The sequence below is a fragment of the Hyperoodon ampullatus genome (assembly GCF_949752795.1).
Source record: "Hyperoodon ampullatus genome assembly, chromosome: 13".
Classification (NCBI taxonomy): Eukaryota; Metazoa; Chordata; class Mammalia; order Artiodactyla; family Ziphiidae; genus Hyperoodon; species Hyperoodon ampullatus.
The window spans coordinates 74,105,851-74,250,029 of record NC_136926.1 but is presented as its reverse complement, the minus strand read 5'-3'; the positions used below and the strand labels follow the sequence as shown (position 1 = coordinate 74,250,029).

The window sequence follows — 144,179 nt, the reverse complement described above, 5'->3', positions numbered from 1 at the left end:
GTCTTCCTAGGTCTTCACTATCTCATTCAAGGTAAAGATATTTCTAGTTCTGATTTAAAGCTATCTTTATTTATCTCTGTCTGAAGATTATTCTACCAGGTTATCCTTTTTCTATAAAGTATGTCTGACCAAGTCCCAACAGCTCTAGATTCTCAGGCGTAGATACATGGGCAAAGTTAGGAAATCAGCATGAATTAAGCAAGGTGGAGCATGTGAAAGATCCCTTTAAGACTGAGGAGTCCGTGGAAGTTAATCCTTTAAATGAAGCCCCCAAGGAGCTTGTTTCCGGTCACTAGGACTTGGCACAGTGGCAGGGAAGAGAATTCACACAAAGAAAGGGCATATCCGTACATAAGCCCACAGGGTGGGTCCCATCACAGCCCTTTTTGGGTAGTACCCAGAATAGGGCCCAGTATAGTCTACTTGTGCATTTGATGGTAAGGAAATGTCTATGTCATTTATATCCTTTGATGGAAAAAGACACAAGAGAAGAGGACTCTTTATAGTTAAGGATTTTGGAAATTCTAGAATGGAAATAGAAATAACAAAATTAAAGGGAAGAAAAAGAAGGATAAGAGCCGGTAACACAACCTCTAGGCCCAGAGGTTGTTAAATGTGTAAGTATTCTATATTGTATGCTACTCTGTTATAGGGAAATCTTTCTGTTGTCTCTAGCTTTACATGAGAACCATTTTACATTTCAAGCCTCTTAGGCTATAGGGAACACCCACTGTTGCTTATGCTTTAAATAAGAAACATTTTTCTTTTCAAATGAGAAGCAAATTGCTCCTAAATACAAAAAATGTACAGGATGAAAATGAATTGAAAATAGTTTCCAAAGCAATACTTTCAGTAATTTCATTTGTCTTCTTAAAGACATGAAAATAAGAATAGCTTGTTAAAGAAAGCCTTCTGTTTCTGGAAAGGGAAACACAAAGAACACTACCACAGTAGAAAAAGGACGCTTGGTGACAAAAACCATTATCAATTTTTCATGGTTGATTTAGTAGTGGTTTCAGGGAGATAAATAATATTACTTTCTAATCCAAAGAGGTCTCACACCTGAGATTTGCAACATCATTTCTAAATTCAACATAGCTTTCTCTTCCTAGAATTTGTCATAAAGACTGGGAGTCCCCAGTTTGATTTAATGAGATTTACACAAAGGGAGTTGTCAGTAACCACAGAAACAGGGCAGGGTTTTCCTAGTGATTGTGCTTGAATTGTATTCCAGAATGAAAAGAGCCTTTTTAATTATAGGGTTTTGGGGGTGAGGAGAGCAGGGTGTGGGAGAATGGGAGGGGCTCGGGGGAGAAATGGATGTAGTTTTTCACGGTGGCAGACTGAAAAGTCTTTTATCTATTTAAAAGGATAGCAGGTGGCCTCCACTAACAAGTCTTAACCCCAGGACCTGACTTAACCCTGGAGAAAATATTTTTCATTTTCAACCCCATGTGTTTGTTTCACTTCTTTACACTATTTTTTTTTATTATTGAAGTATAGTTGATTTACAATACTGTGTTCGTTTCAGGTGTACAGCAAAGTTCCATATATATTTTTCTCTTTTTTTTCATTATTTTCCATTATAGGTTATTACAAGATATTGAATATAGTTCCCTGTGCTATACAGTAAATCCTTGTTGATTATCTATTTTGTATGTGGCAGTGTGTATCTGTTAATCCCATACTCCTAATTTATTCCTCCCAGCCTCTTCACTTCTTTAAATTGCAAGCTCTTCAGATAGAGCTTAGCAGGCCTTGTGGAATGGAGGAAAGTTCATCTTAAGACAGTTCAGAAGGTTTCAGATACTTCTGCATAGCAGACTTCCCGGAGGTCTCAACTTAATTCTGGGGGCAGCCAGGTCCAGAATCAGCAGCTCCCGGGCAATGTGACCTGAGGGGCTCTGAAGCCTGAGACTGGGCCTTCCAGTTTAACAGAGGGGAGCTTGGAATTTTGACAGTGTTAGGTCATTCCAGCCCATCTGCATTTGTCTAGTTCAATTTCTCATCTCAAGCCTGAATTCATTCTAGCAAGTGGAACTATTCTAGCAAGGATCACCATTTAGTTAATAAATGTGCGGCACAGGATTAAATCCCAACACAAAAGGTTAGGGCCCAGAAGCCCTCTCCACATGTGAGTCATGCTTGGAGGTCCAGGTCAGCTCAGCATCCCCTTGGGTTCCTGTCTTCTCAGGATCCACCCCTCCTCTGCCATTCTTTTTATTTTTTTAATTAGGTTTATGGAGGTATAATTTATATACAGTTTAACTCTGGAAACATATGGAGTAGAATTTCAGTGGATTAGCAAAATAGAAGTTTATTTCTCACTCTCATTGCAGCCTGTGCTGGTCAGATGGCTCTCCCAGCACTGACTGTGGGATTCTGGCTGTTCCCAGCTTGTGGTTCTGCCATCTTGACAAAAAAAGATACCCAAATGGTGAATAAGCACATGAAAAAGTCATCACCACCATGAGTCATCAGGGAAATGCAAATTAAAATCACAATAAGAGGGCTTCCCTGGTGGCGCAGTGGTTGAGAGTCCGCCTGCCAGTGCAGGGGACACGGGTTTGTGCCCCGGTCCAGGAGGATCCCACATGCCACGGAGCAGCAGGGCCCGTGAGCCATGGCCGCTGAGCCTGCGCGTCCGGAGCCTGTGCTCCACAACGGGAGAGGCCACAGCAGTGAGAGGCTCGCGTGCTGCAAAAAAAAAAAAAAAAAAAGAAGGAAATGTGGATGATGGGGGCCTAACCAAAGGAGAAGAGAGATGGAGGTTTGGTCTAGGATGGGAGCAGCGAAAAGAAATGGGCTGATTCCAGTAACAACTTCAAACAGGTCTTGGGAAGGGAAAAAATTTAGCTGTCCCACGTTTCCATCCATCTTCCTAGAGGAGGTGCTGTTGATGTCTCACCCATAACCCTCAGCACCTCAGAGGTCACCTGCAGGTTTGAGAGAGAGTTCCCTCTACACACAGAGGGCTTCTTACCTCAAGCACCTGTGTCTTCCTTCCTGAGGGCCTTCCTGGGCAGTAGACGTGTGCTCGGCCAGCATGCACACAGTTGGAAATGCTGGGGAATTAGAGCCCCCAGGAGCAACCTTGAGTCAACACCTGCTGGAGCTGGTGGATAAATACCCCAGCTTCCTTTCCTTTCAGTGGGACAATTCTGAGTGTCCGCTACCGTCTCTCAGAGGGTACCCAACAGAATCAAACTCCAGTTGCCTAGAGGGATAACCCATTCATTCACATGCGCTGTGTGCTTCATTGCTTTCCCTGTCTCGCTTCCCTGTTGGCTCACAGGACTTCTTGGAATCACCTTCCAAAGAGGCCACTAGCACCTGGGAGAACCCGTAACTAAGACACTTTCCAATAAGTCACCCAAATAAATATAAACCTAAACAACTTTAATACTTGCCACGCAAAGAGAGCTCAAAATGAGCTTTCCCTTACCCTCTCATCCTATACAGAGATTCTGGAGTTGCCAGTGTTAGGATCTGGTAAAAGCTTGCACAGTGAGGGGATGGGAGGTTGAGAGAGAAGGAGGAGGCAAAGATGATATCTAGGTTTTGGATTTGCAAGTTGGAAGGAAAGCGTTATCTTCCACTGAGCATGGAAGGTTCAGTTCAGGGTCAAGATCATGAGTGGGCTATAGTGCTTGCAGAGCCTAACACTGTGCCCTTCCTCCATCACTGAATGTTTGCTGCTTGGTTAAGCTATAGCCAGGACTGGCTATATAATTTGTGGGACCCAGAGCAAGATGAAAATGCAGGACCTTGTTCAGAAGGGATTAAGAATTTCAAGATGGCAACTGTAGAGCATTAAACCAAGCATGGGACCCTCTGAGTGCTGGGACCCTATGCAATTAACTGCCCAGGTCACACACTAGTGGAGCTAGGGCTCTGGGCAGACAACAAGGGAGAGGATAAAGTCTGGTTCTCACAAAGCTTATAAGCTGTGGTGGTCAGAGAGATGTAAACGGGTGGTTATAAAAATTATCCTTATCTTTAAGAGCTCCATGCTCAAATATTTGCAGAGGGAATGATGTGATATCTGGGCTTTGCTTTAAAATAATCCTGGGGGAAGGGGGAAGTGGGTGGAGGGTATTTTCAAAGCACAATTGCTATGAGTTAATAATTGTTGAGGCTGATGATGGCTACTTGGGGTTCAATATAATATTCTTTGTAGTTTGGTACATATCTAATATTTTCTATAATTCAAAAAATTTTTTAAGAAAAAACAAGTAGTAACAATACCATATGAAACATGCTGTTATAGAAGCTGGAATTTGGAGATTATTTACATACCATATCCAGTTCAGCCTTGTTCCAGATCAAAAGTATTTTTGGAATTTATATATTCCAATTTGGAATTTGTATGTTTATATGTACAGTGTCAAAAAAAAGCAGAACGAGCTTTTTCTCCAGCTCTTTTGGGGTATAATTAACATATACTATTGCGTAAGCTGAAGGTTGTACAATGTGATGATTGGATACCTGTATACTTCGCAGTGATTACCACAAAAAGTTTAGATAATACCTCCATCACCTCACATAGTTACTACCGTTTTGCTGTGGTGGAGTGGTGGTGAGAACATTTAAGATTTAACTTTCTGGGACTTCCCTGGTGGTCCACTGGGTAAGACTCCACGCTCCCAATGCAGGGTGCCCGTGTTCGATCCCTGGTCGGGGAACTAGATCCCACATGCCGCAGAGCAACTAAGAGCCCGCATGCCACAACTAAAAGATCCTGCTTGCCACAACTGAGACCCGGTGCAGCCAAAATAAATAAATAAAATATTTTTTTAAAAAGATGGAACTTTCTGAGCAGCTTTCGAGTATACAGCACGATATTGTTAACCATAGTCACAATGCTGTACATTAGGTCCTCAGAACTCACTCATCTAATCATTGGAGGTTGGTCCCCTTTGACCAACCTCTCCCCACCTACTGCCCTCATACCATCCCCCCTAAAACCACAGTCCACTCTTGTTTTTATGACTTCAACTTTTTTAGTTTCCACAGATGAGTGAGATCTAGAATGAATTTCTAAAAGAGACATTTCATTTCTGTTCTCTCTGGTATGAAACAACCCCCAAACTCAGTGGCTTAAAATAACAATTTATTACACCTTCTGATTCTGTGGGTCACCTGGACAGTTCTGCTGGTTGTGCCTGGCTCCCTCACACAGCTGTTGGATCAGCAGGGGCTGGACCATCTATGATGGCCCCTGGGCTGGCCTGGCTGGAATGGCTGAGGGGGGACCAGGCCCCTCTCTCCATGTGATCTTTCATCTCAGGTTTCTTCACAGCACTGGGGGCGGTGGAGGGGAGACTCAGGGTTCTAAGAGGGCAAGAGCCAGAGCTGCCAGGCTCAGAAGTCACACAATGTTACTTCCAGTGCATTCTATTGGTTAAAGCAAGTTATAAGGCTCCATCTCTTTTTTTTTTTTTTTTTTTTTTTTTTTTTTGCGGTATGCAGGCCTCTCACCGTTGTGGCCTCTCCCGTTGTGGAGCACAGGCTCCGGACGCGCAGGCTCAGCGGCCATGGCTCACAGGCCCAGCCACTCCGCGGCATGTGGGATCTTCCCGGACCGGGGCACGAACCCGTGTCCCCTGCATCGGCAGGCAGACTCTCAACCACTGCGCCACCAGGGAAGCCCCGCTCCATCTCTTGATAGGGTGGCCTGCAGAGGTCTTGTAGCTGTGTTTAGTCTACATGTTTGGATAATGATATTGACATTACAAAACACTAGTCACCTGCCCAGGCCTAAAATTACTGGTGAGACTGTGGGGAAGTCACCCCAGCTCAGATGGGGCTGTCCTGAGGTTGCTGACCTGCCATTGCAGCCCAGAAGGTCATTCCAGAAAGACCCATGATGGATGCATGGTAGCAAATTTTCACAATGTCTGGTTTGCTTTTTTCCTCAATGATTACTACAGACTGAATGTTTGTGTCCCTCCAAAATTCATATGTTGAAGCCTAACTCCCAGTGTGATAGTGTTTGGGGGTGGGGCCTTTGGGAGGTGATTAGGTCACGCGAGTGGAACCCTCCCGAATGAGATTAGTGCCCTTAGAAGAAGAGACCCCAGAGAGATTATCACCCTCTCTCTGCCACATGAGGACACAAGGAGAAGGCAGCTGTCTTCAAGCCAGGTAGAGGGCTCTCACCAGGCACCGAGTCTGCTGGCACCTTGATCTTGGGCTTCTAGGCTCCAGATCTGTGGCTGTTTAAGCCACCTGTTCTACGGTGTTTGTTACAGCAACCCAGGTTAAGACAATGATCATTTTAATTGACTTTGAAGAACAAGTCTATTGTTTGGATGCTTCTGTGTTTAGACTCTTGGAAAAAACAAGGCTTACTATGGTTAGTGAGGCTGAGGTGTAGGGTCTCTATAAGGATCAGGGGGGTGGGAAATAAGCCTGGAGGAAGATTGTAGTGCCTCATTTTGTTGGGGACTCTCTCCCCTTCCCCTTGTGGTTCTAATGGGGACTGCTTCTCAAGGTACCTTGGATGCCTGGTCTGCCTGGACTTCTCCAATAACTGCTAAGGGGAGAGAGTCCCTTTCAGTCTGTGGTGGAGTGGGGGGTGGTTAGTCGGGGTGGGGCGGTGATTAGCTGGGAAATGGGACCCAGAGCTCTGGTGCCCACAGCTGAGGCCTCTGCTTCTCCCAATATGTAGACATTCAGCTCTGAACCAGTTTACATGAATAGCCCATAGACACCCCACCCCCATTTAAGTGCTCAGAACAAGGGTCCTCTAAACTGAAGAAACTGGAGTCCAGCCTGCAGGCTTCATTAGCACACAGTTTAAGTGCAAAGTTAATATCTTTATTTAATGTACTGTCCCTGAACTCCTTTCTCTCTCCGTCTCTTGCTAGCAGGAATTGCTATTGGGGACGTCTTTTTCCTGGGGAGCCATCCACCACTATTGACTGGTTCATGCCAGGAAGGGCTCTCTTTACAGGGTCCTCACCCATGCTGGGCCAGAGAGAGGGGCGCTACAGAGACATCAAAGCCAGCCCCTGAGCGCAGTGCCAGTGGAGATTTATTGAGGGTTTTTTAAAGGGCCAGGTGCTCTGCTAAGCACTGGTCCTTCAAAACTAATTGAAAATCCTGGAGGGATTCAAATCCACCAGAGGGAATGAACAGTGGCTACAATCCTCTCTACTCTCAAGGCGTTCAGAATTCTCTCACCTTAATAAAGATGAACATCACATGGTTTGGTGATGGTTTACCTGGGATGTTCCCTGATTTAGCACTGAAAATTCCACATCCTGGGTAACCCCTCAGTCCCAGGCAAATGGGGACAGTTGGGCACCCTACCCTAGAGAGCTGCCTACGCCAATGACAGCTTGATTCAGAGATCCAGGAATAAAATGGAACTAGGAGGCTTCCTGCCGAGCTCAATTGATGCTTCCCATGGAAAAATGTTTCTTCAGTACTTGAGTTTATTTTTAGAGCCTTATGGCCACAAGGGTAAGTAAGTCTTTGCTCAGAATTGAGTTCCCCTCCTCCCTGAGGCTCCAAAGAGATCTGAGGGGGCAGTGGGTGAAACTGACTTGTCTCCTCCAGCTGTTTCCAGGGCTCACATCCATGAGGTCCTTCCCTGGGGCAGAGCCAGGTCTTGTGGGGCCTGGAGCTTAAACCATTTGCAGACCTTCTCTAAGAAAAGAACAGATAGAGCTATGGGAACACGTCACTAGGGTCCCTCTCAGGTTCCGGAAGGGTCCAGACAATCAAAGGCACTGAAGCTTAAGCTTCAACACCTTCATAGTAAATCCTCTCTTCTTCCCCAGGCTTTTTTTTTTTTTTTTTTTTTTTTGGATTTAAAAAAATTGAGGTCAAATGTACATGACATAAAATTAATCTTTTTTTTTTTTTTTTTTGGCAGTACGCGGGCCTCTCACTGTTGTGGCCTCTCCCGTTGCGGAGCACAGGCTCCGGACGCGCAGGTTCAGTGCCCATGGCTCACGGGCCCAGCCGCTCCACGGCATGTGGGATCCTCGCGGACCGGGGCACGAACCCGTGTCCCCTACATCGGCAGGCGGACTCTCAACCACTGCGCCACCAGGGAAGCCCAAAGTTAACTGTTTTAAAGCATACAATTCAGTGGCATTTAGTGCATTTGCGATGTTGTGCAACCACCGGGTTTATCAAGTTCCAAGATATTTTTATCACGCCAGAGGAAAACCCTGTACCCATTAAGCAGTTGCTCTCTGTCTCCCACTCCCTCTGGTCCCTGGCAACCACCATTCTGCTTTCTGTCTCTGTGGACTAACATATTCTGGACACTAAACATAAATGGAATCACGTAATACATACCCTTTCACGCCTGGCTTCTTTCACTTAGTATACCTTTTCAAGTTTCATCCATACTGTAACATGTATCAGTACTTCATTCCTTTTTATGGGCAAATTGTATTCCGTTGTATGGATATACCACGATTTGTTTATCCAGTCAACAGTGGATGAACATTTGGGGCATTTGGACCTTCCTTTTGGCTACTGTGAATAATGCCTCTGTGAACATTCATGCGCCAGTATTTGTTTGAGTCCCTTTTTTCAATTCTTTTGGGTATTTATGAGGAGTGGAATTGCTGAGTCATATGATAATTCTATGTTTAACTTTTTAAGGAGCTGCCACAGTGTTTTCCACAATGGCTACACTATTTTATATTCCCACCAGAAAAGTGTGACGGCTACAATTTCTTCATATCCTCACCAACACTTATTTATTTTCCATTAAAAAAATATATAGTTATCCTAGTGGGTATAAAGTGATGTCTCACTGTGGTTTCCCTCTGCTTTTTTTTGCTTTCCATTCAGTTTGACATTTTTTTGACTTTCAATAACATCCTGAATACAACCATTTATGTAAAAACCTTTTTTTCCCTGATGAATAATAGTCAATAACAAAGAATTTGGGCTTCCCTGGTGGTGCAGTGGTTAAGAATCCTCCTGCCAATGCAGGGGACACGGGTTTGAGCCCTGGTCCGGGAAGATCCCACATGCCACGGAGCAACTAAGCCCACGCACCACAACTACAGAGCCTGTGCTCTAGAGCCTGTGCTCTGTAACAAGAGAAGCCACTGCAATGAGAAGCCCGCGCACCGCAACGAAGAGTAGCCCCTGCTCTCCACAACTAGAGAAAGCCTGCACGCAGCAACAAAGACCCAATGCAGCCAAAATTAAATTTTAAAAATTTTTAATTAAAAAAATAATAACAAAGCATTAACTTGGGTCCATGTCTACTCAGAGCCGTGCTATCAGCCCCAAAACATCTAAATGGTAGGATATGAACTTGGGCTGATGGAAGGTCTGTCTTCTCAGGGGTAAACTAGGAGCTGGGAATTGTGGACACTTTGAGGATGTGGACTGGACTGCTGGAAAGATCCTGAACTGGAAGTTGACATGCTTGGGCCTCCATCTTCTCTCTGACACTGAGAGAATTATTTAGTCCCTGTTTGCTAAGGTTGCCAAAATACCACTGACTGGGTGGCTTAAACAACAGAAATGAATTTTCTCTCAGTTCTGGAGGCTGGAAGTCTAAGATCAAGGTGTTGGCAGGTTTGGTTTCTCCTGAGGCCTGTCTCCTTAGCTTGCAGGTGGTCACCTTCTCTCTGTGCCTTCACATGGCCTGTCATCTGTGTGCATGCATTCCTGGTATCTCCTACTCTTCTTGTAAGGACACCGGTCATAATGGTTGTGTCCCACCCATATGACCTTATTTAGCCTTAATTACCTCTTTGAAGTTCCTGTCTCTAAATACAGTCACATTGAGAGTTAGGGCTTCAACATATGAATTTATGGGGGACACAATTCAGACCCTCTGAACTTTGATCTTATCATTATTGCAAAGAGAATTGAAATCAACTTGAGAAATCTATAGGAAACTAAAAAGTAACGTCTCAGCCCTCTACCATGCCATTAATTGGATCGGGTGAGTAAGACCAAATAGTGAGATATGATAAAAAAGCTGTGACCTCAGGGCCAGGAGAGGATGGCTTTCTGCTTAGAGTTCACCACCAAAGTCCTTTTATTTCACTGGCCCAGGAGTTTATTATGAGGATCAAAAAAGAAAATACAGCGGACTTCCCTGGTGGTCCAGTGGGTAAGACTCAGCGCTCCCAATGCCGGGGGGCAAGGTTTGATTCCTGGTTGGGGAACTAGATCCCATATGCATGCCGCAAATAAGAGTCCACATGCTGAAACTAAAAAATGAAAAAAAATTTATTTTGGCACAGCCAAAATAAATAAATAAATAAACAAATAAGAAAATACATTTGAAAATGGTTTCAATTATAAAGCACTAAAAGAAGCAAGCCATTATTTTTACTCTATTTCTTGTTCATAGGATGCAAACTCAGCTAAGCTATGTAGTTATCAATTTTGTCACTAAATGCCACCTCCTTGAGCGCTTCACTTAGAGCCCTTGCCACTGAATTAGTAATGATTTGGCCTAGCAGTGAGTGACAGAAAACCCCAATTAACAGTTGCTTAACAAGATACACCAATTGAAGAAGTAAGCAATCTGCTCCAAGAAGTCTTCAGGGACCAACCATTATGTCCAACACGGTGGCACTAGCATTCCAAACACCAGGATGCAAGAAGGGATGATAAAGAAGAAAGAAGAAAAGGATTGTGAGTCACACAACCTCTGCATCCATCCATCCCATTGGCCAGAACTTCGTCACATGGCCACACTGGGCAGCAAGGGAGGTCAGCAAATGTAATCTTTTATTTATTTATTTATTTATTTAAAATTTTTTTTTTGCGGTACGCAGGCCTCTCACTGTTGTGGCCTCTCCCGTTGAGGAGCACAGGCTCCAGACGCGCAGGCTCAGCAGCCATGGCTCACGGGCCCAGCCACTCCGTGGCACGTGGGATCTTCCCGGACCGGGGCACAAACCCACGTTCCCTGCATTGGCAGGCGGACTCTCAACCACTGCGCCACCAGGGAAGCCCAGCAAATGTAATCTTTACTTTTTTTTTTTTTTGTGGGTGGTCATGTCCTTTGATAAAATTTTTATTACTAGGAAAGATGAGAAAAGCAGATATTGCAGAAAACTAGGAGTCTCTGTCTTATAATGTGCTCCTCCAATTCTCTGGACTTCAGCAGTTACATAAATCAATCAAAAAGAAGCTGTTAAATAAGCCAAGACATGTAGTAGGTAACACTTTGGTGGGTGTGGTTTTGTATTAAAACACTGATTTTAATACCTTGCTTCAGAGTCCACAGGCTCTGAGGTGAGCTGAAACAGATAAACTATGAAAACAGTACTATAACACCATAAAAAAAAAAGAGTTTTGGAAGGCATTGATTCAGTTCTGCAGGAAGCCTCCTAAATCAATTCCTCCCTGAATCAAGTCAGGGTGCTAGTGTTTTAAAATTTGTGCCTGTTTCTCCAAAAAAGATTGCCAACAAACACATGAAAAGATGCTCAACATCACTAATCACTAGAGAAATGCAAATCAAAACCACAACGAGGTATCACCTCACACCAGTCAGAATGGGCATCATCAGAAAATCTACAAACAACCAATGCTGGAGAGGGTGTGGAGAAAAGGGTACCCTCTTGCACTGTTGGTGGGAATGTAAATTGATACAGCCACTATGGAGAACAGTATGGAGGTTCCTTAAAAAACTAAAAATAGAACTACCATATGACCCAGCAATCCCACTACTGGGCATATACCCTGAGAAAACCATAATTCAAAAAGACACATCACCCCAATGTTCACTGCAGCACTGTTTACAATAGCCAGGTCATGGAAGCAACCTAAGTGTCCATCCACAGATGAATGGATAAAGAAGATGTGGCACATATATACAATGGAATATTACTCGCCATAAAAAAGAAACGAAACTGAGTTATTTGTAATGAGGTGGATGGACCTAGAGTCTGTCACACAGAGTGAAGTAAGTCAGAAAGAGAAAGACAAATACCATATGCTAACACATATATATGGAATCTAAAAAAAAAAAAAAAAAGGTTCTGAAGAACCTAGGGGCAGGACAGGAATAAAGACACAGATGTAGAGAATGGACTTGAGGACACAGGGAGGGGGAAGGGTAAGTTGAGACGAAGTGAGAGAGTGGCATGGACATATATACACTACCAAACGTAAAATAGATAGCTAGTGGGAAGCAGCCGCATAGCACAGGGAGATCACCTCAGTGGTTTGTGACTACCTAGAGGGGTGGGATAGGGAGGGTGGGAGGGAGATGCAAGAGGGAGGGGATATGGGGATATATGTATACATATAGCTGATTCACTTTGTTATAAAGCAGAAACTAACACACCATTGTAAAGCAATTATACTCCAATAAAGATGTTAAATTTTTTTAAATAAATAAAATACAAACTAAAATTGGTGCCTGCAGAATTTTAATTTATGGAGGTAACTGAGTGATCACAGGGAGAGGCCAATACCATTGAAAGAAGATTTTTATTACTTACATTTCCTAAGGGAAGAGGGCATGCCATGCCATGTAAGGCCACAGGGGAAGCACCAGATTTTGGTCAGAAGAAGCAGAAAGCTGAGGCCAGTGTCTTCATGGTGTTTTCTGTGGAAAAGGCATGGCAGGGCAGAGTATACAGCTTAGGAATGGCTACTCTGAATAATTCCAGCAGGCTTTGGGCTATAAAGGAGGTTTTTAGTTGCCTGGTACCTGGCCCTGGGATGACTTAGGGGATATATTGACTTGATGTGTAAGAGTTAGATAAAGAGGTCACTGGGGTTATGGACTTGAGATTGTTTGGTTTGCACATGAAAAGTGCTCTCCTAAGTAGGTTGTTACTATCTTTAGGACTTAGCTTGCCCTGGTAAGGGCAGTCTCTCCCTGAATCTCTAAGGCCCCTCCAAGATGTCAAAACATCATAAGATACAAAAAAAAAATTAAAAACATGATTAACACAGAGATAGAACAGATAGAATTTCCATCACCAGGAACAGTGCTTCGCCATCAAGCAACAAAGATTAGGGGCTGCTCTGTCTGCAACAGTGATTTGCAAGATTTCTTCCAGTCAGGAGACAGCATCATATGACTTTAAGGGAGCAGCTGCTGGAATCAGGCCCACGTTTAGTTCTGCTTGTAGCCATGTGACTTGGAGAATTTGAAATACGGTCTCTAAAGCTCAATCACTTTATGTATAGAATAAGTAGACTAATATCTACACAGAGCTGTAGTCAGAATTAAGTGAGATCATGTGTATGAAGTCTTAGCTCAGTATCTGGTTGATAATAAGTGGCCAATGTTCCTTAGCTGTGTTAAAAGAGAAACTGAGGCATATTAAAAATTTTAAGAGTTTATTTGAGCAAAAATTGCTTCAAATAGGGCAATGCCAAGTTGGAAGTTGTTAGGAGGACTCTACTGACAGGAGCTTGGGGAGACTTTTATAGAGAAAAGGTGGAAGCAAAGCAAGGAAATGATTGATTGGCTACAGCTTAAAGCCAAGTTGGCTGTTTGTAACTTGTCGTCCTTAGATTTCAGTTTCGTAACCTTGAGGCATTTACAGGCTTAGCTTTTGGTTTGCTGACATAGGCTGCTGTGGCCTTAGAGCCACCTCCGTCTAATGGGCTTTTTGTTAAAGTACACAGTTGTTATTGTTGACATTATTATTAGCAACAGTTTGTTTACACTATAATCTAGAAGTACATGAAAAAATAAGTTGTTTCAGTACGGACTCTGTGGTAGCCACTATTTTAGGCCCCCGAAATATCTAAGTGACCAAGCAGGTTCCTGCTGGCCTGGAGTTCACATTCTAGTGGGGGACAGACAATAAACACGTGGATGAGTAAAATGCAAGCAGGACATAGGAGAAGGGTCATGGGAAAAGCTCTTATTTTCTCGCTGTGTGACAGGCACTGTGCTAAAGTCTTTCCATTCGTTATCCTGTTTAACCCCCAGAACAACCCTATGAGGCATGTTATTATATCCCCATTTTATAGATGAGGAAACCGAGAAATTATGGTGCCAGTAAAGGCAGAAACAAGACTCTAACTTCTTCGTGGGTATGTTGTGCTGCCTGCCTTTTTAAAAAAAAGATATTTATTTATTTTATTTATTTATTTGGTTGAGCTGGGTCTTAGTAGTGGCATGCGGGCTCCTTAGTTGTGGCATGCGAACTCTACTCTTAGCTGAGGCATGCATGTGGGATCTAGTTCCCTGACCAGGGGCTGAATCCAGGCCCCCTGCATTGGGCGTGCAGAGACTTTAACCACTGTGCCACCAGGGAAGTCCCTGCCTGCCTTTTTTCTGTTGTGTTTTTTGTGTTTTGTTTGTTTGTTTGTTTTTGTGGGGGTTTTTGGTTTTTTTTGCTGTCATTTTAAAATACAGCCTCCGGCTGATAGGAGTAAAATCATATAAATCAAGGAATCTTTAAAACACAGCTCTTTGTAGTAATTTAGTGTGCTCACTCTCTTAAACAAAGAATATTCCTGAAAGTACACCGTATCTAAATTAAGCCTATTCTGGGAAAACTACTTCATCAGCTTCTGTGTCCATGAAGTGAAAAGCGCTGAGTCAGCCTACGCTAATGACTGGTTTAATCAGAGGTCTGTTTAGTTTATATTTCTCCTGAGCTGAGGTTCTTTGGCAGAGGACTTGGGAAATCTCATACCTCACGGGATGGGAACTTCTAAGCTAGGAGCTGGCAAATATAAAGAATCGTAACTAACCACTGAGAATTTACGAGAATACATCCAGAGACTTGCATAAAGCTACAAATGTGCATACCTCCACTCCAGCAAAACATTTCCCCATAAAATGTAATTATGCATTGGATGGTGTGCCATTTAACAACATGGTGGACGAGGCCATGCCACGTGTAATCTGATCCTTCATTGAATTTTACTTTATTGCTTAACCCAAATTCCCCCCTACCTTTTATTTTTCACTAAGAATCATTACTTTCTTAAACATCCCCAGTTTCTCTTCACTTCCAGGACAAGCACTTGGCTTTTTTTTTTTTTTTTTTTCTTTTTCAGGGCTATGAGCGTTTAATCTCTGTACATGAGACATGGCACATCCAATTACAAGTGGGAGCTACCAATACTGACTGAGCCCTAGAGGCTGGGAGGCTCCTTTACCAGCCACAGACGCACACACCCACCCTCACTCAGCAAGGTTCAATCAAATCTGTGACTCAGCAAAGTCAGGGAGAACTACATGACGTTTACATTTGAGCCACCAATGAAAAGTTGACACTATTAATGCCACAGTGCTGAGGACACATAAGTTAATCATTTTTTGCTGCGTAAGAAATGACTCAAAATGTAGTAGCTTAAAACAAAACCAAAGTCATTTATTATCTCTCTTGGTTTCTGTGGGTTAGGAACTCACACAGGGCACAGCAGGGATAATCTCTGTTCCACAGTGTCTGGGTCTCAGCTGGAAGACTTGAAAGTCTGCGGGCTTAAATCATCCTTTGGCTTGTTTGCTCCCATGTCTGGGAGTTCACCATGATGCTTGGCTGGGGGGCGAGGGTTGTTGGTCAGAACATCCACACATGGTCTCTCCATGTAGCCTGGGCTTCCTCACAAAATGGTGGTTGGGTTCTAAGGGCAAGCATTGTGTGTGTGGGTGTATGTGTGTGTGTGTGTGTGTGTGAGAGAGAGAGAGAGAGAGAGAGAGAGAGAGAGAGAGAGCGCCATGGTGGATGCTGTAACTTTCTACTACCTGGGCTCCAAAGTCACATAGCAACACTTCTGCTGTGCTCCATTGATAGGGCAGTTACCACCAGATACAACAGGTGGGGGAACCTGTTTCCTCTCAGTGGAAGGGTTGTCTGTCCATTGTAGAAAGAGCATGTGACATAGGATAAATATGTAGGTCTTTGGAAAATATAATCTGCCACAGATGGAACTCGACAAATGCTAATTGGGAATTCCTTGGCAGTCCAGTGGTTAGGACTCGGCACTTTCACTGCCATGGCCTGGGTTCAATTCCTGGTGGGGGAACTAAGATCCTGCAAGCCTCATGGCACAGCCAAAACAAACAAAACAAACAAAAATACTTATTGAGTAAATACCTTCTCTCAAAGAAGTTGCAATCTGATGAAATAAAACAGAATCATAGAACACTTTTGCTAAATTGCACCTAAGATCAGGGGTTATATGATTCTTAGTTGTTCTTTGTATATCACCAGTGGTATCCAGAGGTAGTCTAGATAGGTCATGGGACTTTTTTGACACATAATAAGCATTTGTATCCCCTGGATACTGTGCTTGGGCAAGTAGGCTTAGTTTCAAGCCCCAGCTCGATTTCTCACTACTTGTGTGATCTTGGACAAGTTAGCTAATCTCGCCAGACTCATGTTTCTTCAAAAAATGGGGTGATTGACCCAGTCAAGAAAAATTATCCAAAAACTTTGAAATAAGGTAAAAGGATGACTACCTGTCCTTTCAAAATCATATGGGAGCATTGACTAGCCCAAGGCCCACCCAAAGTTTGTTTAATTCCCTAGGAGATGTACTTTTGTTTTTCTTTCTATTTACTCATGACTAAGACCCAGATTCCCTGAATTTACATGTTACCTTGTAGATTTCCAAGACTAGTGAAGATAACTCCAAAGGTTATAGTTTTATGGACTAATAGGACAGTAACCAGTTTTGTCTGCAATTTATAAAACTTATTAAACTTATTTTAGGATACCTTTCCTATCACTACACAGACCTCCGTTCATTTAATTCTTTTGAATCAGCTTTACCATCCTCCTGGCACCCTCATTTGTTACATAAATAATTGACAAGTGTTCATTCTATATTTGTCTGAGAGTCAGGTTTTTAACTCTTTGAAAATTATTCTTTGATAGCCCGAAGTTCTAGGCACCATAGAAAAAAAAGTAACAGTGTCATCGCAGTTCACTAGAGAAAGAGATCTGAAGAGGTTCAGGAAGACTTTCTAGAAAATGCTTTTTATAGGAAGACTTTCAAGAAAAGACCTTGATAGATGTGGATAGTTATAGAACAGAGGGAGGGCCTCTGCACAGAAGAAGGGCCAAATAAGTGGGGAGTCAACTGAACAAACCAGAAAGCCACAGTCTGGAGAGGGTAAGAAAATAAAATTTTGAAGCTAACCACATGAAAGGCTATTGATAACTCAGTACTTCACCCACTGTAAATTATGAAGATGGAAACCAGCCGTTGTTACAGGTTTAAATTGTATTCATTTTTGTTTGGCTTTTCTTTTTGTTTTGCTTTTTCAGTGTGAAGGAGGCAGAAATATGGTTGCTTCAGTGTACAGTTGTCTTGTTCTGTCTGCACAAGCCTGCCTGGGTGGCCTTTCATGGGGTTAGCTTAGAAAGGAAATGATATAGTGCTCTTGGTCATAAAGTTTTAATTTTTTTCCCTGGGCTCTGCAGAGCAACCCAGTAACTAAAGCCCTTGACAATGCAGGGGGTTCGGCTTACCAGCTAGATTTGCAACATATGTAAAAAAGAAGTTATTTGCTGGCTTTGAAATTTGTCTTTAGAACTCATGAATTTCTTTATTCTGTAAATTAAAGAATGATTAAGTGCAACAGTTGGAACCAGCCAAACTAATCCATCGCAGAAAGCCATGGAAAAGGGAGCATGTTTAGAAATAGTCTATAATATCACCTCCTTTTTTACCCTTGTTACTTGTGCTGTTGGCATCTCTACTCTCAGACACTGCTTTTTTCTTTCTTCAAATTGTAGTAAGCTATACATAACATAACATTGACTATTTTAACCATTTTGAAGCTGTACACAGTCAGTGACAGTAAGTACATTCACACCATTGTATAACTATCACCTCCCTCTATCTCCAAAACTCTTCGCACCTTGCAAAACTGAAACTCTGTACCCATTAAACAACTCCCCATTCCCCCTCCTCCTAGAGCCTGGCAACCATCATTCTACTTTCTGTCTCTATGAATGACTACTTTAGGTACTTCATGTAAGTGGAATTGTACAATATTTGTCCTTTTGTGACTGACTTATTTCATTTAGTATAATTTCCTCAAGGTTCATCCAGGTTCTGGCATGTGTCAGAATTTCCTTCCTTTTAAAGGCTTTTTTATTGTATGCATATAGCACACTGTGTTTATCCATTCATCCATCCATGGATGCTTTGAGTTGCTTCCAGCTTTTTAGCAATTGTGAATACTGTTGCTGTGAATATTGGCGCACCGATAGGGCACACAGCTTTTTAAACGCCCACTTTTTAAAAAATGATAGGCATTGTCCAGGAGACTGAAACATGTCCAACACCCCCTCAGTCTCATGAGGGGCTTTTTTGAAAACCTTTTGTCCAGTCCTAAGTCTAATCAGCCTTCTACCTATTTTCATGAAGAGCGAAGTCATAAACTGTGATAGCATCTCAATGTAGCCTTTCTGTTTACCCCAGATCAAATATTCATGGGCATCAATTACTGGGTTTTTGGTGGGAGATACTGAAGTCCTTCTGGCATACTTCCTAACTACCCACACTCTTTTCTGGGATCAGACCCAGCTGTGCCTGACCACAGGAGGGGGACAGGTGATGAAGCCAAACCAATCAGGTTATTTTGCCTGGGAATTTGAAAAAACTATCTGACGATAAGATCTTCAACAGAAGCTCATTATGAGCCTCTGCCACTATGCTTCCAGATCTGTCCTGGTTCCTGCTTTCACTGCTGTGAGCTGCCCAGCATCATTCAAATAACCCCCTCCTTTTTGCCTTATGAGTTCCTGGGCCAATTTCTATTGCTTTCCATCAGAGAACCTCAACTGATAAACTATTCAAAGGCTGATGCTTGAATTTCTTCGAGAAATACAGGAATACCATAAAACTCATTTGACAGGGAAATGACCTCTTTTATTGTGGTCCATTTCTCTCAGCAGGTCCTGAGAGCTACTTTTAAAACATGTCGTAACAGAAAGAAAATCTGTCTCCAGGACTTCCCTGGTGGCACAGTGGTTAAGAATCTGCCTGCCAATGCAGGGGACATGGGTTCGAGCCCTGGTCCGGGAAGATCCCACATGCCGCGGAACAACAAAGCCTATGCACCACAACTACTGAGCCTGTGCACTAGAGCCCGTGAGCCACAACTACTGGCCCATGTGCCACAACTACTGAAACCCGTGCGCCTAGAGCCCCTGCTCTGCAAAAAGAGAAGCCACCGCAATGAGAAGCCCGCGCACCACAAGGAAGAGTAGCCCCTGCCCGCGCAACTAGAGAAAGCCCACACGCAGCAACGAAGACCCAGTACAGCCAAAAATAAATAAATTAGATAAATAAATTTATTTAAAAAAAAAGAAAATCTGTCTCTGTTTCCCTCTGTATCTCCATGTCTCTGTCTTTGTCTCTGACTCTGTGTTTGTCTGTCTTTCTCTCTCAGAGGGGGAGGAGGAGAAAGGAGGAGTAAAGAAGGAAGCAGAAGAGATGAACATTACAGAGCAGGAACTTCAATCGTATAAAAATGTGGAAACTTCCAGAATGGTGTCTGTTTCTTGCTCTTGGAATGCACACCTTTGTACGAGAAGAGACTGTTTCTAATTCAGTGCTTGATTTACTGCCTCCAGCTTCTGGCATAGCCTCAAAGTAAAGATTCCCTTCGGTTGGAAAGTTATTCCCATCAGGGTGAGAACAATTGTGTCTGCATTTTCCATTATTCGCTTTTGTGTTTTCTTATATGACAGAATTCCTCCTGAGTCAGAAATTCTCCAAGTGCTCGAAAGACTCCTCTCATTTGAGCTGTAGCTCTGTCTGCGGGCTCTTTCTTCTAAAGAACCGCTTCTGGATGCTCTTCTACAAAGCGTTTTAAAATGTGGCGTTGGTCTCTTTTTTTCTGAACCACATCAAAGAACACATATTGTTTCCTTTCTGAGAACAGAACTCTTTAATGCCAAGAAAGAACGAGAGACGGAGCGGCCAACCATCCCTATCAGAAAAGATCCTGGTTACCCTAACTGTGACAAAGGAGCTCTTCTCCAGTCCCTAGTCACTTTTGGAAATGTAAGCCCAAGCATAGTAATTATGTCCTGGCATATATGTCTTTAAAATGCAATCACACTTTTCCACTTTAAACACTCTTTGTGAACCGGAATTAAAAATTAATCCTCACAGGGCAGTGTAGTAACACCTATCAAGTATTCAGCATGAAATATTTAGCAAAATCACAAAGATTCTTGTTCTTTGATTCAGAAATGTCACTTGTAGGACTTTATATTTGTCTATATATAATATATAGTTTATGTGTATGCATATGTGCAAAATGACAGATATAAAAGGTCATTTGTTGCAGCACTATGTTTTTTTTTTTTTTGTATTTAACATGGCAGCATTTCTTGGGTAGCACTGTTTTAAGAACAAAATATTGGAACCTACCTGAGGCTCAAATATGGCCTTCATGTTCCATCTATCTGGTGGAAAATTATGCAGCTGTTTTTTTTGTTTTGTTTTGGTTTTTTTGCAGTACGCGGGCCTCTCACTGCTGTGGCCTCTCCCACCGCGGAGCACAGGCTCCGGACACGCAGGCTCAGTGGCCATGGCTCATGGGCCCAGCCGCTCCGCGGCATGTGGGATCTTCCCCGACCGGGGCACGAACCCGTGTCCCCTGCATGGGCAGGCGGACTCCCAACCACTGCGCCACCAGGGAAGTTCCTATGCAGCTGTTTTTTAAAAAGGACATTCTCATACATTGGTATGGAAGGACCTTTGAAGACATATTGTTAGGTAAAAAAAAAAGCAGGCTTCAGAGCAAAGCATATGAAGTGCTTCTTGACTCTGGATGCACAGTGGAATCACCTGAGGAATGTTTTAAATGCTGATGGCTGGGTCTCCCCCGCCCACCCCAGAGTCTGATTTACATGTTCTGGAAGGTTCACCCGAATAATTCCACTGTATAGCCAAGGTGAAGAGAAGCTGATCTATAATATGCTTCCATTTGCTTGAAGAAAAAGAAAAAAAAATATGGATTTGCTTTTATAAGCTAAAACTATCTCTAGAAGGATACCCAAGAAAGTAGTGTTCATGGCTACACCAAGGGGGGGAACTGGGTATAACTTTTCATCTGTATACTTTTCAACCATTTGGATTTCTTTTTTTTTAATAACTATTTATTTATGGCTGCTTTGGGTCCTCGTTGCTGCGCACGGGCTTTCTCTTGTTGCAGCAAGCAGGGGCTGCTCTTTGTTGCGGTGTGCGGGCTTCTCATTGCGGTGGCTTCTCTTGTTGCAGAGCAGGGGCTCTAGGCACGCGGGCTTCAGTAGTTGTGGCACGTGGGCTCAGTAGCTGTGGCTCACGGGCTTAGTTGCTCCGCGGCATGTGGGATCTTCCCGGACCAGGGCTTGAACCCGTGTCCCCTGCATTGGCAGGCGGATTCTTAACCACTGCACCACCAGGGAAGCCCACAATGCTCCTCCTCTTAAGGAGCTGAGTCAGGTTGGGGAGAAAGAAATTTTAACCAATCATAACCATAATTCAAAGTGATGAGGGCTCCAACAGAGATATGCACAGCATATTTTGCTTTGTTAAATATTTGCAATTCTCCCGCACCTGATGAAGACATAAAAGTAGGAAAATTCATGGATAGGGATTTTTCAAGTTTACTGACACCACGTGTTTTCCTACTCGGGACAAGTACCAAGGGGGTTGGTATGTATGGGAGGGGGCATGCCCATCACAGGCAAGGAGCATGGGTGTTATTTCTGCCTCAGAAGATCTCCCCAATTCATCAATTGGCCTCTCAGTGCTGACAGGATCTCCATGTTCATAAGTATGAATTAGATTCAGTTTATCACTGACTCCAACACAATTTCCTCTTCTCTCCTTTTTTCTGGTAAGTCCAAATTCAGATGATTACTCTGTAATGCATTCTCAACAATTCATTTCTATTTAGCTACCAGTTACTGAGTGTCTTTTTCTTTGAGGCCCTGTGCTGGACACTGGGGAAGGAAACTAAATAGGACGTTGTCTTGTAGCAGGAGAGATGGGCAGTGAAGCACAATTCAACGCGCTGAATACGACACTCTAATTGTTCATTCTGACCACGCCCTCCTTCTGAGCAAACAGGCAGCTCTTAATGCAGGGGTCATCCAAGGTACCAAAAAACATGTCAGATGTCCTGAGGAGGGAGTGATTACTTTAGGGTAGAGAAGGAGTTTGGGGTAGAGGTTAGCGTGGGATCAACCACGGTGGTATTTGAATTTGGACTGAGGAGTGTGCAATTTCATAAAGACATGCTACAAAGAGTGAAACATTATTTGTGAGAACTCGAAAGTATGCCTGTACAGGGAGTCTTGGAGTCATGGTAAATGACTACTGAATATCATGTAAGGGTTTGGGGGACAGAGAGTTGGAGATGAGGTAAGCTGGAAAAATAGGTTGGGGCCAGATTGTGGGGTACATTTGGACGGATTCTATTGCAGTGAGGAGTCATCAATGCTTCGTAGGCTTCAGACGGCATTATGGATACACTCTTCCCTCGGTATGGGGGTGGGGGGGTACCAGGACCGGCGGTAGGTACTCAGATCCGCGGAGGCTCAAGTCCTGCCGTCGGCCTTCCTTCCGTATCCTCAGTTCGTATTCACGGTTCCAATCCGCAGATTCAACCAACCGCGGATCTACTAGGTTTACAGTCCCAGGTTGGTTGAATCTGCGGACACCGAACCCGTGGCTACCGAGTGCCGACTGTATGTTATTGGTTTTTTTTTTTTTTTTTTTTGCGGTACGCTGGCCTCTCCCATTGCGGAGCACAGGCTCCGGACGCGCAGGCTCAGCGGCCATGGCTCACGGGCCCAGCCGCTCCATGGCATGTGGGATTTTCCCGGACCGGGGCACGAACCCGTGTCCCCTGCATCGGTAGGCGGACTCTCAACCACTGCGCCACCAGGGAAGCCCGCGACTGTATGTTTTTGAAAGAAAAGTCTAGTCCCAGTAAGAAGGAAGGAATGTAGTTTGTAGCTATGAGGTACAGGAGGCAAGATTAAAGGCTGGACAACCCGATGAGCTATTGTAGCAGTTTTGAGGGCCTGGCCTGGAGTTTCGTAAATGGGAAGAGATCAAGATAATCAACTGGACCTCGGACAACTGTGAGGGACCAGTGTTCACTTTTGTGGCGTTGTGATGACCGACCACAAAGACGACGGAGCTGGGGGAGCACTGCAGAAGTAAGCTTGAAGGGGGAAAGTCATTATTTTGGTTTTGATCGTGTTGAGTCTGAAATGTTTGTGAAACACCCAGGAGAGGGCTGTTAAGTATATCAGCGTACAGAGCGGCATGGAAGACCCCCTCTGTATAAGGAGCCTGGTAACTCTTACATTGCACCTAATTGGAACGCACTTTCTTCTCTGCTTTCTCCGCTCACAGTAGATTTCAAAAATAAAACAACAAATTTGAAAGGAAATGCTGATCTGATGGAAGCAGGAAACTAGGGAGGAGACAGAGGAAAACTGGAAAAACAGACAAAAGCAATAGACAGCCAAGTAGGTGACTACATTTAGTAACTTATTGAACCAATTTGGGGCTGGTAACTTTAGGGGTCTGGCTGCACTTCATTCTAGCAGATGATGTCGACCTGAGCTCAGGAGATGTTTAGGTTATGACTGGTATGCTCTGTTTAAGAAAACAGGGCTGTGTGTCAATATGTTGGAGAAAGTTTCCATTAAAAACAAATATGGGGCTTCCCTGGTGGTGCAGTGGTTGAGAATCTGCCTGCTAATGCAGGGGACACGGGTTCGAGCCCTGGTCTGGGAGGATCCCACATGCCACAGAGCAACTAGGCCCGTGAGCCACAACTACTGAGCCTGCGCGTCTGGAGCCTGTGCTCCGCAACAAGAGAGGCCGCGATAGTGAGAGGCCCACCCACCACGATGAAGAGTGGCCCCCGCTTGCCACAACTAGAGAAAGCCCTCGCACAGAAACGAAGACCCAACACAGCAAAAATAAATTAATTAATTAATAAACTCCTACCCCCAACATCTTCAAAAAAACAAAACAAAACAAAACAAATATGTTCAAGGTTTGGCACTTAAAGGGATAGAGCAAAAATTTTTTAAATTAATTATTTTATTGCAGTAAGTAAAATATAACATTTACCATTTTTACCGTTTTAAGTGTACAATTCAGTGGCATTAGGTATATTCACAGTGCTGAATTACCATCACCACTGTTTCCAGAACTTTTTCATCATCCCAAAGAAAAACTTTGTACCTATTAAACAATTACTTTCCATTTCCTCTCTCCAATCCCCATTTTGTTTTCTGTCTCTATGAACTAGACTCCTCTAGATAGCTCATATAAATGGAATCATACAATATTTGTCTTTTTTGTGATTGGCTTATTCACTTAGCATAATGTCATCAAGCTTCATCCATGTCATAGAATGTGTCAGAATTTCCTTCCTGAATAATAACTCTCTCTCTCTATATATATATATAGGATATATAATATACATAATAATCCTATATAAATATATATATCACATTCATCCATCGATGGACACTTGAGTTGCTTCCACTTTTTTGGCTATTGTGAATAATGCTGCTATGAACATTGGTGTACAAATATCTGAGTCTCTGCTTTCAGTTCTTTTGGCTATGTAACCAGAAGTGAGATCGCTGGATATATGATAATTCTATTTTTAATTTTTTGCAGAATTGCCATACTGGCTAAAATAATTCCTTTGATCTTTTTCTGTACTGATCCCCATCCTTCAAGGTCCTCACTGAGTTCTGTCTATTCCAGGAGGTCCTCAATGGTCTCCTCCACTCCTTCTACTTGTATATTTTGTGCCACACAGTTTGGCATCTGACTAAATACTCCCCTGTGTTATCTGGTCTTGCTCCCCCCGTGTTAGTTGTATATCCCAGTTTAGATAGTAAAGTCCCCATTTTCTATCATGTCGTGTTCAGGACTGTCTTCCTTCCCCATTGCATGTAGCCCAGAGAAGAAGATATGGTAAATACTCAGGAAAAACCACTGACTGATTGTTTGAAGTACCTTTAGAAGGAAGCACAATACCATAAACCTTCATCTCTCCTATTTTAGGGGATTTGCTGGACAGCAAAGCTGTTTTGGAAGAGAACCCAGGAGAAGCTCCCACACGAACTGGGAGGTGTAAATGGCAGGGGCTGAGACAAACAGATTGAGGTTGGGTTGACATTGGCATTGAGTATTAATGAAACAAAGCTTGTCGCCTAGTAGTGTGGCTTTGTGGCCTTGGACAAATTATTAACTTCTCTGAGTCTTAGTTGCCTCAGCAGAATGAGGTTGACATAGTATTACTTTATAAACCTTGATGAAGCTGGTCTGGAGAATGTCCAAAGTAGGAAAACGTTGGTCGCCTGACCTTCTGCACAGATTCCCCTTTCTCTCTCTGTCTTCTGGGTTGAAGTGGTAGTCATGGGTTTTAGTGTTTCTTCTCTTTCTTTCTTGCTTCCTGGGAGTGTGTCTGAGAGCAGTGTTGGTGTTTTAAAAAGTGTAGACTTTGTTATTATTCAGGGATGATGAGACCAAAAGATGGGGAGACGACTGCCATTGAAGTGATAGTTCATTACTCCAATTCCCTCAAAACAGAAGGCACATGACGCCATGCAGGGCCACACAGGGAAGCACCAGGGTTGGTCAGGAGGGAGAAAGAGAGAGGTGAAAGCATGGAGGAGAGCCTTTACTGTGGTTTTCCTGGGTAGGAATGGTGGATGCAGGGTAAGCAGGACAGACAGCTTTTGGCCTAGCTAATCTGAACAATTTCCATGGGCTCTGTAATATAGGGGTTGTCTCTGGTCTTTTGGTACCTGACCCTGGGATGATTAGGGCAGAGAAATATTGCCTCCTGGAGGGTAAGAGCCACTTGGAGGAGGTGCTTTGATGTATAGGCTTTGGGTTGGTTAGTTTGCATACGAAAGGACCCCTCCCAGTTGAGTAGTTTGCTATCTCTAAGTAGTGGCTAGCCCTGGGAGGGGCCGTCTTTGCCCAGTCAGCAAAGCCTCAGATGCTAGAGCATCAAGAATACAGAAATTAGGGCTTCCCTGGTGGCGCAGTGGTTAAGAATCCTCCTGCCGCTGCAGGGGACACAGGTTCGTGCCCCGGTCCGGGAAGATCCCACATGCCGCAGAGCAACTAAGCCCGTGCGCCACAACTGCTGAGCCCCCGTGCTGCAACTACTGAAGCCCATGTGCCTAGAGTCCGAGCTCTGCAACAAGAGAAGCCACCGCAATGAGAAGCCTGCACACCACAATGAAGAGCAGCCCCTGCTCTCCACAACTAGAGAAAGCCCACGCACAACAACGAAGACCCAATGCAGCCAAAAATTAAAAAAAAAGAATACAGAAAATTAGAAAATATACTACATTTGGTGTGTGAGGAATGCACACTGGCTATCAAATACAGAGGTCATGATTCCTATGCTCCCAGGACCCTTGGCCCAAACCTGCCCCTATGGCTAAGGAACCACTCAATCTACTGGCCTGAGAATAATAGTCATTAGAAAAATAGCCTTTCTTTCCCCCAAATCCCCAAGGATTCTGACTTTCCTAGCCCCTATCAGCTGTCTTCTCTAAGCTCCCTTTACACAGAAAGGTTTTAAAGTCTTAAAGATAAATATCTCTGAGCGGTTAAGAAAATGACCTCAATGGGAAGAAGTGAAATCCTCCCTGGAAAATTTCACGGCGGGAGCAGGATGGCTCTTTTCCAAAGAGGAAACCCGAAAAAAAATTAACAAGAATACTCATAAACATCATACTATTTTCAAATGAGGGTTGCGACTCAGCTGTAAGACTTCACTGAAGTCTAATCTTGAAAAAAGACTTTGAAATAATAAACCTCGCTCCAAATTAGGAACGCCTGCAAATGTAGTAATTTCTACCTAAGAGGCTTTGTGTCCAAACATGTCATTTGAGAGCCCAGGCAGACAAAGGAGAATGGCCTTGGAAACAAGGCCGCCATTCAGCCCAGCAGCCCCAGGGCATTGGATTTCCTCCCTGGGCTCCATAACATTTTCAGCCACATTAGGCACCAGCTTCAAACCTGGTGGGAAGCAAATTTAAGTGTCTCTTTTAGTGAAAAACAATGAGAATGCTGTGTTTCACAAAAGAAAGGAATCCTATCACTCTTGGATTGGCAGATCTGGACTCCTAACAATTAAATTTGACAGTAGCTTGGACTCCTAGATGTTGAATTTTAAAGCCGCCTTTGGGCTGGCAAAACTTACCCCAAGGGGGAAATGCCCTAGACCCTCTACTGAGCACAGGTTCTTCAACGACCTAGGGGAAAACGTTTATCCTGTTCATATTTATCTTTGTATTTCTAAGGATACGTGAACAAATGAAGGATCCTATAACCAGAAGGCAGCCTTGTGGTACTGATACTAAGGAATAATAGGAGATTAGAAAAGCATAGGTGACTCAAATTCACCAGTGTATTCATTCACTCACTCCTGCATTCAAGTAACAGGTATATGCTGAATGCTACCGTGTGCCAGGCGCCTGAGGTACAGAATTAGACCTATGGTGAGCAATAGAAATAGTGGCATCTGGGGTGGAGAGTGGGAGACTCTCAAGCCTGCAGGTGGAGGAGAAAAAGGACTTTCAGGAGCTGTAGAAGAGATGAGAAGGGAGGGATGGAGCCACGGGCACAGATTAAAGAACACAACGGGTAAAAGGATATCAGATCAGGGGGCAGTGAGATTTCTGGTCACAAAAAGAAAAGACTGAGAAACTAAGGGTTGAGGGGAATTCCCTGGTGGTCCAGTGGTTAGGACTCTGCGCTTTCACTGCCGAGGGCGTGGGTTCGATCCCTAGTCGGGGAACTAAAATCCTGCAAGCCGTGCAGCATGGCCAAAATAAAACAAACAAAGGGTTGAGAAGTGAATGGAAAAGTTTTACTGTCAAGCAAGGACCCCAATCCAGCCTAGGTCTAAGCTCTAGGGGATGAGGTTTGGGGAGGAGAAATGAGCATCTTTTAAAGCTGAAAGATCATGAACCGTCTTGGTCTCAGTTTAGGAGAGCAAAGTCTCTGAGTGTGGCTGATGAGCTTGCCAGTTATATAAGCCCTGGACTTGCTAGAAGTGATCAGCTGTGTGTGTTGGGGACATTCAGTTCCCTCTGCTGTGTATGTGAGGTGCCCAAATTGGGATCATACTGCCCAGTTAGGTCTACATAGTTGTCAGCAGGTCAGGAGGCCAGGTCAGCATTTGTCATGCTTAGGATGGGGGCAGAAACTGCATGGGTGGAGATCCTACCTCCAACAGTTCTTGCTCTTTTGTGTATTCTGAGACCCTTGTGGTAGGAGGAATCATAAAATGCCCCCTTCCCCCTGCCCCCCACCAAGATTTCCTGTCCTAATCCCAGGGTCTGGGAATATGATGCAACACCATGCCCTAATTGTGTTACATTACATGGCAAAAAGGGAGTTTGCAAATGTCAATAAGGTTACTAATCAGCTGACTTAGAGTTAACAGGGAGATTATCTGGGTGGGCCTAACTGAGTCACATTAGCCCACTGAAAGCAGAGAGTTTTATCTGGCTGAGAGCAAGAGGGGAAGTCAGAGAGACTGACAGTGTAAGAAGGAGCTGATGCACTTTGCTAGCTTGAAGATGGAGGGGGTCCCGTGCAAGGACCAAAGAGCAGCCTCTAGGAGCAATTAGTGACCCCTAACTGACAGCCAACAAGGTAACAGGCACTTTAGTCTTACAGCTGCAAGGAGCTGAGTTTTGCCAACAATCTGAATGAACTTGGAAGTGACTTCTTCCCCAGAGCCCAGGAGAGCTGACATCTTGTTATCAGCCTTGTGATAACCCAGAGCAGAGAACTCAGTTGAGCCTATCCTACAGAACTGTGAGTTAATATATAGGTGCTGTTCCAAGTGGCTACGTGTGTGGCATTTGTTACACAGCAATGGAAACTAGTACAGCCTTGTCAGTGCTGGACGTAGGGCTGCATAATATAGAGACACTGTCGCTGCCTTCAAAACCTTTCATCTTGTGGGGACAACAAATGCAGGCTGGTGCGGAGAAATGCAGGATTAAATTGGGGCATGGAAAAATCACTACTGAGATGTTCCGAGAAGAGAGGGGGCTATGGGCTGTGATGATGAGGCATGGGATCAGGGATGAGGTGGGTGGCTCCAGCTATAACATAAACCCCAACATTTAGGTGGTCCTGGGGCCCCAAAGGTGCTCTGGGAAGGGATGGCTACGCATATGGGAGCAATTTCCCTCTCTCTTTTTGCTGTCAAAATCAATGGGAAAAGAATCAAGAAGTGAGAATTTAGTTAAGGAAAGGATATAAGGACAAAAATGCCACTTGTTGCTAAAAATAAATGGGTTATCCCCTACGGTGTTTATCACAGATACTATTAATAGACTGTCTCTATTTGCTGTAAAAGATGATGCTACTATCCAATTATCCAAAATTCTGTTTCTTTTCAGCAGTACTTTATAAAAAGGTAGTACATTAAAATAAAAGGAATGTTCAGGAACCCAGGGGAGATTAAGCTGTCAGCCAGCTGAGGCAGGTCCTCTCTTGGGGAGAGATTAATTCCTCCTCTTTTAATCTCTGCAGGCTCTTCCCCAGGACCCCATTGGATGAGGATGTCAGTGAAGAAAATGCACCTCCTGCAGATTTCTCCCTCTCTGAAGGGTGGGAGGTAGGGGGTGGTGTGGGCAGTGGCAGATGGGAGGAGGAAGGGAAACAATGCTTACTAATGCGTGGCCTGAGAGGCCCCCAGAAACAACACTCTCCGAGGGGGTCATTTGCATCCTTCCAATTAGAGTCTCCAAAGACCTTGATACATGAATGGAAAAACATCCATTGGCTTTTGCCTTGCAATGTTGCCACATTGACAGCCTGCCTTTTTTTTTTTTTTTTTGGCCATGCCATGTGGCTTATGGGATTTTAGCTCCCTGACCACAGATTGAACCCTGCCCCTCGGTGGTGAGTGCACGGAGTCCTAACCACCTAACAGTTTCCTTTGCCATGACTATGTATCTCCTTCAGATTCATTGAACGTTTCCCCTTTTCCTTCCCAGCCTAAGAGGTGAGGGATAGGAGACTCAGACCACGGAGAAATAATCCAGTGACAGAAAATATTTACAACTGCACAAATCCATTTCTTGGCTTTCATTCACTTGAGTATTGCTATGGGCTGAATGTTTGTGTCCCCCACCCCCAGATTCATACGTTGAAATCCTAACCCCCAAGATGATGGTGTCAGGACGTGGGGCTTTGGGATGATGAGGTCATGAAGGTGCAGCCCTCTCAAGTAGGCTTCCCTGGTGGCGCAGTGGTTGAGAGTCCGCCTGCCGATGCAGGGGATGCGGGTTCGTGCCCCGGTCCGGGAAGATCCCCGCTGAGCCTGCGCGTCCGGAGCCTGTGCTCCGCAACAGGAGAGGCCACAACATTGAGAGGCCCACATACCGCAAAAAAATACTAGAGGAGACCTGAAATCGCTTCCTTGTCCCTTCTGCCATGTGAGGACACAGTGAAAAGATGACTATCTGTGACACTGAATCTTCTGGGGCCTTGTTCTTTGACTTTCCAGCCTCCAGAACTGTGAAAAATAAATGTCTGTTGTTTATAAGCCACCTAGTCTGTGGTATTTTGCTATAGCAGCCTGAACACACTAAGACAAGTACCATGGAACCTATCTTGGGGTTTGGACATGGGTGGGAAATTGAGGATGGACCTGGTGCTGATTCAATCACTGTGGTATGATTATCTCCTTGAAGGTGCCCTTGCCTTCCCCTGAAGGCATCCTGTGAGTACTTTTGTGCAGGATGTGTGCTCAGCCTTGCTGCAATGGCTTGCTCATTTGCTACCTGCAGGGAAGTTTCTACATCGTGGCCTGCCATGACTTGCTCCCGGCCACCTGTCTGGTTTCATATTTGGAATTCTTCTCTCCATACTGATAGCTGCAGCCACTCTGGGCTGTTTTCTGCTTCCTAGATACCCTGGGCTCTCTCTTCTCCTTTGTTAGAGCATTCTCTCCATCTAGAAGCTTCTGGACACCTCCTCCTCTCTCTTCTAGGCAACTTCCTTATTCTTCAAGTCTCAGTGCAAACCCCAGCTCTATTACACTTTCCGTGATGCTCTCAAACACGCAGGAACTGGTTTCTCCATGCTCCCACCAAGCCTTGACTGGCATGTGGTACTGTAATTGTCTGTTTGCCTGAAAGGCTCTCCACTGGACTCACCTACTTGAGGTAGAGATTGTTTTGTTTTGCATATTTTCATATTTGTATCACTAACATTATCTTACTTGCATAATAAATATTCGCTGACTGAATGACTATAGAGCTTACGGAGTGTTGTGTAGGTGTGAAGCGCCCTGTGGAATAGCGAGCTCATCCACCACAGGTGTTCATTTAGCGTCGGGCATCTTGTGGGAAAGGAGTGGTCAGACTGGGAAAAATGCAGAATGCTTTAGAGTAAAACCTCCTGAAATGCCAGCATACCTGGGGGGGAGGGTTTATTTGAGGTGGAAGGAAAACAATAAGACTTTGGAAAGTACTTGTGAGATATTCAACTTTTGAGAATTTTCAGTTGATGATCCATTAGGGAAGAAAAAAATCAGATACCAGTTTCCTGTTGGCGCTGGGACTCAGCTGCAGTCTTATTGATTTCAAATGCTGTCTATCTTTGGCAGGGCAAGCAGTTACTTCTGTAGCTCCTTTTCCAGCATCTGCACATGAGCCTTCATGCACCCAGGAATGTTAGGTCCGTTTGCTTACTAAATCACAGCTCCTATGCTCATCAATGATGAGCAAATAAATAGTGTGATAGAGTGTCTTTTTTTTTTTTTAACTTAACAGAAAGAGTGGGAGATTTGGAGCCAGAAGACTCCCAAAGTCCCAGCCTTGACTCTGTCACTCTTTGCTTGTGTGAGCTTGTGTGATCTTAAGCTCTTTTTATTTAATTTTTTGGCTGTGCCCAGACCAGGCCTCTGCAGTGAAAGTGGCAAATCCTAACCACTAGGCCACCAGGGAACTCCCGATCTTAAGCTCTTAGTTCCTCAGTGACGTCATCCTCAAAATGGGGTATAACAATGACAGTAGTAATGGGCCTACAAGGTTATAGTGATTGTCAAATGAGGTGCCTTAGACTTCGCTAAAAGATCCTTTTTTTAAGTGGTAAAATTATGACTTTCATACAACTATGAAATAGACAAGGGTCAAAGATTTTATTTAACTCATTGGTTAATGTGTACACTAGTAAGATGTTCAAACTGGCTCAAATGAGAATTTGACTTACAGAGATTTTTATTCTCCTCAGGACATAATTCCTTTGCATTGCCGTGAACAGAAAAAAAAAATTGTGTTGTCAGTTTTCTGCAACTTAACTTCTATCCCTATAGAGTTGTTAAGTAGCTTAGTCCATCAAAAACCAAGGTGCACACTAAATGGAGTCAGATAATCCCTGGAGAGTCTGCTAGAAACCCCCCAGCACTCTACTGCAAGGACACCAGGATTCTCTTTTGCCCATTCCTAAGTCTAGCAATTTTTCCTGACACCCAGTAGCTGGGTTTTCCTGCCCCTGGACAATCCTATCTAGTTCTTTTTTTTTTTTTTTTTTTTTTTTTGCGGTACGCGGGCCTCTCACTGTTGTGGCCTCTCCCGTCGCGGAGCACAGGCTCCGGACGCGCAGGCTCAGCGGCCATGGCTCACGGGCCCAGCCGCTCCGCGGCATGTGGGATCCTCCCGGACCGGGGCACGAACCCGCGTCCCCTGCATCGACAGGCGGACTCTCAACCACTGCACCACCAGGGAAGCCCTAGTCCTTTCTTTCTCCTTGACAACATCACGCCTGATCCCACCCCTCTCACCCCACCCTCTTCTCCACTGGACCAGATCTTTAGAGAAAAGGCTGGCCCCTCTCCTCCGAGACCACTCTCTCTTAATTAACTTCCCTCTCTTGTTTTTTCATTGGTTCCCCTACTCTTCCGTCTTGGTTCCTACTCCGTGGCTTAGAAACAGCTTTAAATCCCTCTTAACTGAAAAACAAACACAAAACAAAACAACTGCCCCTCTGTTTGTGCAGTTATGCTATGTAAAAACAACACTAACAAAAAAACCCTTGACATTTTGATGGCTTACAGCAGAGAGCAACAAACTTTTTCCTTAGAGGGTCAGGTAGTAAATATCTGAAGCTTTGTGGACCGCATATAGTTTTCCGTTCCTATTCACTTTGTTTTTCTTTACAACTCCTAAAAACAGTAAAAGCCATTCTTAGCTTGCAGACAGTACAAAAAGAGGCTGCAGGCTGGATTTGCTTTTGAGAAACAAGTGTTTCTTTTTCACTCATGTCTCTGAGGCAGACTATATCTGTCCCTCCTCCCCACGGGGAGGGGGTGTGGGTGTGGCCAAGTGCTGGCATGGCCAATGGAATGTCAGCAAAATGTGGCCTGAGGAGAACATACCTTGAGTACCTGCTGGTCTAAGAAAGATGAAAGACATGTGGAGCAGACCTGGACCCAGATCCCAGCTTGGAACCATGCCAGCTTGGATTAGCCAAACCTCAGCCAACCTGTGATGGGCAGTGTGGATGACTGACTATTTAAGTGTGAACAAGTTGGGGAATTTGGTAGTTGTAGTTATTTCTGTTTTGCTGGCGAAAATCTTAGACTAGTGTTCCTGAAAGTGTGATCAGGGACCATCTGCAAAGTGTGATCAGAACACCTGGGATACTTGTAAGTATCAGTTTCCTAGGGCCTCTCCTTGGAGGGATTAACTTGGAATATCTGGGGGGAAGACTTAATAACATGCATTATTACTAACCTCCCTGGGGAGTTTGAGAACGGCTGTCTCAGACCTCATGAGTTCTTTGGCTCATACTGGTAATAACTGCTTTCACCGGGTACCGACCATGCACCAGATGCTTTGCATATATGCGTGATCTTAGTTTTAAATCTTGCAACAACTTTAAGAGGTAGGTATGACTATTCCCATTTTACAGCTGAGGAAACTGAGGCTTGGAAAGGTTAAATAACCAACCTAAGATCACATGTCTATCAGGAGCAGGGTCAGACTTACCCTGTGATTCTTCTACTATGCCTGCTGCCCACTGGCATAACTTAATTTGGTTTCCAGCTTTAGTCTTACTTGACATATATAATTATGCAAATCACCCTGTGCTGTCAGTTCTTCTAGCCAAAGACGAGTGTAGTGAAACAAAAGAGAAGACTAGAGCAAGGGGAAGAGGGGCATAATGGTGCTGGGAAGCTCTGCCTGTGGACTGTCTGTCAAGGGAAGGGGCACGGCCAGGGCTACTCGGTCAGGGTTGATGGGCTGTTTCTGGTTCCTGAGGACCTAGAGAAAGAAGGGAGGGAGGGGAGAAGGGTCCACCGGGGCCGAGGGGTTGAGTGGTCCCACCTGAGATGGCTCACAGTGGAGCCAGAACCTTTAAAGAGAGCCGACATCCACACAGGCGGATTCCATTCCCTTAGAATTGCCTGGAGAGGGTGTTTAAAATGCTGGTTTTCAGGCTACACCCCTCCCCCGGCCCCATTCTGACCTGATATGTCTGAATTACACCCAGGAATCTTCCTTTTCAGCAGGCTTTCTGAGTCTGATGTTGGTGTTTTTAGATCACATTTTGAAAAACACTGAACTAAAGAAATGATTCACAAACGTTAGATTTCCCGCTTTGAAAAAAATTAAGGGACATGAATAGCGTAAGTAAATTATAAAATGCAGAAAAATAAAAGGAAAAAATCATTTGAAATTCTACCAGTAAAAGATACTACTACCAACATTTTGATGTGTATTCGCCCACATTTTCCCTGTGTGTGTGCGTAGATAGATGGGGCCATACACTATATATTACTCTGTAGCTTGCTTTCTTGCCTTTAACCATATATGTTAACACACCCTTGAAGTCAATAAATATACATGTACATCATATTTATGGTAGATTTTCAGGTATCAGTGGAGACGCTTGTCTTGGGGGACTGGTCTGGGACCTTTCACCTCCTCTTCAACTTGCACTATCGAGCAAACACTACCCTTGGGTAAGGCCAGAGCTTGGGGTTCATCTCTGAACCCCAGTGCCCTTCATTCAGCTGCACCTTATACAGTCCTGCCTGGGCTGGGCGGGGAGGAGCTCCTGGTTGGTTCTGAGCAAGGGGCATCCTTTACCGGCATTGTGGGCAAACGCTCCTGGGTTCCTGCAAGCAATCTGGGGATTTTTCAGCCTCTGAGGGTTTTCCGGCTCTGAAGCCACGGCGGGTCCACAGGGCTGGCAGCTTTGGGTTAAAGGAGTGTCCGTCCCGACCCCACCCCTTACCTCCCACCCACGGGAGCCCCTCAGGGATGGAGTTCAAGACTGACTCAAGGATTGAAACCATAAACCAAGCGAAGCGTTGCCTGAGCGGCTGCCTTTGAACTGCAGAGATGGCCTCCCCGAGGCTCTCCCCTCCCCGTGCAGCCCCCTACCGGGGGCCCCAGCAACAATGCAAAGTTCAAATCTATGGCTACATGGAAGCGCATTTGGGAACAATCAGGGGGCCCCTGACCTCTGACTTGTGACCCCAGGGCCGCCCTCCCTGCCTCAGAGACCGGGCTTGAGTCCTTGGAGCCAAAGAAAAAAATGTGCTGTAGAGTCCCATTTTTGAGAAGAAATGAACTTAGAATACAATCACTAGTAAGCTTTTTTTAAAAAAAGTAATTGGTATAATTGGCTTCAGTCTGCGAGATAAACAAACAACACAGCAAATCCTTTAACCTCCTGTTCAGGGCTGTAAAGGGGCCTGTATTTGTATTTTCCTGGTGCTTTTATGACCTAGGGCCTGGCCTCTCTCCCCTCTGGACTGGGGCCGGCACAAAGCCGGGCTAATCCCAGAGCAGTTTCGGAAATGAGGGTCTAGAATGGAATTTCCTCCACACGCCCTCCAGGCCACAGCCTCTTCACTGCGCTTCCCCCCCGGATGGCTCTGAGCCCCACTCTGGGAAACAAAGGGACCGTTTCCGAGTTTTCCTTGGAGCCCAGCGAGCCTCGCGTGGTACAAAAATTCAGTGAAAGCAGCTCTTATGTTCCCTTCCCAGTGGTAGGGCTGTCAGAGGAAAGGAAATCAAGTGCTGCACAGTTATGAGGTTTACTATGTATAAATCTCTGGGGGGGAATACAAAAATGTATCTTGTAGCTAGGAGCCTTGCCCTCAAAGAGCTTACCGTTTAGTTGGAATATCATAACTAATCAGAGTACAGGGGGAACGTCAACTCACAATTCAAGACGGCAATCCAAGCGATCCTTTGACAGATGAATGTTCCAGGCCTTAAGAGTTCAGGAAATGTGAAATATTTGTTGAGCATCTTCTCTACTGGATAAGATAAGGGGTCACAAAGACCCTTCAGTGGTAACTTGTCTCAAAAGGTGGTTCCCATCCATTTTTTCCTTCTGTGCACAGGCCACGCCCTCTTGGAGAGGTGGAGTCTATTTCTTCACTTCCTTGAACCCGGGCTGGCCTATCACTGCTTTGACAAGAAGAAGATCGTGGAAGTTATGCTGTGCTAGTTAGTTCCAGGCCTGGCCTTTAAGAAGACTGGCAACTTCTGCTTTTCTCTTAGAACCCAGCAGACATGCTGTGAGGAAGCCCAAGAAGCCACATAGAAAGTCCAAATGGAGGCCAATTCAGGCTCCAGGACCATCGTCCCAGCTGAGTTTCTGACAATGGCACCCACTTGCTAGGTATGTGGTGAGCCATCTTGGCAGTAGACCCTTCAGCCTGATTGGTCCACCTCAGCTGACAGTACTTGGAGCCGATAGGCGCTGCTTTGCAGAGTTGTGTCCAGGTGCAATGCTGTGAGCAGATCAATGACAGTCGTGGCATTCATGTGTCAGCTTTGCTCTCAAAACAATCCTATAAAGCAGATATTATTAGTATTACTCCCACTTTGTGGATGAGGGGCAGAGATGAAAGAGGTAGGCAAATTAGCCAAGATTACACAGCTAGTAAGTGGAGAAGGCATGAGAACACAGACTGTGTCCTGGGGTTGGTGCATATACCAATTGGAGTCAGGTATGTTAATCAGGAAGTTGTGTGATATAAAACAGGAAGATGGATGGGTTGGGACTGAGTAAAGGAGGAACCCACATGCCAAGATAAAAAGTTAGCACTTCATTTAATAATGGCCCTTTAAAAGTGGTCATTGAAGGCTTTTGAGTAGAAGTGACAGGATAAAAAGAACTTACATAAGTGATTGACATCGGGTGGTTTGAAGGGACAAGGGGCCATAAGCAGGTCAGCAGAGGGATAGAATTGTTCAGGAGGGAAGTGATGGGGATGCTGCCTAGGGTGGCAGCAGTGGGAATGGAAAGACACATGCCAAGACTTGAAAAGAAAACCAGTGTTAGGATCCAGTGACCAATGGTTCCAAAAATTTGCATCTGAGTGTCCCAAAGGAGAATGGTTTAGGTGATACCACTAAAGGTGAGTGGAGGCTACTCTTTGTTGCAGTGCATGGGTTTCTCATTGCAGTGGCTTCTGTTGCGGAGCACGGGCTCTAGGTGCGTGGGCTCAGTAGTTGTGGCTCACGGGCTCTAGAGCACAAGCTCAGTAGTTGTGGCACAGGCTTAGTTGCTCCGTGGCATGTGGGATCTTCCTGGACCAGGGCTCGAACCCGTGTCCCCTGCATTGGCAGACGGATTCTTAACCACTGCACCACCAGGGAAGTCCCCAGTTTTGGTGATTTTAAGTAACACTAACATGAAAGTCTCTGTAAAAAAATTTTTGCATGCATCTGATCATTCTTTGAAGAGCGATTCCTAGAAATGGAATAGTGAGCTGAAAGGTGAACATTTAAAAATATTCTTGATACTCATTCATTGCCAAGCAGCCTGCTAAAAAAAATTGCCCACTCACACTTTGTCCAGCCGTGTCTAAGAAGCCCATGCCACCTTTCAGGTTACGAAGGAATAAAAAAGAAGGCATAAAACTGTATACGCTGTCTGACCTTTTTGTAAATTAAGTATGTGAAAACAGAGGAAAAGATAACCCCAAATGTTAACAGTGTGTAACTCTGGATAATGAGGGTTTATGGGTGATCTAATGTTCTTTATCCCTTTCTATATAAATTTCCTAAATAGTATGTGTATTACTTTCAAAAAACATTTTTTTTTAAGCAGAAAAAGGAATATGACAGAAAGAACACTGTGCTCAAGTCAAAGGAACTGTGTTGTCCAAGGTCCCCTGCTGGCAGTGTCCGCTCGGACATGCCAGGCAGCCCTGCTGAGTTTCCGCTGGCTCATGTCAAACACCCGCCAGTGGTTCTCAGCCCAGAGAATCATTAAAATCACCTGAACACTTAAAAAATACCTTCCCTGGGACTTCCCTGGCGGTCCAGTGGTTAAGACTCCACGCTTCCAACTGCAGGGGTCACGGGTCCCATCCCTGGTCCTGGTCGGGGAACTAAGATCCCGCATGCCTCACAGGGCAGCCAAAATCCCGCCCCCCAAAACCTTCCCTGAGTCCCACCCCAGACTCACTGAATCTGAATTTGCAGGGGTTGGGGGGGAGAGCGGGGGCGGACATGGACATTTTGAAAAAGTGACTCACGTCCCCCCATGAGCAGCTGAGGGGCAAGCAGCCCCCAGCAAAGGCTCTAAGGAAGGCCTCGCAGGCCCGTCCGCCATTCCTCCCCGCAGAGCTGCGCTCGCACCTGGGGGGCAGGGGCGCTTGCCCTGACGGAGGCCCACCGTTTGGGTGCATTTGCCGCGCCTCAGCTGCAGGTGGAAGGTGCCCTGACTCACATGCAGGCACGTTTCCAGTGAGTCACGACCAAACAAAAGCGCGTCTCTCACTGAGGCAGCCAGTTCCTCCCTCATTCCAGGCGCCCGAGAGGTCAGAGGGGTGAAGCCGGGCAGCCCCCGACCCATCCCGCGCGAGGGTCAGAAGCGGCGGTCTCGCCTCCGGGGGAGGTTTGTGGACCAGGAGGGGCCGCGGAAGTGGGGCGGAAGGGAGCGCGGGACGAGGCTGCGTGCGGCCTCCTGCTGCCTCCGCGCCAATGGGGAGCCGCCACCTCACGCGGGCCGGGCCCGCGGCCTCCTCTGAAGCCGGCCGATTAGGGCGCTTTAATCCTTTGCTCTCCTCCTCGGGCTCCGTCGGCGGGGAAGGGGGCTGGGCCGGCTGCCGGTTCCCTCAGCAACGGGGCCTGGCCCGGGTCCATTGTGCGGAGGGCCCCCGCTGGGAAGGGCCGTGGGCAAGGAAGGGGGGAGCGGCCTTGCCCGGGCCTTCCCTTCGCAGCCGCGGTGGAGCTGTGGACCCCCGGGCGCGTGCCGCCAGAAGGCGGTGGGACGCCCTCGGGGTCCTCGGACCCGCCCTGGGCGGGGACGGCCGCGGAGGGGCCTGCGGGCCTAGCGGGGCTCACTGTTTACGCGCCGACACGAGGCTGCAGGCCGACTTGGCAGCGCGCGGCGGGAGGAGGCGTTCGAGAGCGTTCGCGGGCGGGCGAGCTTTCCCTTGGATGCAGAGGAGGCGGCCGCTCCCCGACGGCCCTGCTTGGCGGCCGGTCCTGGCCTTCAGCCCCGAAAGCCCACACTTGGCATTTTCTGACCAGCCTGTCAAAACGACCTCTTAGCATTTCTATTTTCGGAGCTTCTTAATGGCTTCTCCCACTACGGCCCCTTCTACCGCGGGGATTCGCAATCCTCCGCCCTCCGACTGCGCCATCTTCTATCCGCGTTATACTGTGGTCCTTTCTCCCCCCACCACCCTGCGCCTCATTCATCTCTCCCCACATTCCTTCTTCCCATTTACCTTTTATTTCCTTCACGCACGCACGCGTACACGCACACACACCCACTGCTAAAACAAAGGAAAACCTCCCATCCTCTTTCTAGTCTCAGTTTTCTGTTGGATAGTAAAAGTTCAGATGGCCTTGAGGGGGATCAGTAAGACCATCCAGGGCTAAAGACATTAGCACACTTTGTGAACCAGATATGCCCTCCGCTTTAGAGAGCTTCTGTCGCTAGTAATGTTCGGATTCTTGGTACTTAAGGGTGGGAGCTTCCAGATCTAGAAACATAGCTGCTACAAAAGTGACCACTTTTCCCGACCACACCCAAGGAGGAAGAAGCTCGTGTATTTTACAAACGCGATTTACGTCCCTTAGAAATAAAATAAATGTCTTCTGGAGACACGACCTGGTGTTTTTAATAATTCCCACAATGCCGTTTCCTTACGGACCGTTGTTTCAGCCTGGAAGACGTCATGGTATATAAAGTGTCACGTTGAGGAGACTCACCCATTCATGGGGTGCCTTTTTACTGTTGGAGCATCACTGACAGTACCCAGGGCCCAGGAGCACAGAGCATGCGAGCCCACATTGAACCTACTCCCCCAACCTGCCCACGAATGAAAAGATCCGGGTTCATTTTTCACAGGGAGGAATGGGACCCTTAGACCAGCATCCTTCTTACGCTTGCCAGCACCACGGTCCTCAGTTCAGTAGCCCACAAAACCCTTCACTTCCAACTCCTGCAGGTAGGGTTGTTATGAGGATTAAGATAATTCATGTGTGTTGAACATGGCGCATAGGGCCCAGTGCTCAGTAAGCATTAGTAATACTGCCTTTGACCTTCTAGCCTTGGGAATGCGCCTCTGTTATCTCCATGGCTCACCATAAGCTAGTGCACCAGGATTACTAACCTCGATTCACAGACAGATGGAACCTCAGGCGGTTCAGTCATGTGCCCAGGGTCACCCAGCAGTTAGATGGTGCCGTCTGGATTTGAACTCAAAACACTCATCAACATACAGTCTCTCTCCCAAGCATCCGCGGTCTCTCCTGCATCATGACAGTATTATAAATGGTCTGCCTAGCCTGAGTCCCCAGGGCTTTGTTCTATGGAGACAAGTCCATTATGTCAATGCATTTGAAATCAGCTGGAGGCAGTCCTTCAGTGCACGGCTTTTAATGCCTATTAAGCAGGTGGAGAAAGATCAGTGAACAGGGGTGTTTTTGCAGCTCCACTAGGGCTCGCCGTCCTGACTATACTGCCCAGGTTCTCTGGCAAGGCTGGAGTTTTAAAGCCTCCAAGGAGAACTACTTGAAACAAAGGCGGAGGAGATGGCTGTTCCCATGCTCGTGTAATTCTAGGGGAAAAGGAAGATTCCCTGCAGCGTATCCTCTAGATCCAGATGGTCTGACATGAAATGTATCTGAAGAGCCATCATTAAGAATGATTCTCCTGAGGTCTTTATACTCTGTTCAGAGTTCTCTTTTCAAAGGAAGATGCCTACAAGCAGGAAGTCACCAGGATGATGGGACCATCTTCTTGCAAAGCAATGAAGCATCGCCATCAGGAGCTGGGGAGGCATGGGGGCGGGGGCACGGAAAGGGGATGGGGTAACAAAGGCGAGAGGCACGGACGGCACCTCGGTGTTCTTCCCGAGGCGTCCTGGGGGAAATCTTTTGATTCGATATTGGTTTCATGATCTTGCTGGGTTTTCTTGCTCCTCTCTGCTCTTTTCTGACCAAGAATGGGAGACGGGTGATGGAGGGGTGTGGGTAGATGGTGGAAGTCAAGGGAGGGGTTGGCTACCTGGCTGAGTGGAGGTGAGTGGATGAGAGGGAAGTTGTCTCTCACCCCAACACACGTGTGTGCATATATGCCACACACACACACACACTAACCCCTCCCAACAGCAGCATTTTTAGAGAATAACAGTGCCCCCTGGTGGCCATTTACATGCAAGACTCCTCTAAACTTTCACTGAAGAATAACACAAGTTGTGTTATTCCGTACTTATTTACTCTGGTTTCCCACAGTCGAAAGTCCCCCTTGTCCCTCTTGTCCTTTTCTTGGAAAATGAGCCAAGACATAAAGGTACTTCTGAGAAGTGCCTTGCAGCATTCCCGGTGGTACTCGGTGTGAGAGAGACAATACCCAGAAAACAGCTCCCAAACAGAAGGCCATGTCCTTAGTGTCTTAGCACCCTGGCCTTGTGCTTATTTGGGAAAGAAGCAGCAGGCTTGAGGAGCAGGGATCAGTGAAGAAAGTCTTGATTTCAGGAATTGATTCCAGCCACTGTGCATTTTTTTTAACCTGTAAATTCCCAGAAGAGCAGAGAACCCTGTATTTTCAATATCATCAATTTCTGCTTCTCTGACCTAAGCTTGGTCTCTCAGGTAATGGCTCATTTCACTTTGCTATAATTAAAAGAAATGCCATCCATTTGCCTCACCGAGTTCCTACCCTGTACCAGGCACTGTGCACAGGAGCTGGTGACATCAGCGTGGATGCAAACATACCTGTGGGACTTTATTTTCCTCCCAGGAACTCAGACAGCCCAGGCCACAGGAGGTCTTGATCTCCCTAATCAACGAGATCGTGTGTACAGTGAGCTTAACTCACTGCCTGGTACCTCCTAAGTGTCTGTAACAGCGGCTCTGAATATACCTGATATGTATGGAACTACATGTATGTATAGATCTAAAAACTATTTCTAGGGAGCAACATGAATTTTTAAGTGCTTTGGGATTTTATGAGGACTCATTAAAAGGCATCAGGATTTCCAGCTGTGAGATTTTGTTTATGTAGGAGTTCAAAGAGTTCTTTCCAAATGCTAACTCATGAATCTTCGCAAAATCCCCTGGAAATGGCTGGCCAGAAAAGGGAACACGGACGAACCATTAATCTGAGTAATATGGCAGTAGAGTCAGGACAGGGAACAAGCAGTTCTTCGATGTGCGCCCCCCGCCCGCAAGTCTGGAGCAGTAAAACTCCCCTGTAAAAAACCTGGTTTTGCACTGTACGTTCTAGGTAAGGGAGACTCCTTTTTTTTTTTTTTTTTTTTTTGCGGTACGCGGGTCTCTCACTGTTGTGGCCTCTCCCGTTGCGGAGCACAGGCTCCGGACGCGCAGGCTCAGCGGCCATGGCTCACGGGCCCAACCGCTCCGCGGCATGTGGGATCCTCCCGGACCGGGGCACGAACCCGTGTCCCCTGCATCGGCAGGCGGACTCCCAACCACTGCGCCACCAGGGAAGCCCGGGAGACTCCTTCTTTACCCCAAGGCAGGGAAGGAATAAAGCTCTGAAAAATAGTTCTGGATGAGCCAGGGGCAGGATAACGGGGAGGAGAGTGGAGGGCTCACGTTGTCCCTTCTCCTCCCCAACATTTGAATACGGGTGAATCAGGTGAAAGTGAGTATCAAGAAAGCCTCCGGGGCTTCCCTGGTGGCGCAGTGGTTGAGAGTCTGCCTGCCGATGCAGGGGACACGGGTTCGTGCCCTGGTCCAGGAAGATCCCACATGCTGTGGAGAGGCTGGGCCCGTGAGCCATGGCCGCTGAGCCTGCGCGTCCGGAGCCTGTGCTCCGCAACGGGAGAGGCCACAACAGTGAGAGGCCTGCATACCACAAAGAAAAAAAAAAAAAGAATTCTCAGTGGAGAAAGCTGGTTTCAGAACGCCTTCAAGATATCCCCCAGTCAGCGCCATTCAAAAGGAGTGGCGCCACACCTTGCCCAGAGAGTAAGACAATTGAGTTGGCATCCATGTGGCCCAGAACCTCCCAGATGGGCACAAGTCTTCTGTCCTGTTGTCAGATCTTGTGGTAGCTTCTAGGACTTGATCTGGCCCTGGAGCACGCAGGCGCCTCTGACCCTCCCTGCAGCTGAACACACAACCTGAGCACAGCAGACTGACTGCCGCCTTTCTCTCTCAGTATTGAGGTTTGGGAGGCTCTCCACAAACCACAGTCTCTTGTGTCGCTGCTGAGGTTACGCCGACCATCACTCCCCCAGCCCTGCTGGCCAATCCTCCCGAGCCTCGATTCCTGCTATCCTTTCCCTTCCAAGGGGTTAGCCCCATCTACAAAGGTTTGGATAGCCCCAAGTTTAGGATAAGCACACTTTCCCTCTTCCACGCTCTTATTGTTTACAGAGCTCTTTCAATCCTTTGATTGTATCAGGGAGAACAATCTTAATGAGCGATGTATCAGATAGGAATTGGTTAAGTTGCAAAACATGGCAGACTTGACTAACGACAATCAGGGCAGTTTGAGGGTTTCTCAGCCTCAGTGCTATTGACATCTGGAGCCAGATAATTCTTTGTTGGAGGGCTGTCCTGTGTGTTGTAGGATGTTTTACGGTGTCTTTAGCTTCTAATCACTAGATCAGCGATTCTCAACTGGGGAGGGGGCAATTTCGCCCCCAGAAGACGTTTGGCAATATCTGGTTGTCACCACTGTGGGGGTAACTGGAGGGTGGTCTACTGGCATCCGGGGGGCTGCGGTCAGGGATGCTGCTAGATATTCCACAGTTCACAGGTCCTGACCACAAAGAATTATCTAGCCCCAAGTTTCAATAGTGCCATGACTGAGAAACCCTGGTTTAAAGAAACAGAAATGGATGTTTAAGTTGGTCCAACAGGATGGGGAGAGAAAATCCCAAGAGAAATCTCCCCTCCCCCAGTAGGATTCTTATCCTATTCTCTCTGCTGATAAAGCCAGAAATAGTTCGTGTTAGCTGATAATTCCTGGGATGAAATACCTCACAGGAGGCACTTCCTGGCAAGAGACTCGGAGGGGACCTGGAGCAGGAGATAGGGTGCTCGTTTCATTTTAAGGATGGCTGAGGAGGCGTGGGAGAGAGTTAATAGACGCATGCACCACTGATTGGGAAAAGGGACTGCAAAAATTCTAAAAGCCACCGAATGCAGCTGCATTTTGCAGTAGGAGCACTGACAATACGTGGAAGAACAAAACGACAAATATTGAAAGGATCAGTTGCAGACACAGCCCACAGAAGACAGCAGGCAGGGCTCTTATCGTTTAGGATTCTTTTTTTTTTAGTACCCAGTATCTGTTGAAATACTTATATCTCAAAGTGCATTCAAACATCACCTACTTGTACCTACACATGAAAGCAGGCCTCCATTACAAAAGATAATGAACAGATAACAAAGGGAAAATGGAAAAAGTGTGTTCATAAATGCCTTGGCTACAAATCGATCAACCCCTGGGCACTGAAGGCTGTATTTTTTTTGTTCTGTGAGTGTAGCTATAGGTGATAATAAAGAGACGTAGGTTGTCATCAATTAGAGTAGCTGCTGGGTCCCTCCTCACACCCTCTCCCCATGACAATGAAGTGGGTACAGGTTGAGAGGGAAGGTCAGATGCGCAGCCAAAGGAAGGAGAGGTTAATTAAACTCACGGTGTGCTCAGCTGCCTGGTGCACGTGAATATTATTCTCAAACCCTTTTTTCCCCACCTACCACTAGCTTGAGATATAAGCCAAAATACATTCAAAAAAACCAAGTACAGGCAAATAGAAAACCATTCGATATTTCTTTTTTTTAAAAAAAAAATTAGTTTCTGCTTTATAACAAAGTGAATCAGTTATACATATACATCTGTTCCCATATCTCTTCCCTCTTGCGTCTCCCTCCCTCCCACCCTCCCCATCCCACCCCTCCAGGTGGTCACAAAGCACCGAGCTGATCTCCCTGTGCTATGCGGCTGCTTCCCACTAGCTATCTACCTTACGTTTGGTAGTGTATATATGTCCATGCCTCTCTTTCGCTTTGTCACAGCTTACCCTTCCCCCTCCCCATATCCTCAAGTCCATTCTCAAGTAGGTCTGTGTCTTTATTCGATATTTCTTGTTCTACTTTTTCTTTCAGCTCTTTCAGATCAAGGGATAACACAACTTCCTGGCCAGGTGCTCGCAGGTTCAAATCTCGTAAAGAGCCGGCAGCAAAGCCAAGGATAAAGGGGAACAAGGGACAGGCCGGGGAAGGTTTTCCTGCTGAAGTGTTAAAACATTCTGGACGTTCTCAGGTCCTTTGGCGACATTTGTTTTTTCTTTTTGCGCTAAGACCAAAACTGAGGGCATGTGGTGGAAGGAGGGGGTGTGGCTGACGAGCATGTGTGTGAACGCCCCCGTTAAAGTTTTTATGTGAAAATTCACCAATTAAAATGGAAAGATTTAGGGCAATTCTAGCTCATCAGGACTGGTGACCCTGACATTGTTCAAAGATGGGGAACTCACCCTTCCACCCACTCCTGGGTTCCCTGGGGCTGGGAACTCCCACAGTCTGTCACTGCACCCCGGCCCCAGCATGTCAGGCAAAGGCATGGTCATTAGGCCACGACCTGGAGCTAGTCTGCAGGGTCCAAATCCAGGCTCCACCATTTCCTTCCTCTGTGACCTTGAGCAAGTCAGCTAGCCCTGGGGGCTTCAGTTTCCTCCTCTGTAAAATGGGCACAACAAACAGCACCTCCATCGCAAAAGCCTGAATGAGGAAAGTAGTTGACATCGTGCCAGGCTCATAGGAGCTGTTTAAATACTAGCCGTTATTATTATTAGGGGTTCAAGTTCTGTTTTGCTCAGCTTTGTAGCTTATCAAAGGCCAAATATCTGAATGCATTTTATTGCTTAAAATGTTCTGGGTCACAATTACTCATCCCTTCCCATTGACATTCCATTTACATGCTGTACAGATTATTTTCAAAGCGATGTTTGAGAGGATTTTGAATAACCTTTGGTCCTGTTTCTGAATGTGGGTAGGGATCCCTTTGGGGGTGCTCTCTACCACTTCTAATGGTCTGCAGATTCTGTCTGGCCAATGTCTGGGGAAGGCCTGGGGGCAGGTATGATTGAGATGGACAGGATACCTGCACCCAGCCCCTCGGGGCAGAGGGGTCTGGAAACTTTGTGGGTGCATAATAGCCTGAGAAACCTCTCAGGCCCACCTTGGAATTCCTTTTTCTCAGCAAAATCATTCTCCAGGTCCCTGCCTTTTCTTTGAGGTTCACTGTATTTGTGCCTCGGGTTCTACATATGAAAAATCACAATTGAAATCTAGAGTGGGAACAGTATGCATGCCCTTAACCGTACTGAAGTGTACACTTAAAATGGTTAAGATGGTAAATTTTAGGTTTAGGTATATTTGACCACAGTTACAAATAATTAAAAAAAAAAAAAGAACAGACTGGACTGGGAGGGATCTGAGGGCCTTCGTTCATGATCTGACACCCAGTTCCGTGAGGCTCAAGTCCAGGGTGGCGGCTTCTGGGGCGTCATCTGCAATCCTGTCGTTTTCCGCAATCCTGTCGTTTTCCCTCGCTGTGTGGGTAGGACTCAGAGGGCAGCTGGGACTCTTAAGTCCTGTGGCTCCTGTGCCCTGACCTGTCCCCAGAGGGGCCCTTGTTGACTGTTCCTCAAAGCAGGTGCCTCCCTCAGAGGAGGCCCAGTGTCCGAGGCCCTACCCAGGAGCAGTGCTTCTTAGCGTTTCTCTGGGCTTTTGGGCACCAGGGTCATGGGGTGAGAGGTCAGGAGAGGAGGGGGCAGTGGTTACTTACAAGGCCTCATCATGGCTTCAGGCAGCCTTTCCCGAGGCTCCCAGCCTTCTCTGTGCCCTGGGCTGGAGCGGGAGGCCCGGAGGGTGTGCAAGCTTCCAGGCTGTAAAAAAAAGCCCAGTCCCAGAGCCAAGGACAAATGAGCCTCCACTGCCCTCTGCTGGGAATCCCAGCTCATGACCACCAGGACTCGAGAAAAGGAAACACAAGGCAAGGCCTGGCCTAGAGAGCCGGGCAGGCCCAGGAGGCCTCTGCGGACCTGCAGTCCTGAAATGGGGGCCTCGAATTTCCCCAGGGCCCCGGTTTCTCACCGAGCCTGCTGTGAGGGTGCATCACCACCAGCAAGCCAGCTCCAGGTGAGCAGGACTGGGCGCTCTCCCCTCCGGGCCAGGTGAGCTTCAGCTTTCCCCTCCAGCACCCGCCCAGGGGGCGGGCTCTGGCTCCTAATCCCCTGAGGGGTGGGCCTCGCCCTGCTGCTCCTCTAGGGTGTGCCCTGTCCTCGGCTAGCCTTTGTCATTGCTGTTCCCCCATTTCCTTTCCAAAACAGAGTTCTCCTAAAAGCTTGCCTGCCCTAGGCCATTCCCACCTGACCCTGCAGCCAGACTGAATTTCCAGAATGTTGTTAAGGTGATGTTGTCATGCCCTTGTCTGACCTCCTTCAAAGCCTGCCAATTGCCAAGAGGGTGATTACAAAACAGCATAAAATACAACGCCCATCATGATCTGGTTCCTGGCCTTCCTTTCCGGGTTTCACACCAACATTACCTCCTCTGGAAGCTGGCATCTTCTTTTCATTCAAACAAGAGGCAGCATAGTCTCTGCTGCCAAACAGCCCGGATTCCGAGACCAGCTGCTCTATTTGCTAGCTGACCTTGGGCGCATTACCGCTCTGCCTCAACTTCCTCCTCTATAAAATGGGGATGATAATAGTAATAGTATGCTTCGTAGGGTTGTCATTAACGTGAATGATAGAATCCATGTAAAGCACATAGTAGGCACCTTATAAGTGTTGCTTATTATTTTTTTTTAAAGATTTTTTTTGATGTGGACCATTTTTAAAGTCTTTATTGAATTTGTTAAAATATTGCTTCTGTTTTACGTTTTTTTATTATGAATTTATTTATTTTATTTATTTATTTTTGGCTGCATTGGGTCTCTGTTGCTGTGCGCGGGTTTTCTCTAGTCTCGGTGAGCAGGGGCTACTCTTCATTGCGGTGCACGGGCTTCTCATTGTGGTGGCTTCTCTTGTTGCAGAGCACAGGGCTCTAGGCGCATGGGTTTCAGTAGTTGTGGCTCGTGGGCTCAGTAGCTGTTACTTACGGGCTCTAGAGTACAGGCTCAGTAGTTGTGGCACATGGGCTTAGTTGCGCTGTGGCATGTGGGATCTTCCCGGACCAGGGCTCGAACCGCATTGGCAGGCAGATTCTTAACCACTGCACCACCAGGGAAGCCCACGGTTTGTTTGTTTGGGTTTTTTTTGGCTGTGAGGCATGTGGGATCTTAGCTCCCTGACCAGGGATTGAACCCTCATCTCCTGTATTGGAAGGCAAAGTCTTAACCACTGGACTGCCAGGGAAGTCCCAGTGTTGGTTATTATTATTTGTTGAAAATCTTGACAAAGCTGTCCCTTTGACTCCAACTCCTATTATCTCTCTGATTGCCTGAATATTCATCTGAGCAAATTATCCAGCAACCTCAGACCAGTTCCTTGATTCCCCAACTCCAGTGACCATCACTTCCAACTTACCTCAGCCACCCACGCTCACGACTACCCCCTGAAGTTGTCAGCACGTAGAACTGTCCGGAGCTGCCTCTGAAATCTTCAACGTTAGCATTCCACTTCCTGACAGCATCCAGCTGTCCTTCCAGCTCTCTCACTCTGCTCTGCTCTTACATTTGCTTATCTCCAGGTCATCCAGTTCTTTGGTCCTTCTTTTTTTCTCAGCCCATCAGTTCTTTCTAGCTTTTTTTTTTTTTTTAACATTTCTCTATTGAATTTATACATTACTGATCATTTGAACTCTTATCAAGATCTTGAATTCTCCTGTCATGAAATCATAGCATTTCAGCTCTGATATGGAAAAACCCTGCCTAAGAATTCTGTCTCTATGACCTAGGCAACTCTTACACCCTTGACATTGGCACAGATTGTGAAAGGTGGTTGGATCCATATGATCATTTCCAGACCATTTTAACATTGTCTGGAGCTGAAACAAAGTACTGAGACTAGAATTGTATCCATCCTTTGCTCTTGTTTAGAAGTTTGGAACACTTCCCCATCCTCCTATCCTGCCCCCAATAGAATGCTAAAATGTGGCAACAGATTTCTTTCTTAAAAAAAAAAAAATATATATATATATATATATATATATATATAAATATTTATTTATTTGGCTGCGTTGGGTCTTGGTTGTGGCACGCGGGATCTTCGTTGTGGCATGCGGGATCTTTAGTTGCGGCATGCAAAGTCTTAGTTGCAGCATGTGGGATCTAGTTCCCTGACCAGGGATTGAACCCGGGCCCCATGCATTGGGAGTGTGGAGTCTTAGCCACTGGACCACTAGGGAAGTCCTGGCAACAGATTTCTTAACAGAGATAGTGGACATCAGAGATTCCACCTACAACTTGGTATTTTGAAATTGTGCCATTTGGAAGAAGTATTTGAAGTAGAGTGTTTCTCTGGTTCAGGAACTCTGTTTTCACCAGCTTTATTTAAAAAGAAAGATTTTGAATTCTCTTGCATACTCATTCACGTATTCACTCAGTACACATCCACTAAGCGCCCTCTATGTGCCAGGCACTGTGTCAGGCATCGGGCACACACAGTCCCTGACCTCAAAGCTTAGGGTCTAGAAGAAAAAGATAAAAAGTAGGTTGACAATTCTACATTTACAAACTGAAGAAAGTGCGAGGAACATAATCAAGGGGGCGGTAGGATGGAGAATGAAGAGGACCTACTTAGGGGGCGTCTCCAGGGCTGACAACACGAAAGTATTAACTGAATTTGACCAAATAGAAACCATTGGTAACTTTGACAACGACAGTTTCAGGTATAAAGAGTTGGGATTTGAGCACTTAAGAGTTAAGGAGGGGGCTTCCCTGGTGGCGCAGTGGTTGAGAGTCCGCCTGCCGATGCAGGGGACACGGGTTCGTGCCCCGGTCCGGGAAGATCCCACATGCCACGGAGCGGCTGGGCCCGTGAGCCATGGCCGCTGAGCCTGTGCGTCCGGAGCCTGTGCTCCGCAACGGGAGAGGCCACAACAGTGAGAGGCCCGCGTACCGCCAAAAAAAAATAAATAAATAAAATAAAAATTCTTTTTTAGGAACATATTTCTTTTCTCTCTCTTTTTTTTTTTTTTGGCTGCACCACACAGCTTGTGGGATCTCAGTTCCCGATCAGGGATTGAACCCGGGCCATGGCAGTGAAAACGGTGAATCCTAACCACTAGACCACCAGGGAACCCCCAGGGAACCCCCTAGAAACATGTTTCTGTTTTACATTTTGAGATTCCCTCTGCCCTCCCCTTTCATCTGAGATAGCAAATAGCTGGGAGTGGAGGGGGCACACTTCTGTCTTTGGGCCAGGAGGGGGCGCAAGAGGCTGCAATAGAAGTGTCGAGTCTAAGGGCAAACAGGGAAGTGACTGCGCTCAGGACAGCCTCTGCCCGCTCTCCCATCAGTGTCCTTCCCAAGGCGGCTGGGGCCTGAGTCTGCCTGAGGCTCGGTTCAGCTATGAGCTGCCATCCTGTAGTAGTTTCCTAGGGCCGTCATCACCAATTTTCACTGGCTTGGCAACTTAAAATAACAGAAATGTATTGTCTCACAGTTCTGGAGGCCAGCAATCCAAAATTAGTATTACTGGGCAGAAATTAAGGTCTTGGCAGGGCCAGTCTCCCTTGGAAGATTCTAGGGGAGACTCCTTCTTTGTCTCTTCAGCTCGTGGAGGCTCCAGGTATTCACCCTCGGCTTGTGGCTGTGTCAGTGCTGTCCCCACCTCCATCCTCACATGGTCTTCTCTGTGCCCCTGTCTTCTCTTCTGTCTCTTATAGACATTTTCCATTGGAGTAGGGACCACCCTCATCCAGGAGGCTCTCGTGTCTAGATCCTTAATTACATCCGCTAAGACCCTGTTTCCAAATAAGGTCACACCTAAATGTAAGGCCAGACACTATCAAACTCTTAGAGGAAAACATAGGCAGAACACTCTGTGACATAAATCACAGCAAGATCCTTTTTGACCCACCTCCTAGAGAAATGGAAATAAAGACAAAAATAAACACATGGGACCTAATGAAACTTAAAAGCTTTTGCACAGCAAAGGAAACCATAAACAAGACCAAAAGACAACCCTCAGAATGGGAGAAAATATTTGCAAATGAAGCAACTGCCAAAGGATTAATCTCCAAAATTTATAAGCAGCTCATGCAGCTCAATAACAAAAAAACAAACAACCCAATCCAAAAATGGGCAGAAGACCTAAATAGACATTTCTCCACAAAAGATATACAGACTGCCAACAAACACATGAAAGGATGCTCAACATCTTTACTCATTAGAGAAATGCAAATCAAAACTACAATGAGATATCATCTCACACCAGTCAGAATGGCCATCATCAAAAAATCTAGAAACAATAAATGCTGGAGAGGGTGTGGAAAAAAGGGAACACTCTTGCACTGCTGGTGGGAATGTGAATTGGTACAGCCACTAGGGAGAACAGTATGGAGGTTCCTTAAAAAACTAAAAATAGAACTACCATATGACCCAGCAATCCCACTACTGGGCATATACCCTGAGAAAACCATAATTCAAAAAGAGTCATGTACCAAAATGTTCATAGCAGCCCTATTTACAATAGCCCGGAGATGGAAACAACCTAAGTGTCCATCATCGGATGAATGGGTAAAGAAGATGTGGCACATATATACAATGAAATATTACTCAGCCATAAAAAGAAATGAAATTGAGCTATTTGTAATGAGGTGGATGGACCTAGAGTCTGTCATACAGAGTGAAGTAAGTCAGAAAGAGAAAGACAAATACTGTATGCGGACACATATATATGGAATTTAAGAAAAAAAATGTCATGAAGAACATAGGGGTAAGACAGGAATAAAGACACAGACCTACTAGAGAATGGACTTGAGGATATGGGGAGGGGGAAGGGTAAGCTGTGACAAAGTGAAAGAGCGACATGGACATATATACACTACCAAACGTAAGGTAGATAGCTAGTGGGAAGCAGCTGCATAGCACAGGGAGATCAGCTCGGTGCTTTGTGACTGCCTGGAGGGGTGGGATAGGGAGGGTGGGAGGGAGACACAAAAGGGAGTGGATATGGGAACATATGTATATGTATAACTGATTAAATTTGTTATAAACCAAATAAGGTCACAGTCACAGGTTCTGGGGGTTTAGGAGGTAGAGATATCTTTTTTGGGGGGCCACTGTTCAACCCATTACACCTTTCTTTTCTCTACAGTTTAATAACACAACGGGTGACCCACATTTTATTTCGGTGAAACTGTTAGTAAGAGTTACTGAGTTTTTTACTATATGCCTGCCCACACTAAAGGGTAGGTGACGTTATTTAATGGTAACAAGTAGATAGTACTGGCAGATAGTACTGTTTACATATGAGAAAATTGAGGCTTAAGAGGGGACTTCCCTGGTGGCATAGTGGTTAAGAATCTGCCTGCCAATTCAGGGGGACGTGGGTTCGATCCTTGGTCTGGGAAGATCCCACATGCCGCAGAGCAACTAAGCCTGCGAGCCACAACTACTGAGCCCACATGCCACAACTACTGAAGCCCGTGCACCTAGAGCCTGTGCTCCACAACAAGAGAAGCCACCGCAATGAGAAGCCTGAGCACCGCAATGAAGGGTAGCCCCTGCTCACCGCAACTAGAGAAAGCCCGTGCGCAGCAATGAAGACCCAAAACACCCCCCAAAAAAAATTAATTAAAAAGAAAAGTGTGCCCTGTTTTCAATTATTTAAAAAAAAAAAAGAGGTGAGTAGGCTGGGACTTCCCTGGTGGTCCAGTGGTTAAGACTTCTCCTTCCAGTGCAGGGGGTGTGGGTTCGATCCCTGGTCAGGGAACTAAGACCCCACATGCCTTGTGGCCTAAAAACCAAAACACAAAACAGAAGCAATATTGTAACAAATTCAATAAAGACTTAAAAAATGGTCCACATCAAAAAAATCTTAAAAAAAAAAAAAAAAGAGGTGAGTAAGCTGTAGAGCTGGGCTTCAGACCCAGGGGAGCTGCCCTTTTAATCCCCCGCCTCTTCATTTTATGCTGCCTCTTCTTGGTAGGATCACGTTTCTACTAGGAAGATTCCTGCAGTTAGAAGAATCTGAGTGGCTAAGGAAACCTGCAGTTTTGTACTACAGTGTAGAGAAAAGTGGGACTGTAGCTTCCCAGCTTAAACACTGTAACCCTGGAGCATGACATGGCACCAGCACCCGGTACAGAGAGTGACAGAGAATGCAAAACGCGGGAACCAGTACTCATTTGTCCTGCGGAACTGCCTTCCCCCTACGAGGTGCCTGGTATCCTGGGTGTCAAGATGCGTCTGTGCCAGCGTGGAGATGATACTTCAGGGCAGAAGGCAGCCAACCAGATCCACGGTTGCCAGCAGAGCACACCTGCGCTCATTGGCTTGCAACAGGGTGGTGTGCAGGTGTACCCGGCGGGCCATGGGCAGCTCATGTTCATGAACAAGTACCACAGGCAGAGGCTGTGGGTGCAGAGCTTCGGGGAGGTGCCTTTCTTGTTCTGCCACAGCAGGCGGCACCTGCGCTGTGCGCCCGGGGGCCCTTTGCTTAGGAAGCTGGCTGAGTCAGGCAGTGTTGGAGCGGCAGGGGTCCTCCCGCTTCTACTCCGGCTCCCGGCTGGTCATCCACGAGGGCAAGGCGTAGCCTGAGGTGGCCCTGGACGCGATGCTGAGGACGTGGAGGACCCATCAGGGGAGTAAGCCGAGCCTGCTGGAGGCTGTGCTTCAAGCATAGGGTCTCTCTGATGTCCTCCCTTTGGGGGCTGTGTAACCAATTCCTAAAGGGGATTCTGGAGACCCCCAGTCTTCCGACTTAAGTGCCCTGGGCATCATAGCTTCCGCAGACTCAGGCAGCAGCACTGACCTCGGGCACGTCTGCATACTCTTTGGACCAGATGTGAAGCTTGGAGGAGTATGTCCTGCAGTGTCCCTTCTGTGCCCTCACAGCCCTGCTGTCCTCACTCAGATTGCATTGCTGGGGATAGATCTAGGGAGCGGGGCTCTGGTGACCCCAGGCCTAAGGCATCTGGTCAGAGAGCTCCCATGCAGTGTGGGCCGACCCTAATCGTGTCCCTTTAAAGAGGCATTTTGGAAGCCAGCTGCCCCTGCGGCCCTGCCGGAAACAGACCTCCCTTCCCCCGTGGCTCACCAGTGGGGACTGGTCAGCCTCCTTCCCCTTCCTCACTGCATTATTTGGTGACATTCTGTTCAGTCAATGGACAAATCAGTGCTATCTTACTACAGTTTCTGCAGCCACCAGCCCTCTCCGCTGGCCAGCCCCGACATGGGCCTTGGTCACCCACGTTGGTCACATCTGCCAACAAGGGTCCAGGGCATGAAAATGAGGGAAAAGGTAGTCCTGAGAGTCGCACCAAGACATCGACACTTCATGGGTCAGACCTGAGATGTGTGAAGTCAGTGGGTGTGGCTAGAATGGCTCCCAGACCAGCAAGGCAAGTTTCAAGCTGACTGGGTGTACCTACTGCTAAAGAAGATCCTCTGTCAGAAAGGGGCGTTGGTAGCAGACGCAGGTGCTCCTGGGACAGGTACTCTCACTGTTGTGGCCTCTCCCATTGCGGAGCACAGGCTCCGGATGCGCAGGCTCAGCGGCCATGGCTCACAGGCCCAGCCGCTCCGCGGCATGTGGGATCTTCCCGGACCGGGGCACAAACCCGTGTCCCCTGCATTGGCAGGCCGACTCTCAACCACTGCGCCACCAGGGAAGCCCTGGGACAGGGACTCTTGAAGCATCCAGGCTCATTGGAAAGGTTGGCTAATGAGCTGGGTGTTTGGGTCAGCTCAGCCTGGCGTCCTTAACCTCTGGATTCCTTACAGTGCCTCCCCTGGTTCCTATCATGTTTACAAAACGCTTTGCCCTTTCTACCCAGGTGTGCTTCCAGGGAGGGCGCGTACGGGCGTGCTGACACTGGCGTGTCGCCCACCTGGCCTCCCCCAACAAGCACACTTTGCCCTGCTGGTGGGAATGCCACTGCATGCTCTGAAACCGTGAAGTTCCTGGGATCACAACAAGGTCAGGTGACTCCAAAGTATAAAATCCGGTATTAAGAAACAATACCTAGTTAGCAATAACTGATTCCAGTGGGAAGGTTATCAGATGGTGTCTTGCCTTGTTAATAACACCTACTAGGAAGCCACATCTTGAAAGACAAAGTTGATTTCAGGGCCAAGTTTTGTGCTGTTTGCCAAAACTGCCAGTCAATACCTGCTCCTCTGGCCTTTACCTGTCATCAGCAGCTCAAACTGACTGCCCGCTGAACTCCTCCCCTTAACGGGGAGGCTGGAAGCCCTTGCAGCTCAGTGGGATTTTTTTCTTCCTTCTTTCTCAGCTCTGTAGTCTGCCTCAGGTCACCTAGCTAATGCGGGGTGGGGGGGTCACCTAGCTGTGTGTGAGGGGAGGATCCCCCAGCAGTGGGGGATCTAGTGAGCAGAGACTAGATCCATTGTTTTTGGCTGAGAAACTTTTTATGCAAACCAAAGCTTACCTGGAAAGGCAGCATGTAAAACAGATAAAAGCAGAGCTGCTCCAGATGAAACAGAGGTGGGGAGCCCCAATGCCACCCTTCCAGAGAGAAGCTACTCTGAATAGTTTGAAAGGCAATGGACTCAGATGTGACATCCACTATTAAGGCAGGTCGTTGGGAAGAGAGACAAAGCCACTTACCCAAGCTGAGCACAGGACAGAGGATCCCGAGGTCAGAGAGTGATGTTGGAACCCAAGTGTGGCAGCAAAGGGGATAGGTGTTCGTAGAAGATGTATATTATAAAAATGATTGGTCTTTGGGGAAGACACTACATTTTCATAATAGAAAAATGACCATTCTACACAAAGTCGAATGTGGTCAAACTAAAACTAATGCGGCTTCCCTGGTGGCGCAGTGGTTGAGAGTCCGCCTGCTGATGCAGGGGACACGGGTTCGTGCCCTGGTCCGGGAGGATCCCACATGCCATGGAGCGGCTGGGCCCGTGAGCCATGGCCGCTGAGCCCGTGCATCCGGAGCCTGCGCGTCCGGAGCCTGTGCTCCGCAATGGGAGAGACCACAGCAGTGAGAGGCCCGCGTACTGCAAAAACAAACAAACAAACAAAAAAACTAAAGCTAATGAAAACACTTTAAACACATATTCTTTTTAACACCTTTCCCTGTCAGACTTTGTTGAGCATAATACAGCAACATTTCTGAATTTAGGTCAACTCCTTAGGAAAGTTTTGGAATGTGACCTGTGACTTTCACACAGAGATGGTAAATTACCTTCTCTTTTAAGAATAATGTGTCAATATTTAGAAATTACTTTTCATGTTCTTAGAAGAGTGAAATATTAAGCCACTCTGTTAACACACATGTCGTCAAAAATCATACTTGGCTCTTTCTCTGCTGTGTTAGAAAAACACCAAGATCAAGGTATAAGATTCAAGATGCCATTCCTTCTGTTTTCCAAGTAGGATGGTTTCTTGCAAGCTTCATTCAAACAAAGATTTGTATCTTTTAGACACGATATTTAATACTCCATCAAATATGACCATTTAATGTCATTTAACGTTAGCCCACTTTTGCATTGATTCCGCATTTATTAGTCAACAAGGATTGTGTATCTCTTCATTATTGGGTAATAAGCAGCGGCACAGTGGAGAAAACAATGGGGTGTTCTGGGTCTTAGTCATCCTGCCCTTGCCACTTGGCTCTCCAGGCGAATTGAGAGATCTTGGGTCAACCTGATAATTTGTTTCCTCATCTATAAATTGCAAAGATGTTGAGAGTTAAATGAGACGCTGTGTGTAAAACATTTGTACCCAGCACACAGAAAGTGGCACGTCCCACCCCAGACTTATTTGCTTTCCTTCCTTTGCATAAATATTTATGCTCCCATGTCTTCATTCAATAATACTGATGAACCACTTATTCTACTAAAATAGTAGATGCAAATTGCCTTTTAAAAAGTCAGTTTTGGGGTGGGATAGTGAATAGAAAGGGAAATAGTTTGCTCAGAAAGGTGTGAATTTTGAAACTGAGGGTTAGATCCATTACACTTGTAACCGGCCTTCACTAATCAAGCTTGCTTTAGTGCCTGCTACGAAAACTTCTATGTCCTCCAAACAGCACGTAGCATAAACAATAAGATGTTTTTCCAGGAACTTGGAGTCAGCTGTGTCTAGTTGGAGCTGAGCTGGTTGAGACTGGTTAGGACCACCCACCCTCCAACTGGGCATGCGCGAGTGTCCGCTCAGTGACCTTTTGACGTCAGAGGGCCGAAAACTCCGCCCTCAGATCGTGCGAAGAGCCTCCATTTTTGAACGTGGAGAGAACGGCTGCTTCACCTCTTTCTTATTTCCAATCACCTTTCCCCACCCTCCCCGTGCCTCAGACCGCCCTGCTTCAATCTCATAAATACCCTGAGCCCCTGGCCTCTGGCGAGGCAGTGTTGAGGCTTGTTCCGCGGTCTCCTCGCTAGGCTGCCTCACGGAGAAACCCTCTTCCACAGACTTTGGGGTCTGGGCATTTTGGCTGCTTGGGCTTTGGGCAAGGGAATTGGGTTCAACAGCAAAAGCGGAGCAGTGACAAGGGACGGACTCCCCGTTGTACTGAGTTTTATCCTTCCGACAGACTTTACTTTCACCCCAGAAACAAGCGTAGCCTCCGGAAGAAAGCCAGCCTCTCTGTGCCTGTCCTGTGGCTAGAACCTCACTGTACGCCTCTCTGTTCCTCACTCTAAACCTCGCTCTCAGCCACAGCCCGCAGTCAGGTGACGGAGCTTAGCTGTTGGGAGTTGATAGCAGGCTGCGGGGAAGGAGGGCCAGTGGGGAAGCCTGGGGGAAAGTGGGCTGCTGTAGTGGATTGAAAGGCGTCCCCCAAGTTCATATGCACTTGGAACCTCAGAACGTGAGAGGGGCTAAGGTCTTTGCAGATATTAGTAGTTGAGGTCAAAAGATAAGGAAAGATAATTTCCTAGAGCCCAAAATAGGGTGTGGCCCCGGGGACACCCTGATTTCAGACTTCTGGCCTCCAGAACTGAGAATGTGTTGTTTTAAGTTAACCAGTTTGTAGTAATTTATTTCCGAAGTCCTAGGAAAAAGCCCTAGTTGCCAACGGTGTGTACAGGGAATTACCAGAAAACATTCTTGTCCACTTCTGCCTCAATCTTCTTCCAAAGCATCTCGGGACTTGGGGGAGGAGGGTGCCTTGGGGATGAGATGCGGATGGTGATTAGAGTTGTACGGAGGTAAGCAAACATAAAAAACAGGTGTTTGGCTTTATTTTCATTTAAGCAGGGCAGTAATCTTTAAAGTCAGGCTTTGAGTTTTCTAAGGTCCTTTCTTCTTAGGGTCTTACCTGCATAATCAGAAATCGGCAGTGTGTGAGGATGTGCACTAGGGGACCCGGCCCTCAGATGCTGGGACAAAAGGGCTGACGGAGTTGGGGCTCATGGGGGCACGTAATCCCAGCTCGAGTTCTCCTAACCTCGGGGTTGGGTTAGAACAAACCGAGGGAGACCGTGAGGCCGGGAGCTGTTTCCCTGCTTCCCTCCTGGGACTCGGGGCCTAGCCAGTCCCCACCCACCTACCAGAGGCTGCTTAGTGAGAGAGAACTGTTCTCTACTCATCCCCCAAACCACTACCTGACTGGGAGCTTCTGAGGAAGACGTGATCAGTGCCAGAGAAGAAGCATGAAGGGAATGCGTTTGCTCACGCGTACAAGAAGTCCTATGTGTGAATCTTCACCACAAGTACAAATACCAGCTCAGCATGTTGTTGCCTTCTTAGTTCCAAATCGGTGAGTCCTAGACATTTTCTTTCTTGTTTTTAACCTCTTCCCCCAATACCTTCAGCTTTCCAGAGGCTTCTTTGTGAACCATTCTTTTTCTGTCTACAAGGGGAAAGCTGCTTTCTGACGGCTCCATCAAGAGAGGCTCCTGAACTTCTAATCTGCATCTGCCCTTCCCATGCCCCCCCTGCCTCTGACTGCCTCCATCTTCAAAGTACAGGTGTTTAAACTTAACCCTTTGGTTGCATGTTGTAAATTCACAACCCTTTCCCCCCACCTTCAGTGCCTGGTGCCCATGGTACAACCACGCTGATGTCTTCTTTGGGGTTTGTATTGGGAACCTCATTTGCTCATAGATAAAACAAGAGACACTTCTTCTCAAAAGAGGACAGGTGGCTTCCATTTCAATCCAAAGATTGAGGCCAACAGCACCAAGTCATTAGCGGTGAAGAAGAGTTAGTTTAGTGGCAAGGACACATTAACCAAAGCACAGGACCTCGGGCAGGGTAGCGGGTAGATCAGTGTCTCGATAGAGTTAGACGAGAACCAGACTCTGAGGGGATGGACAAACCCTTCCTGCCGCTGTTGGCAAAGGGACACGGGACCAAGAACAGACTGGTTGGATGTCCACTCCTTTGACCTATTTTTGAGCACCTACGATGTGCCTTGCACCACGAGGAGTAAGACTAACCCTGTCCTCCCCTCATGGATCTCACTGTCCAGGGAACTTTGCGTCTCCTGCTGAAGAAGCTGTCTCTGAATCTAATCGGGTAACTGTTACAGCCGGCTGGGTAACTGTGCCCTCCTGGAACTGTACTCTCTCGAGCCGCTTAAGACTGGTTAGGGCCACTGACCCTCCAGTTGCGCGTGTGTGAATGTCCTCTTGGTGACCTTTTGACATCAGAGAGCCGAGAACTCTACCCTCTGATCGTGCTGGTGCTACCATTTTCTCAACACTCTTCCTGTGAAGAAGCCTAGTTGCACCTGCACAGAATGACGACTACCTCACCTTTTTCTTGTCTCAGATCACCTTTCCCCACTCTCCCTCAGTTTTATCCCAAAAAGCCCCTTGCCTTCCAGGAGGCAGATTTGAGATTAGTTCTCCCGTCTCCTTGCTTGGTTGCCTTGTGAAGAAACCCTTTCTCTGCTGCAGACCTTGGTGTTTCAGGGTTGACTTGCTGTGCTTTGAGCAACGAACCCTGGTTTGGTAATATTTTCTTGCAATATATGCAAACTCATCCAAAAGTATTTTTGAATATGTGATTAGTTTTAAAAATTACTTGCAAATGTTCACTTAGCCATGATGGAATGATAAGGCCTGGAGGTACTGTCCCATCTTAAACAACCAGAATACCAGACAAAATACAAGTAACAGTAGTTTTTAGTTACTGGACAAGGAGCACAGGACGGTGATCCCTGAGGGAAGGGAGACAAACAAGATAAGCCCTCGGTTCCTGGCGGTCAGGCCACAGCAGAGGGAGGTTCTGGAATCCTAAGTGTCATCTTGACAGTGTGTTACCAAGAATTTTCTTTTTAGGCAATACACACCTAAGTATTTACGTAGGGGCTAAAGGGTTGCTTTCGAACAGCTCAGGAAAAAATGTCATACATATATGTATATAGATATACATACAAACATATACATTTGAGAAAAAATGATACAATATGGGAAAATGTTAGTATTTAGAGAATCAGGGTGATGGAAATATGGGAATTCTTTATTAGTTTTGCAACTTTTCTCTTGAGTTTGGAAACATCTCAATTTTAAAATTTAAAAAAGCACCTATGTATGAATTACTCATGACATCAAAAACCACATGAGAGAACTTCCCTGGTGGCGCAGTGGTTAAGAATCTGCCTGCCAATGCAGGGGACACAGGTTTGAGCCCTGGTCCGGGAAGATTCCACATGCTGCACAGCAGCTAAGCCCGTGTGCCACAACTACTGAAGCCCGAGCACTTAGAGCCTGTGCTCTGCAACAAGAGAAGCCACTGCAATGAGAAGCCTGCGCACGCACCCCAACAAAGAGTAGCCCCTGCTCGCTGCAACTAGAGAAAGCCCGTGTGCAGTAACAAAGACCCAATGCAGTGAAAACTAAATAAACTTACCAAAAAAACCCCTAGATGAGAGCCTTTGCATTTTTAAACTTGATTGCATTTATGAAAAATTGTGTTCAAAAACATTTATTGATGCTCAATATTAAACAATATATTTTATTTTTTTTGTGGTACGCAGGCCTCTCACCACTGTGGCCTCTCCTGTTGCGGAGCACAGGCTCCAGATGCGCAGGCTCAGCGGCCATGGCTCACGGGCCCAGCCGCTCAGCGGCATGTGGGATCTTCCCGGACCAGGGCATGAACCCGCATCCCCTGCATCGGCAGGCGGACTCTCAACCACTGCGCCACCAGGGAAGCCCCCTAAACAATATGTTTTACAACTATAGTTGTTCTCTGTATAAAAACTGGAAAATACAGGTAAGCAAAGACAATCCCACCAATTAGAAACACTGCTAATCAAATTGTTTTTGTGTGTAAAGTACTTTATGTAACATTAACGGCTGGGGACGTTCAATTTCCATACTTTTTGAAAAGTGAATTTGGAGTGAACAAAATTCAGTTGCAACTTACTTTAGAAGCCAACATGCATTGCCAATACTATGAAAAGTGCATTGTAGGAAGTACCTTAATAACAAATACTACGCCCTGTGTAGGGACTGGTATGATTTTGAGAATGCCAGATTTGGAGAATGATGATCCTTTTCAAAAAGCTGGCACTTTACAGGAATTTCTTGAGTATTGCCAACCCTGTAAAGTATTATAAGCCCTATGATATTATATCATCATCCCTGTTTTACAGATAAAGAAATAGAAAAAGCATACACAAGATCAATAACACACTTTAAGTCACACCACTTGGAGCGGACTCAGACTTTAGTAAAGCCAAACTTTGTGTCTGCTGAAATATTTTTAATGCTGTCAAACAGAAAAAAAAATTACATTTATACAAACATTATTTCTGGGTATATTTTTCTTTACTAACAGCTTATCAATATGATAAATATGTCATATAATTCAAGGGCAAGTATTGAAAACTTATTGTGGTTGGACCTGGATAAAATTCACAATGTTGGGCTTCCCTGGTGGCGCAGTGGTTGAGAGTCCGCCTGCCGATGCAGGGGACATGGGTTCGTGCCCCGGTCCGGGAGGATCCCACGTGCCGCGGTGCGGCTGGGCCCGTGAGCCATGGCCGCTGAGCCTGCGTGTCTGGAGCCTGTGCTCCGCAATGGGAGAGGCCACAACAGTGAGAGGCCCACGTACCACAAAAAAAAAAAAAAAATTCACAATGTTAAGCTAGAAAAACAGGTTGAAATACATGAAAGTAATGTGTAAATCCTGAGTTTTTAGCAACAGTTGGTAGTTGAAAGCAACAGCATACAAATACCAGGGGAACGTTTAAACAACAGGAAACAACTTAAAATTTATTGGGCCTTAAAAAAAAAAAAATCAGATCTCATCCTGACACTGAACTTGTGCAGATCTATGTGTCAATATATCAGTTATCTGAGCTATGGATACATAATTGAATTTCTTGAGTTTGACGAGTTGAAAAAAATTGTGATTACTGAGACCACTTCATTGTTGCTTCATGTGCAAGTTAGATTTGGAGATCAAGGAAAAACAAAAGGTCTAAATGCCCCTTTTCAGTATTCTTTAAAGACTTTCTTTCCTAAGGCTATACCTCTATTTACCTGTTCACCTCTGGATGAACAACACTTTAATGTTTTACATTCAAATGATCCCATGTATTGAGGTTTGATTTTTCTTTTATTAGAAAACATGTAACTTATAATTTTTATAATTTTTAAAGTTACTTTCCAGAAAATACCTTCTTCAGAATCAAGTACTAGCTTTGGATTTAGTGAGACTTTACTCTCCTAATCTCTTCCTTACATTGTTATTGGTATGGATAGGTTACCTTTCCTAAATTCCACTGATGTATATAAAAAAAATCCTATGCTAAGATTACAAAGCAATTGGTGTGAGAGATGCAAGTAAAATAAAAGCATGGCTGATGGAAAAGATGGAAAAAATGCACCATTCTTATTTTTTTAATGTTTTAAAATTATAAATACATGCTTGGTTTAAAAATTCAAATATACAGAAAAATATAAAGTGAAAGGAAAAAAGTCCCTTTACCCTACCTAACTTCTAGCCCCATTCTCTACAGCTGTGCAGTTGAATATGGAAGCCCCTAACTATATGTAGCTATTTAAATTAAAACCAAAATTTAAAAAAAGTTCCTCACACCAGCTATATTGCAACTCCTCAGTGACCACACGGGACTAGAAGGTATCATATTGGAGAGTGAAGATATACAAGATTTCCATCATTACAGAAAGTCCATTGGTTACTGCTTCACAGAAACCATAATTAAGGACTAGCATATAAAAGGCTCATTATTATGAGTTATGGTTTCTTTATATATTCCAGATACAAACCCCTTATCAGATGTGATTTTCAAAAATTTTCTCTCATTCTGTGGGTTGTCTTTTTCCTTTCTTGATGGTGTCCTTTAAAGCACAAAAGTTCATTTTGATTAAGTCCAATTTATTTTTTTCCCCTTGTTTGTACTTTTGGTGCTGTATCTAAGAAGCTGTTGGTTAGCCCAAGGTCACAAAGATTTACTTCTATGTTTTCCTGTAAGAGTTTTATAGTTTTAGCTCTTATTTAGGTGTATGATCCATTTTGAGTTAAAATTTGTGTATGGAATAAGGAAGGGATAGCCTTCCTTATACCATAAGTGGCTATCCAGGGATAGCCACTGGATAGCATGTGGCTATCCAGTTGTCCTTGGATCATTTGTTGAAAAGACTACTCTTCCTCACTGAATGGTATTGGCACCCATACCAAATATCAATTGATCATAAAATGTATGGGTTTATTTCTGGACTGTTATATTTTATATTCCTTTGTAATATCTATCCTGTTTTGATTACTATAGCTTTGTAATAAGTTTTAAAATTGGTTAAGTGTGAATCTTCCCACTTTGTTCTCTTTCAAGATTATTTTGGGTATTGTGGGTTTCTTGCATTTCCATGTGAATTTTATCAGCTTATCAATTTCTGTAAAAAAGCCAGCTGGAATTTTAATGGGAATTGCATTGAATCTGTAGACCAATTTGGGGAGCATTGCCATCTAAACAGTGTTAAGTCTTCCAATCCACCAACAAAGATGTCTTTCCATTTATTTACATCTTCTTTAATTTCTTTCAACAATGTTCTGTAGTTTTGTTTTATTCATCTAACGCTATTATAAACAGGAGTAAAAAAAATCTCAATTTTAGAACGTCCATTGCTAGTATAGAAATAAAACTGATTTTTGTATGATCTTTGTATCTATCCTGCAACCTGTTGAACTCATTAGTTTTGAAATGAATTCCTTACAATTTTCTATATACAACAAGATCATGTCATCTCTGAATACATATAGTCTTACTTCTTTTCCAATATGGTTGCCCTTTCTTTTTCTTACCTAATTGCCCTGGCTACTGCCTCAAGTACAGTGTTGAATAGAAGTGGTGAGAATGAAAATCCTTATTTCTGATCTTAGGGGGAAAGCAGTCAGTATTCAGTCTGTCACCATTAAGTATGATGTTTAAGTAGGTGTGGTTTTTTGGTAGATGCCCTTTATCATCCTGAGGACGTTCCCCTTTTATTTCTAGTTTCTTGAGTATTTTTATCATGAAAGGGTGCTGAATTTTATCAAATGCTTTTTCTGTATACATTAAGACAATGTGGTAATTTTGATCTTTAGGGACATGATCCTCATTCATAATTCTGTGTTTGTAAATTTGCCAATTTACTTATTTAAAATTTATTTATAACCCTAAAGTCAATACTTGCAGCACTTTTATGACCATTCATGGACATGTGCAGACTGGTGAAAAAAACTGAGTTCCTTGAGGTGCAAGTTCTCAGCTGAGGTCAAACAAGGCAATGCTTTGCCTTTTTGTTTCAGCTCTCCTGCAGAGATGACCAGAGGATGGAGAAGGCATGGGGAAAGGCAGTATAGTGCAAGAAGCTCTGGCTCTGGGGCCAGTTGGATGGGTCTGAATCCCAAGTCTGGCCCATTAGTTGGGTGGCCTCAGGCAAGTCACTTAATACTTCTGAACCTCATTTTGTCTCTTATAAAATAAATAGACTCTACCAGGATAAATTGTTTTTAGGATTTAAGGTTACAGTCTATTTGAGATACGTATATGTGTAAAACACACACATTTCCCCTAGGAGCAATGGCTCTGTATTCACTAATTCAGTATTCATAGTGACATTATAGAATATAACTATTGTGAATAACAAGATAATTTACACATTATGTTTAATTTTGGATGTTAAACCCACCTTGCATTCCTGGGATAAATTTCACTTGGTCATGGTGTATGACCCTTTTTATATTTTGCTAGTATTTTGTTGATGATTTTTTGTGTCTATAGTCATAATAGATACTGCTCTGTAGTTTTCTTGCAATGTCTCTGGTTTTGTATTAGGGTAATACTGGACTCAAAAGATTGAGTTGGGAAGTGTTCTCCTATTTTTGGAAGAAGTTTGCAAAGGATTGGTGCTACTTCTTTAAAAAATGTCTGGTAGACTACAGCAGTGAAGACATCTGGGCCTGGGATTTTCTTTGTGGGATGTTTTAAAATTACTAATTCAACCTTTTTATTGCCAGCTGCTTTTTAAACTTGCTTTTAGGTAGAACCAAAGGTGACTGTCTCCTAAGGCCAGTAAAATGAGAAAATACACCTTATTAAGGAAGACATGTCCAATATTTGTAAGATTCAGGTAAACAGCTACCAAGGTCATCCAGTAGCAAAATTATCCTGCTGTCTAGGGCTTTAACATAGACAAACATCTTGTCACTTCTCACGTGCTTTCATGACCTTAAGAAATTTCAGCCTGTTATACATAAGATTTATATACAAACCTCTTAACTGGCATTTGCAGCAAAGTCCTATAATCACAAACTAAAGTTCATACATTTCTAGATTATATACAGATATCCATATTTATATATCTTTAAATCTATCTACCAAAATACTACCTGTCTCAGAACCTGTCAGGAAGGCAGTGTGTAGTGGAATAAACACTGGAATAGAAGCCTGGAGGTCTCAGCTCTAACTTAAACAAGATGCCTCAGTCTGTTTCTCCCACTGTTAAAATTAGGTTAAGCCTGATGATCACCAAGGTACATTTTCTGGCTCTAAAAATACAACGACTTATTCCACAGTAATGCCATTCCCACTGTTCTTACTTCAGAGTGGTCAAAATGAAAACATTTTTGTTATATACACATAAACATATACACATCCATACTTCATACTTACAGAACAAATCAACCAATTCACAGAATCTTAAAAGAGGAAGTCCGTAGTTAAATAATATAATTCCAGTATCTCAAAGTCCTGAGTTTACCATGAAACAGCTGTTACTAATTTTTTCTTTCCACACGTATATATATTTGCTTTTCCCCAATACCTCACTTTATGTTAAGTACTGTTGGATGAGACATCTATTAATTATGATAACTTTCAAAAACAAAAAAGGTCACTTTTCAGAAATTCTGAGCCCATCAGAGAAACCGAATGGTATTTCATCAGTTGTCTCTACTGGCACATTGCTTCTGCCAAACTGACATGAATAATGGTGGGTATGATGACTTGAAATAAATGCATCTGCAGTCCGGCTGCAACGACAACTATCTGATGGCATCACATTACTTGAGTTACTAAGATGTGAATGGTAAACACCACAGAATGAGTCTTGAGATGAACGATAATGGCCAGCTCCCACGGACACGGCTGTTGAGCTCTGGTAAGGGCTGTTACACATAACACAAGTTTGGAAGCAAGTCTTCCTTCCGGAGCCTCGGTGAATGTCTAGTTTAGCGATGAGAGGTTTTCCGACATTCACTTCCTGCTTTTCCTCTACAGTATCTTCCAATCCTGAGTACTGATATGATAAACACACTGTGAAGACTAGATGTTCCTGAAAACGAAAAGAAAAGGTTTGTTATCTTCATCAACCCTGAAAGTATATCAATCTTAGACTCGCATTCACACACATACATACAGACAAAACCAAACAACAACAACAAAAACCCAGTCTCACTCCTGTTTCCCAGGTTCCAGACCCTCAAGGTATCCTTTACACATTCCCTATACTAAGAAAGGCCGGCTAGAATTAGCTTCCTTTTCCCTCATTCAATACTTTGAATTAGTATAGTCAAAATCATAGAGATCTGGTATTGTATTCCTGATGAACAGGGAAAAGGTATTTTCCAAGCAGTGGGGCTTGGGAAACTATCTTTCCCTATTACTGGAGATGGGGAATTATCTTTTAATGAAACAATAACTGGCTTTGCATCTAGGTCAAAATTTTGTTTAGCTGTTTTAAAAATACTACAGAATAATCACAATCATAGGTGGAGAAGTATAATTGAATCAGATAATGGACAGAAGTTCAAAGATACAAGGAGAGTGTAAGTAGATTAGCCATGAACGGGGCGACAGCAGGTTTATGACTGTCCTCCCATGACTGTCAATAGTGCTCACTTCATTCCCCAAGTTTTGGCTGTAAATAAAAACTCAGGTTGGCAAGAATTTGGTTCTATTAGAAAGCTCAACCCTATAGACCATGTACCATGTAGTTTCTGATTTAAGGTCAATGAGAGATGAAAAGAGATCAAAATAAATTCCAATTCTAATTTGTTACGTTTTGTAGAAAGTCAGAAATAGGAAATGCTTAACTGAAAATGCTAAGATATTTATATTTAGTAGACTATGCTTTTTGTCTCTAACTTTTTAACACCGTGGAGGGTAATTACTTGCATCCTCACACACAAATCCTCAGGCCGTTATCAGGGACAGAATACAACATGCAGAAGGTCACTGAGACTTGCTGCACAGCCACCCGTTCACTCTACCTCAACTTAATACGCAAAGTGGCAGCACATCTATGGACCAATTCAAGGTTCACAGGCAAAAATGCATTTTCACTTTCATAAAGTTTTCCCTTAGTAGTTATAGACAGGAAAAGTAATAACCTTTAATTTTTGCAGTGAGCTGAGTCTAGTATAGAGGCAATGCTTGGGGAGATCCTTTGATACTAAATAGCTCCCAGTTTCTTCGGGCGTCCCTTTATTTGCATCTTTTGGATCAATATCTAGGTCCTGTGAAAATCAGCAAATGTTATTAATGAAATCAATGGAAGTCACAACATCATCTGACCATAAAACATCTTAACAGGTACTGCTCTCTGATGAACTGTGGTCAGAGTAGGTAATCCCTTACCTAGGGCTAGAGATGCAATGAAAATAACATTCTAGAGTAAATTCTAAATTCCTCACCGATACACTTAAGAAGTGAGCTCTGAAAGGACAGTTACTTTCAAACTATTCCTACAAACACTTCTAAGTGTCCTCAAGTTTCCTTTTAAGTTCGAGCCCCATTAGTGTTTGATTCCTGGATTCTCTCCTTCCTTATTCATCACTTTTGGGAAGGTGCAGGGGGATTTATGTGATTTGTATGTTTAAGAGGAATAAGTAGACATGCCAAAGGCAGCTTTCCCCTTTTTTCTTTTAGAGGCAACGGCTGTCGAGAGCAGGGGATCTACTCTGTGACTCTATAGAGAGCAGCCCTCAGGCTCCGCCTGCCCGGTGCCCGGGGGCCAACCCTGGTCCAGAGCTGCCGGGACTGGTGCACAGACCTGTCTAATTCTGGGGGTCACACTGAGCAAATGTCCTCCATGAAGGCTTTATCAGAAGCAAAGGAGATGTTTTGGATTGTTTCCCTTACTCCGTGCTTACGTCTCAATTTACTACAACTATGTAGGAAAGAGGGATATTGTTTAGTGGCTTCCTTAGGCCAATACGAAATAAATGTTTTGGAAAGAACTAGGTTTCTATTCTTCCAATATACTACTATAGCTTGGCAAATATGACTTACACTGTTGTAGTAACTTTTTTGGAAACGTTTTTAAAAGGAAGTTATTCTGGACATATGTATAGCACATTTTATTCCTTCATATTTGATATCCTATTTAGGGTAAGGGAAATTAAAGCCTTCTTTTCTGGGTGAACTTCAGACATTCCTAAACTTAACATATTTAAGGTATTTTGGCAATTTTTAAATATTACGACTATCATGATGCGAATATTTTTTTAAGTGTAATATATATATATATTGCCTTTACATTTATCAACTTTTAAGTTTTCAAAAACTTAGTTGTAAGGATATATCATTATATTTTAAATAGAAGAAAAAGACTTACAAGTGGAAAATCGGTAACATAGGCATCGCACATTAGTATATCAGGTGGTTTGTGGACTATACTTGTATAGATTATCATGACGTTGGAAAACTCAGCTGCAAATCCTAATTGAATCTGAACACCACATTGAAATTTGAGACACATACTTTCTGGAAGTTCTGAAAAAACAATTTATAAATATTTAAAGAATGCTTCATAAGTTTTCTGATGTTAAGTGGCAAACAAATATTCTTTATGAGGCAAAATACAATTAGAGCTATTTTTGCTGCTTAAAAATGTTATACAACTAACATTGTTTAAAGACACACACACACTTAAAAAAAAGAGTGCAATATTCTACTGGTCAAGGAAGTATCTTTTGTTTTCTATTTTCTTACAGCTCTTGTCCCTCTGCATACATAATTTTTATAGTGGTAATCAAAAGTATACATACAATTGTAGATATATTTTCACTGTTTCCTTACTCTTCATGAAAATACTTTTAAATAAACTACTCAGTGACATTATGCTTCATCTTTAACAATTCTGCTTTTTTTTTTTTTAATGAATTTACTTATTTATTTTTGGCTGTGTTGGGTCTTTGTTGCTGAGCATGGGCTTTCTCTAGTTGCGGCGAGTGGGGTTACTCTTCGTTGCGGTGCGCGGGCTTCTCGTTGCAGTGGCTTCTCTTTGTTGCGGAGCACGGGCTCTAGGCACGCGGGCTTCAGTAGTTGTGGCATGCGGGCTCAGTAGTTGTGGCGCATGAGCTTAGTTGCTCCGTGGCATGTGGGATCTTCCCAGACCAGGGCTCGAACTCGTGTCCCCTGCATTGGCAGGAGGATTCTTAACCACTGCGCCACCATGGAAGTCCCTATTTGACCTTTTAATTTCATTTTATGGAAGGTTTTGTTTACGGTTGCTCTTAACTGTGATTTTTGTTGTTGTTTTAGAGCTTTTTTAAAGAAAAAGAATTTTAACTACTTATCCAATTATCTGGAATGCCAAGATAATATATTTATGGCATTTTGCATTTTAATGTGCTTCAATGTGTTAATTTACCAAAAATATATCTTAGAGAACAGACTGTTACGAAAAAAAAGACATTATATAGGAGTTCAACAAATACAAATACAGTTAATTTTCAGTTATCACTTAATAATGTATCCACAGCATAGATATTTGGGATTCATAGAAGATTCAACCAACCATTATTTCAGCCAATAATTTAAACTTACTTTTTCACTAAATCACATAGAATTACCAGAGGTGATTAAGTTGCAGATGATTTCTGCCTCACCTTCTTTCTCTTGCTCACCCACCCACGGATTCAAATGTCCAGGAGACAATGCTCAGTTATGCTCAGTAATATTTATAAGCATTCAGTATTTGCTGACCATCACGTTTGTGTCTTTACATGTGATTTCATTCAATATCAACAACCCTATCAAGTAAGCACTACTTCTTGTCCCCATTTTACAGATAACATGTTTATCAAGTAGGGGACTGTCTGATTTTTGAAATGGCACATTTCAACATCTCACAATATAGGAGAATCTAAGGGATTGTATGTTAGACAAATTGAAAATAGTTGTGTTTTTTTTTGAGGTACGCGGGCCTCTCACTGTTGTGGCCTCTCCCGTTGCGGAGCACAGGCTCCGGACGCGCAGGCTCAGCGGCCATGGCTCACGGGCCCAGCCGCTCCGCGGCATGTGAGATCTTCCCGGACTGGGGCACGAACCCGTGTCCCCTGCATCAGCAGGCGGACTCTCAACCACTGCACCACCAGGGAAGCCCTTGAAAATAGTTTTTTTTTTTTTTTTTTTTTTATGCCCACAACAAATTGTGTATTTGTATCAAGCAAAAAGAGACCTTTATTTTAAGTTGTGTATTTCCTTAAAAGTAAGGAGTTTGCCAAACAGTTTATACACTCTAGGAAATATACAACGATTAGAAAAGTGCATGTCATAGTAATATTTCTTATATGTACCCCAGAACCTCAAACACACAGCATGGGACAGCTTAAAGGGTATAACCTTAATACTGTGAAATTTTATAAATTAGGCTTGAGTAAATTCTACAAAGTATTTAATAAAAAAGAGTCTGCTTTTCAAAGACATAGGTACTTCATTGTTTCTCCCACTCCACAAGACTCACATGAAAATAAAACACTTAATACAGAAAAAGAGGAAAAAGTGAAATGAAAGGAGGAAAGAGTCAAATGAAAGGAAGAAAAGAAAAACTGGTTCACAATATTTGATTTACTTCTGGACTCTCTTCCTGGTTTTCGAACGGGTTTGTATGGCCTCTTCTGCCTGTGTATCTGAGCATTCCATATCTTCAACACCAGGTTGTGTGCTCTGGTCTATTTCTTTCTTTCTCTTCTTTGTTATTGTCTTTGCTTTCAAACTTCCGTTCTCCACGACACTGAGGTCCAGCTTGCTGTCCTCCTTACTTCCTATAGCTTTCAGTCCTTGCAAAAGAATATCTCGTAACTTTTGATAAAGAGGTTTTTCGGCATAATCCAGTAACTTCACTGTTTCCATGTACTTAGCAATTTCATCTGGCTTGTTCTTCTCAGGAAAACATTTGTCCATCAAACCTGCGATATTTTCTCTGTATCTAATTTTGGAATCTCTAACATAGTTGGGATCTTTCAAATTATCCTCCCAAGGAAGATGGCCACTAAGCCACTGGATCATGCAATAACCAAGGATTTCCAAGTCACCACGTCTTGATGGGGCCACACCGTTGTGCGCATCGATGCTGGTGAATTCAATCGTGCCATCGTGACATTTTTTGGGGTCTTCTTTGTATTCTTTATGAATTCCTTCTGGGCAGTACCGATAAGCAAGGCCATAATCTACCAAGTACACCTGGTCAGGATTCTTGTAGCTGAGAAGAAGATTTGAGGCCTTGATATCTCCGTGTACGTACTCATGCTCATGAATATATTCCAGAATATCCAGAATTCTTAAGCTTAGCTGCAAGACAGTTTTCCGAGAAAACCTTTTGGCATTTGCTTCATATATTTTCTGAAGGTCACTCCCAAAGCGATCCATTATCATAAACCTGTAACTTTTTCCATTTTTGTCATGTAGACCAGACCCCCAATACTTAGGGACACCCAAGTACTTCAGGTTATGGGTACGAATCCATTTCTGAATTTGTTCTGGTTTGGCAGCTCGCTGGTAGAACTTTAATTCAGTAAAAAGAGGTCCATTGTCACTGGGTTCCACTTTTACAACACAGGGTGCATCGCTGCCCACCGATTTTGAAGAATTCACATCAGCAAGATATATACAACCAAAGCCTCCTTGGCCAATGGGTGATCCCAGTTTCCATTCCTTTCTGTTCATGTCAGTGATTATCTCCCCGGCTGCAAAATGTTCTGCAAGACGTCTCTTTGCAGGGCCCTGTCTTCCAGCTTGAGCTGCTTTTACACGAGGCATTTTCAATGCCGTCCAGAACCGGCAACTGAGCCTGGGGGACCGGCCTGGCCGGTGCAGGCAGCCCAGGGCCGCAGCGGGGCCTGAGGGAGCCCCGGCGGGAGAGGACGCCAGCTGTGCGCCGTCCGCAGACCACTGCGCCGCCCAAGGTCACGGCCGCCCGGCCGTCCCGCGCCGGCCCAGTCCCCGGCCTCCCCCTCCGCGGTGCCCGCTCGGCGCGTGGCCGCCCTACCCCCAGCTGCAGACCCGTCGCCTTCCCCCTTGAAAATAGTTTTAAAGATAGAATTTAAGAATGATCATTTTAATTTTATCAAAGGTGAAAATAATGGGTTAATTTAATATTTCCAACATCAAATAAATCAGTGTAATATCTATAACTGAAACCTTTGCTTAGTCTTGGGTTTACTCACTAGACTAAAATATTTTCCTTACAAAATTCGGAGGAAAGCTGTATATTCAGAAGGAAAAACACTTTACGATTTTATATAAACATATTATATAGAAATAGCTCATAGGAAATAGACTTTACTGTACCATGTGCCTTGGCCCACTGGAGATTCCGCACCAGAGATTCTGCAGAATGTGCTGTTCCCTGGATTGGGTCAGTAAGTGCTCTCTTTTCAGATAAGCTACTTCGAATCTCTAGAGCCTGTTTGCCTTTGGTAAGGTGACATTTACCCATATCTAAAAGATAAGAAGTGAATGTAAGTTTTAAGACCACATCCTTTCATTTAGACCAAGAACTCTCCTACAAATCACGCTATATCCTCAATATCACTTATTCACTCAACAGATATTTACCAAGCACCTACTATGTGCTAGGCATGGTTCCAGGTGCTAGGGATATAGCAGTGAGCAAACAGGTAAAAATACTGGACCAGCTCACTTCTAAAGGCCCCTTTCTAGCTTTTATCTTCTATAATTCTATTAATGAATCCCCAATATTTTAAGCCTTGAAATTCACAAAGAGCTGAAAGTATATTTCTTTACTGTATGGGCAGTCATAATTTTATGTCTATACTCTGTTGAGAAATCCATTCTCAACATGATAAACAAATACATTCTCATAATAAATGATGACACAGCTATGAGCAAGTTAAAATATCATGCTGTCTTACCTACCTAAGACTTATTTTTAAAAAAGGAAATAATGTGTTAAAACTACCAATATGTTAAAGCACCATCACTGTCCTCCCCCAACTCAAAGTAGCCAAAGGACTCTGTATATTCTTAGGCAGATTTTAATTTTCACTCATGTAGATATTGGTAAATAGTACGTGCGAACGTTTTAGATTTTGTGCTTAACAAAAATGTTACACACATATTTTTGTAATACTATTTTCATTCAACATAATTTAGAGACTTAGGAATAGGAACAAATCTCTTTAAATTTATAAAACCAGATATTCTTTTATATGAATACATTACAATAAATGTATCCCATTTCTGTATACATTAATAAAAATAAATTAATATCTGTCTTGGGAAAGTAGTGACTTATCTGGGAAAAACAGACATAAAACTCTAAGACTTTATCCCTTTTGCTCACAAAGAGATTCCAAATGTTTTTCTTTCACCAATAGTAAGGTCAGAGAGAGAGAGAGAGAGAGTGTGATTTTATATATATGATTATTATATAAACACACACACACACACACACACACACACACAGAATGGGAGGGAGGAATATATCAAACAGTTGAGAACTAAGTTATATCAACATATTGGGGGTTGGGGGGGAGCCTAAGGGTCGTGAGCATATATAAAATTATATTGTTGTAGGAGAGAAGATATAGAAATCAGTTTTTTAAAAGATGAAAAAGGAAGAATGAGCCAAATAAATTAAATGGCTAAAACAGATACGAAAAGCCTACGGTAAATGTAGTTGAACTAAATTTTCTAGTTGAAGGAAAAAGATTATCACGTTGGATTTAAATTCATTGATTCTAAATGTGAAAATATTAGAAGCATTCCGTTTAAAATCAGAAATGAGGCAAGAATGTCTACCACTACTACTTTCACTCAACAGTGTCTCAGAGGTCCTAGCTAGTGCGACATCAAGAACATATCAGAATTCCTCTAAATCAGTAAGAAAAGCAAAAACACCACAATAGAAAAATGGACCGAGGACACGAGCAGATTTTCATAAGAAGACATACGTATTGCCCTTAAAAACATGTTCAATATCACTAACAATCAGGGAAACCCAAATCAAAACCACAACGAGATAGTATTTAACACATCTGATTGGCAAAAATAAAAAAGTCTGACATATGAAGTGATGTGCGGATTTACACGACCTCTTGTATATTACGGGGAAGAGGGTAAGTGTAGATTGGTGCAACCACTTTGCAAAACGGTTTGGCATTATTTCTTAAAATCGAATACTGACATACCCCACGATCCAGTAATTCCAAATACTAGATTTATACCCCAAAGAAAATCTTGCATACACACTCCAGGAGACATATAAGAGATTGTTACAACGGTACTGTTCACGATAGCGAAAACTGGGATGTAACTCATGCTCAACAGGAGAGCAGCTGAAAAAACTAGTATGTTTGCACAGTAGATTATTATAATACAGTCAAAATGAATGAACCACAGCCATGCAACAATATGGATTACTCTTAGCAATATAACATTAACTGAAAAACTTCAAGTCCCAAATACACAGCATAATATCTTTTGATAAAATTAAAAACAACTAAAATTAAAATATACATACTTCTTGCAGACATAATATAAACTCAATTAAAACTGTAAGAAGCAAATCAAGGGAATGATAAACAAGACTTAGAATGATGGTTACCATGTAAGGGGGGCAAGGAAAGAGAGAGAGGGAACATATAATTGGATGTAGATTACTGTCAAGGTCTGATATTCATGTTGAACAACTAATTTCACAATAAAAACTGTCAGAAGTATGTTCTAAGGGACTTACACCATTAAAAATGAAATACTAATTAAATAATTTTTTCTAGCAGGTCTTGGAGTTTTATATAGTAAGATGGTTTTTGGGTTCCTTAAATGCCATACTGCCAAAACTAGATAGGAAAGAATTTATTTTGCAAGTTCAAGCAACTTAACGATAATGCTATCTGGAGTACAAAAATCAAAATCCGGGGTCACAGATGAAAAACTGGAGCCTTGTAACAGCAATCAGCTTATTTCATATTTTGTTTCATGGGTACACAATTGAAACTGGAAAGGTAGTTTTTCTGCCTTAACTATTTGGTCTATGATCTTTGAATACTTACTTTTTTTCTGAATATTTTTAAGTTATCCAGAAGATCCAAAGTTCAAATATATAATAAAATAAAAATATAATCCAGAAGTTCAAATATAAACTCATAGCACATACTGGGATGCCATTCATTGCCATAACAACAAAGTATATATCATATGTGGGTGAACTGGTGCTTTTTACTAAGTTTTAAGATAGTTAATATATCTTAAAGACTAAAATTAGAATAAAACATTTTAGTCTCTGGAGCACCTTCACAGATCTCACTTTGAAAATAACTGACATACTCCAAAGGCTTTAATTTTTTTTTTTTTAAGCACCAGAACTTTGTCTTCAAATGAGAACTTAAATAGAAGCCCACACAATATGTAAAACAGATAAAAGCAGAACTTCTTTGGTTGAAGAAGGAGGGCCAAAGCTCTGACTGTCTACATTAAAGGGGAAAGTAGTTAAGTGATCCAGCTAAGGGATCTACACCGACAAAAACATGAAAATAAACGAATGTGACTAACAGCAGGTTGTGAAACACTCAGATACCATACACTCAAGCTGCCGTCTTTGGAACATCCATGAAACTCCATTTGCTAGTGAGCCAGTTTGTAAAAGAACTGCCTTCTTTTTGATATGACTTGTAAAATGGCATTTCAAAAAACACATGTCAATCTATGGCTGTAACGTGATTATTCAACACCTGACACGAGCACAGCATTATGCCAGGCAGGGAAGGAAGGAATAGAAGGGAATGGAAGACATGGTGTTAGACCTCTAGGATCCTGTCCTTAAAGCAGAATTTTAAAACTACTAAGTTCATCAAGAAAAAAAAAAAAAAAAAAAAAGAACCCAGCTTTTCCCCATAGGGTCTCAGCATTTCTGTAAAGTTTATCTGTCTGATCCTGAAAGAGGATGCTCATTAGACAATTTTTTTTTTTTTTTTTTTGCAAATAAGCAGACTGGGCAGCATCAGGCACTAAGCATAGAGACAAGGTGAAGAGCTCTGAGGATTAAACTTCATTTATTTCACAACCATGTCTGGGGTCAGACTTGTACTTCAAGTAATACTGCACAGATGCATGTAGCTAAGCCAATAGGGAAGGAAGGAGGGAAACCTGAGTGTTGTGAACATTATATAAAAAAACTGTCTTATAAGATAAATACGAACTCCAAATCTGCACAGTAACAATAGGAATAAAATAATGACCCAACAGAGAACCCTGAGTAGCTTTCTCTTTAGTTTTTATTTTACCTTCTGCAACTTCATCCAGTAACACAGTTATTTTCTTTTCTTCTAACAATCTATCTTTTAAAAATTTCATGAAGATTCCATTTGCCAACCCAGAATGCTGTATTTCAAAGGCTTCTGCTCCTTGACACCTGAAAAAAGACATTTTTTAAAAAAGCAAACACTTGCCGCGTGAGGCTTCTGCAAAAACTGCTGAGCCTCATGTACTCCCCTGCCTCTCTCATGGCATCCCAATTAAAGAGTTAATCTTTAAGCAAGAACTAAGTGCTTTGGTGCTTAGTAAAAAGAAGATGCCAAGCTATGAAGTGCTGAAGTCAATTATTTAAAAATTTCTATCAAGAATATCGAGGCAAATTTATGCCTAGATGGCTATGGATATTTCTAGGCTTCTAATTCACAATCAAAAAGAAGTCATCAAAGAATGAAGGAATCCTCAACATAAACATAAAAGTTTCTTACGTGGCATATCCAAACACAATATTGGCAGTGACTTTTAGTGCGTCCAAGATTGGGATGGTATCATCGTAGTCATTTCTATTTAAAAGGTAGGAGAGGAGAAGGACAGATATAAATATGAAAAGTTAAAACAGCATTCTTAAAAGAACATAAATAATAAACATGATACTATCCTATTACACATAACTTAAAATTATAGGTTCAGGGCTTCCCTGGTGGTGCAGTGGTTGAGTCCGCCTGCCGATGCAGAGGACATGGGTTCGTGCCCCGGTCCGGGAAGATCCCACATGCCGTGGAGCGGCTAGGCCTGTAAGCCATGGCCTCTGAGCCTGCGCATCCGGAGCCTGTGCTCCGCAAAGGGAGTGGCTACAACAGTGAGAGGTCCATGTACCGCAAAAAAAAAAAAAAAAAAAAATATATATATATATATATAGGTTCAAATTCCTTTATCTTATTAGCTACATATTTACCAAAAGTAATCCAGGGCTCCTAAACTATTGAGACAGAAGAGACTCACACCTTTTTTCTTGTTAGCTTTAAAACTGGACTTACGTTTGAATTTGGCCATTGGATTTTGATTGGTAAAAGCTGAGCAAGCAAAACACTAAATCTGAGTAGAATCATCATTGGCTCCACTCCTTAGTAACACAATGGCAGACAAATGGGATCCAAATCTTCAAACATCTGCTTCAGCTAAACTTTCTCTGTCTGCAATACCATGACTAACTAGAGGCCCTCACTCCATGCATGGTGTCTCTGCTAATTCCTGGAGGAACAGCTGCAGGGATTGTTAGAAACGTTCTAAAGGCAGGCTGAAGAGCTGTATGTTTTCTTTTTTTTTTTAATTTTAATTTTAATTTATATTATTTATTTTTGGCTGCGTTGGGTCTTTGTTGCTGCATGCAGGCTTTCTCTAGTTGGTGGTGAGCGGGAGCTACTCTTCGTTGTGGTGTGTGGGCTTCTCATTTCAGTGGCTTCTCTTGTTGCGGAGCATGGGCTCTAGTCGTGCGAGCTTCAGTAGTTATGGCACACAGGCTCAGTAGTTGTGGCTCGCGGGCTCTAGAGAGCAGGCTCAGTAGTTGTGGCGCACGGGCTTAGGTGCTCCGTGGCATGTGGGATCTTCTCGGACCAGGGCTGGAAACCGTGTCCCCTGCACTGGCAGGTGGATTCTTAACCACTGTGCCACCAGGGAAGTCCCTGTATCTTTTCTATTATGAGAAAATACCCATTCCCTTTTGTTCTAGAGCAGACAGGAAAAAGTAAAACACACAGAGAAAATATATTTTCCTCTAGTTTTCTTCTTCATCAGTTTCTGTCTATAACCTAAAATTCACAAACTTAAGTGATTCCTACCATGCAGAGGTTTGCCTTCAGATTTAACTTGTCAAGGTTGATATTTAACTGACCAACGAGCTTCAGTATATAAAGAATGGACAGTTTACCTTTTCCTGCACATGTCTAACAGGAACACATTGAGTCCGGTTTCTTTTTCTTGCATCAATTTCAGTATATTTTGTACACACAGGCAATTTTCAGACCTATATGGATTTGGAGCATCAACAGGGACCATAAAGCTGTTCCCGAAGTTTTCATAACCATGTCCTGCATAATATAATAGTCCTGAAAAGCAAGAAAAAAGAGCAATTGCACTCTGAACATGTAGCACTCTTTAAGAAAAAAAAGACATTAATGCATGCTTATTTAAGAGATGTGCAACTATAAACACAACTCAGTGTTAACTGAATTTGTATTAAATTATTTTGACCATCTTCATTTAAGTACTGAATTTTCAACCAACATCAAGATGCTATCCAGAAGTGTATTTTAATTCATAAAGGTAATATATTTGTAACCAATGGTATCATATGGAATGCAGTTTTATCTCATGATGTTAAAATACAAAAAAAGGCTAAGGACTTCTTTGCTGACTCATGTCTCCTCTGTGAAACCAGAAACTTCTTCAGGGCAGGGCAGTCTTACATTTATCTGTGCATTCCTGGCACACAGCAGGAGTATAGTATTTATTGGATGAAGGAATAAACACAACTCAGACGAACAGCCACTGCAGTGTCAAGTATATGAAATTCCATAGCATTTCCTTACAATATTAGTAAGGGTTATAAAAATATAAATGTAGCTTTTTCTAAGCAGAGAAAGCTCATTTTATGGATTGTTATTTATTTTCATTATGAGATATAAATATCATTAATGTTCCACCTATGGTCTATTGAATTAATGATCTAAAATTTGGGTTAGTTTTAGTGTTCAATAGATGAGTCATGGGACTTCCCTGGCGGTCCAGTGGTTAAGACTGCGCTTCCACTGCAGGGGGCGTGGCTTCAGATTGGGGAACTAAGATCCCACAAGCTGCGCAGTGAGGCACCCTCCACCCCCCGCCCCCCCAAAAAAAGATGAGTCATTTTCTTTTTACTGAGAAATGGTACGCTAAAAACTGTATCAAACAACTTTAAACACATTCTTGAAGAGAAGTTTGTTTTGGTTGTAAAAACAAAACCAAAGCAAAAACAGCAACAACAAAAATATCAGTATGTGGTTCCTTAGTGAACAGTAAAAAGGCATTTAGATAGATTTTTTTTTGGTTTTCTCTTTTTTTAAAAAAAAATTTATTTATTTATTTATTTATTTTTGGCTGTGTTGGGTCTTTGTGCGCACGGAGCTTTCTCTAGTTGTGATGAGCGGGGGCTACTCTTCATTGCGGTGCGCGGGCTTCTCACTGCGGTGGCTTCTCTCATTGTGGAGCACGGGCTCTAGGTGCGCGGGCTTCAGTAGTTGCAGCATGTGGGTTCAGCAGTTGTGGCTCGCGGGCTCTAGAGCACAGGCTCAGTAGTTGTGGTCCACAGTCTTAGTTGCTCCGCGGCATGTGGGATCTTCCCAGACCAGGGATCGAACCCGTGTCCCCTGCATTGGCAGGCGGATTCTCAACCACTGCACCACCAGGGAGGCCCCCCTAACTCTTTGTAGTTACAGCCCTAACCCCTAGCAAGAATGTGGCTTTAAACGGCCAAGAAAACTTGCTTCCTTTGGCCCTAGAGGGCAGGATCCAGGTTGCCTACTTTTCTTGAACTCCTATTTAAATGAGAAAAAGGGGTCTTTCATATGTATCACTTTGGGTAAAAAATGACAAAAGGGGCACACCCATATATTCAGTGTGGGTTTATTCTACCTCAGGTGAGCCCTGAATATTATCATGTAGGCAGTGAGGACAATGAAAAAGAAATGAAGACAGAGTTCCTGGCCCTGAGGGTCTTGCAATTCATTCAGGCATGCTCATGTTATTAGTTAAAGAAAAGCCGGCATCTAATTAAATACCATATATCATGTGATGAGGGCAACCCTGTATGAAATGAATAAAGTGCAGAGAGGAATATCAGTGTAAGGTGAAGCAATAACGGACGGTCTTGAGAGAAAGGGTACGATCTGGAAAGGCAGAGAGAAAGCAAGGTGCGTTACAGGCAGGATGCACAGAAACAAAGCTTGGGCCTGGAATGACAGCTAATGGAAAGGAGACTAGCCTGGCAAGGAATTAAATGATCACTGGAAATGAAAGTAAGAGTGCACAGATAGCATTTTGAAAATCACGACAAAGGGAGTGGGTTTAATTCGCTAAGCCATGAAGATCAAGTAAGTGAAAAGACAACCCACAGAATGGGAGAAAATACTTATCTGTCTATAAGGACATATATATTTGTAAGGATGAATCCTATATCTATAAGGACACTTTGTATCCAAAATATATAAAGAACTCTTCAATTCAACAACAAAAAGACAATCCAATTTTAAAACGGGCAAAGGATTTGAATAAACATTTCTCCAAAGACAATATACAAATGGCAAATAAGCACATGAAAAGGTGCCCAACATCATTAACCAGGCAAAACAAAATAATGAGATACCATTTCACACTTATTAGCATGGCTATAATCAAAAAGGCAGTAACAAATGCTGACAAGGATGTAGAGAAATTGGAAACCTCGTTTATTTCCAGCAGGAATATACAAATAGTGCAGGCACTTTGGAGTTAGGCAGTTCGTCAAAAAACAAAACTCAGAATTATATGACCCAGCAATTCCACTCCAAGGGAAATATCCAGGAGAACTGAAAACAAGTGTCCACAGAAGAATATGCACACAAATGTTCATAGCAGTGCTATTCATAATATCCCCAAACTGGAAAATGCCTAAGTGCCAATCCGCTGATGAATGGATAAATAAAATGTTCTATATGCACACAATGGACTCATTAGCCATAAAAGTAACGCTACCACAGATGAACCTTAACTACACTGTGCTAAGTGAAAGAAGCCAGACACAAAAGGACGCACATGGAGCGATTCCATTTATATGAAATGTCCTCAATAGACAAATCCAGAGACAGAAAGTGATTTGTTGTTGCCAGGAGTTTGGGGTATGGAGGACTGAGGGGTGACCGCTAATGGATATGGGTTTTCTTTGGGGGGGTGATGAAAATGTTCTGGAATTAGGTGACTGCATAACTTTGTGCATATACTAAAAACCACTGTATACTTGAAAAGAATTGTATACTTTATTTATTTATTTATTTTTTTGGTACGCGGGCCTCTCACTGTTGTGGTCTCTCCCGTTGCAGAGCACAGGCTCTGGACGCGCAGGCTCAGTGGCCATTCCACGGCATGTGGGATCTTCCTGGACTGGGGCATGAACCCGCGTCCCCTGCATCGGCAGGCGGACTCTCAACCACTGCGCCACTAGGGAAGCCCAAGAATTGTATACTTTAAAAGAGTAAAATTTATACTCTGTCAAGTGTTCACAATCTGACTCTGCTCTCTCTTTCCTGCTTCCAGAGCAAGACTTGCTTATCTGTAACCTCCCTGACCCTGCTCAGGTCACGATCTCCTTTCCATCTGCCCAAATCTTCACCAAGGCTCCAGGCTTATCTCAGGTTCAGAGCCCTCGGCAACTTATCACCTGGTCTCTAGTTTTCTAACACACTTCAGCCTCACCCTGCTGGGAAATCCTACAGCAGCACTCTTGACACTTAAAGTCATACACAGTATTTGCTTTATTGACATTTTACGGTTCTACATAGATATAGTTTCTCTGATAAAAGTGATCGTAATAAAAACAGGAATTTTATATTTGCGTAGCATTTTCATGGTTTTCAAAGCATCTTCATATACATGATCTGATTTTAACCCATATAACAATCTTTAAATGACCTATTTAATAGGTGAGGAAATCCCCCAGTGGAAGCTCGGAGTCTTAACCACTGGACCACCAGGGAAGTCCCGTAATTTTCTGGGAGTATAGATCATGTTCTTTATTTTCTGTATCTCCCTCAACACCCAGAATACTCGTTATCTGGGCTAGGGACATAACAGGAACTCAGTAATTACTTCTTGACTGCATTAAATTAACAATGCAAACTGGTCAGGGCAGAGGTAGATCTGGAGACCTTTCTAGAAAGAGTCTGACTTTCAGTAGAAATGGTACCATTTCTACAACTGATATCATTAAGAGACAGCCAACCAGAAAGCATGGGTATTGCTCCCAATGTATCACTTAACACATTCTGGCTCAAGCAAGACTTGGCTTGGGAGAAGAAGCAACTTCAAGGGAAGGTTTAGCCTCCATCATCCAGGAAAAGCTAAGTGTGTGGTCCAATGTTTCAGTGCTGTATACCCAGCTCTGCAATCATGGAGATTAAGGCACTGACAACAAAATACCTTTTCTCCACTGCAGAATAATTCATGAGAAGTGTAATATGAATTTTGTATCAAAGTCTACATACAAATTATACTGCAGGAGATTAAGCATTTTTATGTTAAATAACTAGACCAAATCACTGTATTTTAAAAATTCCATCTCTAGTACTACTTGTACGTTTAATTAACCACCCTCATTACTCAAGGATAGAAGGACAAAACAGGTCTCTTTTAAAATGTCAAAGAATTCAATGTGGTTAAAAATACAATCTTATAAATGAGATCTTTTGGGAATTTTATTTCTTGGGAATATGATTTCTAAGAAAATAGTCTGTCACAGATATTTATTTTTGCCTACAGAGAAAATAATTGTTTAAATGGAAGATTTTCCCACTTGAGTTGAGCTGCAGTGCACCTGCCTGGCACAGGGCTCTGATTAGAACATGCACCACCATGACCACCACCGCTGCCGCCATCGACCTACATAGTTCTTACTACACGCCAGGCACTGTTGGAAAAAAGCCCTTTACTTTTATTATCTCATAATCCTCACAACACATATCTCATAATAAGGTAGGCAATGTTATCATCCCCCTCTTACAGATGTAAAAGCTGAGACACCGGGAGGTTTAATAGCTCACCCACATTCACATGACTAATAAGTGATAGACCCGGAAGTGGGATGACAGCCAGAGCAACTGCTGCGCTATGTTATACTGTCTCTTTATACTGCTGGCTTTCTAGTTAACTTTACTCTCAGAAAATATAAAATGTTGGTGTGCTGGTTTTCATCACTTCACCACACTATCACTTTAAAAACCCCTTCTTTTTTTTTCAAATGAAATCTTAGACTGAACCGTAACACATAATAACAGATGAAAGCTGGGTTTCTCTATTGAGGCCTGAAGTGGAATGTTGTCCAAATCCCCCATCTATCGGTGAAGGAAAATCTGAATTCAGAAAATTATGACAACAATAGCTACAGTATTTTGAGCGCTTTTAGTGTGCCAGACACAGGGATGATTATTTTATCTTACTTATTCTGGAACAACTTCATTAATTTAGTCTATCCATTTTATAAGTCCTTTTTGGCTTAGAAAAGTGAAATAACTTGGTCATAGTCACACAGCTAGGAAGCAGAAAAGCCAGAGCGCTGAGCCTGGGGTTGGTTACTCTCAGGTCCGTTACTTAACCACTGAGCTACACTGACGTGAATGATTCCTCTAGAGTGAATGAGGCTTTGGCCTTATTCTGACCAGATTCCTTTAATCTTTTTTTTTTCTTTCTTTTCAGGTTTGACATTAGCATTGTATTTTATTTATTTATTTTTTAAAACATCTTTATTGGAGTATAATTGCTTTACAATGGTGTGTTAGTTTCTGCTTTGTAACAAAGTGAATCAGCTCTACATATACATATATCCCCATTACCTCTTCCCTCTTGCATCTCCCTCCCTCCCACCTTCCATATCCTGCCCCTCTAGGTGGTCACAAAGCACCTAGCTGATCTCCCTGTGCTATGCGGCTGCTTCCCACTAGCTATCTATTTTACATTTGGTAGTGTATATATGTCAATGCCACTGTCTCACTTCATCCCAGCTTACCCTTCCCCCTCCCCGTATCCTCAAGTCCATTCTCTAGTAGGTCTGCGTCTTTATTCCTGTCCTGCCCCTAGGTTCTTCATGACCCTTTTTTTTTTTTTTTAGATTCCCTACATATTTGTTAGCATACGGTATTTGTTCTTCTCTCTCTGACTTACTTCACTCTGTATGACAGACTCTAGGGGACTCCTTTAATCTTGTTTTCTATCAAAGCACATCTAAGCTGCAGCAAGTGATGAATGTAAAAAGGTGTTAGGTAGGGTGGATATCAAGCCAAATATGTAGTTACTCTCCATCCTAGTTTATCTATACAACTGAAATCTGTATCCTTATTTATCTTCAAGGACATGTAGTATTTAAGTCAGTTATTCCTGTTCTTAGATTGTGTTTTTAATGTTTATATATGTTTAAAAATTGAGTTACTTATTTTCTGTTAATTTTTATTTCTCTCACAAACCCAAGGGCACTATAATACAAAAGGGCATAAACTTGAATGCCTGTGTTTCCCACATCTAATGTGAAATTCCTATGACTCTGCCTTGGCCTCCCCTACCCCTGAAGTACTCCTGGCCCCCTGGGGCTGTCAGCTGGACACAGGGCACAGTCCAGGGGAAACGCCTATGCCCTCAGGCCTCTACCACACTTACATTGAAAGTAGATGTGTCTGATGTTTGGGATATTCACAATACTTCAAAATATAATGCGGCCACCCTGTTAAGACATGAATCAGTAGTATTTAAACATCTTTTCTAGCTTTCTTAAGCTGTCATTTTGCTTTAATATACCTATTTATTCCATATTCCAAGTTGAGGTTTTCATACTGGGGCAAAGCTTCAGCATAAGCTGAACTCTTCTTGCCAAAACTTTAAATATTTCTGGTTCTCAAGCTTGCAGGGGCAAATAAAAGTTTTGATTTAAAAAGCCAAACAAAGGACTTAAAGCCAAGGTGATAATGTCAATAAGGAGTGAGAATAAATAATCAAGTACATAATTCTTCATATAATTCCCTCACTCTTAAAATACTTCACCAACCCCAAAACCTAAATCGGTAAATATTTCTTCCTTCTACCTCCTTACTTTTGGGGAAGTTTTAGAAGCCTTTTCCTGTTTAAGCCATCTATGCACTTAAAAATGGAGATAAATTATGTAACATAAAAATAATCAACCAACCACCTTATTAGAGACTAAAAATATAAACCAACTACCACAAAGGCACATTAGTATCATATATTCTACCATATTTTCATAAGAAAAATGAATGGATTCACCCAGATTCATCACTTTATATGCTCATAACCAAGATATGTTATTAAAATGTCAGCATAATAGTTGAAATCCCAAATCTGAGAGGTTTAATTTGTTGCTTCACTTGCCTAACAACTGTAATCCTTATTACTTAAGAAGAAACTCATTTAAAACTTATTTAGTATGATTTTAAGACTTTCCCTCATCCCACATACAGTAATGTGTTACATCTTGAAAAATTTTTTTTCTTCCATTAAAAATTCTACTTTGAGAACCTTTAGCAATTGTACCAAGCTTGCCTCATCATATGACTCTAATTAGAAGTAAAAAGGCTAAATTTAGAAATTATTGAAGTAAAATAATTGGAAAGATATAGAAGCCAAATCGACGCTTTGTTTATTGGTGGCATCCGGACAACAGGCCTGGAAATGTCACCTTCCTGGCAGTTGAATGTTATTACATAACATCGTGGTGAGTACAACTCTGAGAAACATGGCTCAAAGCACAACATTTGGCCGTTCCATGCTTGTGGTTATGCCCACTAAAAGAAAGAAATTACCAAAGAAATTGCTTACTACTGACAGCATATTCTCTCTTTAAAGAATCACATATATGTAGTGTTCTTAACATATTTAAAAGAATGAGAAAAACCATTAAAAATTTACTGTTAGAAGTTTTGTGGAGGTCCATCTTTAACTGTATCTGCATAAAACTTTAGTTTACTGATTGTTTTCATATGTCTCACTCACCAACATTTTCTTGTTAAACTCTATTGTAGTTCCCACTAAAAGACCTGAAAATACTACGCAATAGTTAGAAAAAGGAAACAAACGTGAAATGTTCATTCGGTTACAGCATTTTGTACTCTAAACACACACACAGAGTAATATTTTACATATATGAATATACAATTTGCTATTTGGTCATTGAACTTTACTATACTGTAGCTCTCGTGGTCAATAAAACAAAATCACGTAAGATAGGTAAGAATTCTAATAAGAACATCATTGTTTTGACACATGAAAGTAAAGACATCAAACTAATTAGTCATATGGAACTATGGAATGAAGATCAAAATCCATCGTTTATTACAAGAATAAAACTTTTCAACAATCCGTTTACCATGCCTTTCTGTTTTTTTAACTCTTAACCTAAACTTATACAAGAAAAATAGTGGATAATTATAAAAGCAAAGATGATAAACATCTTACCATAGACTCCTTTGTCTAAAAGCAGTAAAAATTCATCCACGGCATTACGCATCTCGTATTCAGTAAGATCCAGCAGTGAAACGACTTTGAAGTCTAGCTGTCTTAACAAGTTGGTCAATTCATACACATCCACCAAAGGAGCTTTAAGCTTGGGGTGCTCCCAGTAATTCATATTTCCTATCAAAAGAGCAACCTTGTCCTTTGCTATTTAAAAAAAAGGGGGGGGGGAGAAATTTAAAGGAGGATATAAAAATTAAAATAAAACCTAATAAAATGCTTTACAAATGAGATTTCATCATTTAATTTCATTTTAGAGTGATCACTTTACATAGCAGACCAATAAACTCTACTGAGGAACAGAGAGGCTGATGAATCAAACAACTGAAATTAATTGATGCTTTTGAGAACCAGGCAAAGGATATTAGCTGTATATGAAGCATAACAGTAACTAATATTAAAGTAATACTTTTACTGATTTACAACAGAAGGAAAGAATATTCAATATAGACTTTCAGAGCAAATTTAAACAAAGAATGTTTGGAATTGGGTTCCCATCAAATTAGGTTCTGTTTTGCTGACAATGGAACAGGCTAGAAACAAAAGAAATACCAAAAAGAGGGAAAGGAAGAATTCCCATCAGAGCAGGTAAGGGGAAATACCAAAGAGGAGGGAAAAGCAGGAGTTTAACAAATACTGTATTTTTAAATTTTCAGTTGATGTACTGTCTCCCGTTAGCTTCTTTAAAAAAAATTTCCTGTTTGGGTGAGATGCGGTTACCTCAGGGCTGCATGCAGACTTTTTGTATGAATATCTTAGTGGTTCAATCTGTGACCTTAGTGAACTGAGGCTTTGCTCAAGGACGTGGTCTCACACCAAAAGTTGTTCTGTTTGTAAGAGGCAAGAAGATCCACACCTGTGCCTTTAAAAGTACCAGATGGCTTAATCTGGTATATAGCTTGTCCAAAAGAGTTGTGGAAGGCTGAGCATTGCTTAGTACATAAGAGGTCTTCAGAATTGTACTTTTGCTAGTCGCGGGTGGGGTTAAAGGTTAAAGACTTGAGACTGTGCCATGACAACAGGAACCTGTCGTGATGTTTTTCTCAAGGGCTGGCAGTGGGGTGTGTGCAGCACATTATGGTCTAAATCCATGACGGAGACACCAGAGAGCAGCAGAGAAGGTGTAACAGGAGCACATGGCAGTCCCAGCCTGACGCTGGCCAGGACTTGGTGACCAGCCTTTGTCACAAAGTGCTGCTAAGTAGCTTTTTTGTTTGTTTGTTTTGCGGTACGCGGGCCTCTCACTGCTGTGGCCTCTCCTGTTGCAGAGCACAGGCTCCGGACATGCAGGCTCAGCGGCCATGGCTCACGGGCCCAGCTGCTCCACGGCATGTGGGATCTTCCCGAACCGGGGCACGAACCCGCGTCCCCGGCATCGGCTGGCAGACTCTCAACCACTGCACCACCAGGGAAGCCCAAAGTAGCTTATTTATAAATTAGTATGGATACCACTCTTATGCAACTGAAACAGGCACAAATAATCACATTGCTGACTTGATGGCTACAATATGTAATCTAATTTCAGATGCTTCAAATCGTTAAGATGATTAAATGTCACCAAAAATCTCTGGTGGAATTTCTTCTCTTTCCACAGAGCATTTAAGTCTAGGGTTAAACAAGGTCTGGAGAAAAACTAGCACCAACTAAAAGAATGTGACCCTCTCAAAGTGGCAGAATACCCCACTTTGTGAAAATCCTCAATACTTCTGTCATGGTATCTTTTTTTTGTTTCTTTGGCCTCGCTGCGTGGCTTGTGCAACCAGGGATTGAACCCGGGCCCTCAGCAGTGAAAGCACCGAGTCCTAACTGCTGGACGGCCAGGGAATTCCCCTTGTCATGGTATCTTTATTCTACACTGACATTTTCAGAGATTTCTTGCTAATTGCCTATTCTTATGAGTATACACATTTTTGAAAAAAATGAAATGATACTTAAGCCACATTTCTAACTCAACAAAAGTCACTTCAAGTCCTGTACAAATGATAATCTCTTCTTCTATTCCAAAGAAAAGGCCAATTTTCAAGACTATTTAATAAATAAGTAAATTGAGACATCAAGCCTCTACTAAACTGCCTTTAGTTTTAAAACTCAATAAAAAAAAGTTGAGAATACTCAGGATGGATTTCAATTAGGAGGCAGTATAAAACATGATCACTTGTATTTCCTTTTTTTTTTTTTTAAGTTTCTTCTTAAATAAACTAGAAATGTACTCTTACAGCAATTTACCCACTATATAGGAACACTTCAGCTGGCTAATCCACAGAAAAATTTCAGAGCATTTTTTTCTGAGCCCATCAACCCTATCAGAGTTCAGAGCCAATCTCAATACACTGATGGACTCAGTTCAATCTGCTCCTAAGTGAGAGGAGGTGGAGGATGTGTGGTCACTGGCTGACATCATTACAGTCCAAATCATGGGGTTCCCAATGTGATTCAAGTAGTAAAGTGTCTGCAAAGCATCGTGCGTTTCGTGGTGGGATATTATGATAGTTTAGGATATATAATAGATTTAAATTTTCTGTTGGCAGAAACCAATTATAAGGTATGTAATAGAAAAAAATCACTGGGGTTTTTGTTTGGGGGAACAGTTGTCAAACCAACCATACAGGCTGTTTCTGCTAAGATCGATTATTTACTCACTAGTTTTGTTATCTGTTTGGAAGGAACACTTGGTATTATTTATAGAATGCAAGGGTTCAGGGCTTCCCTGGTGGCGCAGTGGTTAAGAATTCGCCTGCCAATACAAGGGACACGGGTTCGAGCCCTGGTCCGGGAAGATCCCACATGCCGCGGAGCAACTAAGCCCATGCGCCACAACTACTGAGCCTGAGCTCAAGAGCCCCTAAGCCACAACTGCTGAAGCCTGCGTGCCTAGAGCCTGTGCTCCGCAACAAGAGAAGCCATGACAATGAGAAGCCCGCGCACCGCAACGAAGAGTAGCCCCTGCTCGCCACAACTAGAGAAAAGCCCGTGTACAGCAACGAAGACCCAACACAGCCAAAAATAAATAAATAAATAAAAACAAAAAGAAAAAGAATGCAAGGGTTCAGCAATTTGAGAACTATGGGGCTTAAAATGTGTGTATCAATAATTGACCATAACTCTTCAAAAACTTTTCCCCAAGGATAATTTTTAACAGCTAGTTCCTAAACCATCTTGGAGCATTTTGAGCTTGATGGTAATAAAGACGATGGGTAGGGAACTTACCTTGCCCACTCTACTTGCAAAACAGTTCCTGAACGATAGGTGAACTGGGGTGGATTTAGAATAGAGAAGCAGACTGCAGTGGTCGAAATGAGAGATGACAAAAGTCTCATTCCAGGAATTGGTTGTAGAAAGGGAAAGGAAAAGTCAGACTTTAGAGCTATGACAGAGAAAGAAACAGTAAAATTTGAAGTTGAGAAGATAAGAGTGAGGAATCAAAGAAAACTTCAAAATAGCAACTATATAAGCGACATGATGGTTTTCAAGTGATAAAATAAATGGAAGATATTTTCTGTAGAAAAACATTTACTGTAAGAGCCACCCACAACTTCTTGAACACAAACCATTCACTGGAAAAAGGAAACACAAACACCAGTTGATTAAGCAACAGGATAAAACAACGTCAGAAAGAGATTTTAACTACATGATCCTAGACGTCTTCCAAAGTTTAATGAAATGTATTCTTTAAAAACTGGTACAAGTTACATCATTAATTTTATGTCTGATTATTCTAATAGTGTATTACTCATCTCATCCAAAATGAGTTAATATTCATAAGCAACTGGAAAAGGACCTGGTACATATTAAGTGCTACGTAAGTGTTTAAATAAAAAAACCTTTGGCCATCTATCAGTGATTGAGTATTAACATCAACTTTGACTGGGTGAATATACAGTCCTTGTTGGTCTCGTGCATCAGATCTTTTAATTTCTATGTCCTACAAAATAAAGTCCAAGTTCCTTAGACAAAACCATTCATATTCTAATCCAGGCTGCCTTTCCAGCTGTGGTAAGAGGCAGCCCCTGCGGAGCCATGGCTTCCTTGTCTTTAAGCAGTGTGGTCACTCTCACCCTGGCCCCAGCCCCTGGCTCCAAATCTGGGCCGCCCTGTGGTTCTCTCTGAGCATAATGTAGTATGACACTCTGCCAGTTCTGGGTCTCAACCTTAAGTCCAGAGAGTTTCCGGTTTGGGGATTCAGCCACCATGTAAAGAAATTTAACTACCTGGTGAGACCATGTGGGGAAGGAGGGGAGGAGAGAGAGGGAGAGAGTGAAGTAGACTGAGAATATTACATGACAGGAAAACAGGGGCACATGCCCTTTTACAGGGACAGCCACTATTTAACCACAGCTGACAGCTCTCACTCAAAATCTACCATTTTCAGGAAAATCTAGAAACCTGAATTTATATATGCTATCTGATCAGTGACAACTGATTCTAATTGTTAAACACAGTGTGGGCCACCCTCCTTCCCCAGTCAGTGCCCTTTTCTCCACGGGCTGAGCAATCCCATGTTATGCTACCATTCACAGTGTCAGCCTCCACCTCTATGCTGATGACGCTCAGGACTGTCTCTCCGAGCCTGGCCTCTCCTTAGAGTTCCAGATCCATGTGCACAATTGCCTGCTGTGTATCTCCGCCTAGACGTGACACAGATACCTCAAACCGGTTAGGTCCCAAAATGAGGGTCATCTATCCTTTGAATCTTGCTTTTGATTCTGTATTCTCTAACTCAGTGGGCTGTATCACCACCTGCCTAGTGGTCCAGCAAGAATCTGAGCAGGCATGGTGATTCCTCTGTACTTTTTATACCCTATAGTGAGGTGATGAAAACAGCTTACTGATTCCATCACCTCAAGGTCTTCTGAATTTGTTCTGTCTTCTTCTGCATGGTCTTGGTACTACCCTGGTTTAGATTCTCATTATTTCTTATCTAGACCATTGCAACAGTCTCAATTGTTCTCCTAACCTAAACAATGTCTCCCTCCAGTTTATTTTCTACACTGATACTAGACTGGCCTTTCAGAGGGACAAATCTCACCCCTCTATCAAGCTTCCTTCCAATAGCTTGTCTTGAGAAATGGGGCTCCTCAAGACCTGGTCTCATCCTGCTTCTCTAGGCTCCTTCTCTTCACGTTCTAGACGATCGTTTGTTACCTGCAACTCCCCCAATACAACAGGCACCCTGTATTCTTTCTCTACGAAGTTTACTTAGGATTTCACGTTCCCTCTATCTGGAAGGCCCTTCTCCTATTCATCCATCAACATGTAGAGCTGCTATTGCAGCCTCTCTGGTGCTTTCCTAACCTCTAACTCCACCAAGATATAGTATTACTCACTTTTTTTTTTTTTTTTTTTTGCGGTAGGCGGGCCTCTCACTGTTGTGGCCTCTCCCCTTGCGGAGCACAGGCTCCGGAGCACAGGCTCAGTGGCCATGGCTCACGGGCCCAGCCGCTCCTGCGGCATGTGGGATCTTCCCAGACCGGGGCACGAACCCGTGTCCCCTGCATCGGCAGGCGGACTCTCAACCACTGCGCCACCAGGGAAGCCCAGTATTACTCACTTTTATGTGACCTATACATGTTTCTTATTGTTTATATGTATATTTGTTTGCACATCGACAAAACACGGAAATCACTCCACAGAAGCTGATCTGGTCCCTGAAACTGAATTCATAATCTTTTAAAGTCTCCTATTCTATAATTTCTTTTATAAATATCCAAAATAAAACATTTGGCTTTGATGTTATTCAAATATTTATAAAAGTTGTCAATTTAAAAAGTCTCAAATCCCTTCATGATCCCCATAAAAGAGTTACATGCTACAATTATATTTTGATTAAGCATTTTAAAGCTCTACTCACCCAAAGGTTGGTCAACTGTTTGCTCTTTATTATCTATAGAAAGGTAAAAATGCAAAAAGATAAGGAGCTGTTATCCATGATACATCTTTGGGGTTAGAGAGATACAGAAACAATGAACAATCACATCAGCAGCACTGAGGGCAGAATGTGGTTTCTAACAGCTAATTTATGATTTTTAAGGTTTTCAGGTTCTTGATTAAAAACATGTACCTAGATGGACAAGAGTCGGAATTGGGCAGGAGAATGTCTCTGGTAACTGATTACCACAGCTGGGGTGATACTCTTTAACATGTTAGGTAGAAATTACAATCTGAAAACGGTTGGTGGTGGAATTTAACATCTACTGAACGATGGCATGGGACTGTTGTACGTGCTGTAAATACAACTGATTTAAATAATCTCAATTTATGAGGTATGTACTATTATTACCTCCATTATACAAATAAGGAATCTGAGGCAGAGGAAGACTGAGTCACTTGCCCAATGTTGTCAAGCTAGGAAATCTCATTCCATGGTCACGCTCTTTGCCATTAACTATACATAAAATGAAATACCTCCCACTCTCAAGGACCATGCAGGAAGAGATGCAGGGAAAGATGGAGTTCAGTCAGTAATGTGTCTTTTACTGTAGACAGGGTGTTTGCATTTTTAATAATATATATGCTACGAGAGTCCACTAAAAATATATTAAATTCTTTTAAACTAAATTTTTTGGTGTTTCTAATTCTTGAGGAGTAACGATATAATGAAAAAGGAGGTCAGGAAAATTTTAGAAGCTTAGTGGTGCTGGTTTGCAAAAGTTTTCCTGAAATAGCTTTTCATAATGTTCATTGAAGGGCATGAAATAACAGACAAATTTAGGAAAAGGGGATTTCTAACCAGATCAAGAGAAGCAACTAGCCACATGACGAGGGTGGTTCTCCAACACCACTTAGTTTTGGGTGCTTGAAGCAAGTCTCACAGGGGCTTCCCAGAGCTCAAGGCTGGCACAGCAGGAATGATATGCAGGTAATAGTGGCATTCTGGTTGTCTCACTGGCTTATGTGTAATCAGCACAGCCCAATCATCACTCACAATAACAGATGTTTATTAACAAAATATGGGCAGAAAACTAAGCAAACTAGTCATGGTGCTAAAACTATGAGAAATAACATGTCAAGAAATAAGAGGGATCTCTACATATATTAACTGATACATATAACTACCTTTTTATTGTACTCCTGTGAGGTTTTATTTTCAGATATAGTCACAGGTTCCATCAGTGCCTTTCAGAACGCTCACAGCCTGGACTGATGTCCTCGGTCTTCATGGAGTCCTCACTATTACCACGCCTTTCATCTCAGGTAAGGCTTCCCTTTAGCTTAACTTGTTCAGAAATCTGTTCTGATTAAAACTGGCCAAAGAATGATAAATACTCCTGCCAACTGTCAGTCTCTTAATGGTCAATGACTAACTACTCATCTGTGTAGCACTAACAATAATTTTACTTCAGTTACAGACACCCACCCAACTAGTTCCGATGTGTTCAATGACTGGGCGGTTTTGAACAAGGACCCAGGGGTCTGGTGAGTTCAGAGATGTTACTCCTGTCCCTCTTTCAAAGGCTGCTTCTTGTCTTTCAAATTAAAGAGCGTGCATTTCCCCATTTAACTGCCTTTTTATGATACGGAGTTATTCACAATGATAGAGAATATCTATAGTATCTTTAAGTTACTGTATTCAATAATTAAATATCTAAAGCTAATGTTTTAATGTTTGTATTACTCACCGGGATGCCCGAGATTATTTAATTCATCTAAAATAAAATAAGAGAAAATAGATTAAATAATCTTTAAATAATTTAAATAGATTTAAATAACCTTTAAATAATCTGCCAATTTAGCACAGATAGTAAGACTGACAAAAGAAGTTGATTTTTGCACTGTTGAATTGCGTTATAATGTCTTATCAGGTTAGGACTTTTAAAATGCCATAAAGGAGAAGTCATGCAAATTGTGAAGAGGAGAGAATGTGGTTGTGGACATCAGTTAGGACTCCTGAGCTATTACTACTTTCATTAAATGACAAAAAGCTAAATAGACTCATTCTTAATTTGATCAAAGTTTTAGATATTCTGGCCAATTATTGGATGAAAACAATCAAGAGACAGGTTTGTCTATGGCCTCGACTATACACTTCATGAAACTAATTAAAAACCTCGAATGGTATTTTTGAGAATAAACTTTTAATTTTAGAACAGTTCAAGATTTACAGAACTATCGTGAAGATACTACAGAGAGTTTCTACATACACCCATACCTAGTTTCCCTATTTTTAACATCTGTTGTTAGTAAGGTGTATTTGTCACAATTAATGAACCATTAATGTTCTTTTATGTTCCAGGACCCCATTCGGGACACCACATCACATTTACTTGTGTCTCCTTGGGCTCCTCTTTGCTGTGACAGTTTCTCAGACTTTCCTTGTTTTTAATAACACTGACAGTTTTCAGGATTATCGGTGAGGTATTTTGTAGAATGTCTGTAAATCGGGATATGTCTGATGTTTTTCTCCTGGTTACACTGGTGGAATGTGTTTTTGGAGGTATAGTGGTTTCAGGATTGTTAGCCTGTAGAGCCTGGCTAACAGAAAGAAAATCATCTAAGCAAATACCTATGACATTATAGCCAACTATTTTTCCTTTACAAATTGTGTGAAGATAAAAATTAACATTCACAATAAATTATAAATGCTATACTATTCATAAAATATTATGCAGTAACTTCTATGAGATATAAAGTCAACTACGGAGTGGTATCAGCTAGAGTACAGGGTTCTGTACAATTTCTTCTGCCTTCTGTGTTCACTTATTCCCAGGTACTTAGGTTAGCACCTGTTCTTCCATCCCATAATCAGTGAAGTTGCTTCATACACTTGCAATAGGTTTAGATTCTTTGGTCATATTCTGTGTTCCATCCTGGGATCCCCCTCCTCTGACCTCCTAAACGATTTAAAACCTGCATATATGTATTTACCACTACAGCTGCCATATAGAATATTTTCACTGCCCTAAAAAAATATCCTGAGCTCCACCTATTCAACCCCCTACCCCGTCTCCTGATCAAGTATCTTTAACAAAGCACATAAAATAGATCACATCATGTTCTACAGGTAAAAAAAGATAGGGTATGTTGGGACATTGTTAGCATGTGCCACTCCACCAACTATAAAATGCCTCAACTTTGCAGACTTTTTTAGAAAGTAGAGTTGGATCTGATTTTTCCATCTGAAATTTTTGGAGTAGTTTTATAGTTGGGTTTTCATCTGTGTTTGGAACAGATTTATCTGAAAGTTATTACTTAATAGTGTGTTTGCCACTGCAAAAATTATAGGAAGAATCTTGCAGGTAAAGAAGCAGCAAGGTGGTAATATACATGCATTACCCAGAAGCTGAAGAGCAATGCTAGTTTATGTTTATTCTTAGAGGTCTCCAACGTTAGGAGGTTTTAAAAATCATGCAATTAGGTGAAAAAGGAGAAGGAAGAAGAGTTTGGTTAGGATTTCTTTACATAGATTCCCTCATGTAGGGCCCATAGGCCACAGGATTAGAACTGCTTTATGCTAGAGAATTCCTGTCCGCAACTATGACTGGGATGAAAACAGTAATTATAGTATTTCAAAGTGACACCATAGCAGTATGAAGGACAGGAAAACCAGGAAACATAAGATTTAACATTATTTTTTTACTTTGCTCAAGTAGAGCCTAAGGATTTATAATGAAGAGGCAGAAATTGAAAAAATACTTTGCTATCCACAAACCTAATTTTGCAAAACAATGTGACATCACACTAGGGGAAGGTAATTTAAGTTTTAAACTTTACTCATTACAACTTATGTGCAAGGCTTTGGTTAATTAAAACAAGATAAAAGTTTACGTTAAAATAACTTTCAGTTCTCTTTAATCTACCATGTCACTTTTACCATAATATATAATCTTCAGCCTTGTAGCTTCAAAAAATGGATCTTATAAATTTTATATTAAAACAGGATATTTAATATTTGCTAAAGCGTGCGTTAAACAATAAATCTCCTGTCCTGAAACTGTTATAGAAATTACATTTGCATTTGAGAGGCATCTTACCATGGCTAAAGGATAGATAAAATAATCTAAACAACTATCCATGACAGTATAGCCATGTATTTTTACAAATTTTATGAAGATAATTAACATTAAGAATTAATTGCAACTGTTCACTATTCATAAGGTGTTGTACAGGAGCTTTATTTTTTTAATTTTTTGGCCACACCGTGCGGCATATGGCATCTTAGTTCCCCCACCAGGGATCGCACCTACACCCCCTGCAGTGGAAGCGCAGAGTCTTAAACACTGGACCGTCAGGGAAGTCCCAGGAACTTTATTTTTATATGCAACAGAAAATCAATTAAAAATTAGTTGTTTTAATTAATGTCAGTTTAATAGTGTCTCTGGTAATTTATTAACCCTCAAAGACTAAGATACAGTATCCTTCTATCAAAATTTTTTCTTATAGCTAGTATTTTTTCCATCACTGCACTCAGTAAACCAGGGCACTCCACCAATCCCAAGAGGAACCAGCATGCGGGATATTTGGTTTCAAACCAAAGGATCACACTACCTTCAGTGCACTCCACTGCCTCATCTGTTCTTCCTTGTTTCAGAGAAAACAAATGTGAATATGTTGTAATTCATGATCTTAGGAAGGGCAGCCATCAAGCAGAGATAAATAGCAGAGAAATATGTTGACAAACCAACATATGCATCAATATCTCCTCCTACTGACAACATAACCAAATGCACTAAGCTTAACCAGAACACATCCCCAAATTATGCACTTCATAGAGGGATTGTTGATTAATAATCATTCTTTTCTTTATATGCCTGTGATTTTTTTTTGAAAAAATGATTTATTAAAAATCTTTTTCCCCTAAATCAAGGGTTTTTTTTTTTAGCTAAAGCTTTAAGGAATACATTTTTGCCATAAATGTTTAACATAAACTATAAAACTAAAAAAATTATGAAAAAGATCTCAATAGCCTTTTTTTACAGTTCTTTCTGCTCTTTGTATGTGAATCCTGATTAGTTTAGTATGTATGCTCTCAAATTTCTACTTAAGCATCAGCAGATATTTTGTTTAACATACCATTAAATTCAATGGGTGAACAGAATTTCCACTGTTCAAACACTTCATTTTATATGGCTCCATTTGTCAGAATACTGAGCGATACTGCTTACCTACGATGACTTCTACTTTCTTGCTGTTTTGACTGTCTCGATCATTATATACACGACACCAATAGGTTCCTTGATGTTCCAAATCCACATAAGGCACCTGTATCAATATTAAAACATTCTCACATTTCCTCAATTTTAATTTACGTGGCTTGGAGAAAGTTATTTTGAGTTTTTTTTTTTAAACCTACAAATCCTAACATTTCAGACATTCCTAGATTATTTCCATTCATTAGGTCAAATATTAGCAAGCAAATAATAACAATGAATCTAACAGTGGTGAGTCTGATGCAATACTGTCTGACATTTTTCATACAAGCACTTACATGTGGGCCGGTGTTCTAGCCCTTTTGCAAATATAAGAATCAATTAATATTAGATAATAAAGAACTTGAAAAAATACTGAAAACATTAAAACACCCCAAAGAATATGAATTTTAATATTCACTGTAATTTTCAATTATACTATTTATTTTACATATTAACCCCCCAAATATCCCCAACGCCAACTTCCTACCATGTATAGCTTTTTTGTCTCATGTGTTAATGGTGATTCATTTTTGAACCACTGGTAGTGAGGAATAGGGCTTCCAACAGCAACACACTGTAGGATCAACGTGCTGCCAGGCATCAGCTTTTGGGACTTTGGTTCAATACAGATTTGCAACTTAGAGTCAGAGACGCCATCCAAACTTCCTTAAATTAAAAGAAAAATATCACGGAACATAAATAAAATCTCTAGGTTAAAAAAATTTTTTTAATTAAAAAAATGTTTTCAAGTTCATCCATCTTTTTTTTTTTTTTTTTACAGTCTTCAATAGCATCTCCCAAATGATGTTTCATAAAACTGTAGCACATCTAGAAATATTAAGAGATGTTCTGTGGATAAAAGGATGCTGCAGACAAATAAGTTTAGAACATTCTGGGTTAAACAAAGTTAAACAGATGTCTTTACTGCAGGATTTCTCAGTTTTCCAAGTGTTAGTATGCATTGTGTATTTAAGAAGGTAAAATAGTTTAAGTGGTTTCTAAATGTGTTTGGCCACAGAGTCTTTTCGGTGGGAGCAAAGGACATAAACATCTTGAGTGATGTTTCTGTTCAAAACAGAAAGCTCTACGTTCTGCTGTTTCATTTACCTTGCCTTCTTAAAATTAGGAGTTTTGTTATTAGCACTGAATAAATATGGATGGGTTAAGCGTTATCTATTGAACGCTCATCTGTTACTCTCTAAGGGCCTTGAGGACAGAAGACTTGTCAATGTGATCCAGTAACAATGAAACTCAGTGTCTAGCACATTGCAGGTGATCAATAGTATTTGTTGAATGAATAAGATTCCATTTATAAACATATTAAAGTTAATTACATGCACAGAAATATTCTAGGAAAACATAAATCACTCAATTAATCATGACTATTTCTTTTTTTTTTTTTTTTGCGGTACGCGGGCCTCTCACTGTTGTGGCCTCTCCCGTTGCAGAGCACAGGCTCCGGACGCGCAGGCTCAGCGGCCATGGCTCACGGGCCTAGCTGCTCCACGGCATGTGGGATCTTCCGAGACCGGGGCACGAACCCGTGTCCCCTGCATCGGCAGGCGGACTCTCAACCACTGCGCCACCAGGGAAGCCCCAATCATGACTATTTCTTTTTTTTTTTTTTTTTTTTTTTTTTGCGGTACGCGGGCCTCTCACTGTTGTGGCCTCTCCCGCTGCGGAGCACAGGCTCCGGACGCGCAGGCCCAGCGGCCACGGCTCACGGGCCCAGCCGCTCCGCAGCACGCGGGATCCTCCCGGACCGGGGCACGAACCCGCGTCCCCCGCATCGGCAGGCGGACTCTCAACCACTGCGCCACCAGGGAAGCCCAATCATGACTATTTCTAGAGACTTTATTCAGGTATAGGAAAAGCTAAATTGAGAGAAGAATGGAAGACAGACAAATTGGCAACAAAAAGTCTGTTTCCCTCATTCTTTTTGTCTAGCAAAAATGAAAGATATGGTTCTTGACTGTTTGTGTGAAAAAATAATACCTGATGGCTACTCTTTAGAGTACACTGGGTTTTTTCCTTGATCAATACTAGTTATTGGACTAAAAAGATGGATGGCAAAAGTAGAAAACCAGTTGGATGAAATGATTCACTGCAGCAAATGATGTACTATATGCCCTGTCATGCCTACATCAACTCTATAGATAGTCTTTATTCCACGACACAATTTTTTAGAAGTAATACAATAGTTTGGGAGAAAAAGTATAGAAAGGAACTGAAAAGTGAGCAAGACGGCATTAGATTTCTCTTCTCCACAACCAGAGACCACAACATTTAGACCCATGAAAGGTGGCAAGTTTGAATAGGTCAGCAGCAGGGCCAGACTGAGAAAGGTCATGTCAGCCCAAGACATCTGCATGTCCGTCTTGTCTATCTATACATCACATGGGATATGGGATAAAATACTATCGACTGGTGACACTATATTGGGTGAAGTACATATGTGAGTACTATCTTTGATACTTTGAAATTATTTATTTAAAAGTAAACATTTAAAATAAAATTTAAAAAAGGAAATTCCCATCCCAGCATTCAAGTTACTTTATCACTTACTCTGGAAGCTTTCTGTTACTTCTGTGACATCACAAACATCCAGCTGTGACCACTGGCTAAATTCGAAGGTGAAATTATTATTAACTCGACAGACATAAAAGCCTGCATCTTTTATATGCACTGTGTTAAAAATAAGTTCTGATGCATTTCCGTTCGGAATCTGTGAAAGAATCAATGAGAGGATAAAAATGAATGACTCATCAAAACATACCTTATAAAAATGTGCTGTGCAAAATGTATGATGTTCTTGGAACTTTGAAAAGTATATCTTTTTCTCCCCCAAGTTCTAAAATATCTGTTACTTAAAAAACAACAACATTTTGAGTAACTTGGGACTGAAGTCTAAGAAAATCAGTCTTCTACAAATCTGTTAACAAGAGAGTTAAGCTCTCTCCCTTGTATCTTCCCAAAACTCACTAATAGAAAAGTATCTGTCATTTAAAATTGTTTGATCATTAGTATCTAAAGGATCTAGAATTGTAACATTTATGAGCTAAGTAGTCATACAACATGACCAACCCATGATGGAGTGAAGGGATCACAGAAAGTTAGGTCTGGCTGTTTATTTCTGTTCTGATCAAATTAGCTGTCAGTATATGAGCAAGTTATTTTACCCCAAGACCCCATTTTCTCATCTGAAAAATTCTATCAGAGGATAGATGCCGTGACAAATACGCTTCTTTCAAGGTCTGGGTGGAGAAGGGCTATGGGAAGCCTATCAGTGATGGGAAGGAAGGTCCACGCAAGGGTTTCCCAAGCTTTTACTCCTGGGCTCTGGTCACCACGTTAAGTTTTCTTTCACCTTAGCTGCTCCCATCAATTTATCAGCACCACCCAACTCTGGCATACTGTCAAAGGGCTTTGTCAACTGCCTCGTTATATATTGGCTCCCTTGCAAAGTACTTTAACAAGCTCTCCCTCTCCAAACTCCAGCCAATTGAATTCGGCTCTCTCTCCTCTCAGAACCTGCACCAGAGAGAGAGCATTTTGCTGAAGATCTGACAACTGGGATGGAGGCTGCCTTAGCACTGCCTGACCATCCTACCACGTGAACCTACTAAGTTTGCTTTCCTACTAGGCTATTCCTGTGTACTTTCTCTCTCCTCAAACCTCCTGCAATCCCACTTCTCTCAGCCATTGACTTTAGTCTGTGCTTATTTGTAACTCTCTTCCCTCCTGTTAAAATGGAAAGCGTGTCTTCCTAACAAAGGTTACTTGGGCTTGGGTTGCACGGGGATCCTAACCACTCAGAACCCCAAAGCTGGTATGCAAATTAGTTCAAGCTGAAGATGTTTAGGATTCAGCAGATGCAGAAAGAAGCCTTATCAGAGCTTTCCTTATCTGACTAAAAGCAGAAACTTCTGGGAAATGAGGCTGCCATAAATTCCCTCTTCAGGGTGGCTTTTATTCCTAGGAAGGAGACCCAGAGGAAACCTACCATAAGTCCCCTCTCCAGGGAAGTTTTATAGAGCCATGAAGAAGATGGAAAGACCGCTTGTACTTGCATGCATAAATAGTACCACAAACTTTCGCATCTCCTGTTTATTCTCCTAGAAACCCCTTTGTATATATTTCCTAAAGAAACACATTTGTTCTTCCCAGAGAGGCTTTTTCTCCTTCCTCCCTTTTTCCTCTAACTGTAACCAATCACAGGACTACTTCTTTTGTAATTTCCCATATGAATAAACTTCTCTTGTTAATCTGTATTTTTCCAGTTAATTCACAGGCCCCCAGGGACTGAGCATGAGAGGGTGGGAGAGAGGTTTTTTCCTCTCCAACAATCCCGTCATCCTCTCTGACTTTGCTCCTGCAATTTTCTCTCTGCTTTAGCATCTATTTCTCTCTTTTATTGTATCACTTCCCAAAACATACTCTAGTACCTTTATATCTTAAACAAAACAATCCCAAGTATACCCCCCGCTTGACCCACATACCTCTCAGCAGCACTGAAAATGCTGACCACCCCTTTCTTCTTGAAATACTTTCCCAAGGGCTTCATACCATTCTCTCCTGGTTTTCATCTTACCTTGCAAATTCTTCTTAGCCTCTCTACTGGTTCCTCCTCCACTACACAAACTTTCTTCTTTTTCTTTTTTTTTTTAAAAACACATTTATCTATGTATTTATTTATTTTGGCTGTGCTGCACGGCATGTGGGATCTTAGTTCCCTGACCAGGGATCAAACCTGTGCCCCCTGCAGCGGAAGCGTGGAGTCCTAACCACTAGACTGCCAGGGAAGTCCCAACAAACTTTCAATGTTGTCTCCCGAGGTATCCAAGCTGACTTAGATGCATTTAGACATCCAATAGGCACTTCAAACTTAACATGTCTAAAACCAAACTCTTGAGTTTTTGCCCTTAATCTCTTCCTCTCCCAGTCTCTTAATACCTCAGTAAATAACAGGTCCCCAGATGCTTAAGTAGAAAATCTAGGGTCATCCTTGAGCTCTCTTCCTTTTCCCTCAGGCTCCACATTTAATCTGTCGGGTTTGATGAACTCTACCTCTAAAATAAAGTGACTTACCCACTTTGATCCATCTCCACTGCCATGTCCTAATCCACACTACCGTTATTTCTAGTCCAGTGTAGGCATTAGATAACTGGGCTTCTTGCTTTGCTCTTGCTTCCCTTCAAGCAGCAAGTTGGTGTTTTAAAAACAAAAATTCTATCATGTTACTTCTCCTACTTAAGACCTTTAGTGGCTTCTCCCTTTGTATCACCCTGTTTATTTTCTCACAGCTCTTAACTCACAGAGTTATCTTATTTGCTCACTGTCTTTCCCCAGTGGAGCTGGCAGGGCCCCTGTGTGTCGGTGCTTCACCATCCTGGCCTTAGAACCCGGCCTGGCACAAAACAGGTGTCCAACAAGTAGTCGTTAAATGAATATCTCCTGAAATAGACTATGAACCTAAGTGTGGTTTGACAAAACTCGACTGATAAGGGCTTTAAAATCCATTGCAACTCTTCAAATCTACGATGCACTGCTCACCCTCTACATTCCTTCCCTTCTCAAGTCAGGACATAGTTCACAAATGATATACTTAATAGAGTAAGTTTTGTCCATGATTTCTTCCTCAAAAGGTGTTTATTAAAATGAAAGCCACTTTGCAATTGAGAAAATATGGTAAAAATAACTTTAGTGACCATCTCTCGAGAGCCTTGGCACATAAACTACCCCATCAATTAAGTTCTCTCAACCCCTGACGATAGGAATTCGAGTGGCTACTAACAGTCAAGGATCCAACACAGGCCTGTCTGGTGCCAGTGCAGTCCTGTTACTGCAGTTCACGTCTGCCTTACCTCACCTGTGTGTGAGGGACGGAAATGAAAAATTGTACAAATCCACACGTTTCTTCTAAGGCACAGGGTGATCCCATCAAAGGAAAGATGGTCATCTTGGAACAGCTCTTGAACTTAGTTTCAGATTTGCAAATGGAGTCTTAATGTTGAGTTGGAAAGAAAGTTTAGTTATGTGACTAACAAGCTGAAAAGAATAATGGAGTTTCAAGGTACCATCTAGGAGGGAAGTGAGCGAGGGGAGATGAATGAGGGAGAAGAGAGAAGCCCACCGGAGTGGGACACAACGTGGCCAGACCACTGAGAAATCCCCAGCAGCAGAGTGCTCAAAGAATGTTTAAGACAAGAGGATTCCAATATGCAATTTTAAATTATTTGTTGGGTGGCACGGGGATACAATCCTTCCACAAAAGGAATAAATGCCCCTTTCTACTGACCTGAATTTTACTTCAGAATCTACCATAAAAGCCTAAATCTTTTGATATAATACAGTTATGGTGAATGCTTAAAATAATATTGCCTTCCATGTTGCTTTGAAAATCTTCTAAAGATTTAGACTGGAACATAATCTGTTGTAAAGAATTTTGTATAGATATTTTAGAATGTACTGGTGATGTTTCATGTTTGTTAACATTGTTGCCCCAAGTACTCCTGATTTTCCACAAGTTTCAGAATAGAGAACTGATTTTATTACTGCTTACCAAAGTAATGATTACTGAATAAACACTTCAGTAATAACACAGATTCTTTAACAAGGACCTATCATATCCCTCTAACAAAATTCCTAAAAACACACTGAAGACAACAGGCTAATTAATTTTCTATCTTTCTCTCTTCTCATGACAGAGGAATTAAAAGACATTTAAAAGACATTAAAAAATTACCTCTTTATTCATTTTGAACCATTGATATTGTACAAAAGGATGCCCAGTTGCCCGGCAACACAGCTTCACAAACTGTCCAGCCAAGACTGCCTTGGATTCTGGGTTTACAGTGATCTTTATTCCTTAAAAAAAAAAAAAAAAAAAAAAAAAAAGTTATATAAAGTCAGAGAAGAGGGGTTTTCCTTGTTTATGTTTCTGAAACCAAAAGAAGAAATATTTTGGTAATAACCTGCATATTCATCCTGGTTATAAATCACACATTCACATCTTCTCCATCAGATGATGAGTTTGTGAGTTCCAGGCTCTGTAAAACCTGGAGGAAAGGAACTCACCTGCAGAAGACTTTGATCTACTGTACTTCCCCACGATTGGGGGAAAAAATTGTTTGCCATATTTCTTCAATTCTGAGAAACATGTTTTCCACATTCTAACACCTCTGAAATCAGGATGAGCCTTATCATAGCTGTCTGCATACAGCAGTCACGATGCTTTCTCTGTGCCAGCTCTAGGAATACTTAGTCATAAAGGCTTATCTGGTCAGCACTTCAACTGAGTTAGGTGCGCTGTTAGTAAGACAAGTGTGAGTTTAAATACCACTTAAATGTCTTCAAAAGACATATGAGGGACTTCCCTGGTGGCCCAGTGGGTGAGACTCTGTGCTCCCAATGCAGGGGGCCTGGGTTCGATCCCTGGTCAGGGAACTAGATCCTGCCTGCCACAACTAAGAGCCTGCGTGTGGTAATTAAGACCTGGTGCGTGGGGCTTCCCTGGTGGCGCAGTGGTTAAGAATCCGCCTGCCAATGCAGGCGACACGGGTTCGAGCCCTGGTCAGGGAAGATCCCACATGCCGCAGAGCAACTAAGCCTGTGTGCCACAACTGCTGAGCCTGCGCTCTAGAGCCCGCGAGCCACAACTACTGAGCCCACGTGCCACAACTACTGAAGCCTGTGCGCCCAGAGCCCGTGCTCCACAACAAGAAAAGCCACGACAATGAGAAGCCTGCGCACCGCAACAAAGAGTAGCCCCTGCTCGCCGCAACTAGAGAAAGCCCGTGCGCAGCAGTGAAGACCCAACACAGCCAAAAATAAAAACAAAACAAATAAACAAATAAAAAAAAAAAGACCTGGCACAGCCTAAATAAATAAATATTAAAAAAGAAAGGGCCTATGAATGTCAATGCTGTGATTTAGCATTAAAATAAAACTGTTCTGTGAGCAGAAAGGTACAGAAACAGAACAGCAGGATATAAATCTGATACATGTGATGCAAACAGTTCTCATCTGAGAAATGACTACCAGCATCAGAACTTGGAAAACTTTTTTTTTTTTTTTTTTTTTTTGCGGTACGCGGGCCTCTCACCGCTGTGGCCTCTCCCGTCGCGGAGCACAGGCTCCGGACGCGCAGGCTCAGCGGCCACGGCTCACGGGCCCAGCCGCTCCGCGGCACGTGGGATCCTCCCGGACCGGGGCACGAACCCGCGTCCCCTGCATCGGCAGGCGGACTCCCAACCACTGCGCCACCAGGGAAGCCCGGAACTTGGAAAACTTTTGACAGGAGCTTCCTGTCAAAGACCCTGGAGTCAAGAATGGAATCCCCGCCCCCTCCCTCCTCCCTCTCTCTCAATCACTCCCTCTGTCATGGGGACGCTTGGGCAGCTCTGCAGAGAGGCCCAAGCGGTGAGGAAAGCAACTTGGGCCTCCTGCCAACAGCCGTGTGCATGAACCATCTGAGAAGAGGATTTCCCAGCCCCACTCAGACCTTCAGATGGCCGCAGCCCTGGCCGACAGCTGGACTGTCACCTCGTGAGAGACCCTGAGCCCAGACCACGCAGCTCCACCCCTCCTGGATGCCTAGCCTCGGAAACTCTGAGATAATAAACAGATGCTGTTTTTTAAATGTTTGGTTTTGGGATAATTTGTTATGCAGCAATAGATAACTGACACAAAAGGAAACAAAGCTAGGAAATTTTACATTCGCCAAGGTTTTAATACATAAACCTGGGTTAGTTGGCTTTCAGAAAGGAGAAAGCATCATTAACACTTATAAAACTTAATTTCCCATGCCTATTTTTATTTTGTTCCTCATGTATCCTGAACATGACCTCGTATCTTTTTCTTCTACAACCCATCAATCCAAAGGAACACAAGATTACCACTGAAGAGGAGACAGTCTAAATAACAACAACCTTAATACCTGAAAGGTACTAAACTTTCTAGGGACAAAATAGTACGTAAGGTAAAATAGGCATGTGAAATCCATGCAGGAAAGATACCAAATAAAACCAAAATCCAAAATGAGTAAATATTCATTGCATACTTATTACATTTGAAGGTCTGGAGAAACCCTGGAAAATCTTTAGTAAATATAGTAGAGCCTCTCAAAAAAGAATTTAAAAATCTTGCCAAGGAAAAGCTTTCATATCCATTCATCCTTTATGTGGATGCCAAGTGAGCAAAGGATGGCTGAAGTAACAGTTTTTCTGAATTCTGTAATCCATGTTGGTCAGAAAGTACATGTTGAAGTCAGAAAATGGGATGACACTCTTACTTAAGCCAGAAAATTCACAGCACTGTATTTTAATGCCCTCATATACCATTCATCTGCCAGGAGAGACGTACATCACAACTTTAGGGTACAAAGATTCTGATTTTCAAAGTTTAGTTGTGATAAGAGAGGAAAGAAAGCTGCAACAACAACAGAAGGGAACAAATATAAATCTGAAAAATACAGGCGCTGTGGTATATTGGCTTTAAAATTGGATGTCTTAAAGCCATCTGAAATGTAACGTCCCCAATCCCTCCTGACACAAGATCTCCTCCTCCGCGAGATCCCCCAGTCTCGTCCATCTCAGGGACGATAAACCAGGCTCCGGCCTCGCCCCAAGCATCCAGTTACTCAGGACGGAAACTTAGCAGCCCCCCCAAACCCCTCCTGCCCACATCCTCCTTCCCCACGTGTAATTCAGCTGCAAGGCCTGTCGCTTAAGCTTTTCCACATCTCACCATCTTCAACGCCATGAGCTTAATCCAAGCCGCCATCCCCTCCTGAACTGAACTATTGTCACAGCCTGTGAACTTTCTTTCCTTACTTCCAACCAGCAGCCCAATGTCTTTTTAAAACATAATTAATCCATATCACTCCTCTGATAAAACCCTTTACTGACCTCCCGCTGGATTTAGAATAGAACCCAAGCTCCTTACACGGCCCACGAGGCCCTCGTGCCCACCAGGCTCCAGCCGCGGAGGGCCTCTTTCCTTCGGAAGACGAGCTCTTTCCTGCCTTTCCACCACCACCTGCTGGTCCTCTGCTGGATTCCCCCCTAACCCCCACTGTTTCATGACAGACTCTCTCATCATCCAGGTCTCCAGCTGGTCCAGGAAACATGAGCTACCTCCCCCCTCCCACCCAGCACTATACTCGTCCCACTTTGTGGGCTTCACTGCACTCATCACCCGAAGTCCCGTTTCTTGTTATCTGTCTCACCTACTAAAACAGAAGCTCTTGTCTTAGCCACCAGTTTACCAGACGCCAGAATAGTGCCTGGCATATGTGAAACGGTGGGTGTTCCACACATATTTGTTGAACGAATGTGTATAATAATAACAAAAATGACTATAATGGCAATTTACTGGCTGCTTTACATATGCCCAGCACTTTGATCTCTAACTTTCAAAATAATCACGTGAGTTAGATATTAACTAGATCTATGTTACAATGAGGAAAATGAACTTACATCATTTGCAGAAAGTCATCCAAATTACCCTGTGTAAATTATTAACTTCTCTGAGATCCCTTTTTTTTCTCATTGTAAAATAGCAGAACCAGGATGCAAAGCTAAGTTTTCTTGGGCTTTAAAACCCTTTTAAGCCTTGGGTTATCCCAGTGATTTTTTTTTTTTCCTTCCACCTTTACTGAGGTATAAGTGACAAATAAAAACTGCATACATTTAAGGGTGCACAACATGATGATTCAGTATAGGTATACGTTTGTGAAATGGTTCTCACAATCAAGTTAATTAACACATCCATCACCTCACACAGTTATCATTTTCTGATGGTTCTTAATGCATCTCCCATGCTAATCCCATCTTCTGCCACAGGCAGCCTCTTTTACTGGAAGGAGGGTGACAGGCACAGTGCAGTGTCTTGTGCCATGGCAGTGCTTAAAAATTTACTGTGGCAAAGATTCTCTGCTATTACACAAAGAGACAAGAGATGAGAATGAAGGAAACTGAAAGGCTTTCTCTCTAGAGGGTCTTACAAAGAAATGAATGACTTCAGAGGAAGGCGCCCATGTGACCAGGATGTTCTAAAAGCTTCCTTTGTGGGAGACAAGACTAAATGATTTTTTTTTTTTTTTTTGCGGTACGCGGGCCTCTCACTGCTGTGGCCTCTCCCGTTGCGGAGCACAGGCTCCGGACGCGCAGGCTCAGCGGCCATGGCTCACGGGCCCAGCCGCTCCGCGGCATGTGGGATCCTCCCGGACCGGGGCACAAACCCGCGTACCCTGCATCGGCAGGTGGACTCTCAGCCACTGCGCCACCAGGGAAGCCCTGGACTAAATGATTTTTAACAGCCATTCAAACTCACAGTAGATACATCTGTCCTGTACCAACAATTTTAGTAGTCTAAGTCTTCAAGAAGCAAGCAAACACATGTCTTTATTATTTACTGCTTCAGAGACTGAGAATTGAAAGGCACAGTGTGATTTGGAACCCGCCCTGGTGAGTAGCACAGAGGAAAGTCACAACACCTCCCATGTTTTAACCACACATATTTCTTTCCACCCTGTCTCGTGTGCGACAGGGAACCACGGTCACCTCTAACCACCCTCGCGCAGCACCCACTAGTCAGAACGTGCTGAACAAAGTAAGGAGGGAAGATGACACAGAGCTCTGGATGGTGTACCAAGGCAGACGAAAGTTCTATTTTAAAGGGTGAAGGCACAGCTTCCTGGCAAACAAGCCTATTTTCAGATAACATCTGCAAAGAAGTCAAAGAGGTTACTTGATTTCCTGTAAGCCGGAGAGAATCTGACTGGGTCTGATGGAACATGGGGATTGTGCTTTCAACACGTGTACACCTGTGTAGAGCAACCGGCTCAAGATATTACACAATAAAACTAAAACCCCTGCTGGGCTCACTAAACAGATAAATTAGGGTGATTCTTGACCTGACAAAAGGATTCATCATAGGTTCCCTTTGAGTTGTTCTCTCTTACAATGCAGTTACTATCGAAGTAATTCACAGCTTTTCCAGGAACAGATCTATTGTGGACGTTACAGCATGTCTATTTTCAGAGGCCATGAACCAAAAAACTTTTTCTATCATCTTCCATCTAAAACTCTCCCTCAACGTTATTTTGAACATTTCAAAACTATTACTGAAAAGCACCCCAGAGAGTCCCAGAATAAATACCATTCCTCTTCCTCTAACAACTTCCCCCCATTACACAACCAGTATACTGGTTGTGTACTTTCCTCTTACAGGTCAATTTACATTTGCATCTACTGTGGCTAAACCTGGTCTCCTACATCACACCTCTCATCCTTCTACATCATCGACAACTCCCTTTAACACTTTGGCGTGGAAACCCATCCTTCCAGCCCTCACCACCACTCCCTTTCTAGCTCTCTTCTTCTTCTTTAATCTTATTCCCATTTATACGATCTTTGCCTCTTTTCACTTCTTAATATCTTGCTTTCAGGAATTTCTGTTGTTCATGGAACAAGATGAGTCCCTTATAAGTAAGATCTAGTAGTTGAGTACTTTTTAATTTGGCAAGAAGAAAAAAATTGAAGTCTGTGGGTCAAAGAGAGAATTGAGGTAATAATCCATAGCCAAGCCTCCCAAACAATCCAGAAACTTCCTAGTATTATGGAAATGACATTGAGTTCAGGTCAGGGTCAGGAGACCCGGGTTCTAATACTACTTTTGTCAATAACCAACTGTGATTTTGGCCAAATGATAACTTCTGGTAATCTCTTTTTCCACATAAATGTGTGCTCACATTTAAAATTTAAATGTACAGAACATGGAAGCAACCTAAGTGTCCATCGACAGATGAATGGATAAAGAAGATGTGGCACATATATATATAATGGAATATTACTCAACCATAAAAAGAAACGAAATTGAGTTATTTGTAGTGAGGTGGATGGACCTAGAGACTGTCATACAGAGTGAAGTAAGTCAGAAAGAGAAAAACAAACACCGTATGTTAATACATATATATGGAAGCTAAAAAAAAAAAAACCCAAAAAACCTAGGGGCAGGACAGGAATAAAGACGCAGATGTAGAGAATGAACTTGAGGACACAGGGAGGGGGAAGGGTAAGCTGTGACAAAGTGAGAGAGTGGCAATGGACATATATACACTACCAAATGTAAAACAGATAGCTAGTGGGAAGCAGCTGCATAGCACAGGGAGATCAGCTCGGTGCTTTGTGACCACCTAGAGGGGTGGGATAGGGTGGGTGGGAGGGAGACGCAAGAGGGAGGAGATATGGGGATATATGTATATGTATAACTGATTCACTTTGTTATACAGCAGAAACTAACACACCATTGTAAAGCAATTATATTCCAATAAAGATGTTAAAAAAATAAAATAAAAAATAAAATAAAATTTAAATGTTCATAATAGTACTGTTCTGGGCTTTCACAGAATTGAGAAGACAAAATGTGAAGTAAAGGTATCCTGGAAACGAAAGAATAATATTCAACTATCTTTGCTCTTGTCTTAGAGACAATAAAAGTAATAAAAAATTGGTACCAGAAACATAACAATGAGTATTGTACAAGGAATTAAAGAAGAAAAATGAATTGATATGAAAAAGGGGTGGGGAAAAATGGAAAATATGTCAGTGAAATCACATGACTCTGCCAGCACTTCTGAAATGTATGTGCAGCAAAGTTCCTTTCATACAAGAATGAAATAAAATGGCAGCATCACAAAACTGGAGCAGAAAGAACCTTGGGATCCATCTAATGAAACCCACGTGTAACGTGTTAATTCTCTCTAAACATCCCCCACTGTCTAGCCTCTGCTTAGCCGATTCCAGGTCAGAGCACGGCTTCCTTGGCAACCAATCTCGTGATGTGCAGGACTCTAGTTGATAGAGCCTACTAGTCAGCACTCAAATGGTTTCTCTTAAACAAAACTCTAATTGATGGCGCTTATACATCTGCACTCAAATGGTTTCTCTCAAAACAAAAACATCTCAAATGGCACATCTAAGTTTATCTGTATTTGCCAAGGTTACAGATGCCAATTTTGGTTGCTTTGAGATCAGAGTCTTTGACCCTTAAATAAAAAAATAAATAAAGGTCTAAAAAAATCATTACAGACCTCTGGTTCAAAACAATTTCAGCAAATTCATTTAACACCCCGCCCCTCTTCAGTTCCCACTGAAATGACCAAAGGGATAAAAATAGGGAAATAATGAGTCAGAGCTGGAAAATGCAGATGGACACCATCCATACATAAAAATTATAAGCCATTTCTCTAACAAAGGGCAGGCAAGACCAGTCTGAGAGGCAAGCTGGCCAACCCATGTGCTATGGAAAAGCCCAATCGGAGGGAAAGCAGAAGAGAGTAAACCACAACCTTTTGAAAAATATATTAGGTGTCAGAGCCCATGGAGCACAAGAATTTGGAGGTGAGTTACCTTTGGCTTAGACCTCATGCTAAGTGAGGGACCACTGAAGTTGGCTCCTAATCAAGGCAGGTATTCCAGTTAGAGATGGGGGAACCCTCCCCAGCTACCTCTGAGCCACCAAAGCAAAGACATCCAAGAAACTCGGCACCGCAGCCATCTTCTAGGGCCATCTCTGGCTGTCATCCCACAAACAACTGGGATGGAATATGACAAAATCAGACTAAAATAAATCTGAAGTTTCCCCTTCTCCTTGTATTTAGGCCTGAAAGACCTGTTCAGAGGTTCACAGCATCTTAGTCACCCAAAACCAGAGCTCTCTATAATGACAATCAGATAAAAGTCATCAGGCTCTTTGTGGAATAAGAACTAATGTCTTCTTATGAAACTGCGCTACCAAAAAAAAAAAGAGAGAAAACGTTAGATTATTCCTCCTTTGTATTTTCACCAAGATTCAGGAATACGCTGAAAAGGAAAAACTGGAGATTTAATATATACTTGTTTTTACGATTATACTGGATGTGATGAGTTACATGTTTGTCTCCCCTACTAGGCGATGAATTTTGAACATGCAGGAACTACTGTTTTAATTCATAGTACCAAGCACAATGCCTGGAATAGCAGAAGTATTAGAATACAGTAATATTGACTGAATGAGCAAAATCCCAGATTAAGCTGATTCTATCAGAGCTTGCATTCTTAATATAATTACAATAGTTTTTATCCTCAATGTCTTTATTGAAATATAAAAATTATTCTCAAATTCTTATATTTCTATATTCTAATGTATGTAAATACAGTAAGTTTTAGATTATCCAAGTAAGATTCAGGTAGAAAGCTAACTGTAAATTACTGAGTTTTATTAGATCCCCAAATATTTCCTCTTAAATCAATAATTAACATTCAAGTAACAACTGATTTCTAATGAATATTATATAGTTAATGAATACTATATGGCTAATATGACATAAAACTTGACAGAAATAGTGCATAAGTGGTCATGTAGAAACTGCTGTCTTTTTCCTATTCTCCCCTCAAATATGAAAGAGTCCCAGGGGATAAATGAAAAAGATATCAGAATGATCTGCACAGGGGAACACTGATGGTAAAGCGCTGATCCTACTATTTGTAGAGAAACACAAAGAGCAGAAACAGATTTTCCAAAGAAGATGACTGATGTTTATTAGGATGGCACTGTATTCGCTGCTGGCCTATCACATCAAAATAGAAAATACTGCTAAAAATTTCAGGCACATCATTACACACAAATAACACGTGACTCAATTTCAGTCAAGCTCAGTTTCATACATGGGAAACTTTGAAAACATGGAAACCTTTGATCTCAGGCCAGTGATCACACCACAGGTCATGAGATGTGTGTGCAGCCTCCATGGTCACCTAGATGCAACTCAACACAGCATCATGTCAGCAGCTCCTCCGAGCCTGAGAGGTAGAGAACACTGACTCTCACTGTACAGACTTGGCAACAACGGTGGAGTAATTAAGTGCAATTATTGAAAAACATAATGAGATATTAAAGTTATAGTTAATTCCCAAAGAGGTTCCTTAAGTTTTCAGAGGCCCCGGTAAGTCTATAAAGTCTGAGGACTTAGTGGCTGAGTGCCCTAGACTGGCAGATTTCAACTGCCACAACTCCTGGGTACTTTTGAGACACTGGGGACACAAAAATTAATAAATGTCACCTGAAGAAATAATGTACTGTTTGGTGACAGAAAGCAATTGCATCTAGATGGGATCTGCATTACCCCAGGCCTCTTGTATGAAGAGGCACTGAGAAACATTTGCCAAGCATCAGATACAGTGGGTAACACAAGAGAGGCGTTTATAGAGGACCTATTTCATCATCTGCACTAGGCCTGGTAAAGCCAGGGATAACCTGAGAGTCCAGGTTTCCTGGCTCACAATCCAGGGTCCCTTCCATTTGTAGCAGACTTTTCAGTTGCTCCCCGCCACACGCCCAGCATCCAATTTTGTTTGGCGATCCATGAGGTTTCTGGAAAGCTAACTGAACCCACTCCACTCCTGGCTCCAAGCCAGGGGAACTGGCACATTCCAACTCCCTGGCTGGTGACAGGAACAGGGATAGGCACGTGGCCAAAATTAGTTAGTTTATTAGGGAATCCTACAATTTTTGCTGGGACAAAGATTAATGCAAGGAACAGCTAGTAGACATCCTATGACTAGGTAGAAAGTCAGCCTTGGGAGGAAGCCAATGACAAGAAAGGAAGAGCAAAGACAAAATCCAACTCCTTGGAAATAGGGCTGCCCCCTGCCTTCCTTTTTTTTTTTTTTTTTTTTTTTTGCGGTACGCAGGCCTCTCACCGCTGCGGCCTCTCCCGTTGAGGAGCACAGGCTCCGGACGCGCAGGCTCAGCGGCCATGGCTCACGGGTCCAGCCGCTCCGCGGCACGTGGGATCCTCCCGGACCGGGGCACGAACCCATGTCCCCCGCATCGGCAGGCGGACTCCCAACCACTGCGCCACCAGGGAAGCCCCCCTGCCTTCCTTGAAGCCCAACCTGCTTCAAGACTTTTCTGTTGGAACCAGCATGCTCCCTTTATTACACCAACTTGAGTTGGGGTTTCTGCTACGTGTACTTGTCCGTACACCACTACAACACGTGTCTCTAATGCCCCAAGCCCCCAAGAAAGAAGGTCTGCAGCACCGCTGCCATCACGTGACTTGGATGACATGGTCCCTCCTGCTGACGTCATGGTAACTGACCAACTCCATCCACAGCTATGGAAAGGAGGGGCTGTTTCCTATTCCTCAAATCTGACCTTGGGGGGGGCTTCCCTGGTGGTGCAGTGGTTGAGAATCTGCCTGCCAATGCAGGGAACACGGGTTCGAGCCCTGGTCTGGGAGGATCCCACATGCTGCGGGGCGGCTGGCCCTGGGAGCCACAATTACTGAGCCTGCGCATCTGGAGCCTGTGCTCTGCAACAAGAGAGGCCGTGATAGTGAGAGGCCCGCGCACCGCAATGAGGAGTGGCCCCCACTTGCCGCAACTAGCCCTCGCACAGAAACGAAGACCCAACGCAGCCATAAATAAATAAATAAAAATTTTAAAAAAAAATCTGACCTTGGAAGTGAGCAACCTCACTCAATGTTGGTATGCTCAGGAAAAAAAAAATCATGTGGTTGAGTTACTCAACATTTCAAAAGCACCATGTTGGCAAAAAACTTCAACAATAAACATTTGTTACACTTTCTCTCATTCACATACAGACATATAAATAAATGTGTGTATTTACTTTCTTGGCTGCACTATTTTAACATAAGTTATAGAAACCTTTCCCCTCAACACTTTCACATGCACCTCCTTGGAATAAAGACATTCTTCTATAGAAGTACAGCACCATCGTCACATGGTAATTCCCTAATGTCTAATCTGCAGGTTATACTCAAGTTATTCCAATTGTCCCCGAAATGTCTTCTATAGCTGTTTTTTTGGAAAAACAATCCAACAAATGTTTATGCACTGTATTTGCTTTTTATGTGTTCTTTAGTCTCAACCTGGGGGGGAAAATGAGGCTCCATATATTTACATGTTTCAAAAATATTTAACACAATTCATTTGGTCAAATGAGATATTTTCCTCTGAGTCTGTCTCCATGAACCCTGGAAAACGTGCCCCCGGGAAGCACGTACCTGGGGGGCTGAGGAGCTGAAGGACCTCAGTGTGCTCCATAGTCTGCAGGAAGTCGCTCAGCTCCACGACCGTACAGCCTTTCTCACCCAGCAGCTTCAGTAAACACAGGCTCGGGCTGCCTTCAGGCTCCAGGACCTTAAGACAACACTGCTCCAAGTCTAGACAACTGCAAACAACAAATTTAATTCAAGTCAACACATTTTCTTCACTATGATCTGCCTGCTATATGTTTGGCCCCATCATGGGTGTTGTAGAGGATACACAGCAAGTTGCTGCGTGGTGGGGAAAATGGTTTACGTTACGAATGCTGCTGTCCCTTTAGACACGGTCTCCTAATGGTGCTCACCTTGGATAGCAGAAGTTGGCAAACTTTTCCTGTAAAGTGCCAGAGAGTAAATGTTTTAGGCTTCATACGGGCCACAGAGTCTCTGCTGCATATTCTTTTCTTGATTTTTGTTTTGTTTTACAATTTTTAAAATATAAAAAACATCCTTAGCTATACGAAAACAGGCAGTGGCCTCAATATGGCCCATAGGCTGTTGTTTGCAGACTCCTGTTCTATATGTTTCGACACAATTTTGTCTTAAAATCATGAGCTTTTCTTTCACAAGCATGTCTTCTTTACCCAACTAGATAACAGTACTCCTTGCAAGCAGACACCCTATCATATATATATATATCTTTTAAAAATCCCTCAATACCTAAAATTTCACCTTGCCCATATGAATTATTCATAACTGAAATGCCTGGAAGCCTGGATGGAAGGGGTCAAACATAATGGTACCACAGCTGTGGCAGAGCCAAGATTAGTTAGCAAGCTTTCATATGACTTAAAATGTTCTTAGTCCACATTCATTTTGATCAGTTTTAGTAAAAGGCTGCCACAGCATTTATATAATGGTCACCCAAGATTTATAATTCTGTAATAAAGTTGGTTATTTCATGAAGAAGAAAATGGATCCAACCAAAATAACTTCAATACTAATATTCTATCTCACAGGATTGTGAGAATTAAATTAGACGATCCACGTAAAAAGTACTTAGCACAGTGTGCGGGAAATAATAAGCACTCAATAAAAACTAGCCCTTATTATGCAATAAAAATATGGGAATATTAAAAGGAGACTAAGGCTAATTTCGCTTATTTCTAAAACTGTTGTAGCTTTTCCTTAAAAACTGTTCTTGACCCTGGACGCCAGCCTCTGCCTCTGGACCCGGAAGGCCGAGAAGGAGCCGCGGTCCGCAACCCCGAGCGCCAACCATGGGCCCGCGCGGCCGGATCCGCAGGCCCGAAGCCCCAAGGAGGCGCGCCGCAAGCCCGGCTCCCGCCGCCCCCCGGCCAGGCCCATCCTTAGGCACTTCCTCCCGTCAACTTGCTCGCCGGAGGCATCGGGTACTGAAGGAGATCCGAACTCTTCAGAAGAGCACACACCTGTTGCGAAGGAAGAACCCCTTCTGCCGCCTGGCAAGAGAAATATGTGTTAAATTCACTCGTGGTGTGGACTTCAGTTGGCAAGCCCAGGCCCTGCTGGCCCTCCAAGAGGCAGCAGAAGCGTTTCTAGTTCATGTCTTTGAGGATGCCTATCTCCTCTCCTTACATGCCGGCCGTGTCACTCTTCTCGCAGGATGTGCCGCTGGCCAGGAGGATCCCAGGCATCCAGAAAGGGCTCGGCTGAGCTCCTGCCGCCCGTGACTCTGGCTGATACCAGGGACTCTGCCCGTAACTGGGGCCAGATCCACGGAGTAGAAGGTGCTGCCTGGACTTGCTGTCTCTGAGCAGAGCGTGTGCGTTGCTTTTGTAATTAGGTTTTTTTTTAAGAAGAAGACGACTGCATGGCTTTCCTCTGTAACAGAGGTAATACATGACAGAATCAACACATTCCAAAAGTCCTGAGAATAATTTTCTGATGAAGAGACTCCAAGTTTGACTTCACTTTGCAAATTATTCATACGCCTGATGATTTGGAAGACACCAGATTTTCTAGGTTATGAGAGAAAAGGGTATTTACTGATTATTTTAGATCTTTCTGTACCATTTAAATTTTTTACCATATGTATATTTACTTTTGTTTAAAACCTAAGGGAAAAAATAAGAGAAGACCACTTCAACCAGTTGCATGGAAGAGGCTGGCGCGTCCAGCATACAAATCTCTGTCCTTCAGATTGATTTCAATCGTTAGTGGCAGCAGCAAGTTCCTGTGTGGACTGTGCCTGTCAACAGATTATATAGCTTTTCAAAAACTCAATTGGGATGAAAACAGGAAATCGTTGAGGATTGATGTTCTGGCTCCTGCTGGTAAATTCCTATCAAAATCATTCAGAAATTCTAGCATGTAGAATTTATTTCATTCTTATTTGCAAGTCATAGACAATGTATCATAATTTATACTTCAGAATTTTTCATTCCAGGATTTTTAAGAGCCTTTTCAATGTTTTTAGAGGTATTTTTTATAACTCCCTTGTGGAGAGATAATAAAAATAATTCTTTAATGAGAAAAAGTTGAAGCGAAGTCCCTATTATACACAGATTATACTGTGTCCTTTGTGTGTTAGCATTAAGTTCTTCATTTGGATGCTTTGCCAACAGCCACAATGTAAACAAGAGAATTCAGGGATGTGTTTTTGTCTCTGGTGGAGTAGAACGTGAGCAGATAAAAACCTTGCCCATCTCTTGTAACTGAAAGCAGTTTAAGAGATTTCCAGAGAAATGGGAAGTGCCACCCGAAGACTTTTAGATATTGTGTGTGGTGAAATGATTAGTGAGGGCGGACACTAATAATGATGTGTCGGCCAACGGAACTGAGAGACAAACTAAAGGGAAAAGGACCAAGTTCTGTTGTGTGATAGATTTTAACCCTTTGGAAAAACCGTTTCCTGTTCGACATCAACTCATTTTTATGTAGACATTGGAATAAAGCTTACCTATCTATGACTAAAACAAACAAACAAACAAACAAACAAAAACTGTTTTTGAGAGACTTCCCTGGTGGTGCAGTGGTTAAGGATCTGCCTGCCAGTGCAGGGGACATGGGTTTGAGCCCTGGTCCAGGAAGATCCCACATGCCGCAGAGCAACTAAGCCTGTGCGCCGCAACTACTGAGCCTGCGAGCCACAACTACTGAGCCCATGTGCCACAACTACTGAAGCCCGCACGCCTAGAGCCCATGCTCCGCAACGAGAAGCCACCACAATGAGAAGCCCACACCCCGCAATGAAGAGTAGCCCCCGCGCACCACACCGAAGACCCAATGCAGCCAAAAATAAATAAATTAAATAAATTTAAAAAAATAATTGTTTTTCAGTAATTACTGTTTTGGTAACCAGATAGTGTCCTCCAAAGCCTCCAGTCACTAGGTATTCTAGCTAAATTTGTATATTCAATACTCTATACTTGTTAAATGTCAATAATCATATTACAGATCAACCATTCCCAATTCTGGGCTGTACACTCTGGCAGCACAATCTGCAGTCCATGGCAAATAGATAAAGGTAAGGACAATAAGACTGTCTTTTACTCTAAGATTATCTTTCCTATTTTTAAAAGTGTTAAAGTGTCCTTTCTTTTATGAAATAATGGTGATTGCTATGGTAGCAAAAACAAAAGCTGAAGGTGCTGCTACAATATTTTGTAAAATTTTCTTTTACTAGTCCCTGGAATGTCCAAGGAGGTATTAGACATAATATAAGGATTACCCATTTTTCAAATAATTATAATATGAAATTTATAAAAACAAGGATGCTGTATGCTAATTTTTTATGATTCAGAAAGGTTATCAAGACCTGATACATGAAATTAAGATGCCATCTTGTCAAATGCAACCAAATGGTGCTTTAATCTTTATATTAATATGGAGAAAACTAAAAACAATTTTACCTTCCCCCCACCAAATGAAGAAAGATCAAATTGAAATAGACAACAACTTCTCTTCCAATACAAGAGGCACTGGAGAAAAACAAGGTGCTCTCTCTTCTTTCCTCTTACTGATTTTCCACATGGGCACCGGCTTTCGGCTAAGATGATGTTTATACATACCCAAATTTCTTTCTTTCCTTTTTTAGTTACATTCCTGTCAGGCTGTGCTTTGAAGTGGTTTCTACCAGCTCTAATTTGAAATTTCTGATTTAATTAAAAAGACTACTTTCTTACGGAAACAAATAGACTTTGCTTAAAAAACCCTATATTTATCTTTACTTTTAAAAATGTATAATCAAATAGAACATATTGGTATTATACACCTTCTAGGGTACAAACCATGGCACTGCTTTTAGATTCTTTTGTTTCTCTTGGTACATTTACACTTCAGAATCCTTATTCATTAATTCAACAACTACTTATTAATCACCTAAAATAGGACAACCATTTTTTCTAGGTATTTTTCTAGCTGCAAACAAAATCGCCCATCCTCCTAAATTTTTCTACAGGAGAGGGACAGATATGTATACACACACAGAGATCTGTGCATCCATCCATCCAACTGTCCTAAGTGCTTTGGAGAAAAACAAAGCAAAGCACGGGGATAGGTAAGGCTGGAGCAGATGTAGGGGGTGATTTTAAATAGTGTGATCAGAGAAGAACTCACTGAGAAGGTGACTTTTTAAAAAAAATGTAATCAATGTTGTTTATTTTTAAAATTTTTATTGAAATATAGTTGATTTACAATGCTGTGCTAGTTTCAAATGTATAGCAAAGTGATTCAATTATACATAAATATACAAATATATTCCTTTTTTACATTCTCCTCCATTATAGGTTATTACAAGATATTGAGTGTAGTTCCCTCTGCTATATAGTAGGTCCTTGTTGGTTACCTATTTTATATACAGTAGTGTGTAGTAGGTCCTTGTTGGTTATCTTTTTTTTTTTTTTTTTTTTGCGGTACGTGGGCCTCTCACTGCTGTGGCCTCTCCCGTTGTGGAGCACAGGCTCTGGACGCACAGGCTCAGCGGCCATGGCTCACGGGCCTAGCCGCTCCGCGGCATGTGGGATCTTCCCGGACCGGGGCACGAACCCGTGTCCCCTGCATTGGCAGGCGGACTCTCAACCACTGCGCCACCAGGGAAGCCCCGGTTACCTATTTTATATACAGTAGTGTGTATATTTTAATCCCAAACTCCTAATTTATCACTCCCTCCTTTCCCCTTTGGTAACCATAAGTCTGTTTTCTACATCTGTGAGTCTATTTCTGTTTTGTAAATAACTTCCTTTGTATCATTCTTTTAGATCCTACATATAAGCAATATCATATGATATTTGTCATTCTCTGTGAGAAGGTGACTTTTAAGCAAACACCTGAAGAGGTAAAGGAGCCAGTCTTGTGGTTCATCCGTGGAAAACAGCAAGTCCAAAGGCCCTACTGTCTTCAAGGAAGGGCAAGAAAGCATGTGTGACTAGAGCTGAGAGAGGGAGGGAGACACTAACAGGATATCAGGTCCAAGAGCTCACTGGTAGCTAACTGGTGTTTTTACTCTGAGATGGAGAAACAATGGGAGGGTTTTGAACAGAGGGAGGATAAGACCCGATTTAATGTTTTAAAAGAACGATTCTTACTGCTATATTGAGAATAGACTGGGATGGGAGCAAAGCAGAAGGCGGAGAAGTTAGGCGGCCACTGGAACAATGCAGGTGAGAGATAATGGTGGCCTGGACCAGGGTGGTCGCAGTGGACGTAGGATTCTAGACACATACTGGAGGTACGGCAGAAGGGATTTGCCGATGCAGTGGATGCGGTATATAAAAGCGGAGTCAGGAATGACTCTGAAGTTTCTGGCCTCAGCACCTGGACGGATGTAGCCACCCTTCACTGAGATGCAGAAGACTGAGAGAAAGAGGTTACGGCGGAAGACGTTTTGGACGTGTTGCATTTAAGATGTCCGTTAGTCATTCAAGAGGAGATCTACACGAATGAATCCAGGAATTCAAAGCAAAGACACCACGGGCTGAAGGTATGAACTGAGAGTAATCAACCTAAATATGTGTAAAGCTAGGAGGACTTAAGGATAACACCAAGGTGGGGATTAGGTGAAGAAGTCTAGACAAAGAGATACAACGCCTAAACCCTAAGGCATTCCAAAATCCAAAGATGAAGAGGTAGAGACTGAAGAGATAGGGACAGGGGGAAACCTTCCTATCATAAAGTGCTCGAGGGCAGGATTCCGTAGCTAAAAGAGCACCTCCTACACAGCAAGTATGCAGCGGCTGACTGTTTTCCCTGGTCCCACAGCCCCATCTCTCAGCTCCCTCCTTCATGGAATTTACACACTATTAGAGCCTCCTGAAAGCTCTGCCATCTTTGGGGCTCGAATGTTCCTTCGAATGCCTCCGCAGAATTCACACTACTTGGGCAAGACACTCAGAACCTGTGCTTATCTACACTGACAGCAAAGGGCGTTCAATATTCAGGCAGTTTGGAATGGAACTAGGCTGAGTTTGTTTAGGGCACTCCCACATGTTCATGTTTTGGGAAGCTAAACTATATGCAAGGATTTATCCTGAATCACCAATAACCACCTGGAAACACTCCTTATCCCTGATGGGACAGTTCAGAAGGAACTCCTGTGGCTTATTTATTAAATTCTTACCTAGTCTGAGGAAAGTTGTATAGAGTGAGGAAAAAAAGTGAAAAGAAACAGAATAGGCAACCTTCTGGGATTTTAGGGCTGTGAATCCAGTGACTGCAGAAAGCAATGCACTTCCTCGTGGGAACTGTCATCCATTTGGACTAGATTCACTATAATTCCTGCGTTTGATTGACACTAGAGAAAAATGCCTTTCGGACCTTTTACTATTGTAGATGCTCTTTTGCCATCGGTATGAAAATCACTGTTTTAGTCTTAAATAGAAAAAGCACCGCCAGGTTACCTTGCTCCCTCAGTTGTCACTCCCCAGCCTCCAAGTTCCCAGGGCTAACCTTTTGTTAGGTCAGTTTAATTCTTCTGATCTCAACAGGTATGTGAGCTTAATGTTCTCCAGTTCTCCAACCTTCAGGGTGGCCTCCACCTTCCCCAGCACAACTAACCTACTCTGAGCTAACTTTCACCATCCTGGAAGGCTGGCCAAACTCATCTGTCTCCAGTAAACTTCCCACCCTGAAATCCCCAGCTTCCACAACTTCATGCCCTTTGTTGCTTGTCTCCTCTTGCTGGGCAACTGCCCTCTCTCCATACTACCTTCACCAGAGAAGTGGTCTCAAACTTTTCCATTAGGTCCTCAAACAAAGCTAATACCATTCTATAGCCTTTAACAAAACTTAACTGAAGGCTTAGGGAGGAAAACTGAACAGCTGATGTCAGGTATCCACTACTTTTAGATTCCATCAGCCATGCCTCTTCAGTGGCAGGGCCTTACTGAAATTCTCCCTCCTTCGTGGCCAAATAGGAGTGCTCACTTCAAGAGAAACTTCTTCAGGAAAGGCCAGAGCCTTCCCTAACTAGAGTAGTAGTTAATTTCACAAATTAACCAATCACAGATCTGGTAATCTGACCCCGCCCTCTGCCCACAAAGAAGACAACTGTTTATGTTATTGTAAGTCTAGAAATTCAGAAATCTATGGACCTAGAATAATAGTATGTATCTTGGATTTTCTTTGCACAGCCAAAAGCACAATGTATTCTTCCTAGAACAGAAAAAAAAAAAAAAAAAAAAAAAAGGGACCTCCCTGGCAGTCCAGTGGTTAAGACTCTGTGCTTCCAATGCAGGGGACATGGGTTCGATCCCTGGTTGGGGAACTAAGATCCCACATGCCGTGCAGAGTAGCAAAACATTAAAAAGAAAAAGAAAGAAAGAAAGAAAAAAGTATGCCATCTGCTCAACTTTGCAAATTTACCACTTCTTGATTCCATCTTCACATCATTACTCCACCAAACAGCCAAATAATCCCAAATCATCATTATTCTGGTTTAACCTTCAAACCTTTGAAACTCAAGGTTGTGGTGAGAGTTAAATACTTAATACATTGTCTGGTATATATATTAAGTGTTTAATAAATGATAAAAACCCACTGTTATTATTATTTACACCCAACATAGCATCTAACATATTATTTGTGATTGTCTCAGAATAACAGTCTATTACTGCATAAGCCCTTAACAGTAGGAGCTAAATATGTGACATCTTTTTATCTTCTGAAACATTTGCAAAAATCGGGCACTCAAAAAACTTAATTTTGAATGAATGGTTCCCCTCTCAATTCAAAATTATTTACAGAGTGTCTAAGATAGGTTCTATGCATAACATATAGGATCTTAAGTCTTCCTGTTCTCGAGGAGTTTATAAAGACATCTACATATAATTATAGTACAAGACAAAGTTTGGTTATATGAGAAGTTAAAAAAACTGCTAAGGGGTTCAAAGGCAGACGCAAATCATAACAATGATCTAGAGCAGTGGTTCTAAGTGTGGTCTGGGAAGCCCTACTGCAGTTCCTGAGACCCTTTTCACAGGATCCCCAAGGTCAAAATGACTTTTCATAATAATACTAAGATGTTATTTATTTTTTTCATTCATTCTCTCAAGAATGGACATTGGCATATCCAGTGTTACCTGACCTGTGACAGTGCAACAGACTGAGTGCAGAAGGACATAAAAGATGCCGGTTCTCTGGGATTAAGCCAAGACATTAAAGAGATTTTCAAAATGCAAAACACTGCCACTTTTCTAACTAAATTTTTTGTTGTGGAAAAGTTTGTTTTTCCACAAAAACACGTCATTTCTGTTAACATGTAATGAATGATTCTCTTTAAATATTAAAAAATTCTAAATTTTAATTTCTAATATGGTAAATACCAGTATATGTTGTATGTATGTAACATATAGAACCCACACTAAAAACTCCCGGGCGGGGTGGGGTTTCGTGGCGGCGCAGTGGTTAAGAATCTGCCTGCCTATGCAGGGGACACGGGTTCGAGCCCTGGTCCAGGAAGATCCCACATGCTGTGGAACAACTAAGCCCGTGCGCCACAACTACTGAGTCTGCGCTCTAGAGCCCGTGAGCCACAACTACTGAAGCCCTCACGCCACAACTACTGAAGCCTGCGTGCCTAGAGCCCGTGCTCCGCAATGAGAAGCTCACGCACCACAACGAAGAGTAGCCCCTGCTCGCCGCAACTAGAGAAAGCCCGCGTGCAGCAACATAGACCCCAACATAGCCCCAAATAAATAAATAAATAAAACCCCCAAACTCTCTGGGGTCCTCAATAATTCTTAAGAGTGTAAAGGAGTCCTGAGAGTTTTAAGCCCAGTTCCAAGCCTGGTAATAGGTAAATGGTTTAATGTTCATGGTGAAATCAGGAAGAAAACCTGGCAAGTTGGTTTGATGGAGGAAGACGGTGAGTTTAGTTTCTTTCTTTCCCACTATCCTTCTCTCTCTACATCTACATTAAAACCTTCATGAATTCCTGCACCTCAAACCCTTCACCTTCATTATCTCTCTATCTGCACGTCCCCTTCCTAACCTCCTTGAGGTCTTCTAGGTCTGTGTACTTTTTAATCTTTTGGAATTACCGCCCTAACGTAATGGTCTCCAGATAGCTTTCTTTATATTCTCCTTGGTCAACCTCGATTTCTCTCTTTCAGCTAAAGGGGAGGAGGGTAGGAAAAGGGTGTGGACTGCCGGTGTCCAACCTCGAATCTCTGCATTCCCAGGACTTTCCTGGGTTCAGGCTCTCTGGAAGGTTACTGAAGTTCTCCCACCTCCTTCCCTCCGCGCTCCTTACCCCCAGCGGCCCCTGCACCATCTCAAGTGGCCCCGATGTTTTCCAACCTCACCCATCGCCGCGTCCGCCCTCCCTCTCCCGTGCCCACTTCACTCTCCCCGCGCGCCCCCCGCCCAAGTTCGCCCCCACGTGACCCCGCCCCGCCCCGCCCTTACACCCCACCCCACTCCGGGCCCCGGTGCCGCACCTGAGCCGGAGGCGCCCCCGACTCCCCGCCACCTCGGCCAGCCTCCTCCATCCCCGGCCCTCGGGCGCTTGGTCCAAGCTTCGGCCAAGCCTCCGCAGCAGCGGCTCCGGAAGGCGGTTGAGGGTCACGCCGGCTGCTGCGGGGAGCGGCGGCCCCGAGGGCGCGGCCGCCGGCGGCTGTGAGGCCAGGGGCGGCGGGGCCTGCAGCAGCTCCCCGCACAGAGACATGTCCCGCGCCGGCGACCCCGCGACAGCCGCTGCTCCCGCCGGCCGCATCGCGCACTTTCCGCTCGCCCCCTCGCTCGCCGCGGCGCCGCGGAGGCAGGGGCGGAAGGACTAATTGGACGGCGCTGCACCGAGCTCTAAGGAGGAAGCGCCGCTTCCCGCCCCGCAGAGCCAGGTTTGCCTGGGTGAGTCGGGCCGGCTGGCCGCGCTAGCGGCTCCGGGGGCGGGGCCTCGGGCGGGGGTGGGGCTGCCCACTACGCGCGTGCGCGCGGCCGCGCACCTCCCCCCGCCCTCCGCGCCGCCTCTTCTGAGCCACGGCGAGGCGCGCGCTTCAAACCCGGGTGGGAGGTGGAGTCGTTGCTGAGCAGGAAGGGTCGAGTGGTGGCAGCTGGAGGAGGAAGCGGTGGAGGAACTACGCTCGGGCGGCACCACTATGGCGAGGAAGCCTGTGGCGTCGGGGCTTCCCGAGGCTGTGGGAGGAGGATTGCCTCACGCCAAGGAGGGGAGCACGTGGCTTTCCATCGCCGGCGGGTCCGCTCCTCCAGAGGCGCGCTCTGCTGACTCAGTGACTTGCGTGTGCCCGGCGACGCCACCAGCACCCGCGTTGGGCAGCCTCAGCGGAGGCTTCCTCATTTTAGGATTAGATGTGTATGGCATTGCTAAGGGAAGTGGTGCTAGAGATCCAGATACTCAGTGGAAATTGCCTGAAATCTGTGCCTAGACTTCAACAACAACAACAAAACGAGGCTATGGTGTATTTAAACCTAATTAGATCTTGGAAATGATTGTTTTTAGCAGGAATCACCTGGTTTCCTCCGAGTCAGACTGCCATCCAGAATCTTCATAAATCACAGCAGACAGCTTTATAGAGGATGCCCTTCCCTGGAAGGATGCAGAATAGATGAAATAACAATGCAGACGCACCTGAGCTCACTCTCCCACTCTTAGCGATATTCGAGGCCATTGCCCCATTGAAAACTAGAGGGGTAGTTTGGGACAAAAGCGAGCAAGTAACTTATAAAGTGTGACTAGCCAGGTAGCCCCCAGACAGAAGGCTTCCTGGTCCCCTTTCTGGTGGCATTAACTTTTTCATCACACGGGGCAGCAGGATTTTCTGTAGCAATAATTTGGACACCCAAATTCTCACTACCTTTTTTCAGGGTGGTAGCTCCACACAGCTTCCACCACATTCTAGCACAGTTAATCACTATCCAGTGATTTTTTTTTAATCCAGTATAAGTTCAGAGTTCAGAATGCGGTATAATGGCTAAGTGCACAAACTTTGGATCCAGGAAGATCTGCTGGGTTCTAGTTTTATGACTTTGAATAAGTTACTTAATTCTCTGCCTCATCTATTAAAATGGGACTGAAAATATAGTATATATAGAGTTGTTGCCAGAATTAAAGGAGTTGATGTATGTAAATCACTTAGCTCTGCTTAGCAAGTAGTAGATAATAAATGCCAACTTAGCATTATTCTTACAAGTGCAAACGCTTGTTTCATACTCGGTTTGACCTTGGTAAACCTTTTCCAATTACTTCTAGTGCCTTTCGCTTTTGTCCTCAGTCAGTGAACAAATATTAGTCTGTTACCTTCAGGTACCAAGTATGGAAATCAAGTCTTCTGGTCTTTATTGGTCTGGTCCTTATTCTTCTAGTCTTCTAGTCTGTTAAAATTGAGATTCAAGGGACTTTTTTCTAAGTATACTATACGCAGGTTTTTGCTTGTGCACCTGCTCATTGATTACCCCCTGAGTATCCTTCCCAGTTTGACCAGGTGCATCTTAGCCAGTACAGCTCAGCTGGGTACTGATGGTGTCAGAACCCTCCCACCCTCCCCTGCTTCTCCTCTCTGCTTCAAGACAAGTGCCTCCTTCATTTCACTAGAGTCAGGGCCCTGTTTTTCACCTAGCAATTTGATATCATGCATTCACCTCACCCGTCACCCTCCAGCCTCTACCTTGGACTAACATTATGTTTTATGACTGATCTTTTTCTCCTCCCAATCAAATGTTAATATTTTTTAATGTAATTTCACTCCTGTGGTTTTCCTTTTTTTTTTTTTTTTTTGCGATACGCGGGCCTCTCACTGTTGCGGCCTCTGCACAGGCTTCGGACGCGCAGGCTCAGCGGCCATGGCTCACAGTCCCAGCCGCTCCGCGGCATGTGGGATCTCCCCGGATCGGGGCATGAACCCGTGTCCCCTGCATCGTCAGGTGGACTCTCAACCACTGCGCCACCAGGGAAGCCCTCCTGTGGTTCTCTTATGGGGCCTCATGGTACAGTAGAAAGAATGTGACCATTAGAGTTAGGCCTGAATTTGATGCTGCCAGTCATTAATGGTGTGACTTTAGGCAAGTTAACGTCTCACCGTCAGTTTCCACATCTGTAAAGAGTAGAAGATGATAGTACCTGTTTCAAATGATTGTTATGAGAATTAAATGAGAGATAATTTCTATATGTACACATAGAAAGTGTCTGGGAGAAGTAGATGCAGAGTTTATTAGGACTCTCAAAGTTGCCAGGTTAATTTTGGAAAAACATAATAAACAGTAATTCAACATTGTAAATCAACTGTGCTCCAGTAAAATTAAAATATTTAAAAAATAAATAAACAGTAAGTCATGTACCTTTTCTATATCAACCATTACATTTCTATAAAGATAGGAGAAAAACAGAGTGGAGATCTGACTTTTAAATGCCCCTGGAAAGTTCATGCATGTCTACGGATAATATACTTGGGAGTTCTTCCTCCTTAGTTGAAAGTGACATAGGGCTTTGTGAATCCAGACAATTTGCAGGAAGCCTGTGGTTTCATTCTATAGAAATCCATTGATGTCATCTTTAAAACACTCACACATCTGGAAACTGACCCATAGCTTTTTTCTCCTTTACGCGTTTTGACTAGAGTTGGTACTCTAACCAAAGATGCCAGAAGGCCATTATTTTCTATCTGGACAGATTTTCAAAGGCCCAGTGCAGGAGAACACCCAGAGGTCCTGGGATCTGTATACAACTGAGGGAAAGGAAACAGGAGTCTTGTGACTTAAATGACATTGCTTGTCTCCCACCTTATTGCATGCCCAGCACCCTTTGCCACCTCTGGCTCAGCCTCTGTGTTGAGTCCACGCAAGCCACTTTCTGACCCAAGGTTCTCCACTTCCCTTGCTGCCACCATCTCTCAAAGGATTGGGGGGATTTTCCCATTTCAATTTCAACTTTGGAATAACAGCTAAGCATTGCATTAACATTCCATACCCTTCCTTCATGATGAATCATCCATGGCAGAGATTACATTTACTTGTCTACATTCACTCATTCATTCACAAATATTAATTGGATTCCTACCTTGTGCCAGGCTCTGTGCCAAATACTGTTAAGGGATGATTTTCATTTAGTTTTGTTTTTATTAAGCCTGTATTTTTTCTAGAGTGGTTTTAGGTTCACAGCAAAATTGAGGGGAAGGTACAGAGATATCTCATGTACCCTCTGCTCTCACCTACTTACAGCTTCCCCCATTATCAATATCCACCACCAGAGTGGTACATTTGTTACAACTGATGCACCTACACGGATACATAATAATCACCTTAAGTCCATAATTTACATTAGGGTTCCTCCTGGTGGTGTACATGCTGTGGGTTTAGACAAATGTATAATGATATGTATCCACCATTAAGGTATCATACAGAGTATTTTCACTGTCCTAAAAATCCTCTGTGCTCTGCCTAGTCACCTCTCCTCCCTCCCAACCCTTTTCAATCACTGGTCTTTTTACCGTCTCCATATTTTGGCCCTTTTCAGAAAGTGATATAAGTGGAATCATACAGCCTTTTCAGATTGGCTTCTTTCACTTAATAATATGCATCTAAGATTCCTCCATGTCTTTTCATAGCTTGATAGCTCATTTCTTTTTAGTGCTAAATACTATTCTATTATCTGGATGTACCACAGTTTGTTTATCCATTCACCTACTGAAGGACATCTGGGTTGTGTCTAAGTTTTGGCAACTGTGAATAAAGCTGCTGTAAAGATCTGTGTGTAGGTTTTGTGTGGACATACGTTTTCAGCTCCTCTGAGTAAATACCAAGGAGGGTGATTGCTAGATCATAGGGTAAGAGTATGTTTAGTTTTGTAAGAACCCCAAACTGTTTCCCACAGTGTCTGTGTCTTTCTGCATTCCCACCAGCAATGAATGAGAGTTCCTGTTGCCCACAACCTGGCCAACACTTGGTGTTTTTGGTGTTTCAGATTTTGGATAAGATGGTTTTTCAAAAAGAAAGTTAAAATCATGACTCTCAATGAATGTACAGTGAATACAAGTCAAAGATTTTATTTAACACGTTAGTGAATGAGGGAACCAGAAAGGTGTGACCACTTCAAAGGAGAATCCAAAGGCGAGATAAATATGTAAGCCCAGCAGGGAGCTGAGATGAATTAGCTTAATAGATGCAAACCAACTTCTTCCACAGTGGAGGAAGGAAATCCATTGAGCCTCCCCCGACAGAATTTATCTATTTATAATCAAGAATTATTTGCATTAGTATCAGTTTTCTACAACTTCTATCTCTCGGAGTTGCAAGACACCTTAGTCAAAGGCAAAGAAAGGCATAGATAACCCAGATAGATGAGCTAGGTAGGACACCCATTACGTTCTACATCTTTGTTAATTCTTTCTCACAGTGCTTAGAGTACAGGGTTGACTAAATCCAATCTCTGCTTATGGCAAAGAAAGGGAGTGGTGAGTACTCTGTTGGCAGCAAGAGGGAAGGCTGAAAACGTGGAGGAGAAAGTACCATGTGGAGCAGAAGGAGAAAAAAAACAAAACTCCTCACATACAAGGGAATTCCCTTGAGGCTGTCAGGGGCTAGTTTAGCAGCGCTTTATGAGATGGAAGACATTCCCGTGTACAGCACACTCCTGTATACATTGCCACTTTCTCCTTCCTATTCAAGAAAACGTATCTGAGGAATCATACCAGGTATCATGATAGATACAACATTACGATAGGAAAAGTCTTGAATCAGGTCTAATTTACTATCTAAAATGCCAATCATTTATTATCTACAAAGCAAATCAGAAACTCTGATACTTAAATGATCAGCACTAGCAAATCACTGGGGACACATTTCAACTGAAGGCAGGAACTGCAGTTGACGTGATATTTCTCATGGCTGTGAGTCACTTTGTTGGGGTTTTCAAAAGGGTGCTAACTACATTAATCCACCCAACAGTCTTTTGACTTTGTGACCCTAACAACTGCATTGGGCTGGGATGCAATTTATGAAGAAATTAATCCAATAATATTTACCAACTACCAATCTGTACTCTCTTAGGATGTAAGAGGGATGCTGGCCTCGCCAGTGTTCCTCATCCTTGGCTGCACATAAGAATCACATGAGGGTAGCCCAGTTCCTCAAAAAGTTAAACGTAGAATTATCATATGATCCAGCAATCCCACTTCTGGAATATACCCAAAAGAATTGCAAGCAGCAACTCAAACAGATGCCTGTACATCGATATTTGTAGTGGCATTATTCACAGTAACCAAAAGGTGGAAACAGCCCAAATGTCCAGTAACAGATGAATGGAAAAGCAAAATGTGCTATATACATACAATGGAATATTATGCAGCCTTAAAAAGGAAGGAAATTCTGATGCATGCTACAACCTGGAAAGCATATGCTTAGTGAAATACACCAGAAACAGAAGGACAAATATTGTATGATTCCGTTTACATAAGGTACCTAGAATGGGCAAATTCATAGAGACAGAAAGTAGAATAGAGTGGAGCTGGGGGGCTAGGGGAAATAAGGAGTTATTGTTTAATGGACACAAAGTTTCTGTTCGGGATGATGAGAAAGCTCTGGAAATGGCTAGTGATGATTCTTGCATAACATTGTGAATGTACTTAATGCCACTGACTTATATATGTTAAAATGGTAAACTTTATGTTGTATATGGTTTACCACATACACACAAAGGAACCTTAAAACCTGAGAAACCTTAAAAACATACTGATACCTGGCTCACAATCCCCAGAGATCTGATCTTAATTGGTCTGGGGTGTCTTTAGTTTTTCTTTTTTCTTTTTTTTTTAATAGTAGTTTTTAAAGTCCCTGAAGTGATTCTAAGGTACAACCAGGTTTCAGAAGGGATGCTTAATCTCCAGGGTGGTGGTGCTCAGCCTTGACTATATATTAGACTCATTTGGGGAGTTTTAAAATACATTGGTATCTGAGTCTCACACCCAAGATTCTTATTTAATTGGCTCGGGGATGCTGCCTGGTTACTGAGAATTTTTTCTTAGTTTCCCATCTGATTCTAATATGTAACCAAGGTGAGAACCACTGCCCTAGGGAGAGCCCAGGATCTCTGCCTTTCATTCCACCTTTGGAGAGCAAGCACTTCCTTGTCTGTCAATGATGAAACCAAGGGCATAGTGGGAAAGGAACTACTGATGAGAGTCAGAGGCTCAACTTCTCCAAGGCCACTTGATTCTTTCTCTTTCCCTTCACAGTCAGAATGTTAAAAGTGGGAGAAGTGGGCTTCCCTGGTGGCGCAGTGGTTGAGAGTCCGCCTGCCGATGCAGGGGACACGGGTTCGTGCCCCAGTCCGGGAAGATCCCACATGCCGCAGAGCGGCTGGGCCCGTGAGCCATGGCTGCTGAGCCTGCGCGTCCGGAGCCTGCGCGTCCGGAGCCTGTGCTCCGCAATGGGAGAGGCCACAGCAGTGAGAGGCCCACGTACCGTGAAGAAAAAAAAAAAAAAGAGTATCTCGATCAAGGGACCATAGCTCTGGGACTTGCCTGGCGGTCCAGTGGTTAAGACTCTGTGCTTCCAATGCAAGGGGCGCGGGTTCGATCCCTGGTTGGGGGAACTAAGATCCCACATGTTGCATGGTTCAGCCAAAAAAAGGCGGGGGGAACCATAGTGCTGGTGCATGAAAAATTAGCTAGTTTACCTTTAAAGGATCATCTAGATGGTGGACATACATCATCCCTTGATTGATCCTGACTTACCTTCAGCCAGTCTTTCGTCACTTTTATCTTCCTTGGTATTTGTATTTCTGTCCTTCTGGATAAATACTGGCTCAGTCTGCTTATTAGGTCCTGTTGCATCCTGCCATCTTGTTTGTGATCACCCTGCTCCAGCTCTCAGTCCTTGGAAGCGAGGCCAACTAGACCGGGTGGGGTGGATTTAGACACGCAGCTGAAAAGCAACGTGAGATCAGGGTGGCCCCCGGAAGACAGGAGGTATGGAGAGAGGAGATGAGGCCAACTCTACGCTAAGCCTTGAGGTAAAGGAGTGGTTCCCCGTTAGACTATGCCATTCCATCAAGGTGGAGTCCCACCATGAGGATTTTGGCTGATGACTTGCCCAATTATAATGAGAACACATTGCAGGCAATGTCCCCCATATAACGTGTCCTTCTTCCATATATATGTCCCTTGGGTAACAAGCAGACATTGGCAAGGAGACTTGGGGTTCCAGATCCTGGCCGTCCGTTCAGACACAGCAGACAAGGGACACAAAGTATAAAATAGAACCTATGTTTTCTAGAAGCCTATGATCTAGCTGAGGAGAGAAATTTTATAAACATGAACAAGTGGCAAAGCAAGATTTTGGACCTTAGGATTTCTATATTCGTGTACGCAGTTTAGAAGTTTTCCAGAGACTTTTATCAGAAGCCCTAGAGATGGGCCAGGAATGAAGAGAAGTAAACTTCCAGGATTAGGGATGGTAGACTCAGAGAGTGAAAGGAGCCTGACCAGTGAAGGCATGATTATTTCCTGGATAATACTGATATAATTTTACTTTTCAAAAAATGTGACACCTATGACTGGTCCCAGTTGAATGACAATATTAACCTTTGTAGGTGAGCACACTCAGGTGGAAAGGTGAAAATACACTAGTGCTGGCTCGGCTCTGTGCTTCCAAGGGTGACCTGTTCTCAGTTTCTTGGGGTTCACTGATGGAGGGACCTGACTGTGCACATGGTGTTATGTGCCAAGAATTGATTCAAAACTCCTGACAGCTCGGGCTCTCCATCAGAGCCTGGGACTTCCTAGGTGTGGTACCCTGAGGACATATTTCGTGGCTCAGATTGAGGGTATGGACTAGATGCTTTGTAAGCCCCCCTTCAACATTACGGTTCTGAGTGGAAGGGCATGAGGTCTCAGAGGAGAGCACGTGATCAAAGACTAGCCCTGGATGGTGATCACAGCTCTTCCAGTATCCTGGACTACTTCTAGTTAAGCAAATTAACATATAAATAAGATTATTTGTTGGGGGGCAGAGGGGGCAATATTTAAATGACTGAAGGTTTAAATTGTAACATATTAGTTACATGCTCAAATTAGATGTTGAGAACAAACAATGCTGTTTCAGGAGAATGGACACCGTATTAAATTAAAAGGCAAGTCATATTTATTGGTTGAGGGAAAGGGGAGAAGAAGGTGCATGTTTAGTCAAGCAACAGTTTAAATCATACTTAAGGCCTTTAAACACTAGTCATTTGCTAATCCTTACATGCTAATCATTCATTTGTTTTGTAAAGCTACGTCAATGAAAACTTTTCTTTGAAACATTTCTTGTAGGAGGCTAGTTGAAATTATGAGTAAAAGGGCATTTATTTAAAATACTCTCTAATTTAAGCTTTTTTTTTTTTGCGGTACGCAGGCCTCTCACTGCTGTGGCCTCTCCCGTCGCGGAGCACAGGCTCTGGACGCGCAGGCTCAGCGGCCATGGCTCACGGGCCCAGCCGCTCCGTGGCATGTGGGATCTTCCCGGACCGGGGCACGAACCCGTGTCCCCTGCATCGGCAGGCAGACTCTCAACCGCTGCACCACCAGGGAAGCCCCTAATTTAAGCTTTTCACTGAGTGACTCTCATGAATTTAATTTACTGAGGTTTTGCTGTATATAGATCAGAGCACTGAAGCTACTGGAAGTTTTTATGGTATCATAATAAAGATAATCAATAATTATTTCATGATAATGAGAATAGCTTGAACAAGTATGCATGTGGTCACCTGTTCAACACGATATTCATGGAAAGTCAGCCCTAAAGAGCACCTCAGTTGACTTAGGCCGACACCTTCAATTTCAGATGAGAGCTCTGTGGCGTAGAGAGGTTTTCTGTCTCTTCTTAAGCCTCTACCCTAGTAGTTCTCAAAGTGAGGGCCCTGGCGCAACTGCGTCACCTTTTCGGAAATGCAAATTCTCAGGCCCCCCACCAAACCTACTGAAAAAAACTCTGGGCGTGAGCCCAGGAAGATGTGGCTGAACCAGCCCTCCAGGTGATTCCGATCCACAGCAGTCTGAGAACTGCTCCCCCCAACTCTAGCTTTAAAATATCTTGAGACAATAACTTCTCCAGTGACATAGAGAATTACTTCCTGTTTTATGTCTAAATTTATCTCCCTAAAGCTTTGCAGGGCGTGGCACACAGTCTGTACAAGTGCAGAGACACCTTTTCGGGTAACAGCGCAGAGTGGGGCTCAGCAGAAGGGTGAGATGAAGACAGGGCTGGCGGTGGGCAGGGTCTGGGGAAACAAGCGCTGGTCTTTGGCCCTTCTTATTACTACTAATCGATAATTTCCTAATCTGAGATCCATTCCAAAGAGGGGCGCGGCACAGTTTCATTTGGGGTCTGGGTTTTTAAGACAAACAACACTGAGTCGAGGGAGTGCAGAGTTGGGGTAAAACTTAGGAGCGATGTGGTAGAGACATGGGTGTCTCAGACGCCAACATTGTTCCACAAGTTGTCTGAATAAAGCAACGTAGAATGGAGAAGGGTCTAGCCCTCTGGGAGCTGAGCACAGACAAGCTAAAAAAGGCTCCAGATGACTGGCTGGGATCCAGGGCAGGATTCTGCCCCTCCCCACCCACTCCTGCCAAACCAGTGTTAGGGGAGAAATCCAGGGATTCAGGGTACCCAAGAGATGGGGGTTCAGGATGCTGAGGGAGCCATGTAGGTGGCCTGACTGTGTTTCTGAGGTCTTCACAGTGCTGTTTGGAAGCCCTGTTCTGTCTGCCTAGAGTGGCACTCTTTTCTCAGAAATATTGCTTTTCAATGCGTGGTTCATTGGGAGGCCCCAGTTTCTTACCAGTCTGCTTCCTCAACCCAGTGATTGGCTGGAGGTAGGCGCGTTGCCCAAGCTTGGCCAGTCCTGGGGATTTCTGACCTTCACCTTGATGAAGAGGGTCTCAGGCTATCTCAGGTGGCAAACCTGTGAAGTATGAGCCTGAGCTGGCTGGTGGTCATGTCCCCACTGGCTGTGTGGACTTTTCCCATAGCGGGAGAAAGTGACCGGTACCCTGAGAGAAGCAGAAATGAGAGGTGGAGAAAGTAGTGTTCCATCCCTGGTTGTGGTTACCCCCGAGGCCCAGCTCACTTTTCACCTTTCCTTTACTGCAGTTGGCTGAGCCAACAAATTTGCTTTTTTGCTGTAGGGGAGGGAAAAAAAAAAAAAAACGTTTCCTCTACCCTCTTATGTTCAGTACCTGGGTCCTGCGAATTACACTGGTAAGCAACAGATGAGCCAGAGAAAATGTTTATTTCATGTGCACATGGGAACCATCAAAGGACGTAGATGCCTCCTTAAATGGTTGGCGTTAAAGAATTATACACCTAATTTAGTAGAAGAAGGGGAGGCGAGAGAAAAGGCTTCTTATGGGAAGAACAAAGAGGTTTCTTTTGTTTGTTTGTTTTTGTTTTTTTGTGTGTTTTTTTTGTGTGTGTGTGGTACGCGGGCCTCTCACTGTTGTGGCGTCTCCCGTTGCGGAGCACAGGCTCCGGACGCGCCGGCTCAGTGGCCACGGCTCACGGCCTCAGCCGCTCCGCGGCATGTGGGATCTTCCCGGACCGGGGCACGAACCCGTGTCCCCTGCATCGGCAGGCGGACTCTCAACCACTGTGCCACCAGGGAAGCCCAAGAGGTTTCTTTAAGAAAGGCAAATGGGTTTTAGAAAAATAGATGGGAGAGGAGAAAGTGTGTGATAACGTTTGTCTATACAGGTATGGGTAGTCTTTCCATCTTCTTCAGGGTCATAACAATCCCCTGGAGAAGGGAATTGGGTTCGGTTTTATTTGTGTTCTTTCTTCTGGGAGTAGATCCACCCTGCAGAGGAATTTATGGCAGCCTTATTTCCCAGAAGTTACTGCTTTTCGTCAAATAAGGGAAGCTCCCAGAGGGCTGTGTGTGTGTGTGTGTGTGTTTATCTGTTGAATCTCAAATGTCTTCAGCCTAAAATAATCATTATACAAAGTGTTTTGGTATATTTTGGAGAGGCATATTCTGAACCCCTTCATTGCCTAAGCCAATTTCGTACCCTTTAGATACTGTGCCTAGCTTCACGACATCTTTCCGTAGATGCTTTAACTAGCAAGACACCCAGTAGGTTTTTTTAAAAAAATATTTTCTAAGTGGATAAGCAATCAATTCATACTAATTATTTTAGACTTAATTATTTTTGTTTTTACAGTAGTGTTAGGTTTACAACAAAATTGAGAGGAAGATACATAGATTTCCCATATACCCCTGGTACCCACACATATATAGCCTTTCCCGTTATCAACATCACTCACCAAAATGATACATTTCTTACAATTGACAAACCTACACTGTCACATCATAATTACCCAAAAGTCCACAGTTTACCTTAAAATTCACTCTTGGTGTTATACATTCATTCTATGGATTTAGACAAATATACAATGACATATAGCCATCATTATAATACCCAGTATTTTCACTGCCCTAAAAAATCTTCTGTGCTCCCCCTATTAACACCCTCCACCCTCATCCCTGACAACCACTGATATTTTTACTGTGTTCATAGTTTTTTCTTTTCCAGAATGTCATATAGTTGGAATCATACAGCCTTTCTAGACTGGCTTCTTTCACTTGGTAGTCTGCATTTAAGGTTCTTCCACGTCTTTTCATGGCTTGCTGGCTTATTTCTTTTTAGTGCTAAATAGTATTCCATTGTCTGGATGTACCAGTTTATTTACCCATTCACCTACTGAAGGACATCTGGGTTGCTTCCAAGTTTTGACAATTGTGAATAAAGCTGCTATAAACATCCGTGTGCAGATTTTTGTGTGGACATAAGTTTTCAACTCCTTTGTGTAAATACCAAGGAGTGTGATTGCTGGATTGTATAGTATGTTTAGTTTTGTAAGAACCCCAAACTGTTTCCCACAGTGTCTGTGTCCTTCTGCATTCCCACCAGCAATGAATGAGAGTTCCCGTTGCCCACAGCCTGGCCAACACTTGGTGTTGTTGAAGTTCCAAATTTTGGTCCTTCTAATCTGTGTGTAGTGGTTATTTTTAAAATTATGCCATCTGCTTTATAAATCCTGCATTGAGTATTCTTGTACCTCTTTAGAATGTGGTGTCTATTTCAGGGGCCTCAGCTGAAAATTTCATTTTACCATCCTGTTACATTTATCTTCCTTAACTTGATATCTTCCCAAGCTCACGGATATCCATAAACTTGTAGATTTCAAAGTTCACATATCTTCATGATATATAGCAACGACTTGAAAGGGCTATTACCTTCCTCTCTTGAGAAGCATTTCCCTTTATTCCTACCCTTCATTTACTGTCATTGAGCCAACACTTGAACCTTTGCACACTCTTTAATATAGTAATGACCATGTGGTTAGAAAAATGTGCTTGTGTAGAATTTTGCTAAAGAATTTTATCACTATAAATAATTTACATCCACTTATTTGTACAATTTTAATCAATTATCCTTTCTTTTTTCTGGAAAACATGTTACTATTCACTCAATGGATTGATCGTTCTTGCATTTAGATGCTGCTGCATTTTATGATAGATTCCTCTTAGGGTGTCCTCTGGAACAAATATATATTTTTTTGCATGGAAGTAGCATTGGCAGCTTGATAGTCTCCAGCTCAGCAGTTATCTGTAACATCAGTTTTATCAATAGTAACACAGTTTCCTCCGTAGCTGTCTTCAGAGCTCTTCAAAGGATACTGCCTAATTCTGTTAACTTAATATTCAGGTGATTTGCCAAGTGAGTTTTAAATAGCTTCTGTTCAGTCGAATGCCTTAGACCTATTTGCTTCAAAAGACATTTGGGAACAAGATTATCCCTAAAAGATCGCATAAAGAAAAGACCAAGGCAGAGAAAGCTTCACTGCTGCAATTGTATCATTCCCGAGTGCACGTTTGCACTGCATTGGTCTGGTACACAACGAAATAAGATGGACTCTAAGTTTTCACTGTAAACTTTTGGTTTCACCTTGTTATGTTTCCTCCCTTTGTGGTTAGCCACTTGGGAGGGGATTTCCGGAGATGCAGGCTATATAGTTTGTTTCCCAAAATATTTTGTATTGTTTGAGGTAAGAGAGTATGTTGCCTACTCTGCAAAACCTAGGTCTCAGAGAGCTAATACGACTTATAGCTGTAATAACATGATCATAATTTGTCTCAGTGGTGAGGGGAGGTGCCTCTATTATGACACATTCTTTCATAAGAAAAGAAAACTTTAAAAAATATATTCCTTTTTTAAGTTGGTAAAATACACATAACATAAAATTTACCATTTTTTCTTCCAGTTTATATAATTGACATATGGCACTGTATGAGTTTCAGGTGTACAGCGTAATGATTTGACTTATAAACACCACGAAATGATGATCACAATAAGTTCAGTGAATATCCGTCATCTCATAGAGACGTGAAATTAAATAGAAAAAAATAGTTTTCCTTGCGATGAGAACTCTTAGGATTTCCTCTCCTAACAACTTTCATGTAAAACACGCGGCAATGCTCATTATATTTACCATATTGTACGTTACATCCCTAGTACTTCTTTATCTTATAACTGGAAGTTTGTGCCTTTTGACTGCTTTCCTCCAATCCCCCCTCCCCCTATTCCACATCTCTGGCATCCACAAATCTGAGGTCTTTTTCTATGAGTTTGTTTGCATGTTTGTTTGTTTTTGAAGTATAACTGACCTAGAATAATATGTTAATTTCTGTTAGGCAACATAGTGATTTTTTCCTATACATTCCAAATTTGGCAAAATACACATAAAATTTACCCTTTTAACCAATTTTAATTGTACAATTAAGTGGCATTAAGTTCTCAACGTTGTGCAACCATCACCACCACATATTCCCAGGACCTTTTCATCATCCCAAACAGACGCTATATCCATTTAACAACAACTCCCCATTTCCCCCTTCCTCCAGCCCCTGGTAACCTCTATTCTACTTTCTGCTTCCGTGAATTTGCCTTTTCTAGGTACCTTGACATAAATGGAATCATACAATATTTGTCCTTTTGTTTCTGGCTTATTTCACCATAATGCTTTCTAGGTCCCCTCCATGTTGTAGCATGTGTCAGAATTTCCTTCCTTTAGAAGGCTGCATCCATTGTATGGCTATAGAACATTTTGTTTATCTGCTCATCTGATGATGGACATTTGGGCTGTTTCCACCTTTTGGCTATCGTGAATAATGCTGCTATGAACATTGGTATATAAGGATCTCTTTGTGTTCCCATTTGTAATTCTTTTGGGTGTAATCTACCTGGGAGTGGAATCCTATGGTAATTTCACTTTCTGAGGAACTGAAGAAAGGAAAACTTTTGAAGTATTGTACTTTTTCTTCACTAACCACAAGTTGGCTCTGCAGTCCCCAAATATGATGTAACAGAATGTCTCAGAATACACTGTTGCCATTTAGAGCCATGAGGTTTGAGGTCATGGGTACACTCCCACAGCCTGTGAAATGCTCTAGAAACTGGTTTGGTATTCCTGATACCTGATACGGGTTGGGGGAAGCAATTCACTTTGGGGTATCTTGTCTGAACCAATGATATCTCCTTACAGAAGAACTCCAGGTCTTTTTCCAAGAGCACCCTGCTTTTCAGGGCAACTCCCAAACTAACAGTGAATCCTTGGATTGATCTAGATTGGGGTCTTTATAGAACTGGACTAAATCCCAGGGTTGCTCCGGGCAAGACTCGAAAACCACCTACCTCTTCCTAAACTGCCAAATCACATTCATCACCAAGTCCTGCCAATTTTAATTTTTCCGTATCACTTGATCCTATTTTCTCTCCGTCTCTACTGTCACCCTCCTGGTCCAGGTTACCCTCACATCTCTTGTGAACTCGTGCGATAGCATTTCTCACTGGTCTTCCCTCATGTACCCTTGTTCTCCACACTGTAGCCAGAATGATTTTTGAAATTCAGATCTGATAATGTCAACAACAGGAGTTTGGTGGAGGGAGACCAGACAAGATGATTATAAAGTTCATATGGAAAAATAAACAGGTGACAACCAGGAAGTTTTTGAAAAACAAGAATAATGATAAAAAAGACCAGCTCTAGCAAATATCAAAATAGATTTAAAAAGCCATAAGTACTAAAATGGTTTTACATCATTGCATGGCTAGACAGATCAGTGGAACAGAATGTAGAGCCATAAAAAAGAGACCCCAAACAGATGAGAACTTAAATTATAATGAAGATGGCATTTCCAGTCACTGGGGAGATTTGATTTTGAATAATTGGGTGTTGAGACAAATGGGAAAATTGTTTCCTTAATTCATGTATCACACCAAAACAAATTCCAAATGTATCAGAGATTTAGATAATATTTTTAAAAATTGAAACCACAAACGAATATCTTCCCGCCCAGTATTCACTGAAAAACTCCCACCATCCCCACGAATTTTAAGAATTCGGGGAATTCAAAGCGTCAAAACAAATGAGTGACATACCCGAGTTCAGAGGAGGGAGGTTGAGAAAGGCTGGGATGGGAGCTGCCGGGAGGAGGTGGAAGGGCAGATGTCAGCAACGCTACACAGGAGCGATGATAATAGAGTGTGTTTGAGGAAGAGTGAAGAGATGGGCCAATAGGGGAAGAGCACAGTTCAGGGAAGCATTTCTACCTACGGGTCAAGATACTCTGGTCCTGGGAAGGAGCTCTCAGATGGTCCAGGTTCACACCAGTATAAAATATATTCTCGGGGGCCTCCCTGGTGGCGCAGTGGTTGAGAGTCCGCCTGCCGATGCAGGGGATACGGGTTCGTGCCCCGGTCTGGGAGGATCCCATATGCCGCGGAGCGGCTGGGCCCGTGAGCCATGGCTGCTGAGCCTGTGCATCCAGAGCCTGTGCTCCGCAACGGGAGAGGCCACAACAGTGAGAGGCCCGCGTACCACAAAAAAAAAAAAAAAAAAAAAAAAAAAAAAAAAAATATATATATATATTCTCGGGGCTTCCCTGGTGGCACAGCAGTTGAGAGTCCGCCTCCCGATGCAGGGGACACGGGTTCGTGCCCCGGTCCGGGAAGATCCCACATGCCGCGGAGCGGCTGGGCCCGTGAGCCATGGCTGCTGAACCTGCGCGTCCGGAGCCTGTGCTCCGCAACGGCAGAGGCCACAACAGTGAGAGGCCCACGTATCGCAAAAAAAAAAAAAAAAAAAAAAAATCTCCTTGAGAAGTTTCTGAAATGCTGATGGCATGTGCCACCGACAGTCTGTGTCATTGATTAAGCTCTGATCCACACGTGTTACCAGTCGACGGAGGTGAAGGTACGGCTGAAACTGACAAGAAAGTTGAGCCTGGGCAGGACGAGTGTTTGAAGACAAGGCTGGCACGCTCCCTACACAAGAGCAGGAATAATTCGGAAACAAGACCTACATTTCCCTCAGTATTTGCTTCTGGGTCGGCTTTCATCACAGGACAAGAGAGGACTCAGGAATGTCAGGCTGAGAGGTTTTCGCTTTATTTCGTTAATGATGGGGAATCATAGGAGATTTGTAAGCAAGGGAGACGTCTGGAGAACAGCAGTGTTTCTAGAAGAGTGGTCAAGTGGCTCTCTGCTGGCAGGCTCAGGTGGCGCTGTGGTGCTGGGAGGTGGTGGTGATGGTGGTCGACCCGGTAAGGGGTGGTGAGTAGGCAGTTGCTGTGGTCCCATCGCTAGGCGATGCGGGGAGCTGGGGAGAAACGAATGGACTCCAGTGAACACTCATAAAGTAAATGAACGTGGCGAAGTGCTTGTGTAACACACG

General features: G+C 43.1%; 3 protein-coding genes across 4 annotated transcripts; 1 reads left to right on the top strand and 2 right to left on the bottom strand.

The window, feature by feature from the left end:
* Positions 1–66,888: 66,888 nt before the first annotated feature.
* Positions 66,889–127,134, bottom strand: MALT1 (MALT1 paracaspase; the record flags this gene model as incomplete). Of its 2 annotated transcripts, XM_079717255.1 has the most annotated exons (17): positions 66,889–67,329; positions 68,387–68,512; positions 69,613–69,770; positions 73,572–73,721; positions 77,528–77,655; positions 77,984–78,058; positions 79,423–79,600; positions 87,738–87,941; positions 93,643–93,675; positions 95,411–95,437; positions 98,277–98,309; positions 98,894–98,990; positions 99,408–99,586; positions 101,486–101,645; positions 105,666–105,787; positions 116,994–117,160; positions 126,893–127,134. In XM_079717255.1, 17 exons carry the CDS (start codon positions 127,117–127,119, stop codon positions 66,889–66,891), a joined length of 2,505 nt encoding a protein of 834 aa, XP_079573381.1. The 2 variants fall into 2 exon arrangements, with proteins under 2 accessions (XP_079573381.1, XP_079573382.1); XM_079717256.1 differs by lacking the exon at positions 98,277–98,309 and having other exon boundaries at positions 126,893–127,119.
* LOC307061786 (serine/threonine-protein kinase VRK1) lies at positions 71,801–73,040 on the bottom strand (the record flags this gene model as incomplete). Its single annotated transcript, XM_079717087.1, has 1 exon — positions 71,801–73,040. The coding sequence occupies one exon, from the start codon at positions 73,038–73,040 to the stop codon at positions 71,850–71,852; it is 1,191 nt and encodes a 396-aa protein (XP_079573213.1). The 3' UTR covers positions 71,801–71,849.
* Positions 118,256–118,670, top strand: LOC307061829 (histone H3-like centromeric protein A; the record flags this gene model as incomplete). Its single annotated transcript, XM_079717151.1, is given in 2 exon segments — positions 118,256–118,608; positions 118,610–118,670. Coding segments are annotated over 2 exon segments (414 nt in total).
* Positions 127,135–144,179: the final 17,045 nt, after the last annotated feature.